Source organism: Lissotriton helveticus, chromosome 8, assembly GCF_964261635.1.
Source record: "Lissotriton helveticus chromosome 8, aLisHel1.1, whole genome shotgun sequence".
Lineage (NCBI taxonomy): Eukaryota > Metazoa > Chordata > Amphibia > Caudata > Salamandridae > Lissotriton > Lissotriton helveticus.
This window is the reverse complement of record NC_136069.1, coordinates 1,128,889,888-1,129,034,066: the sequence shown is the minus strand read 5'-3', so window position 1 is coordinate 1,129,034,066 and position 144,179 is coordinate 1,128,889,888.

The following is a 144,179-nucleotide window of genomic DNA, read 5'->3' as shown; positions in this document are numbered from 1 at the left end:
ATGTGATCAGTGATGTCACTGGCCATGCCTTGAATGATGTAATATGTGATGTAATGAGCAGTGCATTGCGGGGGCACTAGTTATAGTTAACTGAACTAGTGTGAGGTGGTGCATCAGATTTTCACATGGATGATGTAATCAGTGATGTGATCAGTGATGTCATTTGAGATGTAATCAGTGACATCATCAGTAATGTCGCTGACCATGTGATGAATAATGCAATATGTGACATTATCAGCAGTGCATTACGGGGGCGCAAGTTAGTCAGCTGAACTAACTATAACGGTGGAATTTCTCTGGTTTTGTACCAGTGAAATGTCCAATTAACTATAACGTCAATGAATCCTATGTTTTTTTCAGTGAATTTCTAGGGTTTAATTTCTAACTATAACGTCCCTGAAACCTATGTTTTTTTCAGTGAATTTCAAAGGTTTTTTTAAGTGCTAATTTCTAACTATAACGTCCCCGAAACCTATGGTTTTTTCAGTGAACTCGACTGTTTTTTAAATGCTAATTTTCAATTTTAATATTAATAAAACCTTTCTTTTTTTCTGTAAATACAAGGTTTTTTTAGAAAGATATTTTGTAACTCTAATATCCTATAAAAATCTTTTAAAATATATGTATTTTATTTTTTTCCCGAAAATACTGGAGTCGCGTATCCATCATGTACCTATCACGGTGGGTGCACAAATTCAAGCTGCCATATTGGTAAAGTCGAGAAGGAGCAATGTTTGGTAAGCGATGGGTGCGCAGTGCTTGGCCCCATGTCACGCCATAAAGTATGAGATCGCGTCATGTGCGCGATTAGTAGGCGACGGGTGCGCGGTGTGTGCCCACACGTAACGTCATATATGGGATTGCTTCAAGTGCCCATAGGATCGCTTCATGTGTGCGATTAGTAAGCGACGGGTGAGCGGTGCTGAAACCCACGTAACGTCATAGCCGTGATGGGCGGCGTCTGGTGCGCGACTCCCGCAAAATATTTTTAAGTTTTAAAACCATAGGTATATAACTTTAAAGTACACATCAGGTCATTAGATTATCTAAACTTTTTATAAAAATAATATATTTGTACTTGTAATAAACTCATATTATTGTTAAATATATTTTCACGAAGTACGGGTATGCGACTCCCATGGGACTTTTAAAGAAAGCATTAGGTTGGTTCATAAGGTTTCCCATTCTAACAGTTGAAGGACCCCACCCATTTTAGTCATTATTTCTGCAGCATCAGAGGAGAGACACCTGCTCTGTTTTTTGAGCTAGTTAGTGAATTTTGGGGTGTTTGCTGAAAAATTCAAGAATGGTTTCTTCAATACCTGTTGCAGATCTTCCTTTTGATGATCAAGTGTTTAACCTACCACTAAACTAAAGGAAGGAATCTATTGTCTGGAAGCTTTTTACTATTCCACCTGGTGAAAAGAAGGAGAACGCAAGAAAAGTGAGCTGTACACTTTGCCCAAGAATTTTATCAAGAGGAAGCGATAAAAAATACTCAAGTGGAACATCAAGTATGTTCAAACATCTTCAAACAATTCACCAGAGACATCTGGTACTCAAACAGCTCCCACATGCACAAGAAACCATGTAGGAAGGTAACCAGGGAGCTGCTCCCAGCACTTCTGGAGCCTCAAGCTCCTTATCTCGAGGACCGGACATTCGTCCTGAGTTTGGAACCCTTAAACAACTTTGCATGAAATGCAACACTATATTGTGTTGTGGGGAGCAATGGGTTCATTCTGTTTGTTCTGCAGTAATGGGTATTGGCAGAGTGATTAGATAAGTACATGGTGCTGGATGGGTGATTGGAGGAGTGCATGGGGAGGAGCAGAGAGATTGCTCGAGTGCATGGTTACTACCTGGGTAATTGGAGGAGTGACTCAGTAGTGTGTAGCTGGTTAGAGGGCTGCATGGATAGTGCACAGAGGATTGTAGCAGTGGATATGTTAGTGCCTAGGTCATTGCATGAGTACATGGATAGCGACCTGATACTTAGAGTGCTGCTAGGGGAGTGCATGGTGAATTTATATGTGCTTGGGGTTTGGGAGAGCGATTGGATAAGGACATGGGACTGGCTGGGTAATTGGAGGAGTGCATAGATAGCAACAGGGAGATTACTAAACTGTATAGGTAGCAATGAAAGAATTGTAGAAGTGTATGAGTTAGTGCCTGGGTGATTACATGAGTACCTGGGTACTGACTGGATGATTACAGTACCGCAAGGAGAGTGCATGGTGAATGTCGAACTGCTTGTGATTTGGCGGAGTGATTGTATTAGTACATGGTACTGGCTGGGTGATTGGAGGAGTGCATAGGTAGCAACAGGGAGATTATTAAAATGTTTAGGTAGCATTAAAGGATTGTAGAAGTGCATGAGTTAGTGTTTGGGTAATTCCATGAGCACATGGATAGTGACTGGATACTTAGAGTGCTGCAATGAGAGTGCATGATGAATTTATTAGTGCTAGGGTATTGGTGGAGTGATTGGATTAGTACATTGTACTGGCTGGGTTATTGGAGGAGTGCACAGAGAGTGACAGTGGGATTGCTGGACTACATGGGTACTACCTGGGTAATTGGGTAATTGGAGGAGTGAATCAGTAGTGATAGGTGGTTAGAGGACTGCATGTATAGTGAACATGTGATTGTAGCACTGCATTTGTTAGGGCCTGGGTCATTGCATGAGTACATAGATAGTGACTGGATACTTTTAGAGTACTGCAAGGAGAGTGCATGGTGAATTTATAAGTGCTTGGGTTTTGGCAGATTGATTGGAATAGTACATGGTACTGGGTGGGTGATGGGAGGAGGGTATGGAGAGTGACAGTGTGATTGCTGAACTGCATAGGTACTACCTGGGTAATTGGAGGAGTGACTCAGTAGTCTGTAGGTAGATAGAGGACTGCATGGATAGTGCACATGGGATTATAGCACTGCATGTATTAGTGCCTGGGTCATTGCATGAGTACATGGACCATCATTGCTATTTTTTTGTGCTGGAATGACTGTTTAATTCCTAAAGTTAGCCGTTTTTTCTGGTGCTTTTTTCTTTTATCAAAAAACACCAAAAAAATTCACAAAATTGTTTAAAAAACACAAGAAAAATTACAAAACAGAAAAGAAGAAAAAAGAGTTATTTTGAGAACTACCTTATTTGGTTAAAAAAGAGAAATAACAACATGTTAATGTGTGGGTGATTGCTTGAGTACATGCGAAGAGCATGATTGATACGAATAGTGCATGGGTAGTGACAAGAAGATGGCTGGACTGCATGAGTAATGCACAGGTAATTGTATCTCTGCATGTGTTAGTGCATGGGTCATTGCATGAGTACATGGGTGGTGAATGGATGATTAACTGCTGCAAGGAGAGTGCATGGTTATTTTATAACTGCTTGCATATTGGTGGAGTGATTGGATAAGTACATGTTGTTGGATGGGTGATTGGAGGGGTGAATGAGAAGTAACATGGGGGATTGCTGGACTGCATGGGTACTACTTGGGTAAGTGGAGGAGTGAATCAGTAGCGTGTAGGTGGTCAGAGAACTGCATGGATAGTGCACATGTGATTGTAGCATTGCATGTGTTAGTGCCTGGGTCATTACATGAGTACATGGATAGTGACTGGATACTTGGAGTGCTGCAATGAGAGTGCATGGTGAATTTATAAGTGCATGAGTATTGGCAGAGTGATTGGATAAGGGGATCGTACTGGCTGGGTGAATGGAGAAGTGTATGGGGAGTGAGAGTGTGATTGCTGGACTGCATGGGTACAACCTGGGTAATTGGAAGTGTGAATCTGTAGTGTGTAGGTGGTTAGAGGACTGCATGAATAGTGCACATGTGATTGTAGCTTTGCATGTGTTAGTACCTGGGTCATTACATGAGTACATGGATAGTGACTGGATACTTGGAGTGCTGCAATGAGAGTGCATGGTGAATTTATAAGTGCTTGGGTATTGGTGGAGTGATTGGATTAGTACATGGTACTGTTTGGATGATTGGAGGAGTGTACAGGGAGTAACAGTGGGATTGCTAGACTGCATGGGTACTACCTGGGTAATTGGAGGAGTGAAACAGTAGTGTGTAGGTGGTTAGAGGACTGCATGGATAGTGCACATGTGATTGTAGCACCCCATGTGTTAGAGCCTGGATCATTGCATGAGTCCATGGATAGTGACTGGATACTTAAAGTGCTGCAAGGAGAGAGCATGGTGAATTTATAAGTGCTTGGGTTTTGGCAGAGTGATTGGATAAGTATATGAGACTGGATGAGTAATTGGAGGAGTACATAGGTAGTAACAGGGAGATTACTAAACTGTATAGGTAGCACTGAAAGGATTGGAGAAGTGCATGGGTTACTGCCTGGGTAATGGCATGAGTACATGGGTAGAGACTGGATGATTAGAGAACTGCAAAGAGACTGCATGGTGAATGTATAAGTGCTTGGGTATTGGCAGAGTGATTTGATAAGTACATGGTGCTGGATGGGTGATTGGAGGAGTGCATGGGGAATAACAGAGAGATTGCAAAAGTGCATGGGTACTACCTGGGTAATTGGAGGAGTGAATCAGTAGTGTGTAGCTGGTTAGAGGGCTGCATGGATAGTGCACAGAGGATTGTAGCAGTGGATATGTTAGTGCATGGGTCATTACATAAGTACATGGATAGCGACTTGATACTTAGAGTGCTGCTAGGAGAGTGCATGGTGAATTTATAAGTGCTTGGTTTTTGGGAGAGTGATTGGATAAGGACATGGGACTGGCTGGGTAATTGTAGGAGTGCATAGATAGTAACAGGGAGATTACTAAACTGTATAGGTAGCACTCAAAGGATTGTAGAAGTGCATGAGTTAGTGCCTGGGTGATTACATGAGTACTTGGGTACTGACTGGATGATTAAATTACTGTAAGGAGAGTGCATGGTGAATTTCTATTTCTAACTGCTTGTGTTTTGGCGGAGCAAATGTATTAGTCCATGGTACTGGCTGGGTGATTGGAGGAGTGCATAGGTAGCAACAGGGAGATTCTTAAAATGTATAGGTAGCATTAAAGTATTGTAGAAGTGCATGAGTTAGTGCTTGGGTAATTCCATGAGTACATGGATAGTGACTGGATACTTAGAGTGCTGCAATGAGAGTGCATGATGATTTTATAAGTGCTTGGGTATTGGCTGAGTGATTAAATTAGTACATTGTACTGGCTGGGTTATTGGATGAGTGCAAGGGGAGTGACAGTGGGATTGCTGGCCTACATGGGTACTACCTGGGTAATTGGATAAGTGAATAAGTAGTGAAAGGTGGTTAGAGGACTGCATATAAAGTGCACATGTGATTGTAGCACTACACGTGTTAGTGCCTGGGTCATTGCATGAGTACATGGACAGTGACTGGATACTTAGAGTGCTGCAAGGAGAGTACATGGTGAATTTATAAGTGCTTAGGTTTTGGCAGAGTTATTGAATTAGTACATGGTACTGGGTGGGTGATGGGAGGAGGGTATTGGAAGTGACAGTGTGATTGCTGAACTGCATGGGTACTACCTGGGGAATTAGAGGAGTGACTCAGTAGTCTGTAGGTGGATAGAGGACTGCACGGATAGTGCACATGTGATTGTAACACTGCATGTGTTAGTGCCTGGGTCATTGCCTGAGTACATGGATAGTGACTGGATACTTTGAGTGCTGCAAGGAGAGTGCAAGGTGAATTTATAAGTGCTTGGATTTTGTCACAGTGATTGGATAAGGACATGGGACTGGCTGGGTAATTGGAGGAAGGCATAGATAGTAACAGGGAGATTACTAACCTGTATAGGTAGCACTCAACGGATTATAAAAGTGCATGAGTTAGTGCATGGGTAATAGCATGAGTACATGGGTACTGACTGGATGATTAGAGTACTGCAAGGAGAGTGCATGGTGAATGTGTAACTGGTTTGGCGGAGTGATTGCATTAGTACATGGTAGTAGCTGGGTGATTGGAGGAGTGCACAAAGAGTGATTGTGTGATGGCTGGACTGTATGGGTACTACCTGGGTGATTGGAGGAGTGAATCAGTAGTTGGTTACAGGACTGCATGGATAGTGCACATGTGATTGTAGCACTGCATCTGTTAGTGCATGGGTCATTGCATGAGTACATGATAGCGACTGGATTCTTTGAGTGCTGCAAGGAGAGTGCATGGTGAATTTATAAGTGCTTACGTTTTGGCAGAGTGATTGGATAAGGACATGGGACTGGCTGGGTGACTTGAGGAGTACATTGGGCGCAACTGTGTGATTGTTGGACTGCATGGGTAGTATCTGGGGAATTAAAAAAGTGAATGAGCAGTGTCTAGGTGGTTAGAGGACTGTATGGGTACTGCAGAGGTGAATATAGTAGTGCATGGATAGTGTTTATTTGACTTAATCTTACCTTTACAATAGTAGATATGAAAGTCTTTGAAACAATTTTTGCAGTTTTTTATCATTTAAATTCAAAAAACTTTCAAACTTTATTATTTTGGTCAGTAATAGAGAAGAAAAAATACAGTTATAACGTACAATATTATATTTTAAACTATACAACATAATTTTACCATTATATAAGATATTCAGTTTGCCTTTTTTGCTGTTCTCTGAATCTACTGAATTTCACCATTGACGGTGATTTCAATGTTGCTCATCATGTAACAGCGGCCAAAAAAATACAATCAATAAGATTGTTAAAAAAAACAAATGTGTCCAAAATATTTACAACAAACTCAACTATGTGTTCACATTTCCTAAAATAAACATCCTCAATAATATTGCATATAATACAAATATTAAATATATGAAATGCTTCATTTTAAGACAATTTTCTAAATACAATATTAATAACATTGAATTAGCAATTCTTTATATCTTCCCTATAGTCTAAATAATGTTTTTTAAAACATTTGCAATGAGAATATCCAAAATACACTTGTTAACTCATATCAATATCTTCCTACTAGGCTGAATGATATTCCTGAAATCCTTTGTATTGAAATGCATCAAAAGAGAGGGAATAGTATTTGGGCTTTTAGCTAGGTCCAGCGTACCTGCCCTAAACGTAATGCAACAAAGAAAGAGTACGCAATTCCTCTGTGAAATAATATTCACCAAACACCACCAAGATAGGTATAAATGGTGGAGTATGTGAAACAGGGGTCTTAAAAGAAAGGAGGAGGGGGAATTCCTCCTTTCGAAACTAGGGCTCTCACACACCCAGCAAGCTAGATGTCATGCTTGACCTTGATGCATTGCTGTTTCCACTTCACACATAGCGATTGCTGCTTCATTTCAATAATTGGTTGTCCTAGTGGATCTTGACTCACTGGAGTAGAACTTTGACTATCTTGAGAACTGTCTCTAGCAATCTCAGCTACAATAGTAGCTTCTTGATAAATTTCTTTGTTCAACATTTTGAGATCATTTTAAAAAATTGTGCATTCAATGCTATCTTTACATGCATTAACAGAAAATTCTGGGCGTGGACAAGTAAGATGGCTGGGCAGACATGAGCCGCCTCAAATCCGGACCCGACGATTGCCTCATGACCTTTTAAAGCATGTAGTGAGCTCTACCTTACATGCTTCCAACCTGTTGTGTCCAGGGAATCGCCAGGCATTTGGAAAACGCGGGACTTACAGTGCAGAGCCGAGTAACTGACCCTGCTCCCGCTGCGACGGAGCTCCTTGGCTGCACTCAAAATGGCTTAGCGGTGAAACACGGATAGTTACCCTGCAGGCCTCTCTGCCTCAATGGAGTCGGTGAATCTCAACTCACTTTGGGTTGCGATGCAATCCCCCTGACACTGCGACTCTATGGAGGATCCCCAGCGCTACTTACCACATCCCATGATCCTACTGCTTCAGTAGATGCGGTGGGGAACTGGTCGTCGGCCGCTTGGTGCACCAGAGCCGTTACGGAGCAACAGCCTCCCTGATGTGACATTAACGGTTGGCGGGTGAGCAGCCTGCCCGGGTTGTCTTGATCAAGTCAGTCTGTTCCCGATTAACTTGCGCACAGAGGGCCTGTGGGACAATATCCTATGAACTTGCCGCCTGACTTCAAGATGGCGGTGAAGTAGCGAGTGCCGCCCTAAAGAGCCTTGAGTCTTGTGTAAGAAACCAGGAAGCAAACCCCAGCTAGAGAATAGATGACCCCCTGGATGGAGTGATTCTTTGACTTCTGGATCACCTGAGGGCTGCTATCTCTCCTCCGGGGCATGCCTCATTCTTTCTGACCCCAACATGGCACCCTGATCCCGCCATTCAGGAGAAGTTTGCCATCGGCCTGTGGGGTGTCCACATGCTTGCTACTCGCACCTTGTCATCTGGAACTTGGAACTAACCTGAACCTGCACCATCGGATCGCTCGCCGTGTTGGGCATTGCTCCCAGCAGGGGAACCCGGCAGGAATGTCCCCTCTCACCCCTCTTATTCGCTCTCAGTATTGAACTCCTTGCAGCAAAATTCCAGTCCAATGACGAGATTTGGGGCATCTGTTTCAGTGGTAAAGAACACATGGCATCACTTTTTGCTGATGACATCCTGCTCACACTTACGGATCCCATCTCCTCGCTCCGAGCGGTTCAGGGAGAGTTGAAGAATTTTGAACAGGTGGCCGGCTTTAAGGTAAATTTGTCTTAGGCATCTATACTTAATCTTACACTTCCCACGGCTGAGGGGAATGGATTGAGGACTCAGACGGCTCTACAATAGGCCAAACACTCACTACTTTATTTGGGGGTCCAGCTTACTGCCCGTATTGGGGACCTCTATACGACTAATTATCCAGCTCTGGTGGCACACATACAACAAGATTTTAAGAGATGGACTCCCCTTTACATCTCCTGGCTAGGGCGCATCAACGCTATTAAAATGACGGTCTTGCCAACATTTTTATATTTATTTCAGGCCCTGCCCATTGACATTGACCGGGGATTCATTGCCGCACTTGCTCTCCTTAATTACCAAATTCATTTGGCAGGGAGGGAGAGCTCGCCTTCCTATTCATGTGCTGCATCAGCCAAAGAGCAAAGGGGGCTTAGCCCTACCGGACTTCTCACTAGATTACCAGGCCTCACAGTTGAGAGTGGTAACATAGTGGGCAGCGCGAGAGTCCGATAAGAATTGGCTACATATGGATTGCTCAGTGATGGGAAGATAGACCGGCCTTACGTGAGGGACCCTTCGACTGCTGGAAGGAGGGAGGTTGTCTCAAACTTTCAGATCTGTTTCATAACTACGACATTCTCACATTTGAACAATGCAAAAGAAAATTTCTTATTCCCCACAGTGAACACTTTCACTACCTCCAGCTTAAACACTGGGCGACACTTTCCCACGTTAGAGAGGCGGCCACTAGAGAACTCACAGACGTGGAACGGCTGGTCATACACAAGGGAGGCATCACGAGGGGCGTCAGCTCCTTACTTTATAATATGCTACTGATCACCTTGCATACTCGTCGAGCACGCTACATGTCCTTTTAGGAACAGGTCTTGGGCAGAGACGTCACGGAGGAGGAATGGAAACATGTTTGGGGCGACATCATTAAACACAGCAAATCAGTGGCCCTAAGCGAAGCCCACTATAAGACACTACTTGACTGGTATCTATATCCTACTAAACTGCGACAAATCTTCCCTGATACCTCTGATCTCTGCTGGTGGGGATGTGGCCTCCAGGGGGATTTTCGCCACATTTGGTGGGACTGCCCGGGTATTCGACCTTTTTTGGGAAGAAATCCTCTCTCACCTGAAAGACATGTTGGGCTACCCTACTCCAACTAGCATATAGGGGATTCTGCTGGGTATCAGAGATCCGGCCTTGGAGCACCAAACAAAAGCCGACAAGGCGATCATGTGGACCTGTCTGGGGGTGGCGGAACTCACCATAGCGGCTGCATATAAAAAGAAGGATACACCGGCAACATCGCTGTGGCATTCCCGCTTATGGAGGAATCTCTCCATGTTACATCTGGCTGACATTGTTAGGGACAACTACAAGGCTTTTGAACATAAGTTGGGTTCCATAGTCACGTATTTATCCCAAGGTTTGCCCTCTTCAGTATGTCCGGCCTCCGTAACGGCTATGCACCTCTTCCAGGTATAAACCACTCAAGGCCGGGGTGTGACAGGGTACACCCCAGATGTTTGAATAGAAGGTTACCGTGACTGTTTCCTGGAGTCTGCTGGGGACTCATTTGCATCCCTGATCTGCCTTCGGATTTACCCCCACCTCTCGCGGCCCCCGCTTCGCGGGAACCATTCGTCTGCTGTGTGAGCCTAAGTGCCCTTTCGAGTGAGGACACGAGACCGGGTGAAGGCGCCCAGGACCAAGAGGCTTGCGGGACTGCGAGGACCCGCCAGCAGCGCGGCGGGTCATTAGCCGCAGCTGGTCCTCTTCCCGCCCTCGTCCTCCGCCTGATAAAATCAACTGTTTGTGCTGCCTACCTGGCGTTATGTGACTGTTTCCTGGAGTCTGCTGGGGGCTCATTTGCATCCCTGATCTGCCTTTGGATTTACCCCCACCTCTCGCGGCCCCCGCTTCGCGGGAGCCGCTCGTCTGCTGAGTGAGCCTAAGTGCCCTTTCGAGTGAGCACACGAGACCGGGTGAAGGCGCCCAGGACCAAGAGGCTTGCGGGACTGCGAGGACCAGCCAGCAGCGCGGCGGGTCATTAGCCGCAGCTGGTCCTCTTCCCGCCTCTGTCCTCCACCTGATAAAATCAACTGTTTGTGCTGCCTACCTGGCGTTACCGTGACTGTTTCCTGGAGTCTGCTGGGGGCTCATTTGCATCCCCGATCTGCCTTCGGAATTACCCCCACCTCTCGTGGCCCCCGCTTCGCGGGAGCCGCTCGTCTGCTGAGTGAGCCTAAGTGCCCTTTCGAGTGAGGACACGAGACCGGGTGAAGGAGCCCAGGACCAAGAGGCTTGCGGGACTGCCAGGACCAGCCAGCAGCGCGGCGGGTCATTAGCCGCAGCTGGTCCTCTTCCCGCCCCCGTCCTCCGCCTGATAAAATCAACTGTTTGTGCTGCCTACCTGGCGTTACCGTGACTGTTTCCTGGAGTCTGCTGGGGGCTCATTTGCATCCCTGATCTGCCTTCGGATTTACCCCCACCTCTCGCGGCCCCCGCTTCGCAGGAGCCGCTCGTCTGCTGAGTGAGCCTAAGTGCCCTTTCGGGTGAGGACACGAGACCGGGTGAAAGCGCCCAGGACCAAGAGGCTTGCAGGACTGCGAGGACCAGCCAGCAGCGGGGCGGGTCATCAGCCGCAGCTGGTCCTCTTCCCGCCCCCGTCCTCCCTTCTCTTAAGCCCCTCCCTATCCACGCTCGCGGGACGCGCGCGGAGCAGAGCCCGGGCGAAGCCCGGGCAAAGAGCGGGCCCTCTGAGGCCCTCTGAGGCTGAAGTAGGCTGGGCTGGGCCCCCTCCCTTGTTCATCGTAAGAAATCGGTCTGAAAAAGTCTGTTCCTAATCATTTTCTCTGACATACTGTAATTACAGAAGGCTTTGAAACTAGATTTGTCTACACATATCTTATGGTTTCATCGCTCTATTTTAACCTCTGCTTGGTGTAAAATACTATTGCTTTACAACATTTATTAGTTTCTATTTATTTGTATTTTTTGGTGCTTGTGTGGGTTTTCTTTTTGATATGACGGCAAAAAAATTGAGGTCAGGGTGAGTACTAGTGTGTAGGTCATGTTCTAAGACAAAATCAAATCCCCTTCGTAATAAGGATACTGCTATTCTACAGTTAAAGGGTAAATGTCAATTGTACAGTTTATGGGAAAGGGGAAAGGATAAAGCTTTGTCTGAGGGGTTAAAGCCTGAAGAAACTAAGGGTAAAGACGTAAAGGAGAACATATTCCTAATAAAAGATAATAGTAATCAGGTGGATGTTTTGGCAATGTCACTATTTGAGAAATCTTCCTCTGATACCGCAGTGGGAGGCCTCCCTGACTCCCATGCTCCACAGAGGCATGTAGAGATTGCTTCTGGGGCGCCTAGATTAAACAATATTATACCCTCCTACGGCATCTTTACCAAACTAACTGAGGCATTAGTAGATAACCCCCCGCTACCTCCTACAGAGGATCCAATAGTTCCCGATATAGATACAGAGACTCAGAAGAAGAAGTCCGACATTGTACATAATACAGTCTCGCATCACACCAATACCAATGTCGTACTAGCAACACCAGGGCTTCAATTTTTTAATAGTACTCCTTCTAATAAATCAGAGTTTTCTATATCTCAGGTAAATTTCTCATCTAGCCCCGTTTTTAATATGAATAATATTCTCCCTAGTTCTCCTACTGGAAAGGATAATATAATATCCAAATCTTTACTCGCCATAGAACATCTACTATCTTCCATTTTACTATTATTGGAAAAATTTGTCAGCAGCTCAGACTGTGTCCTAGATACGGTAACCCAAATACTCAGGGCATTACTAAATAGTAATTATGGGACTGAATCTGGTTCGCATCATGAGTCCGCTAACGTAGACGTGAAAGTGAGCAAAAATAAGGAGTCCATAATTGAGTCTGAAGGCGTTCTTTTAGCCTCAGACTTAGCTCAAGCTGACCTAAATAGGAACTCTCAAGACTCCAATGGGAAAAAAATAGGGGTCTTCTCGGGGAGTGGTCCGGCTGGCAAATTAAAATCAGCCAGCGGTAATTGTGTTGCCGAACTTGATCTAGAAATAGAAACTCTGACTGACCCTGATAAAATGTCAAAAAAAGATTTATTTTCAATTTTTACACCACAAATAAATAAAGAAAAAGAGGTTATCACAGATTCCCCAAAAAAGGAGAAAAGGGCAATAATAGTCAAACAAAAAAAGCAAAGAGAAAAAAAGAGGAAACCAAATCGTAGATTCTTTAAAAAAAGACAGGGGAAAATTGATTTTGAAGACAACATAGAGACTTTGTCTGAAAAAATTTCTCCCCAAGACTCTGCGCCCAATTTATCTCAAGAAGTAATTGGTCAAACTAAATCCGAAATAAAAATCATGACTACTGATTCTTTTGGGCCTTCTAATTACCCTGGGTATGGTGAAAAGTCTTTTACTGTAAATGGTTTAACACCAGTTCTAAATCCTTTAGCTACACCTTTTCCGGAAAAGATTGCAATTGAACATGCCCCTAAATTACCCACCCCTAAAAAGAAAAGCGTAGATACTGTTTTTTTAGATTTCATTCCTCTCTTTGACTTTGATCTCATTGTAAATAGATCTCTACACCTTAACTGCTTCCGAGAGATTGAAAGTTTGAAATGAATTCAGTCAAATGATATAGACATTGTATCACTTCTAAATCTCGATGTTGGGAAGATAGCTAGGGTTAAATTTCATTCAAAACTAGTATTAAATCACATTTTACAATGGTCCGAAGAATTACAAATAAGGGGGATTGATGCCTCCCCTTTTTTCACTGTGGAAACTTTTATTAAAAGATCTACAAATTTGTTGACAGCCCATGGAGTAACTCCAGGCGTTTTAGAGCGGTCCTCAATAAAAACTGAGGAATTAAAAATCTGTTTATCGAAAAACGTACGACAAGTGCTCTATAAAAATCCTTCACTCCTCCAACCTACTCTTGTAGAAGATGTCTCCAAATGGAGCTGGTTGCCTGGTGTTCTGTCAAGTAAATCCATTTCCGCTCCCAATCCGGATTCCAATTTTTAACATTGATTTAAAAATAGTCTCGTGGAATACGGCTGGATTAAAGAATAGTCCTGAAAAACTGTTATATTTGTATGCCTTAGAAACTGACGTAATTTGTCTACAGGAGACTTGGGTGGATGGGAAATTCTTGGCGGAAAAGGATTACTTCGTGTTGGATGGTAGTGCAGTTACCTCGAGGAGAGGTCATGCCAAAGGAGGGTTGGCTTTCCTACTTTCCAACAAGTTCAAATGGCACTACACTTACTACCTAGACCCTAATAATTTGTTCCAGGCAATAACATTGTTAAATTTAGTTAAGGATGACCCACGGAAATCACTCGTATTGATAAATGTTTATATTCCCCCGGATGCATGTTTTAATGTAGGTTTAAAAACGATTTTTTCCATTATACAGAATCTTCTTGACTCTGAGTCCCCTCCTCACATCTTGTTATTAGGGGACTTCAATTGTAAAATCTCAAACTGTAGCCTCGATTTGTTCAGGAATAAATTCAAGGAGGAATCACCCCAGATTCCGCGAGCCCTGTTCCCGGGGAACATTAAGACCAATAAGAGAGGGAAATTACTCTTGGAGGGAATATTAGAGGTTGATAGTGTAATATTAAATGGAAGGCTCCCTTCGGACATCCCGGCTAATTATACACATAAATGTAAAAACAGTGAATCTATACTCGATTATGTGGTAGCAGGTAACACCCTATACTATCTTCTGAAAGATCTGTCAGTATGTAACACAGAACTTAGTGACCATAAGGTATTGGTTCTTAGTGTAAACTTCAATCCCCCCCCTGTGGATACTTGGCATATAAACAGTGATCTGGTAAATTTTGGAGCCAATTCGGGGAGATGTTACTGGAACTTTGGGGCCATTAGGAGTTTGGTGAATACTTTGGAGTCCACTGTGGAGAATTTGTTTCAGTGGGAAGGAAATGAACTTCAATGCTTCTGTAATTTTTTGAAAGCAGTAATCTCTATAGCAAAAAAATCTTATCCTGCAAAAAAACCCAAAGTAATTCCTAACTGTATACGGTATTTGAATATTGAAATAAATACATTGGTTAGGGAGCAATATCTCTTTTATACCCCAGAAAGATATCATCAAAAAGTTCTTTTAAAAAGAAGGAAAATGCGGGTGAAGACCAGACTGAAGAGAGAGAATGAAGATTCTTTGTGGATTAAACTTCGGGAAGCCACCTATAGGGGACAAGCTAGGGTATTCTGGTCTATAATTGGTGAGGGTTGTGGTCTAAGATCTAGACCTTCACCAATCTCTATAGATGAGAAGATCTGGGTCGATTACATCGAGCAATTATATAGTAGTAATGGCTTGCCCCGTGAAAACGATACATTATACGAGGTTAATCATCTTTACGGCCCCCCGTCTGAGAAGGACATGGAAATAGCCATTAAGGGCCTGCGTTCTTCGGGCGCGATGGGTCCCGATGAGCTCCCCATTCTGGTGATAAAACATCAATGTGAGCATTGGAGTAAAATTCTTTTTCCAGTTTTTAAATCATGTTTACTAGTGGAACTGTTCCACCCTCCTGGAAAGGAAGCACATTAGTTCCCCTCTTCAAGAAAGGAGCTAGAGACTTGCCACAAAACTACAGTCAAATTGCTCTTTTAGATGCCATAGGCAAGGTTTTTGCAAAATGCCTTCTTAACTCGATTAATGATTGGGTGCTCAAGGCCGAAATCTTACCCCATGAACAGACTGGGTTTAGGCAAAAGCATGGCACTTTAGATAATCTGACTGCATTGCAGGTCATAATAGAGAAATATGTCAAGGTTCGTGGAGGGGGAGTTTATGGCGCCTTTATCGACTTCTCCACAGCCTTTGATAAAGTGGACAGATCTTTGCTGTGGAGAAAGTTACTCGCTTTAGGGATGCCACCCACTCTTATTAATTTAGTTCGAGCCTTGCACTCAGATACCTGGTGCAGAGTATTGATGGGTGGGGAAAGAGGGTTATCTAGAGTAATTACCACAACAAATGGCTTAAAACAGGGCTGCCTATTGGCTCCTCTGTTATTTTCCTTGTATATAGCTGATCTCCCCCAGGTTTTATCTGCAAGTAAAGGTATAGTTCCGATCTTGGGGGGTGCCCCAATTGCATGTCTAATGTATGAAGACGATGTTCTGAGCCTTGATCTTGCTCCAAAGGGTCTGAATAGTCGCCTGCACGCCTTATATGAATATGTGGAGGTGCATTATATAAAGATAAATATCGCAAAAAGTAAAGTAATGTGCTTGACGGGTAGGAAAAAGTCAAAATATGCGAACTTTCACTGGTCTGTGGGGGGACAAAGACTAGATGTAGTACAATCTTATATTTTCCTTGGAAAAATAGTTACTAGTAATTTAAGTGAAAAAGCACATATAGCTAATAACACACGGAAAGCTATTGCCCAAGGGAAGAGTTTGATTTCACTTTATAAGGCTACTGGTAGAAGATATTTTGCTACATTGCTGGAGGTATATCGAGCAAAAATTCCAGCATCATTACTTTATGGTTTGGAAATAGTTGACATAAAAAATTGGAGCTTTTTGAATGCAACGGAGGGCAAAATTCTACGCAGTCTAGCATCCGTCAATACAGCAATCTCAACAGCCGCCCTTAGACAGGAATTTGGCTTACGTAGTAGCTGGGTTCAAGGCCTATCGGGAATAGTGTGTTGGGTCTTTAATCTGGCAAAGGGAGACCCGGGCACTTTAAGGCATCTCATAAAAACTGAGTTATTGGGAAATTTTAATGAATACTCGCTCATTGTAAAGAATTTCAGAATTGCTGCCGATCTTTTGCAATTAGATGAATCTGCTCTATTCACTCTATCGGCACATCAGATGAAATCTACCCTGAAGTTGGCCTCCTGGGAATTAGGTTTTAGAATGGATAGGGAGGCTTGTATAGCGAAGAAAGGTATGACTCCAACTATAGACTCTTGCCTAATGAGGAAAGCCCAACCATATGTTGTTTGGAATCTTCCTCATGGAGTCCGGCGTCTATTGTTTTTATTGAGGCAGGATTTACTTCCTTTGAACTCTCTACTGTCCAGATGGTATGGCTCCTCATCCATTTGTGACTGATGTAATATTAAAACTCAGGATATGCATCACGTTATTTTCATGTGCCCGGCCCTAATGGCGCATAGGCGTAAGTGGTTAAAACCTATTTGTCTCCAATTGAGTATTCTTGCAGCTACTACCCTCCTCGATGCTATTCATAACCCTCCAAATGAAATGTTCTGTTTTAAATTGTACAATTTTTTCAAATGTTTTTTAGCGATATACTAGAAGGTTACAAATGTCCAATTTTGTCCTAACTGTTTATTTCTCTTTGCATTGTGCTTATGATTATATGTTATTGCATTTTATTTGTTAATTCTTTTATGTGGATCTCAATGAGTTCCAAAATCATAAATAAATAAAATTGACTTGAAACTGAATAGAAGGAACACTGTTACGTTTAATTTGCACTACATCAGCGCTTTTGCTTAATATTATTTCATTGTGCACCACCATCACAACCGGGACGGGGGAAGGGAGGGTTTCTGGTGGTGAGGAGTTGCGTTGAGGTTAAGCTCTTGTCTGAAGACGTTTCTCAGGGGTTTTTGATATTTCAATCTAGCATCTTAGACTTGGACAAGGGGGTGTGATACGACCGTAGGGTTGTCTGAAATTGAGACTCACATACTGGACTGCTCTGCAACCCTGGAGCCTGCGTGCCCTACTGTACTCATGTTGTCACTATGATTCTTTGGTTTTGATGCCTAATAAAAACAATTTTGACAAAAAAAAGAATCTCCATAGCACTGAAAATCTCAAAGTAATTCCAGTTCCGGATGCCAAGGCTTGAAGAGTTGCAAAAGTGCTAAATAGTAAAATTCCCTTTTATCAGGAGTATCACAACTCAGTTTCCTATGATTAATCAGATTTCCTTCACTATGTTTCACCAAACTGCCTTCTGAACCAAATCATTGCATATTTTAGTTAATTTATGTTCTCTGTAATATTTCTCTTAAAACTATGATATTGCAGCACTTCATAGAGACATATGTTTTCAAGTTGAGTACTTCCATTTGGATAGTACGTTTCCTACATGTTTGTTTTAACAATATCTGTGCTTTTCAATTAATTTAATGCTAAGTATTCGATTTCTTGTATAGATTTAAGTACTTGATTTTGTGTTGCAGCAAGACCTAGACTAACCCAAATTATTCCTCTTGACTTTGAATATAAACTTGCAGAGGACAACCGATCGGATCAATCAGAGGATCCAATCTCTTGATGGGACAGCATCTTCAAACTAAAGCAGTACAATTTCTTACCAAGACTCTTCTCATGGGAAATTTCTTCCCACATTTCTTTCAACTCCATCTTTTCTGATTTTGTTGTGTAAGACATTACATACCAAGCAACAGCAATGGAACTATCCGCAACATACTGGATATACATATTAGCATTCCACATTGACAAAATAACCGGATTATAATCATTAATATACTTTGTTAATTTCTTCTTAAATTGTAAGTATTTTTGTGAGATTTTCTAGTGATGGTATGTCTCACTGCTGACATGAAACGGCTCACTCTTCCTTTGGATATTACTGGATGTGGAAATCCAAAACAACATTTGGTATAACATTTTTCCTTCGACTTGTATTTCCAATGACAGTATTTCCCCCATCGATGAGTTTGAAACCGTAACACTTGTTGCCTTAAGGTGTTTTCTTCTCTTCTGTTTTTTTTGGTATAGCACATGTTTTCAATAAAAGATAAAACAGTCTCATCTGAATCATTTCCAAATGTGGGTGCATCCTTGATCCATAAAAGCATATGTATATGAGGAGCACATCTAGCTTGATACTCCTTTCTCCCAAAGAAATCAATAATTTCTCCAAGAGGAGGATTGTTTTTATTGCTGATTAAAAGACATCATAGCTGGAAACCTATGATTAAAATATCTACACACAATTACAGGATCCAAGGAACACAGTTCTCCAGGTGTCTTGATTTCAATGTTTTTAATATTTGAATAGGCTTCTCAAAGAAATTCAAGTAAATCGTCCCATGAATATTCAGCACAGCTTAGCGTAACAAACCACGTAGGGGTTCCTAAGTTCCTTAACATGTGTTTAAGTTCTCCATGACGACGATACCAATAATCATTAGTACCACGCTGACATGCCATCAAATTAATCAATTCAGATTCTAAATGATCATCTCTCTCATGTACTTTGTCCATGTGTTCCTTTGCAGAAACCTTTTGAAGATGAACTCCTGTTTTTAATATGTGGTTGACTGCATATGAAAGTCCAGACAAGTCACTTTCAAACAAAAGATGAAATATATATGGGATACATTGTCGAAATCTTGGATCTTCTGAGTACAATCTTGTTGTCCGATATTCTGATGGGGGAATTTGTACTGGTCGTTCATTATATTGTCCACCTTTTCCAGTGGGGAAGAGCTGTGGAATACAACGAGCTTCCAAACTTTTTTCCTAAACACTCATGCGCGACCCCTTCACTTTCTTCATTTGGAATAATTCAATAGCATTTCCCATCACTTCTTTGGAATGTAAAGGATGTACACTATAATGTTCATAAATTTCTTCACTTTTGGACATGTCCACTTTTTCAATTTGACCACTTAACATTTCGCTATCATCTCCTAAAACAAGTTCTTCTTCTTCCACATGCACATTTTTGTAGTAATCATTGTTTTTTATGAGATATAATGTTGCCTTTTGCACTTTGCTGACATCTACTAATTCTTGCCATATTTTCCGACTCTTTGTAGGAACAATATTAACTAGAATAACTAATGGTTCAGTTTCCTCTTTCCACCAATAGTTTCAATATTCTTCTTTAAATCTAAAGGTAAATATACAACTCTTCCTTTTAATCCTCTCTGTAAATCTGTGGGAGGCAACTTACCTGTTTTAGGCTCCATACGAACAATAGCCTGAAACGGGTACACAGATTGAATCAGAATAGACTCATGCATGTTTAAATCTACCAGTTCTGGAGGAATGGTTACCAACTCTAGGTTATTATATACAGTTATAGCTGGCATTTTGTTGTCCTGTAATTTGTTATAACAATATTTACAGATATGTTGATCAGTACCCAAATCAAAGCAATCTTCTACCAACAAATAAGTTGCAAATTCCTTCCACTTATCATTGTTTTGTTTTTCACTTTTTAAATACAGATCAACATTCCTAGTCTGATTTTTATAGTGAGTTTGTCGACAACATATACAAACATTATTTGGTCTTTCACAACAAATTATCTTAAACTTCGTAATTTCTTCTTAAAACTTCTCAGTACTACTATGTTCCACGTCTTATTCAACACCTATTTCTATCAATGTCTCACTTTGTCTACACTCTTCTTCAGGACCAAAGTAAGAAAACTGTTTCATCACAATTTTTTTTACATCTGATACTGACCCATGCAAAAGAGCACTGTTTAAGTCACTTAAAATTATTGCTGGACTTTTGCATAATACAATCTTCTGACTAACTTCCGCTTTTGAGAGTGTGTGTGTATGTATTTGTTTATTGTTTCAATTAATTAAAATAGTTAACGATGAAAAAATGCTGGTTGGAGAATACTCCATCCAGACACTTTTTGAGCTTAAATAAAACATGATCATTTTATTTAACGGAACTGTTAGTAATATATAAGACATAATAATTTCTTTAAAATATTGTGGTAGTTACAGCTTTAAGAAAAAAGAAAAAAAGGGAACCGTAAGTTTAAAACTACAGTTTGTCTCTAGTCTTTGACTGAGTCATTATGTAATAGTTCTTTCACTTTGTGGGCAAATTTCGCTAATCTTGCTAGTTCCATTGGGATCTCCAGCTTAAAGAGAAGTTTCATGGCATCTAAACAGGTGGGTATCCCATATTTTAAAAACAAGAGTTTCAGTAGAGTGCGACGTGCATAGTTCAAACGGTGACATATTCAGACCATGTGGGCCATGGATTCCTCATACTGGTGACACAATCTGCAAGTAGTAACAACCTCTAATGTTTTCCAATGGCTGTTAATGTCTTTTATCGGTAGTACCATCAATCTCACTGGCAGAATTTGCATTAAAATTGACTTAATCAGGGCAGATTCAAGGTATGGCTGGCTCAGTTTATCTTGAAAGGAACTGGCTAATAGCCTGATGTTGCTGCTGGAGGACTCCAGTTCCTTCAGGTCCTCCTCCTTGGATAGCAATCTAACTTGTTTCTTTAGAATGTTTTTAAGGTTCCAGGTTGATAAATAAAATCCTGCCAGTTGGACAAGTCTAGGTGCAATTTAGTGCAAGTAGTTAGAAGGCCGTTGGCCCACGAGTTGTTACTTTTCACAAAGTTTTCCTTCAAGATTGCCTTCATTGTGTTTGGGGGGCAGCACAAACTCCTCGGTAGTACCGAACAAACGATGCCCAATGTTCATAGCGCTGTTTGTTTAGCACAAATTCAAGGCGTACCAAGGTGTTCCGGGCATGGGCAGGTATATGGAAGATCTGTTTAAATGCCCGGCGATTGGCGCGTTCCATGATGTTGATTGATGCCGTGGGAAATGCTAGTTGGCCGTATGTAATCGATGGGAGCAACTTGGCTCTTATAACCTTTCTAATGGCTCTCGTTGTCGAACTGTTTAGTTTGGAATTTAGTTTGCAGAGGACATATGTCACTGCTTTGGCTTTTGCTTCAATGGATGCAGTGTGTGCTGCAGACTTCCCACTGCTCATGATCCAAACCCCTAAGTAATTGTATTTAGTTGCGGTTTCTATTTTCAGGTTACCCATTCTCCAGCAGCACAAACTCCTCGGTAGTACCGAACAAACGATGCCCAATGTTCATAGCGCTGTTTGTTTAGCACAAATTCAAGGCGTACCAAGGTGTTCCGGGCATGGGCATGTATATGGACGATCTGTTTAAATGCCCGGCAATTGGCGCGTTCCATGATGTTGATTGATGCCGCGGGAAATGCTAGTTGGCCGTATGTAATCGAGGGGAGCTACTTGGCTCTTATAACCTTTCTAATCGGTTCCGTTGTCGAACTGCTTAGTTTGGAATTCAGTTTGCAGAATGCATATGTCACTGCTTTGGCTTTTGCTTCAATGGATGCAGTGTGTGCTGCAGACTTCCCACTGCTCATGATCCAAACACCTAATTAATTGTATTTAGTTGCTGTTTCTATTTTCAGGTTACCCATTCTCCACAGTTTTTTTTGTTTATTCGTATACTTCCCAAAGATTACAACCTTTGTTTTCCCTACATTTGCTCTTAGGTCATTTTCATTGTTATAGATGTTTAATGCATCCAGTATTCATTGCATGCCTGTTTTTGTATGGTCCATAAGCACCATGTCGTCGGCATACTGCAGTAAAAACAGTCTGGCAGACCCAATTTTTGGAGATAACAAATTGGCTTTGGAAATTGTTTTGTCGAGGTCTGCAGTATAGAGGGTAAAAAGCAAGGGAGCCAGCACGCACCCTTGTGTTAGACCACGGTCTGTGTAGATTTTTTTGGTCACTGATTACGTAGTTACTTTCACTCGTACCCAAGTTCCGGTGTAGAGAGCAGTGATTGCTTTCAACAGGGTAATCGGAATCCCCCAATCTTGTAATTTCCTCCACAGCAAATTCCTGTTGACGCCATCGAATGCTGCAGAATAATACACAAAGCATGCGAAGAGAGGGGGCTGTTTTTCCTTGGTAGACTGTTCTACCAGGTAGGCAAGGGCTAAGATGTCGTCTAATGTCGAAATTCCTGGCCTAAAGCCGGACTGGTATGCTGGAAGAATTTCATTGTCATTAGCCCAGTTTTGCAGGTGTGGCAGAAGGAAACTTGCATATCCTTTTGCCTCAATATCCAAAAGGGCTATCAACCTATAATTGGTTGGGTCTCCAGTGTCGCCCTTTTTATGAATCGGTTGAAGCAAGGAGCCTTTCTAAGCTTTGGGCACCATTGAGTTATAAAGGCAAAACTGATAAAGCGGAGTAAATAAGGTTCCCCAAAAATCACTGTCTTCCTTGAAGAGGCTTCCAGGCAGGCCATTGGGTCCCGGGGACCCATCCTTTCTGATGTTTTTTAGTATTGGAGATAACAGATTTCCTACTTCAAAAGTTTCGAATGGTTCTTCCGTGATCCTTATGCGAGAGATGATCGAACTGGTGTTACTAGGAACTATTTGATGATGTGTTGGTCTATAATCTGGAGCACTGCAGTACGATGTAGTCACATGGGAGATCCATGTGTGGCTGGCGACCCCATTGCGCCGGTCGTGCCCATGACCTGTCAGCCTGTTGATGTATGACCAAAATTCAGCCTGTCTACTGGACGTCAGCAGGCTGAAGATATGCAACCATTTTGAGTCCTGCAGTTGCCTTTTGTGGTTCCATAGGTTTTTCCTGTGAGCTTTTCTTGCTAGCAGCCGATTTTGAAGTGTTTTGTCATTACCCTCGCTCTTGTGTTCACAGTTGGCTTGTCTCAAGGCCAGCTAACTTTGTGCGATTTTTTCACATCTTGGTTGAAATTGGCAGCACTCTCTTTCTTCACAGTCTTGCTGATGGTATGGTCTTTTGCCTGACAAGAGGCGATACGGCTCTGGTCCAAGTTAGTCCAGTTCTCTGCTATATTGACAGTTACGAAATCTTTCGCAAACCCGGACCAATTACTTTTCCAGTTTAACAGGCTAGTTGTGTCTATTTTGTTCCATTTTAGCCTTCTCAGAAATACATGAGATTTGTCCCCATTGGAGTGACCTATGAGGGGAATGTGCAGGAGACTTGCAGTTTGCTGCGAAATAGCTGTGGCTAATGGGAGATTGTCACTAGTCTGCAGCACTGGGTTTCGTAGTGCAGCTGCTTGATCATACAAACGATTGCACATGCAGATGTCATCAATTGGAGGTTTGGTTTTCCCGTTTGAAGCATTATCCGCAACATAGTTGGTGGTAGTGGATCTTGTATTGGCCTCAAGCTGTATGTGTTTAAAAATGTATTTAATAAGAGCCCTGCCTTATCCTTGTGCAGTAGGGCATCATTTGCTGTCCCCAAGTTCTGGGTGTTAAAGTCCCCAGCCAATATGATCCCACTATTTGAATGATTATTGAGCAAATCTTCAAGTGTGTCTACCAGTATTCTCATCTCAGAGTGTCTTGGTTTGTCTTTGCAATTAAAATAGACATTCAAAAGGAGGATTGTTAATGGGCAGCCATTCAGTTTTAATCCCTGGAGGTAAATAGCTTGAACCGTGTCCGTGACTAACACGGTTTTAGCTTTTGTGTTGCGGCCGATTCCTATGTATACGGATAAGCCCCCTGATGGCCTGCCAAATATATTATACTTTTTCGCTGGCTGTTGGAATTGAACAAAGCCTGGGATGGCCACTGGAGCGATTAACCAGGTTTCTTGAAGACACAGCAGGTCCCCAGACTGTAAAAATTCGAATGCGCCTCTGTTTTGCAACGTGGTTTTTAGACCATACACATTCCATGAGATGAGTTTTATATTGGTGATCTTTCGACAACCCTGACAGTTGTTCCTTGTTATGCTAGGAGCAGTTTGGTTTTATACATGTTCTGGTCATTGTAGTTCCCTTTTGGGGGTTTCTAGATTGGTCGTTTTGTTCTCTTTCTATTTGGTTGGAGTTTGGTGAGCGATGTATTCTTAAATTAAGAAATGCTGACATGCGAGGAACTTGTTTTGTCCCTCTTAAGATGGTTTTTCTTGGGGTTAGTGCCATTTTATCAATAGGTCCACCTCCTAGCATGTGTGGGTACCTTTCCTCTTTTGGTATGTGTACACTGATCCCCCATTTCGCAAATTGATCTCTTTCTTGCATGATCTTGTGGGCTATTGAGTTGTCTTTCCATTTTAATATTGTTGACTCTCTTGTTGTGTTACTCCCCAATTTCTTGAATTTTACTTGAGTGAGGTCTTCGGTCACGTTAAAAGAGAGCTCTGGTATGTGTTGGAAAATTTGTAAAACATTGGACCTGTTTAATGTATCTGAGTTTCCACGGGATATATATTCGGGTGTGAAAATGATGATGTTATTCTCTGATTCCCTGTGTACTTGGGCCCTTTGACCGCCAGCGGGGGGTTGTATTTCCAGGATTTAGGCCATTGATATGGTTACTCTGTTGTCATCGTGGGCAGCCATATTCCCCCTTGACCCGGGGTTTTCAGCTAAGGGGAAAGATATCCATACGCTGCCCATAGCCTGAGGCAATGCAACCAACTCTTGATTATTTGTGCTCTGTTCTATGAGGTAATGACAATAATACAATGTCTCAACAGAAGTATATTTTGAACAGGCAAATCAAAAGTGAGTAAATCACATAGCACCAGGAAAAAGGAACAAGGGAGGCACAGTCTCAGACGCTTGACTCATCGGACCCATCTGGTGGTCGTTTCCGGCTCCAGTTTTTCACGGAGGCTTTGAAGGAAATTAATTTTCCTTCGAGTTTTAATACAATTGTTTGGCACGCCTCGCCTCCATAGTCACCTCGGAAGCAGCCCCCCGGTCACGGACCCCCTTCGTTCCTACATTGAGATTGAATCTCCTACCCCTTATTGATGCTTAAAGACGCAAGCTTTCTTCCTTGATTAGTTCTTGAATTTGAAGACGTGCCCTGGGATTCCAGACCTAGAATCTGCCTACTTACTTGAAAGAGCACAGGACCCCATCTATGTAACCATTGTCCTGATGATGACCTCAAGTCGTAGAGGTTGAAACGCCGTCGACCTTTCAACGCCATTTGCGGCTCTCATTTTTTCTCAAATTGCAAATAATAAATAGAATCTGTATATAATTGTAAATATTGTATTTTGACCCTTACATACTATTTGTTTATCTTGCGCCGCCTCACGTTGTCATATAATCACTTGTGTCACTGCGCCGTTTATTCACTCTTACTTTGTCAGTACGCTCTTGGTTGTTTTTGGTTACTACAATTTATTTGTTCTTGTGCTTTTTACATGCAAATAAAAACCCAGTATTATCCTTTGGTCTCCCTTGTTCCTTTTTCCTGGTGCTATGTGATTTACTCACTTTTGATTTGCCTGTTCAAAATATACTCCTGTTGAGACATTGTATTATTGCTATTATTACTACCTGGTCTCAACTGGGTTAACGGGTTTACATCTGTTGCATATTTTTTGCTGTTCTATGAGGTGGCGAACTCCGGTGTCTATTTTTAACGGAGGTTCGGGCTCATGTGAGGCTCCAGTAAACTGCTTGTTGTTCTCGGTGGTATGACCAGCTTCAGGATTTGTACTTATGGTTCATTTAATTGCTGGTGATTTATTTGGCTGCTTATCTTCACTGTTTGAATTTATGGTTGATGATAATTTGTTTGAATCATCATTTCCTGGTCTACGTTTATGAAATATAGGATAACATTTCTGGTGCTCCGGGTGGCTTTGTGCGTGGGCCTTCTTTGCGATTGTTTTTTGACTCTGGCTACCGTGTAGCAGGGCTGCGCGCAGCCGTAATTCATTTACACGCCCACGTCGTTTATTCATTTTTGCTTGCTTCTTCAAGTGTTTTTTTGCTCTCCTTGGTAGTGCTTTATTAGGTTCTATGGCTTCTTGTGGGTTGTCTAAATGGCTAGTGTTACTATGAGTGGTCATGCCCGTCACTGATTCCTCATGGTTGGGAGTGTTTTTGCATGTTACTGACACTAGCTGTGGTGAGGACGGAGGTGTGTCCAGCCCTAGAGTAGATTTGCTATCTTGAGTCTTATTGTGCTTGAAGAGCCTGACTTCTGGTCTTGGGCTGTGATTTGCACTCTTCATTGTCATTTGATGTAGAAAACTGAGGGAGCTGTCAGCCCCTTTTGTGGCATTATTACCATTGTGTTTTACATGTTTTGGTGTTCTTTCGGCTGTGTTTTGATTTGGTTGGTCTACGGGCTTTAGTTGTCTTTGCTTTAGCTCTGAAATGATTGATGTTAAAACTTCGAGGAGCAAGCTGAGCTTCTCAACTATTGGTAAACAAGAGCACCCAACTGTTGTCTGCGATTTCAACAACTCCAAGTTTCCTGCTAAAATATCAATTTTACCTTCTATGTTAATCATAGCTGTTGCTATTGCCTACATTGTGTCCATTTGAATTTCCAATTTTTGTGTTTGCCAAGTGAGCGCCTTGATGGCCGTCGTCAGTGTACAGTTTATTGAGGATATCAAGGTGTTTTGATGGTGAGGGTCGCTTTGATTTGTGCTCTTTGTTTCTGTGGTTGGTTGGAGGGGGTTATATTCCCCCAAGCGGCTATTGTCTCTCAACTCCGATCCCTGCAAGAATAAGCTTTGATTAAATGTGAGGAGTTTGATCGCTGACAGATAAGGTGACTGGGACAGTTCGAGCGGAGTTCTTCTGCTGCCTGCCTGTGGTGTCACCAAGCTGTCCCCTAGTTTGACTTTGGTTGAAGACTCCAAAGCTGATGATATTTCCAGGACTTCCGGGACTGGGCTCGCCCCGTACGTCTGCTGATTGACCTTAATGGGGGACTCCGGTGCTGGTGATGATATTTCCAGAATTTCCAGGTTTCCCTGCCCCGGTGCATCTCCCCCCTTTCATGGGGCTCCAATGCTGGAGACGTTTCAGAAGCCACCAGGTTTTCTTGCCCTAATGCATCTTTTCTTCCTTCTGGGGGTATGCAAGGGACTGCTCCTTTCTCCCAGGAGAAAGAATATTTCCCGACATCCAATTTTTCAATGGTCTGTATATTTGGTTCCTGGGGCGGGGCACCTTCAGCTTGTTGCTTCTCCTGTTTTGGTGTATTGCCGCAGGACTCTCCGTTCCCCGATGTTTTTTGTCCGGGCGGCTTTGGCATAAAGTATTTGCAGATTCCCATTCTATTTATTTTGGTATTTGTGTTTAAGATTGTATGTACAATAGGGGTAGACTCTAATTGCGCTTGGATCTCCCTGACTAGCTTTTTCTCGGTGCCCTCGCCGGCTCTAGTTTTATGCATTTTGGTGCCTGGTCTGCCCATTTCCCTCCCCTGCTGTGCACAGACTTGTTTTTGGTGTCCTCGTTCAATCCTGTCTCCAAGTTTGTATGTTACTTTATAGGTCAATTTCCAGCTATGTGCCAGATGTTTGTGCGCTTTAAGTGCTGAGGTTATGCGTGCTTTGTGAATGGTAGCACTCCGCTTGGTTGCTCCTTCATTTCTTGTTCTCCTATTGCCCTGGAATTATTTGATGTCATTTGAAGTAGCTAAGGAAAAACAAAAAAAAAGAGTGATGTACTGCTAACATCCAGAAATTATGAAAAACACTTTCACACTATTTTCTAGAAAGACAAGCCAAAGAATGGCCTTGCAAACCAGTATTTTATCTCACTTTGCAAGGATCTACTCCTTGAAGCATCTTTGTGATTTGTTTAACACTTTTGTTACTGTATGCACGTAAAAAAGTTCGTAAAATATTAATAGACTCCTGTTGTATTTTACAAATACCACTACAATCCCAAGTATACACTGGGGCTTTACTAAATCTCCCTAGAACTTTATCAACTATCACTTCTTCAACATTTCTAGGAACCATCTTTTCTTTTTCAATTGGACAGCCGTTCTTCACTTCATAAGCACGACCACTGGTTTCAACTGCGTACACTAATGTATTGGTTTAAAAATAGCTCTCTTCATTAAAAAAGGCTCTGACCTTGAACTGTATTCCCATTCACCCAAAAAAATAGCAAAAAGCTAGTTCTGTTAATTACTCTCTTCTTTTTACTTTTGGCCATCATAAAATGTATTGGTTTATCTAATGATCGAATTCTGTTTAAAACTAAAATAAATAATTTCCTTTTTAATACCAATGCCTTTTCAACAATAGTTTCCATCTATTTCTTCTTTTTATAAAATTCTGATTTTTTTATATTTCTTGGCATCTTTTAATAAATTAAGTACTACTCTATTGTGAAACATTATTTTCCTTATTTCATCAAATTGATTATTTCTCCTTTCACCAGTGTTTTTCGAAAACTTAATTTTCCAATAAATTTTCCTTTTTTCTTTTTATTCTTCTTTGTTGTTGAGGTATCCTTTCTACTTTCCACATTGTGCAAACTGTTTCTTGCCTTTTTAAAGTCTTTTAATACATTCTTTTGTTCTCTTACTGCAAGACTTTTTCTTTTTTCCAACATGTTGTAGTTTATCTAATTCCTGCTGTTGTCTTTTATTATTTATTTATATAATACTCTTTCTTCTGTTGTTTCCTCTTTACTGTTTTTTTAGTCATGGTAAGTCTTTTTTAATGAAGATGAAGAATATCTGTAACAAAAAAATGAAAAATTATTTATATCAATTTATAAAATATACCATTCTATTACTAAACAAACACATTCTACATGAAAACCATTTAAACGCTTTGTTTTGAAATCACAATGAATTTACTGCAGTACACTGGTACTAACTGGATAATTGAAGGCGTGAATGAGTAGTGTTTAGGTGCTTAGAGGACTGCATGGGCAGTGGATACAGTATTTTAATAGTTCATGTATTAGTACCTGGGTCATTGCATAAGTACATGGGTAGTGACTGGATGATTAAAAAACTGCAAGGAGAGTGCATGGTGAATGTATAGGTGTTTGTGTTTTGGCGAAGTGATTGGATAAGTACATGATGCTGGATGGGGGATTGGAAGAGTGCAGAGGGAGTGAATGTGTGATTGCTGGACTGCATGGGTACAACCTGGATAATTGGAGGAGTGACTCAGTAGTGTGTAGCTGGTTACAGGACTGCATGGATAGTAGACATGTGATTCTAGCGCTGCATGTGTAAGTGCTTGGCTCATTGCATGAGTACATGGATAGTGACAGGATACTTAGAGTGCTGCAAGGAGAGTACATGGTGAATTTATAGGTGCTTTGGTTTTGGCAGAGTGATTGGATAAGGACATGGGACTGGCTGGGTAATTGGAGGAGTGCATAGCTAGTAACAGAGAGATTACTAAACTGTATAGGTAGCACTCAAAGGATTGTAGAAGTGCATGAGTTAGTGCCTGGGTAATTGCATGAGTACATGGGTACTGAGTGGATTATTAGAGTACTGCAAGGAGAGTGCATGGTGAATTTCTAACTGCTTGTTTTTTAGTGGAGTGATTGGATTAGTACATGGGAGTGGCTGGGGGATTGGAGGAGTGCACAGGGAGTGACAGTGTGATTGCTGGACCGCATGGGTACTACCTGGGTAATTGGAGGAGTGAATCAATAGATTGTTACAGGACTGTATGGATAGGGCACATGTGATTGTAGAACTGCATGTGTTAGTGCCTGGGTCATTGCATGAGTACATGTATAGTGACAGGATATTCAGAGTGCTGCAAGGAGAGTGCATGGTTAATTTATAAGTACTTAGGTTTTGGCAGAGTGATTGCATAAGGAAATGGGACTGGCTGGGTAATTGGAGAAGTGCATAGCTAATAACAGGGAGTTTGCTCTACTGTATAGGTAGAACTTAAATGATTGTAGAAGTGTATGAGTTACTGCCTGGGTAATTGCACGAGTACATGGATACTGAGTGGATGATAGAGTGACAGTGTGATTGCTGGACTGCATGGGTACTACCTGGGTAAGTGGAAGAATAAATCAATAGTTGGTTACAGGATTGCATGGATATTGCACATGTGATTGTAGCACTGCATGTGTTAGTGCCCGGGTCATTGCATGTGTTGTATTTGTATTTGTATTTGGATTTATAGAGCGCCTTATCACCCGGGAGTCTCTAAGCGCTTGTCAGAGGTGCACACAGTTCCATTTGGAGGGCCAGTTAGGCATCTCCCCATGCCTCCTGAAACAGCACAGTTTTCAGCTTTTTCCTGAATGGTAGTAGGCTTGTTTCTTTGCGCAAGCTCTCTGGAAGATTATTCCATGCACTGGGGATTGAATAGGAGAAAGTGCGCCCTCCTAGGGAGGATAGTTTGATCCGAGGGCAGACCAGGAGTGCAGCATCTGCCGAAGGTAAGTTCCTGCTGGAAGCATACGGAACTAGACGTTCTTTGATATATTTTTGGGGCCTGCCCGTACAAGGCTTTATGCGTGATGCATAGGCCTTTGAACTTAGAGCACTGTCTTACCGGCAGCCAATGGAGCTTGTGAAGGAGAGGGGTGGCATGGGTCCTTCTTGGTTTGTTGAAGATAAGTCTGGCAGCGTCGTTCATGACTATCTGTAGTCTGGCCAGCAGTTGTTGTGGGATACCGACATACAAGACGTTGCCGTAGTCCACACGTGCCAGGATCAGAGCTGATACTGCTCTTCTGAGCGTGTCCACCGTCAGAATGGGGGAGAGCTTACGCAGTTGTCTCATTAGGCCCACACATGTGCCCACTACGGCTGAGACCTGGGCTGACATAGTGAGTTTGGCATCTATGAATAGGCCTAGGCTTTTCACTGCTTCTGCTGGTACTGGGGAGGGCCCTAGTTCAGTGGGCCACAAGAGATCATTCCATGGGCTGGATGCCGTCGTAATTGCAAGCACCTCAGTCTTGTCGGGATTTATTTTTAATGAGTTGGCCGTCATCCAATTAACAGTAAATTTTAGGATGTTTTGCATTCTCTGAAATGCCGTTGGAGAATTGTCAATTTGGATGATGATCTGCGTATCATCGACGTAGTTGTATATGCTGCAGTTAGGGGTGACAAGGCTGAGCCCTGAGGGACTCCACATGTGAGACCCACTGCCTCCGATACCAGGTCAGCTAATTGCACTCTCTGAACCCGGTCACCAAGGAAAGATGTCAGCCAGGCATGGGCGGTGCCCTGGATACCGAGGTCCCACATCCGCGACAGCAGTAGGTCGTGCTTGACCGTATCAAATGCCGCAGAGAGGTCTAACAGCACCAGGGCACACAGGTTTTTTTGTCTGCTCTGAGTCTCAGGTCGTCCAGCACGGAAAGCATGACCAATTCCGTGCTATGATGGGCCCTGAAACCGGCCTGGTTGGGTTCCAATAGGAGGTTGTTTTCAAGGTGATGTGAGAGAGTGGGCAGCACATGTTGCTCCATTATTTTAGCTAAGAAAGGTGGTTGTTAGATGGGCCTGTAGTTTTTCATAGTCTTAGTATCTGCCCCTGGCTTCCTTGAAGTTGGAAGGAACCTGTCCAGTTGTAAATGAGCTATTCAGGAGCGATAGTATGTCATCCTCCAGCCCCGGCCAGGCTTGTTTGTAAATCCTCGGAGGACACGGGTCAGCCGGTGAGCCCGATTTGACTTGAACCATCACTATTTTCACAGTTTCCTTGGTGAGTAGGGGCAGTGAGATTAGGGGCTGAGTGACTGCTGGGATGGTTCTTGTGATGTCTCCCAGGCAGTCTAGTCTGGGGGTGGTCTCGATTTCTGTCAGGAGGTCTGCTATCTTAGTGGTAAAGAACGACTGACATTTTTGGCAGTCTTCTTGCGAGAAGGAGGGGGGCTGTTCCTTCTTTTTCCTCAGTTCTGACAGGACCTTGAAGATTTCTTTCTGGGGATTGAGTGCTGTCGAGATTCTATCTTCATAAAACTCAGCTTTCCTGGCCCTGATTGCTTGTTTGTTGGTGGTGAACTCTTTTGCATATATGGCTTGAGTGCTGGGATCATACCCCTTTCGCCAGGCTCTCTCACTCCGGCGTAGGGAGCGTTTCAGGAGCCTCAGTGCGTCATTAAACCAGGGCGCACCTTTACCCTTATCTCCAATTTTTACCCTTCGGGCTGGTGCCACTACTGCAATGGCGCTTTTAAGTTTTTGTGACAATTTGAGGCTGGCCGTCTCAACGTCGTCCTCTGGTAGCCTATTAAAGTGAGAGGGTAGTTTCTCTAGAGTGGAGACCAGTGTGTCAGTGTTAATTTTATTCCAGCTTCTCACGACCTGCCACTCAGCGGGAGGAGATACGCTTTGCCCTGGGAATGCTATTCTTCCCTGCAACAGGTGATGGTCTGACCATATGCAGGGCGAGATGGTGATAAGGCTCAGCATCGGAACTGATGTCCAGATCAAGTCCAATGTGCGGCCTTTCTTATGTGTCGAGCCTGTCACCCTCTGAGTTAGATCTAGCGAGGTCATGGCCTCTTCTAGCTGTTTTGACATTGCGTCTTTGGGGGACTCCTCCCAGTGGAGATTGAAATCTACCATAACCACGAGACCCTCATACCTTGACCGCAGGTAATGGACCAGTCCCAGGAAAGGCTCGATGAAGGCAGGAGGAGTCCTTGGGGGTCAGTAAACAAGGAGTATCACCAGACAGTTGGTGGCAGAACAAAACTTGACTCGCAAAATATCCGTACCCTCCAGACTTTCTGCACAGATGGTTTCAGTTTTTAAGGATTTATTATAAAGGAGGGCAACTCCCCCCCCTTCCTGCCATCTTTCCTGTTGTAATTAATGGCGCCGAAGTTAGGTGGCAGTGCTGTCACCAGGTCGGGGATGGAGGAATCTTCTAGCCATGTTCCCGTAACCCCTAACACATCCAGGTTACCTTCTTGGAGCAGCGAAAACACCTCCAGATTGTGTTTTTGGAGGGAGCGTGTATTGAGCAGGGCAACGCTCTGTGATGTTACCTTTTCTCTTTCCTTCCTTAAACTTGTCTTGCTAATGAATGGCTTAACTGTAGGTTTTAGCAGCCCCTCCCGCCGGAGTGTCTCCACTGTCTGCGGGTTTATGTGACGGATTTTATTATTATTTAACGCAAGCAAGGGTTCCCTGGAGTGCCAGGGCCCTGGGACAGGGGTTGTGGCCCCTGGTCCCGACCAGGCGCGGACGGGTGCAGACGGGCTTGCCTTAGGCGTGCCTTCAGCGTGCCCGCGGCTCGCCCGCCGCGCGCTGCACGCTTGCTCCAGTCTGGCATTTGACCCCGTTACTCCTCCCACCCACCACTCAGCCCTGCTGTGCAGCGGCTGTCCTGAATCAACCACTAGACCGGGAAAGAGCCGGATACCGAAAGTGAGGGAATGTGGAGGTGAGGATCAGAGATTACGTGACACAAGGTAAAACACCATTTTTAAAAACAAAGTTACTGTCGAATTTTCAGCTTTATGGTGGCGAAGTTCGAGTATGCAGCAAGGCTGTTGAGTGGCACACCACTTGAATCTGGTGTGACCCTCTGTCACCGTGCGCCCACTGCAACCCATCTTTTAACCCTGTTGCTCCTCCCACCCACCACTCAGCCCTGCTGTGCAGGGGCTGTCCTGAATCAACCACTAGACCGGGGAAGAGCCGGATACCGGAAGTGAGGGAACGTGGAGGTGAGGATCAGGGATTAGGTGTACATGGATAGCGACATGATTCTTACAGTGCTACAAGGAGAGTGTATGGTGAATTGATGAATGCTTGGATTGTGGCAGAGTGATTAGATAAGGACATGGGACGGGCTGAGTAATTGGAGGAGTGCATAGTTAGTAACAGGGAGATTATTAAGCTGCATAGGTAGCACTCAACTGATTGTAGAAGTGCAAGAGTTAGTGCCTGGGAAATTGCATGAGGACATGGGTATTGACTGGATGATTAGAGTACTGCAAGGAGAGTGCATGGTGGTGAATTTCTAACTGCTTGTGTTTTGGTGGAGTGATTGGATTAGTATATGGTAGTGGCTGTGGGATTGGAGAGGTGCACAGGGAGTGACAGTGTGATTGCTGGACTGCATGGGTACAAGGAGAGTGCATGGAGAATTTATGAATGCTTGGATTGTGGCAGAGTGATTGGATAAGAACATGGTGCTGGCTGAGTAATTGGAGGAGTGTATAGGTAGTATCAGGGAGATTACTAAACTGTATAGGTAGCACTCAAAGGATTGTAGAAGTGCATGAGTAAGTGCCAGGGTAATGATCAGAGGACTGTGCAGCACAAGCAGTTGAACTGCACATGAGCAACCATGACTGCAAAACAGTACAAGAAAATCATATATAACCAATTGTTATACTGTCCTCAGTGGCACATTGGTCCTGTTCACAGATCTCCACCACAGAGCACAGTGTTACAAATGAAGTAATAGGGAGGCACACACACAGGCAAGCCAAAGGTACAACTGACATGAAAGTTAAGTGTTGTGTACGTCAGTAGTGGACATGGCAGGAGTGTACCATACACAAATAGATGGAGTGCAGACTCCCAATGAGTAGGCATCTGAAGCACAGATAGGGGATGGTATGATACCACACACCACATGCCATGTTGGCTAAAAGGCACCATGTGACAGCAATGCATGAAAAAACACACCCACAATGTCAGTGTGGCTGAGCAGGTCTGCACAGTGATCACAAACAGTATCAAGACACATGGCTGATCAACAAAACACAACACTGACTTTCCAGGCACACACTCTGCATACTCACATTTGCCACCAACAAGTAGGAGTCAGCCAGAACTGCAAGGACACACCTACACACTGCACAGTGTACAGCATACAACTCACACATGTGCACACAGTCACAAGCACAGGGCTGACCAATTCAAACAACAGGCACTCAACTCCTGGGTGACAAGTCTGCAGTTGGCATTGCAGGGGCACACACACATCAACACTACTGACAAAGTCACCCCTACACACTGTACATTTCATGAACACACAAGTGCACACACTGAATTTCACCCATGTGACTAGGACGCCTGGCCATCACTAGATGAGCATACACCAACACTGCTGTGCACACATCAAGAAAGTTCACACAGACATGATGACCCTGGCCAGCCAGCCTGCAATACTGTGGTTCGTAACAAACCAACATTATTGCACCCCCAAGCCTCAGAGTCAAGAAGAACTGAAGTGCCTGTCACCTCCGTAGAACCCTTTAAAAATTAACAACCCATTGGCAATGTTGAAGTGGCATATAGAGTAAGCATGGGCTGAAATTTCGTTCCGCTCACGGAATTTGCGGATTTTCCGTGATTTTGCGATCCGCGAATCTCGCGAAATCGCGGTAAAATCCGCTAATCAGCGGGGACGAATTTTCAGCCAAGCACTTACAGGGTTACAGCAGCAGGTGCAATAGTTGAAGCTAATTTTTTGTAACCTTTTACAAAAGGGTTAAAAAGAAATTAACTTCAACTTGGGAACCTGCTGCTGTAAGCCTGTAAGTGCTTCCTGGCGCCTCGTTGCCTACTTGCAACTTTTCTCTGACCCTGCTCTGACCCTTGAAGCAGGGTCAGAGAATAGTTACAAGTAGGCAATGAGGCGCCTGTCAAGAAAATTAAACCTCAACAGGAAGCACTGACAGATAGAAAAACAAGCATTTGCAATGCAATAGGTCTCGCATTAGGAAAGTTTGAGCTATTGGTCTTGTAAATGACAAATTTCTTTATTTATGTGTTGGTTTTGAAAATAGCTAAATTAATAGCTTTGTCATTTACAATGCCAATAGTTATAACTGTCGCAAATGTGACACCTATAGCATTTGTAATGCAACATGTTTTGTATTTACGTGACTTAGCTGTATTGATATTACAAATTACAATGGCTTTTAATTTTTTTAAATAATTAATACTTAAATAAAAGTGATTTTAATTTATAATGGCAATTGCTTAAACTTTTGTAAGTAACTTTTGTGAAGATTATGTTCAGTGTATTTTATTGTGATGAAAATCCAAGAACAGAAGTGAAATATTAACATCTTTTTGTGACATTTGTAATAAAGTTTGAAACATTGAGAGAACATATTTGAACCAGTTGTTGTTGAATGGTTGCACAGATTGATACTGGGGTGGCGCTGAGTGGTGCTGTGGGGGTGCTGAGTGGTGCTGTGGTGATGCTGAGTGGTGCTGTGGTGGTGCTGAGTGATACTGGGATGGTGCTGAGTGATGTTGGGGTGGTGCTGAGTGGTGCTGTGGTGGTGCTGAGTGATGCTGTGGTGGTGCTGAGTGATGCTGTGGTGGTGCTGAGTGGTGCTGTGGTGGTGCTGAGTGATAATGTGGTGGTGCTGAGTGGTGCTGTGGTGGTGCTGAGTGATGCTGTGGTGGCGCTGAGTGGTGCTGTGGTGGTGCTGAGTGATGCTGTGGTGGTGCTGAGTGATGCTGTAGTGGTGCTGAGTGGTGCTGTGTTGGTGCTGAGTGATAATGTGGTGGCGCTGAGTGATGATGTGGTGGTGCTGATTGATAATGTGGTGGTGCTGAGTGATAATGTGGTGGTGCTGAGTGATGCTGGGGTAGCGCTGAGTGATGATGTGGTGATGCAGAGGGCAGAAAGGCACAAAAAGCAGTCTAACAGAAGGCAGAAGGGCAGAAAAACAAGGGAAAAACGAGTCTAACAAAGGGCAGAAGGGCACAAAAAAACAGTCTAACAGAGGACAGAAGGGCAGAAAAACAAGTGAAAAACGAGTCTAACAGATGGCAGAAGGGCACAAAAAACGAGTCTAACGGGGCAGAAAGGCACAAAAACGAGTCTAACAGAGGGCAGAAGGGCACAAAAAACGAGTCTAAGTCAGGGCAGAAGGACACAAAAACAAGGGAATAACAGAGGGCAGAAGGGCACAAAAAACGAGTCTAACAGAGGGCAGAAGGGCACAAAAACAAGGGAAAAATGAGTCTAACACAGGGCAGAAGGGCACAAAAAACGAGTCTAACAGGGGGCAGAAGGGCAGAAAAACAAGGGAAAAACGAGTCTAACAGAGGGCAGAAGGGCAGAAAAATAAGGGAAAAACGAGTCTAACAGCGGGCAGAAGGGCACAAAAAACGAGTCTAACAGGGGGCAGAATGAATCCCGCCCTGCGTGTTTGTCCACGAGGATGCCACCTTTTTGTGCAATACCTCAACTCAACTGGAGTACTTTCTACTGCCTAATCAGTAAGTGCTCCCTCGTTGGCTAAATGTATAGGGGCAGATTTACATTAACTGCCGCATCCCCAGGGATGCGCCAGTTATTGCGCGCCGCAGCTCCGCCACCCATGGTGCGCCGCATTTACAATGTGGCGCACCATGTGGCAAAAACGGCACAGATGCGTCACGCATCTGTGCCGTAAAAGCAGCGCATTGCGACGCAGCTCCAGCAATGCTCTGGGGTGGCCCTATCTCCCCAATGCTGCATCAAGCCTTGCACCTGCTTCAAGCAGGCGCAGGGTTTTGACGTAGCATTGGCCTAAAAGTGACTGAGTGAAATCTTGTAGATTTCACACAGCCACTTTTAGGAGGCGTTCCTGCGCAGGAACGCCCTCCCCTGCGCCGGAACGCCTCCTGATGGCACAGGGCTTTACAACGTGACGCATCTCTCAGATGCGTCACGTTGTTAATACCCAGCACCATGGCGCATCTTTTGTGCTGCCGCTGCGTCACAAAAGGTCTCGGTAGAGGGTGGCAGTGGTGACCCAGAGGGTGGCAGTGATGAACCAGAGGGTGGCAGGGGTGAACCAGAGGGTTACAGTGTTGAACCAGAGGGTGGCAGTGTTGAACCAGAGGGTGGCAGGGGTGAACCAGAGGGTGGCAGTGATGAACCAGAGGGTGGCAGGGGTGAACCAGAGGGTGCTGTGATGAATCAGAGGGTGGCAGTGGTGAACCAGAGGGTGGCAGGGGTGAACCAGATGGTGGCAGTGGTGAACCAGAGGGTGGCAGTGCTGAACCAGAGGGTGGCAGTGCTGAACCAGAGGGTGACAGTGGTTAACAAGAGGGTGGCAGTGGTGAACCAGAGGTGCTGTGATGAACCAGAGGGTGGCAGTCTTGAACCAGAGGGTGGCAGTTGTGAACCAGAGGGTGACAGTGCTGTACCAGAGGGTGGCAGGGGTGCACCAGATGGAGCTGTGATGAACCAGAGGGTGGCAGTGGTGAACAAGAGGGTGGCAGGGTTGAAACAGAGGGTGGCAGTGGTGAACCAGAGGGTGGCAGTGCTGAACCAGAGAGTGACAGTGGTTAACCAGAGGGTGGCAGTGGTGAACCAGAGGGTGACAGTGCTGTACAAGAGGGTGGCAGGGGTGAACCAGAGGGTGCTGTGATGAACCAGAGGATGGCAGTGGTGAACCAGAGGGTGGCAGGGCTGAACCAGAGGGTGGCAGTCGTGAACCAGAGGGTGGCAGTGGTGAACCAGAGGTTGACAGTGCTGTACCAGAGGGTGGCAGGGGTGAACCAGAGGGTGCTGTGATAAACCAGAGGTGGCAGTGGTTAACCAGAGGGTGGCAGGGGGGAACCAGAGTGTGGCAGTGGTGAACCAGAGGATGGCAGTGCTGAACCAGAGGGTGACAGTGGTTAACCAGAGGGTGGCAGTAGTGAACCAGAGGTGCTGTGATGAACCAGAGGGTGGCAGTCGTGAACCAGAGGGTGGCAGTGGTGAACCAGAGGGTTACAGTGCTGAACCAGAGGGTGGCAGGGGTGAACCAGAGAGTGGCAGTTCTGAACCAGAGGGTGGCAGTGGTGAACCAGAAGGTGGCAGGGGTGAACCAGAGGGTGGCAGGGGTGAACCAGAGGGTGGCAGTGGTGAACCAGAGGGTGGCAGTGATGAACCAGAGGGTGGCAGTGGTGAACCAGAGGTGCTGTTATGAACCAGAGGGTGGCAGTCGTGAACCAGAGGGTGGCAGTGGTGAACCAGAGGGTGACAGTGCTGTACCAGAGGGTGGCAGGGGTGAACCAGAGGGTGCTGTGATGAACCAGAGGGTGGCAGTGGTGAACAAGAGGGTGGCAGGGGTGAACCAGAGGGTGGCAGTGGTGAACCAGAGGGTGGCAGTGCTGAACCACAGGGTGACAGCAGTTAACCAGAGGGTGGCAGTGGTAAACCAGAGGTGCTGTGATGAACCAGAGGGTGGCAGTCGTGAACCAGAGGGTGGCAGTGGTGAACCAGAGGGTGGCAGTGCTGTACCAGAGGGTGGCAGGGGTGAACCAGAGGGTGCTGTGATGAACCACAGGGTGGCAGTGGTGAACCAGAGGGGGGAAGGAGTGAACCAGAGGGTGGCAGTGGTGAACCAGAGGGTTTCAGTGCTGAACCAGAGGGTGATAGTGGTTAACCAGAGGGTGGCAGTGGTGAACCAGAGGTGCTGTGATGAACCAGAGGGTGGCAGTCGTTAACCAGAGGGTGGCAGTGGTGAACCAAAGGGTGACAGTGCTGAACCAGAGGGTGGCAGGGGTGAACCAGAGAGTGGCAGTGCTGAACCAGAGGGTGGCAATGGTGAACCGGAGGGTGGCAGGTGTGAACCAGAGGGTGGCAGGGGTGAACCAGAGGGTGGCAGTGGTGAACCAGAGGTTGGCAGTGGTGAACCAGAGGGTGCTGCTCCCATACACAACCGTATGGGTAACTTCGCAATGCAAGCGGCCCGCGAACACGCAAAAAGCCCCGCGAACACGCAAACAACCCCGCGAACACGCAAAAAGCCCCGCGAACACGCAAACAACCCCGCGAACACGCAAACAACCCCGCGAACACGCAAAAAACCCCGCAAACACGCAAAAAAACAAACATTCGCACGAATTTGCGGATTTTGCGGATTGCGATTTCGATTTCGCGGAACGCAAATTTGCAAATTTCACCCATACTTAATATAGAGCGTGTGTCACAGTAAACCATACCCACACAGAAAACGCCTAATTTAGCAAGGACACTGACAAGGCAGACAACAGGAGTAACTGTTTTTTATTCACATATTACACAGATAGGCTCAATTTTTGTATTTATTTATTATTTTTTCACAGAAAAACTAAAGTACATAGTTAACATCACTTTTGACCAGAGCCCCCCCACCCGGGCACCAAAAAAAAACCTTCCATCATTTTTTTTTTCTCACCATCTGAACACATAGCAACAGAAGAAAAACAACCCAAAGCAGTGACACAATGCGTAGCAGGTAGTCCTAAAAGAGAAAAGGGAAAGACAAAAGAAGCAAGAGAAAGAGTGGAGAAGAAAAGAGAAGGAAAGGAAAGAGAGAGAGAGAAAAAAAATATACTGAGAAGGAGAACGAGAAAGGGAGAAACAAAGAAAGATTGATTAAGTAAGACAAGATAATAATTACATTGATAGCAAGGAGCCTAGACAAAGCCGGAATGCTACCGTTTGCCCTTTTTTGAATAAATCCCCATCTCTAATTTACATGTCGCCAATAGTCTTGCCTGCCACTGTGAGAATGACGGGGGGTTCGGATCTTTCCAATGCGCCGCAATACAAATCCTATAGATGGTCATAGCGACAAAAATCAGAGGCCCCCCAACCCGGGGAATGTCATCCAGACCCAGTAGAATTAATGTCAAAGTTAGTTGTATATTTTGTCCCAGCACCACTTCTATAAAAAGCTGTATTTGCTGTAGCGGTGGTGCTAGGTTTGGGCATGTGGCGAACATATGAGCCTGGTCTGCTGAAAATTCAAGGCATCTGGGGAAAAGGGTTCCACTTCTGGTTCCCCACTTCGCTATTTTGTCCGGAGTGGTATAAAGAAAAAACCCTATTTTGTAGAATTGAACCTGCAGCTTAGTGGATAATAAGTATTTATGGGCTAGTTTCAGAGCACTACTAAAGAGATTCTGGCTGATATTTAACCTTGTTTGCCATTTTGTATCTATTTTCCCCAGGTCATCAGGCATCTTATCATTCAGGATGGTATAAATCGCTCCAATCCGTAGCGGCTTATTCCCCTGAATTCTATCAATCACTTCTATTTTATCAAAACCCGCCAGCCACCAGTCTTATGATTAAGCATGGGCGGATTTTGCGAATTGGCAATCCGCGAAATTGCGTATTTACGGATTCGCAATCCGCAAAATCCGCGAACTCTCGCAAATTTTGCGGATTCCTTTTTTTTTGTGTTCGCAAGTGTTTCTGCCATTTTGCAAGGGTTTTTTACCAGTTCGCAAACGCGAACTTACTTGTCGGGTAGCAACGGTCGCGGCCATGTTGTTTCTACGTCTGGTTCCTCACAGCACCCTCTGTTTTACCACTGCCACCCTCTGTTTCACCGCTGCCACCCTCTGGCTCACCCATGCCACCCTCTGGCTCACCCATGCCACCCTCTGGCTCACCCATGCCACCCTCTAGTTCATCACTGTAGATTATGGGGGGAAAAGCACACCTGCCCTGCCTCAACTGACATGAATGAATTAGGGGCTGATTAATGTGTCACTGAATTTGAACTTCCAGGCTGGCACCTGCTTCCTTATCTGTAATTGCTTTCTGTTGCAGTGTAATTATTTTACCAGGACCTTTGTTGTATACTTGTAGCTATTCCCCGAGCCTGCTGTGAGGGTCAGTGCAGGGTCATAGAATAGTTGCAAGTAGGCAACTGAACTCTGAAGGAGCCCCTCTGGAAGCACCACAGGGATGATAAGATTGAACTTTTGCACCTGCTGTGTGCTTTCAGTTTTGCAGAAATCCAAATATCCAGCAGCATCCACAAAAAGTAATCCTTCCAGGCACTACAGGGAATGGTTACTAATGATAAGATTGAACTTTTGCACCTGCTGAGTGCTTTCAGTTTTGCAAAAATCCAAATATCCAGCAGCATCCACAAAAAGTAATCCTTCCAGGCACTACAGGGAATGGTTACTAATGATAAGATTGAACTTTTGCACCTGCCGAGTGCTTTCAGTTTTGCAAAAATCCAAATAACCAGCAGCATCCACAAAAAGTATTCCTTCCTGGTCAAGATCCAAATCAAAGTGACCAGCACATGAAGAAAGCACTGGGAGGAGCCTGCTGGACAGGAACAGGAAGTTGGAGACTGTGGGGCACTTCCTTCCTCCCACCACCCCCCCCCAATGGACTCCTTGCAAATAAAAAGTGCAGGCAAATGTCAACCTGAGGAGTTATTCTGATAAAAATCATAATTTTCAAGGTTTATGCTGCCTGCTGGTGGATTTCTTTTGCGAAATTGCAAATTTTGCAATCTCGCAATTGCGAGATTGTCGCTGCCCGCTGCATCTACGTGTTCGCAAGTGTTTACTCCCGCGAAATTGTATAGTATTCTAGTTGGCAAGTGCGACCAAGCAAAAATCCGCTTAGCACGGATTTACGAATTTTCGGCAAGTTTGCGAGAGTTCGCGGATTGCGAATTTGCCGAAAATCCGCAAAATCCGCGAGCGGAACGGATTTTACGCCCATGCTTACTTATGATCCAAGAAGTTTTTGACTGCCAGGTAATGAAAGACCTGATTTTCCTCAAACAAGAACTGAGTTCTGAGATTTGAAAGGGACCGGATCCCATTCAGCGTGACCAGGTTCCCCAGTTTAGTCACACCTGCATTATACCATTTCTGAAAGTATGAGTTGTCAAATAATGAAGGGAGCATTGGGTTATTCTTAGTAGGGGTGTAGTAATTCAATTTACCGAGGCCAAAAAGTTTCAGAAAGTTCGAGAACACCGGGTATGCATTCTTTAGGGACACAGATAGGCTCAAGAAGTAGATACGAGCAAGGCCAGTGGCCAGGACAAAGTGCAGATGAGGTACATGAGATCCTGCACAGGGAAGGGGTAAACAGCAGTGAACATCAAGGCCAGTGGCCAGTCTAAGGTGCAAATATGTCCATGAGAAGCTGCACATGTAAGGGGCACACATCAAGGCCAGTGGCCAGTCCAAGGTGCAGAGTAAGTACAAGAGATCCTGCACAGGGAAGGGGTAAACAGCAGTGAACACCTGCTCTATGACTAACTGTACCTTTATTTCTCATTACCCTATCTTAAAATACTCCCACCATTTGATACATTCATTATTCACTGAGGGTGCCACTTTCCAACAAGAATTCCTTACATCTTCCATTTGGTATAATACATTTCCTAAATTCCGTGACAAATTATTCTACTTCAAACATTGGAAAGAGAAGGGTATTTTTTATGTGTTTCAACTTGTATCTCATAACTCAGTCATACCCTTTACTGTATTACAACAACGTTATAATATACCTCTATCCTACTCTTCCCAATACTCACAAATATTCAATGCTCCACACCCACTTTTGTTATCAAAATTTCTTCTAATGAAACATTTCATCTGAAATTTTTACGCCCTCGACCCCTTTGGCTACCATTACTCCCGACTCCACTCCCAAAGCTTCTATTATATACAAGCTTCTTTCCACTGCCACATCTGATAGGCCAAAGTCCACTACTGAGCTATCTTGGGAACAAGATCTCAATATATACCTTTCCGCTACCAGATGGCATAAACTATGGCATAACATTTCCACTACCTCAAAAGCAGCTAAAATTACTCAATCTTCATTTTTTATCTACAACAGAGGGGTTTGTATGTCTGTTCATATTCACAAGATTAATCCCTCCTCCTCTTCTCTTTGTTGGTCTTGTCTCTCCTCGGAGGGCACACTGTTACACTTATTGTTTTACTGTCCAAAGGTTTTAAAATTTTGGGAATCCATTTGGTCTATATCTTCCAAGATATTTCATTGTAACATACCACTATCAATTCAAAATGTATTTCTTGGATCTATGTCTACTGATTTTTCTGATGTTACACCAAATCTGAAACTATTTGACCTTTTTATTTTCCTTGTATTTAAAGTTCTTTTAACTTGTTGTAAAGATAATTCTAAAGTATATATGTTAATGAGGTGGAACCTTATTTGTAATAAACATAGAATTTCTACTGTCTTTTTCTACTGTCTACTTATCTTTTTGCCTTCGTTTTTGCCTTCATTTGTGCCTTCGTTTTTTCTTCGTTTTTCCCCCGGACGACCCAGCCGCCGCTGAGCCGCCTTCTGACCTCCTTTCCCGCCGCTGCCTCCCTGCGGCCCCGCCCCCCTCCTGCCCATTCGCTGCCCCGCTCCAGCCACCCAGCTGCTCCTCCCTCCCGGCTCCTTCTTAAGGGGACCGCGTAGAGGTGCAGGGAACGACCGCTGAGCCTGTAACCAGGCGAGGTCGCCCCCACACACCCCTGCTACTGCCTCGTTTTTGCCTTATCTTTTTGCCTTCGTTTTTGCCTTCATTTGTGCCTTTGTTTTTTCTTCGTTTTTCCCCCGGACGACCCAGCCGCCGCTGAGCTGCCCTCTGACCTCCTTTCCCGCCGCTGCCTCACTGCGTCCCAGCCCCCTCCTGCCCATTCGCCGCCCCACTCCCGCCACCCAGCTGCTCCTCCCTCCCGGCTCCTTCTTATGACACCCATGCGTACGGGCAGTGTTAACGCGCAGCGGGCACGCCGATTGTGCACCGAAGGCGCGCCAAAGGCAAGCTCGTCTGCGCCCGTCGGTGCCTGGCCCGGGCCCAGCGCCAGGACCCCTGGCCCCCGACGATGCCTGCCCACACGACGGACCTACGACGCCGCCACCCTCATCGCACTCAAACCCGACCGAACCAGAGCCTGCCACCGAGCCACCCCGAGACGCACCCACGGACCCTTCACCCGTGAAGCCTGCAAGTTTACCTGCCTCTGGACTTGCACCGCAGCCACCAAGCCGAGCCCCAACAACAGCCACCTCAAGTGCATCCTGCTCAACACCCGCTCTATCCACAGACACGCCATCGAACTTTGGAACCTGCTCGACACAACCTCACCAGACGTCGCCTTCCTTACAGAAACCTGGATGAACGCCTCCTCCGCACCCGACATCGCCATTGCATCCCAGACGGATACAAGATCACCCGGAGAGACTGCGTCAACCAGACTGGAGGAGGCATCGCCATCGTACACAAGAACACCATCCGCATCATGACCGACTCCAACGACACCTTCACCGCCGCCGAGCACCTCCACTTCCAGATACACACCGACCCAAAGACGACCCTCAGAGGCACCCTCGTCTACAGACCCCTGGGACCACGCACACAATTCAGCGAAGACATCACGGACTTCATCAGCCCGCACGCCCTCCCCTCCGCTGACTACATCCTCCTAGGGGACCTCAACTTCCACCTGGAGAACAACAAGGACCGCAACACCGCCGCCCTGCTGGACAACCTCGCCAACCTCGGACTCAAGCAACCGGTAAACACCCCCACCCACTATGCCGGCCACACGCTTGATCCAGCAAGCACATCACCTTCAGCCACTCCACCGGACTTCACTGGACCGACCACAGCTGCGTCCACTTCAGCTTCAGAAGAACCACGACCCACCACCACCCGCAACAGGTTCCTCACAGGAGCTGGAGCAAGATCACTGCCGAGCAGCTCACCACCTCCCTCAGCCAGAACCCACCCGCCAGCACAACGGACCCCAACGAAGTAGCCCACAACTTCACGCAGTGGCTGACTGCCTGCACCGACGACCTTGCGCCACTGAAGAACCCTCCCAGCAGACCCAGAAGCAAGAAAGCCTCCTGGTTCACCGACGAACTCAAGGACTCCAAGAAGAACTGCCGCACCCTCGAAAGCCTGGCTCCTCGACCAGACCACAGACAACATGACCGCCCTCAAACACACCACCCGCAAGCACCACCAGCTTATCCGCACCACCAAGAAGAAATCACTGAAGGAACGACTGGACAACAACGCCCACGACAGCAAGGAACTCTTCAGCATCGTCAAGGAGTTCTCCAACCCCAGCACCGGCAACAACGACATCACTCCTTCACAAGATCTCTGCGACTCTCTCGCCTCGTTCTCCCACCGCAAGATCGCCGACATCCACAACAGCTTTGCGCACCATCCACGCACCCAGCCGTCGAACCAACGCCCCCCACCGCCACCCTCCGCACCTGGACTACGGTGACCACCGAAGACACAGCCCGCACGATGAACACCATCCACTCCGGATCTCCAACCGACCCCTGCCCCCACTACGTCTTCAACAAGGCCGACTCCATCATCGCACCCCAACTCCGGGACATCATCAACACCTCCTTCTACACTGCCACCTTCCCAGAGAGCTGGAAGCATGCCGAGCTCAGCGCCCTTCTGAAGAAACCAACAGCGGACCCCACTGACCTCAAGAACTTCCGCCCCATCTCGCTCCTCCCTTTTCCTGCCAAAGTCATTGAGAAGACCGTCAACAGACAGCTTGCAGCCTTCCTCGAGATGAACGGATCCCTCGACCCCTCGCAATCCAGTTTCCGAGCCAACCACAGCACCGAGACCGCCCTCATCGCAGCCACCGACGACATCAGAACCCTGCTCGACAACGGGGAAACAGCGGCCCTCATCCTCCTGGACCTCTCTGCAGCGTTCGACACTGTCTGCCACCACACCCTAGTTCAATGCCTCAGCAACATCGGTATCCAAGAGAAGGCACTGGAGTGGATCATCTCGTTCCTCGCCGGAAGAACACAGAGAGTCCGCCTCCCCCGTTTCGATCCGAGGCCACCGAAGTCATCTGCGGCGTACTGCAAGGATCATCACTCAGCCCCACCCTCTTCAACGTCTACATGAGACCTCTTGCAGCCATCGCACGCCAACACAACCTCAACATCATCTCCTACACCGACGACACCCAACTAATCCTCTCCCTCACCAGAGACCCCACCACCGCCAGACCGAGCCTACACGAAGGGATGAAAGACTTCGCTGAGTGGATGAAGAACAGCCGCCTGAAACTGAACTCAGACAAGATGGAAGTCCTCGTCCAGGGACCATCGCCCTCCGCCTGGGACGACTCCTGGTGGCCCCCCGCCCTGGGCACCACTCCCAAGCCAACAGACCACGCACGCAACCTGGGCTTCATCCTGGACTCCTCCCTCTCGATGACCAGACAAGTCAACGCCGTCTCCTCATCATGCTTCAACACCCTACGCATGCTCCGCAAGATCTTCTGATGGATCCCGACCGAAACCAGGAAGACGGTCACCCAGGCACTCGTCACCAGCCGACTGGACTACGGAAACACCCTCTATGCCGGAACCACAGCCAAGCTACAGAAAAGACTCCAACGCATCCAGAACGCCTCCGCCCGACTCATCCTGGACATCCCCCGACACAGCCACATCTCCGGCCACCTGAGGGACCTGCACTGGCTCCCCGTCAGCAAGAGGATCACGTTCAGGCTCCTCACCCATGCACACAAGTCTCTCCACAACCTGGGCCCCAAGTACCTCAGCGACCGCCTGACCTTCTACACGCCCACCCGCCAGCTACGTTCTACAAGCCTCGCCCTCGCCGCCGTACCATGCCTCCGAAGAGCCACCACCGGAGGTAGATCCTTCTCCTACCTGGCGGCCAAGACATGGAACTCCCTCCCCATCCATCTTCCGCTGACCCAGGACCATCTCGCCTTCAGGAGACAACCCAAGACCTGGCCGTTCGAGCAATAGCGGACCCCTCCCCCAAGTGCCTTGAGACCCTTCCGGGTGAGTAGTGCGCTATACAAATGTTATGATTGATTGATTGATTGATTACTGTCTCATCATCAACGCTATCTCAGAAAATCAAATCTGACTTATTTTGGACTCCCTTTACTACTTATGTATCTTTTTGCCCTTCTATCCCTTAGGTTTATATCTCATCTTTCCCCTCTTTTCCCTTTCCTCTTCTATTTTTCTTCTTATTTTTCTTTTTTCTTCACCCTACTTTTCTCCTTTCTTATTCCTTATCTTTAAAAAATGTCTTATTCTAATATCATCTATTTAAATAAGTACTCTTTTCCTTCTTTTTTCATTTCTCAATCATATGATGGTCTCCTTTTCCCTCTCCTTATATCTCTAAATTTATTTACCTTTTATTATAATTTTTTTTGATGTTATACACTTTATTATTCTATTGTTCCTTCTTATGCTTCACTGTAACTTCGGCACTTTTATTATTACATGCAGATCAACTTCATATGTGCCCCCCACTGCACTCTCACTCCCACTCTGGAAGACCTACTTCGACATTTGGAGCACCATATAGCCTTGGATACTGTGTGAGCACCCTGTCCACCAGGACCTCCAGTTCCTCGGTGGTGAAGGAACTGGCACAGATCTTCTCAGTCCTCAACATCACTGTGGCTAGGAGACAGCAGCAGCAGCAGCAGTTGGTGCTGAGAAGTGGCAGGCAGCAGGCCCTGGAGAAAGCAGCAGCAGCAGTTGCTGTTGAGGGGTGGCAGGCTAGAGGCCCTGGAGTCAACAGCAGCAGCAATTGGTGTTGAGGGGTGACAGACAGCAGATGAATAACAGATCGATCAGCAGGCCCTGGGGTCACAGGCAGCAGGCTCTGGAGACAGGAGCAGCAGCAGGTGGTGGTGAGGGGTCTCAGGCAGCAGGCTCTGGAGGCAGAAGCAGCAGCAGGTGGTAGTGAGGGGTCTCAGGCAGCAGGCTGTGGAGACAGGAGTAGCAGCAGCAGGTGGTGGTGAGGGGTCTCAGGCAGTAGGCTCTGGAGACAGGAGCAGCAGCAGCAGGTGGTGGTAAGGGGTCTCAGGCAGCAGGCTCTGGAGACAGGAGTAGCAGCAGCAGCAGGTGGTGGTGAGGGGTCTCAGGCAGCAGGCTCTGGAGACAGGAGCAGCAGGAGGTGGTGATGAGGGGTCTCAGGCAGCAGGCTCTGGAGCCAGGAACAGCAGCAGGTGGTGGTGAGAGGTCTCAGGCAGCAGGCTCTGGAGCCAGGAGCAGCAGTAGCAGGTGGTGGTAAGGGGTCTCAGGTAGCAGGCTCTGGAGACAGGATTAGCAGAAGCAGCAGGTGGTGGTGAGGGGTCTCCGGTAGCAGGCACTGGAGACAGGAGCAGCAGCAAGTGGTGGTGAGGGGTCTCAGGCAGCAGGCTCTGGAGACAGGAGCAGCAGCGGCAGGTGGTGGTGAGGGGTCTCAGGCAGCAGGGTCTGGAGATAGGAGCAGCAGCAGGTGGTGGCGAGGAGTCTCAGGCAACAGGCTCTGGAGACAGGGGCAGCAGGTGGTGGTGAGGGGTCTCAGGCAGCAGGCTCTGGAGACAGGAGTAGCAGAAGCAGCAGGTGGTGGTGAGGGGTCTCCAGTAGCAGGCTCTGGAGACAGGAGCAGCAGCAGCAGTAAGTGGTGGTGAGGGGTCTCAGGCAGCAGGCTCTGGAGACAGGATCAGCAGCAGCAGGTGGTGGTGAGGGGTCTCAGACAGCAGGCTCTGGAGACAGGAGAAGCAGCAGGTGGTGGTGAGGGGTCTAAGGCAACAGGCTCTGGAGACAGGAGCAGCAGCAGGTGGTGGTGAGGGGTCTCAGGCAGCAGGCTCCGGAGACAGGAGAAGCAGCAGCAGGTGGTGGTGAGGGGCTTCAGGCAGCAGGCTCTGGAGACATGAGTAGCAGCAGCAGTAGGTGGTGGTGAGGGGACTCAGGCAGCAGGCTCTGGAGACAGCAGCAGCAGCAGCAGCAGGTGGTGGTGAGGGGTCACAGGCAGCAGGCTCTGTGAGCTGTGGAAATGTGGGGCTCTTTCCCACACATAAATAGCCCCCTGGGGTCGTTTCAGTGGTTCTAAGCTGCTGCAATTGGTGTTTTAGGTCAGACTTTTTCAAATGCATCCAAAGACCGGCTCCGCGGTGGCAGAGCACGCCTACCACAATTTTCAAAATTTTCATTGTGCTACCGCGATTGCGGTTCCCATTGCCTGTAAGGGCATGGTCCATGGCAGTGACACACCGCAGGGGTCAGGCGGTAGCTCACGCGATATGGGTGCTATACATTGCCTTGCCATGAATTACCGTGATTTGGGTGGCAGAGCATGCCAACCGTCAGTTGACCATGTATATATGCCTATTACTACCGCGATTGTGTCTTGGGCATTGGCGGTGACACACTGCAGGTTCCAGGTGATAGCTACCGTGATAAGGGTGCCATACACCGCCATGAATAACCATGATTTGGGTAGTGGAGCACTTTGACAGCACCTATGGACATGTGTGAAATGCCAAGTGCAGTTCTCAACAGTGCACAGTGGCCACATGATTATTGGCAAATGATTGTGCACACAATGCCAATGTCACATTTACCTCACTGCTGACTACACATGCCATGTTTGTGTTTATGCTTTGGGACATTGGCATGTACACCCTCCAGTAGGTACACATGGCAATGTGTGTAAGTGCTGAGCAAATTATTGTCTTACTGAACAATGTGCTGCTTTGAGTGTCTACTTTTCCTGGCTCAGGCACATACCAGTTTTTCTCACACAGACTGTGATCATTGTGTTGTTGATGTGCGTCTGAGGGTGTGGCAGGTACTGCAGCCAGGTATGAGACAGTTGTGTTGCTGTTTCACACATATGCTGTGTGAGATACCCCCAGGGCTGCTCATTCAAGATGTAGCCATATCCCTTTGGGCATTTTCATAGTCAGATATTGTTTTGTAGGTACTTGCTGTGTGAAAGGTGTACAAGTGTACAACTAGTGTAGCTGAAGGTGTCCCTACATGTAAAGTGTGCCGTAAGCTCAACTGTGATGCTGGTCATTGTTGCCGTTGTGTCATTCAAAATGAAAGATGTCAGACACATCTCCTGGTGGATTGCATTGACATATGTCCTCTCTTATCTCACCTAGGAGGAAACAGAATGTGCATTGTCCCTTCACAGTTCTGGCAGAAATGGAAGATGAGGATGTCATACAGAAATTCTGTCTGAATAGAGACACCCTCAAAGACCTATGTGCTATGTTGGAGCCCCACCTGCAGCCTCACTCGACATATCCGGGTGCTTTCAAAGCAACGTCTAAGGTGATGGCAGCCCTGCATTTATTTGCTTCTGGATCTCTCCAGTACACGGTGTCCAGCGCAAGTGGGATATCGCAACCTATGTTCAGAATGGTGCTGCGTGATGTCCTGTCCGCTATGATGATCTACAAGGACAGATATATCCATTTCCTCAGGGGGCATGAATTGGCGGGTGTTAAGGGGGATTTTTATGCTCTTGGACACATTCCCCATGCTGTTGGTGCCATTGATTGCACACTAGGGGGTCGATTCTGATTCAGGAAAAAAAACGTCCTTACGATTTGTAACCGGAGCCCTCTCCGTACGAATCATACCCGTCTGTCCGAGTCATGTAGTACGATCCGTATTCCGTGAATCCGTCCGAATCGACGAGAACCGTACGTATTGCAAGGCTGTAACCATGAACCGTACACTTGTACACATGCCGTACGACTCGTACACATGCCGTACGACCCGACGAGTACGATCTGACTGGAGTATGAGGACGCGATTCGTACCGTCCACGTCAGGTAAGGGCGAGTCGTACGGAAAAGCACACAAACATATACGATCATGGGGTGTACGCACCGTACCCCATGTACGCTGGGTGTACGCACCGTACCCCATGTACGATGCGTACACGCAGTTTACATGGGGTACGGTGCATACACCCCATGATCGCAGGGGTACACACGGTACCCATGCGTACCCTGGGGGGCCGTTCCGTACCTGTTTCGGCGCGAACTCTGCTTTTACGGCTGTTTTCGGCTCCCGTAGAAAAAGGGTTGTACGGTGTGTACCCGACACGTAACGTACCTGCTTGGTCGTAAAAACCAGCCGCGAACCGTACAGATGGCCCGTACAGTGGGTTCCGAGGGAGAATCGTACGGAGATTAGAGTCGTACGGTCTCAGTACGACTCGTACGGAGTACGGCTCCTGGTACGAATCGTGCTTCTTCGTACTTACGGGGGGACGTTGCAGGGTACGATTCATATGGGAAAAGCGCTCCGAACGGCTATTCGGAGCGGTTTTTCCCGAATCGGAATCGGCCCATGGTGTGCTGGTTCCACCACAGGCACGTGAGCACATCTACAGGAATCGTAAACATTTCCACTCCATAAATGTGCAAGTGGTGTGCCAGGTGGATATGATCATCTTGCACATGTGTTGCAAATTTCCAGGCTCTGTCCATGACTCATACATCATGTGTAACAGCATTGTACCACAGCTGATGGTTAATCTGCTACCTGAGCGTGCATTGATTGTGGGTGAGTATGCAGAGTCAATTAGCATGCTGAGTGTGTGACATGCTGTCCTCTGCCACAGTAACATTACAAGGTTTCTCTCTGTTTCTCACACCTAGGTGACTCTGCATATCCCAATCGACCTTGGTTGCTGAGCCTACTGCGGAATCTCAGGACACCTGCTGAAGTCTGCTACAATGATGCCCATGAGAGGCCACGTCATGTGGTGGAGCGTACTTTTGGTCTCCTGAAGTCACGATTTTGCTCCCTGGACAAGACCGGAGGTGCACTGATGTTTTCTCCCAGCAAGGTGTGTCAGATTGCTGCATGCTCCACAACCTGGCCATTCGCAAGGCGATCCCTCTGCTCCTGGATGCTGATGAGCAGCCAAGGCCCCCGCCTGCAAAACAAATCATGTCCAGTGATGAGGATAGTGGAGAGGAGGAAGGTGTCGACCTGCGTCAATAGCTCATCAACCGTTACTTCACTTGAAGGTGAATGACGAGGTACAATGGACCCATTGTCCGATGATGTCACTGTTGTTGGCTAGGTGTATGTGAGCGTTGTGACTGCAGCTGGTTGTTGACTCAGTGGTGGCTGACAATGTTGCTGGAACAGGGTATTTTGGCACATCTACAGGATGTGTATGTTGGCACTGTTGCTCATTGTGATGTGTGCATGATGGAGTAGCTTGATAATAAGTGTTGTGTGATGTCTGTGATGCCAACCCCTGACTAGTGAATCTTGTTCTGTTGTGTTTTCCTAGGTCCCTTCAGCCTCTCATTGCCTACATACATTCCATACTCCTGGTACATTGTAATCATAGTGAAGACTGCACATCCTAAAAAAAACATGGAGCACAAACAACGATTTGTGTGTAAGGAGTATTTATTTACAATGATGACAAGTGAGGGGGTGAACATTTACATTGAGGTGATTAGGGAAGCAGTGAGTTGACAGTTATGGTAAATGAGAGAATTGAGTAGTCACCACATTGATGTGGTGACCCAGTCCAACAGACAGATGCCATTCACAAGGCAGTGTGGGTAAGAACAGCCCAAAAAGTCGATGCAGTAGTGAAGAGGGTTGCCTTCATGGCTGGTTCCACGACTGACGTTTTTGCTGGGATTTCTTGGGATGGCCCCTTCGTCGCTTGGCAGGGGGGCCTCTACTGGAGGGCCAGTAGGGTCTGAGGACTCACCCCTCTCTGTTGCCGCAGGGGAGGATGTTGAGCAGTCATCCTGTGGCACACTAGATGGAGGTGGAGGTGATGGTTGTGGTGCAGGCCTGTCCCTGAGTACCTCCACTTGCTGGCCCAAGAGGTCCACAATTTGACCCATGCGGGTGTCCATGGACCTCATCATCAGGAGGAGCTCATGTGAATCTTCTTCTGACCGGCCCGTTCATCCCTGGTCCCATTCATAGGCCCCAAGGACTCGGTTGATGTTGTCCAGGGCTTCAGTCCCAGGGTCTAGTTGTCTGTAACTGACCCTTGCCCTCCCACCTGCCCTGCTGCCACATACCTGTTGCCTCACCACTGTGGGCCCCCGCATCTTCTCCATGCCCTCCTCAGTTGGTGGTGTGGGCTGGTCATCCTCTGGGGCAGGGAGAGTGTTGCAGGCAGCACTGGTGGTGGGGAGTGCTCCATATTGCTCAGCTGAGGAACAAGAAAGCATGGTGGGAGTTGTAGTGCAAGCCTCCCAGCCCCAAACAGCCTTCCCATGGAAGATGGCTACCTACCTGCGAGTTTGATTGTTGTACTGCAATGGTTGCCACATGCTTCTGGGTGGGGGAGCTCCATCCTGCTCAGGGGTGGGACAGGGGTGCACGGTAGTAGTTGTAGTGCAGGCCTCCCACCCCAAACAGCCCTCCTTGTGATAATGTCTACATGTTAGATGAAGGTAAGCAATGCAATGGCTGTGACATGCTTCTGGGTGGGGGCAGTGCTACAACCTGTTCAGGGGTGGGACAGGGGCCTGTTGGGAGTTGTAGTGCTGATTGCCTGGACACGTTCGACCCTGTATATGTTGTCTACTCTGATTATCTCATCTACCATGACTGTCAACTCACTCTCTGTGAATTTGGGCATTTTCTGTGGTGCCATGGTGTGTGATGTGCAGATGGGTTAGAGGTGCAGGAGTGTAAGTGGTGAGGGTGGTGTGTATAGTGTGTGATGTGCAGATGAGTTGGAAGTGCAGGTGTGGATGTGGTGGTGGTGCTGTGTGTGGTGTGAGTAGTGATGGAGTGTTGATTTGGCTCTCCTTTCAGCTGTGATGTGTGTCCCTTCACTTCTGGAGTATTGCAAAGATTGTGGTCAGGCAAGGGGCTGGTTTTATACTCAGCTATGTGGGTGTGTCAAAATGGGAAATTGCTGTAAGGTGTGTTGTGTAGGTTGTCCTGGGATTTGTATTTTTGTTGTTGCCATGTGGGTGTGCCATTGGAGTATGTCAGGTGTTTTTGGGTCAGGGCTAGTTTGCTGTGTGCACTTTGTGGCCTTGTTGTGAGTTTTTTCTGTCGACCGCCATATTTGTCACGGAGCATCCGCAGCGGTGGCTATGCTACAGCTCTTCCGATGGTTATGTTATGTTATGTTATGTCATAGGTTTTTATTATGCGCACAGCTACTCCAGCTAAGGAGCGTCCTGGCGCATTGACAAGAGAGAGCATAAGAAACATAACACAGCTAAAAAGAACCAAAGAGGACCACTCTAAGTACATAACACGGACTGGGGATAAAAAACTAAAACAGGAACGTTTTTAAGGCTTTCCTAAAAGCCATAAGATCCTCTAACAGACGCAATTCCACCGGGAGGGAGTTCCAAGCTGATGCCGCCTTTACACCAAAGGAACGGCCGCCCATGCGGCAGAGCCTGTATCTGGGGACTACAGCCAGGGCCTGGCCTTGGGAGCAAAGAGCGCGGGTAGGGACGTACAGAGAAAGAGAGCCAGACAAGATTTCGGGGCCCATGCCTCTCAAGATCTTAAAAGCGAGGCAGAGTATCTTAAAAAGAATCCGCTTCCGTATTGGGAGCCAGTGTAGGGAGAGAAGAATATTTGCGACCGAACAGAATTTAGGGAGGCCGACAATTGCCCTGGCTGCGGCATTTTGTACCCGTTGTAGTCGAGTAAGTTCGGCCTGGTTGGCCCCGGCGAGAAGAGAACTCGCGTAATCCAGGCGAGAGATGACAGTAGCCTGGATTACAAGCTGTCTGGTTAGGGCATCAAAGTACTTAAGAACGGGTCTTAAGCCTCTCAACAGACCGAAGCAGCAAGCCGCTGTTCTTTTAGTATGCCCTACGAAAGTCAGGCCCGAGTCTATCCACACTCCCAGATTTTTCAGCTCCAGAACCGTCACCGGGGATGGTCCCAGCTCAGATGGCCACCATTGGTCACCCCAGAGTTCCGCTCCCCTACCGACAACCATAACTTCTGTTTTAGTGGCATTCAGCTGGAGACAGTTCCCTGTCAACCAGCTAGCCACCGCCTTCAATCCATCCTGAAACCTGGGGGCATCCACTTCCGCGTCCCCGCTGAGAGTAACCGCCAGCTGTGTGTCGTCGGCATATGAGACCAAAGTTAGGCCCCACTGCCTAGCGACATCAGCTAGCGGTCTCACGTAGAGATTAAACAACGTGGGACTCAGCGAGGATCCCTGTGGGACCCCCATGGCCAGTGGTTGGAAGTTGGACTTGAAGGGAGAGATGGAGACACAGAAGGAACGATCGCCAAGGTAGGAGCGGAACCATTGCAGGGCCTGTCCACCGACACCTATCTCCTCAAGCCGATGCAGGAGGATGCTGTGAGAGACGGTGTCGAAGGCGGCGCTGAGATCTAACAGTATCAGCGCCGCCGTCTGTCCAGCATCCAACACCGCACGGAGGTGTTCCACCATCACAAGAAGGGCGGTCTCCGTGCTGTGCCCAGCACGGAAGCCGTTTTGTGTGGGGTCGAGGACATTGGTTCGTATAAGGTACTCAGACAGGGCCGAGTTGACATGGGCCTCTGTTATCTTCGCTGGCCAAGGCAGCAGCGAGATGGGACGATAGTTCTCGGGCTTAGAAGGGTCCAAGGAAGGCTTTTTGAGGATGGGAGACACCACCGCCTGCTTCCACTTAGTTGGAACCACCCCTGTCTCCAGAGATAGGTTGACAAGGGAACACACCACAGTGCGCCCCATAAAGGCCTGCTCTCTAAACAGAGCGGGCCTAACTGGATCGGATGGAGAGCCAGATTTAACTCGCAGAGCGAGTTTGTCAAACCCATCTAGGGGAAGAGGGGGAAAGGAGAGCAGGGTGGTAGAGTGTGGCGTCACATTAGAACTTCCCAAGTCGATCCCTGTGTTAGGGAATGCCCGATAGATTGTTTGGACTTTCCCCAGGAAATACACAGCCAGGGATTCACAGTGGGAGATGGAGCTCACCACTACAGAGGAAGTTCGCTTCGCTACCAGATCCTTCACGGCCTTAAAGATAGTCTTCGACGGGTTTAGGCTGCAGTGAAACTCTGCAGCATAATAAGCTGCCCGAGCTCGACAGATGGCCCGATGGTAAATCTTGGTAGATGCGGCATATGCAGCTTTTAAATCAGCTCCATATGTCTTTCGCCAACCTCTTTCTGCCCGTCTACAAGCTCTCTTCAAGGCACGCAGGGCATTGTCGTACCAGGGGCTCGACTCTCTAGTACTGATTTTACTTGATGTAATGGGAATCAGAGTGTCGAGAGCCCTGGTAGTCCAGGAGCAGAAGCGATCATATCCATCCTCCACATCTTCCAGTGGACCCAACGGGTCTTCCGCTAGGAGGTGGTGTAAATCCTCTAGCTTAAGTTGATTCCACAAATACCTTGGAACACATCTCACCGACGGGGTGGAAGGAGCCGCCGGGATGGGACACAGAATGGTCACCAGAAAATGGTCAGTCCATGTTACCGGGGAGATAGATGTGATATTGGTCCCCGGCAAGTTGGTAAAAAAGGGGTCAAGAATATGACCCCCTATGTGGGTAGGCTGCGAAACCAGCTGAACAAGCTGAAAGGCCTCTAAGTCGGCGGTGATGCTGCGAACCGCCGGGTTGGAGGGTGCGTCGAAATGTAAGTTCAGGTCGCCCAAGATGGAGTAATTGGCACACCCTGTGACCAGTGTGCCCAGGGCATCCGGAAATGAACCTCGAAACACCACATCACTACCCGGCGGACGGTACACCACCATCCCAGAGAATGTAAATTCAGGGCTGACAGAGATTTTAAAAGAGGCGCTTTCACAGCCGGCGATGTTAAGGCCATTCCACACGCATGCAAAGCAAGACCTGACTATAAGCGCTATACCGCCACCTCTGGACGGTCTGTTCAAAGTGAACATAGAATAGCCAGGAGGACAAACCAGGTTTGGAATAGCTACATCCGTGTCCTGAAGCCAGGTTTCCGTGATGGCTAGGACGTCTGGGGCACCATCCTCAACTAAATCATAGATATTCTGATAGTGACTTAGTGCTGATCTAACATTCAGGTTAGAAACCCGCAGAAAGGGCGGAGAGCCCTTAAGCCGATGAACTGGCACTGTAGCCTTCAGAAGAGTTGTCCTCGGTAGATCCAGTGCCCAGCCGTTGCAGCGGCACCGATACGGGCCACAAAGCGGGTGGACCGGCGGCAGAGGACACCTCTGACCAGCCTGGCCAATGTTGTAAAGGCTCTCTCTCGAATAGGTTAGCATGATGACACGCCAAGGGAGCCTGCCTGAGCCCAACTACCCGCAGCGTCCCGCACGTCCTTAGCGCGGACGGGCGCAGACGGGCAGGACTCTGGCACGACTCCGGCTAAGCGAGGGCGTTCCCGCTGCGCGGTACCGCTGCGCTTGGCAGGGAGCTTTAAATAGGCGTCTCACCCCGGATTCTGCGCACTCAGGCGCGCGCTGGAGCTGGACCTCAGCACTACCCCACTCCAAGATGGCGACTGGACAGAAAGCCCACCCCAAGAACCGGACCCGCTCAAGCAGCGGTGGAGTCACGATTACAGTGCAGGTGAGGGGGGCCTTAAAAGCAGGGGGAACAGCAAAGTAAAGATTAAATTAAATAGAAAACGGGACACTTTAAAAAACGCACTTGTAAATACGCGCCAAGCGCTAGCAGCGACTGCGTCTCTTGTCAGGGTGAAACCGAGGAGCAGCTCGCCTTAAATAGGCGTCTCACCCCGGATTCTGCGCACTCAGGCGCGCGCTGGAGCTGGACCTCAGCACTACCCCACTCCAAGATGGCGACTGGACAGAAAGCCCACCCCAAGAACCGGACCCGCTCAAGCAGCGGTGGAGTCACGATTACAGTGCAGGTGAGGGGGGCCTTAAAAGCAGGGGGAACAGCAAAGTAAAGATTAAATTAAATAGAAAATGGGACACTTTAAAAAACGCGCTTGTAAATACGCGCCAAGCGCTAGCAGCGACTGCGTCTCTTGTCAGGGTGAAACCGAGGAGCAGCTCGCCTTAAATAGGCGTCTCACCCTGGATTCTGCGCACTCAGGCGCGCGCTGGAGCTGGACCTCAGCACTACCCAACTCCAAGATGGCGACTGGACAGAAAGCCCACCCCAAGAACCGGACCCGCTCAAGCAGCGGTGGAGTCACGATTACAGTGCAGGTGAGGGGGGCCTTAAAAGCAGGGGGAACAGCAAAGTAAAGATTAAATTAAATAGAAAACGGGACACTTTAAAAAACGCGCTTGTAAATACGCGCCAAGCGCTAGCAGCGACTGCGTCTCTTGTCAGGGTGAAACCGAGGAGCAGCTCGCCTTAAATAGGCTTCTCACCCCGGATTCTGCGCACTCAGGCGCGCGCTGGAGCTTGACCTCAGCACTACCCCACTCCAAGATGGCGACTGGACAGAAAGCCCACCCCAAGAATCGGACCCGCTCAAGCAGCGGTGGAGTCACGATTACAGTGCAGGTGAGGGGGGCCTTAAAAGCAGGGGAAACAGCAAAGTAAAGATTAAATTAAATAGAAAACGGGACACTTTAAAAAACGCGCTTGTAAATACGCGCCAAGCGCTAGCAGCGACTGCGTCTCTTGTCCATTCTTCACTGTTTGTGACCGCTGCAGTCGGAGACAGCGGAACATACTGCGGTCACATCGGGGATATCCTAATTTTCCGTGCGGTCTCACCGCTGTCGTGGCGGCAGTTTGGTGATTTTCCACCGTGAATCCGAACACCGCAGAATGATTTTGGCCTTCTCCGCCCGCTACAGGCATTTTTTTCGTTGCCACATTCCGCGGCGGTCGAATTTTTTTTGCGGTTGATCCTAATTGCACCGCTGTTTTTTTTGGCTGTACCGACAGGCAGTTGATTTCCACTACCATGGCGGTTGGGGTGGTTTTCCGACCTCCATCCTATAAGACCCCTTTGTGTGCAGGAATCACCCGACCTAGCCCTAAAATTAGTTCTGAAAAGTTCTTCCCTTTCCCCTATCCCTGGTCAAGGCTCCCTTGTACCATTTGAAACTGTATGGGGTACCAATAGGATGCAGGCCTGGTGTCAGGAAATGCTGGGGAGGATCTGCATCAGTCGTGTTGCCTAACGTTACTGACACGGTACACCTCTCCAACATGACGCCCCACCTTTAGTCTTCTCTCTATGTTCGTAGCCACTTGCTTTGACCGTACATCTTTCACTCTACAATTACACATTTTGGAGTTTCATTTTCTACTTATGCATGTGTCATCTTGTCGGATAATTGTCTTGATGCAAGTTATCAGCATTCTTACACAGGACACAACTCACTGATCATGCTCTCATAACACTTTTTGATCTTAATTTAAGACAATAGGTAAACATAAATCCTGCAGGCGTAAAACTCTAGTCTCTTATGTTGTTTTGTGTCCCATTCAGTGTATTCTGTGACGGATTCCTACTGGCCCTAAATATGTGATATGTTTGTATTCGATTTCGTAGCTAAATCATATTTCAATATATGACCTACTCTCCCTGACCAAAAATGTGATCCTGACCCTAAAAATAAATTCTCTTATGTCTCCTCCATGTGATGTTTTTACTGTTGCTAACAAGTTTGCAACCAGTTAGGGGCTCACAAGCATTACATCAGAACCTAATTTCAGTACATCAAAGTAATGAAAACTGAACATATTTGTGAGAAATTTGGTTGTTCTTTGAAGGGGGTGAAACTCAAGCAGCAGCTACAATCCTTTTCAAGGTGAACTACAAAATGTCACTAAATTGAACTGTGCTCAACCCTCCGGTAGCTTGGCAGAAAGGCAGGCAGGCTTAACTTAGTGGCAATGTTTAAAGTATTCAAGCAACACTTAAACAGTAATAAAGTGAAAACACAACACAAAAATCCTACACCAATTTAGAAAAATAGAGAATTTTTTTGACCCCAAAGAGTTGACTCTTCTGATACAATCTAATTAAAATGCTATCCTGCACCTTTGACAGAGTTTATTTAGCCTACTGTTTTGTTATAAAAACGGCGCTCGCGCTAAAGTAGGTGAGAGGTGCGCTCCTGCCTGCGGCTGCAGGAATATATAGTCCCATTGTCTCCAACCTTCATTCTGAGAACGAAGATGGCTGTATAATCAGGGTGCATCTGTGGAGTGGGGTTAGAGCATTCCAACGGACTGTGCAGATGAGCACTCCTGATATGCTCTCTTTAGCATAGAGGCTAGCAATAGATAGGAGTATAATTGACAACATTATGAACAATTACATTGATGGAATTATTTGTATTTTTCACTATTCTAATAATGTTCATTACAATGATGTGTTTCATCTTTCTTACAATCGCAGTTCATGTTTTATTTGCAAAGATTAGAGCTTTTCAATAAATGTTTGAAAATGCAGTATGGAATCTTTACTTTGTGAAACTTTGGGCATGCAAGAGAGACACATGAAAGGGTTAGATCTGTTTCCATGATTGCTTTGGGAATCTGAGAGTCATGTTCTAGGTTACGGAGAACATAGGTGACCCTGTAGGTTTAGGAGTTTAGATGTGGAATTGTGAGCTAGCCAAACAGACCAACTTTGGGCATGCAAGAGAGACACATGAAAGGGTTAGATCTGTTTCCATGATTGCTTTGGGAATCTGAGAGTCATGTTCTAGGTTACGGAGAACATAGGTGACCCTGTAGGTTTAGGAGTTTAGATGTGGAACTGTGAGCTAGCCAAACAGACCAACATTTACATATTATATAAGAAGCCTCAGTCTCTGTGTTATTAAGCATTGTTGTTCTAAATACACAGTCCTACTATATTAGTGGTAATTGTATAACAGCATGAATTGCTGATCTTGCTTTTCTGGTCTTTGCAGGTGGTTGCTTTAGTGTGACGAGTTGTGTTCACCAAAGCTTCTCATTGGTGGTCAATGGGGACAGCACCATTTTGGTTCAAACTGATCTGTGTACAGTCTCAAAAAGGCGAACGCTTTACAATTTCTTCTTTCCTTTAGGAGGAGCTCAACGGATGCCACACCAAAGTTCCAGGACCTGAGGGGCACCTCCTGGGGATCAGGCACTCACTCTAGCAGAGGCCAGCAGGTCTAGTTGTAGGTTCTGGCAGGTCCATTACAGCAGGTACATTGGACAGTTGTAGAGAGACCTCTGGGGCTTGTTGTGTCTCTGTAGCTCAGAACAGGAGGTCCATCAACTGTCCCTTGCAGTCACTTCAACCTGGGATGAAGCATGCAGGTCCAGTCTTTCTTCTGAGACAGAAGGCTAGGCCTCAAGCAGCAGGGTAGTCCTCTTGCAGCAGGGCAGTCCTTCTGAAGTATATACATGTCAAGGAGTGTAATGAAGAGAGGGTCTGAGAGTCTTAGCTTTAAAACTGAAGCCTGCTCTGAAGTCAAAGGAACTTTGAAGCCCTCCTCAGAGAGGTGTCTGGGATTTCCTACCTCCCTGCCCTGGCTCCACTGGTTTGGGTCACAAAAGGCTAATGTGGTGCTGTTTGTGTGTGGTTGAAGGCAGCTAGAGTGGCAGATGATAGCCTCACCCCACCCCTCCCATTAAGTCAGGATGGCAAATCCTGCCAAAACCCAGCCCCCTATTCTGTGGTTATCTGGGATGAATACACAAAGACAAACTGCCTACTATTCCCAGTCATGTGACCCAGACTGCAGGCAACAAATGGTTAGGACAAAAAATGCCAACTTTCTAAAAGTAGCATTTTCCGAATTGTGACTTAAAATTCAGACTGTTCCATTACATTTGGTTTTAAATTACAATTCCTTACATACCAAACATGTAATTCGACCTGCTCCCAAACAAACAAAAGTTATCACTTATTAAATGTAATTAGGTAACCAGGTATTATCTAAGGGTGGGCGTAGTTCGCGGAGTAGCGCTACGCGAAGCTACGCGAAGTGCACTTCGCACTACGCGAACTTCACGTAGCACTACGCGAGCTGCGTAGTAGCATGTTCGCACTGTGCAAAATGCGTTTTCAATGATTGCACAGTGCGAACAAGCATCCGGCACTGTGCAAGCATTGAAAACGGCATCTTGCACAGTGCGAGCTGTAGTTTTCTGCTGCTCGAGGAGATTATTACTCGAGCGGCAGCTTTCTCAACGCGAACAGGTAGTTTCTCATTGAGAGCGGTCGCGAGCATGCGCAACCACTCACAATGAGAAACCTGACCTCCTCGCGTTGAGAATCTCGCCGGGATGTCATTTTGCTTGCTCGCGGTCGCGAACATGACGTTCAGGACCGCGAACAAGCAAAAAATGAGCGCTGCACTACGCTACGCTGCACTACGCATGTTCGCACTGTGCTACGTGCCGCTCGCGTAGTGCGAAGTTGCAAAAACTTCGCAAACTCCGCGAGCGGAGCGTAGTGCTTCGCCCAGGGTTAGTATTATCCCATGAAAGAGGTAGGCCACAAAGCAGTAAAAATCAAATGTAGTTGTTTTTCATTACCAAGGCATGTAAAACTTAAAAGTACATGACTAACTTTTTAAGTACACTGCACCCTGCCCTATGGGCTATTTAAGGTCTACCCAATGGACTTACATGTATTAAAAAGGAAGGTTTAGGCTTGGCAAAAAGTATATTTTGTGAAGTCTGGAGTGCAGTTTAAAACTGAGTACAATCTGCAATGGCAAATCAGAACTATATTCACAAGCGTATTTAAGTGGGCGACACAATAAATGCTGCATGTCATCTAGTAGCATTTTAAATTGACCAGCCCTGGGTATATTTTATACTACTTTGCTCTGGACTAGGTAAATGAAACATGCCAGCCAGTTGTAAACTAATTTCACCATGTTTCGGGGGTGAGCACAACTATATTAGAAATGGTTAACAATGTAAAGAGCACAGAGTCCTAAGGCCAGCAAAACCTAATTCAGCAAAGCAAGAGGGGTGAATGCAGAAGGTTTGGGGTGGCCCTGCGGAGAGGCAAGGTCCAACAATAATGGCTGTTTCAGTATAGTCCATGCTCTTTTTAATGTAGCGATTGTGAAGTGCTTTGGAAATATATTGGTGGAGGTCTAAAAATCACTGTCTAAACTATTTTAAATAAGCAGATAATTAATACTGTTAATAGCTCTGTTAATAGTACAGTGCAGCTTAAAGAAACGGCAAGAACTCCAAGTCTCCTAGCATGAACCTTACATTTGGTGAGCAGATGCAGAAGAACTACAGAAGGATTTTTTTTTGGTTGTGTTTTCCTAATGTGTAAAAATGAATTCCTATTAACTAAGATAAGCAAAGTATGTTATTCTATTTCAGTGTGTGTTTAACAGCAGGTATTGTTCTTTGAACTGCAAGAATATGATTTTTTGTGTGTTTGTGGAATGGCAAGATATCTGTTTTTCAAAACGCTATCAAGAAAAAAGTTTGTTTCTCTGCCAGGTCAGGCGAGAGTTTTTAATAATGCATTAAATATTTTGCAACGCTTTGCTTTCAGCCAAACAAAATCGTTTCTCATGTTTTCTATTATCGATGTTCTTGCACGAAATATAAACGTGTTTTAATATTTCTCATATATAATGAGACATACCGGTGAATAAATGTTTTGCTATATACATTTATGTGTAATGCATATTAAGACATAAACAGTGAACATAAAAAGCATATGTTGCTTATTTCGCCTCTTTAGCAAAACACTTAAATTAAGCAAATGAAACAGTAAAAGAACATATTGTTTCATTAATTAACTACAGCCCAACTGAAGCAGAGTATAGAATTTTCACTTCAGAACAGACTACCAAATTTAGTCACAAATACACGCAGGTCAATTTGGACTCCCAAACTGGACTCTTAAATCCTGTTAAACTCTTATGCCATCATTATCAGTGACCTCTTAATTCCATTGGGGCCAGTAACAGCAGCACGCCGGAATTATGAGAGCCCAGGATCGCCTAATTTTCACCCATAGATTAAAATCTCTGGGTGAAATTCTCCCCCAAAATGAGGAATTACACAGGGAATCAGACCCATAATTACAATTCTCCCTATTTTTCTTTGTGGATCCTGTAGGTTCAATTCGTAGTGGACTGAATTTTCCCTATCCCGGGGTTACTAGCAGTAGCGGCTGGTGTTGTCAAAGAGTGGATGAGTGGGAGGGAGGGATCGAGGGACGACAAACGAGAAAATAAAAAAAATAAAAAATACCTTACCTGCAGCTGGCCGCGTCACACTCTTCTGCTTCTCTCCACTAGAGGCAGAGACTCCCAGACTCCACTGCAGCCAATCTTGATGCTGCTCTCATGCTATTGGAAATCGCATCAGGATTGGCCTTTGCACTCCCTGTGAGACTGGGAGCATGTGACTGGTGGCTCCTACCCAGCAATGCAGCTCTAGTTGGAGACAGCTTCAGTACTATGTGGCTGGCCTGAGACGAACGGCCAGGCCTTTATGGCACTGTTCACAGTGCACTTACCACTCCTTCTACAGCCTTCATCTCCATGGTCCCAACCCCAAAGACTTCGTCGGAAAATAAAATTAAAACAATAATAGAACATGTTATATTATCGTTTTATTTTCCTTTCCTGCTGTTTTGAGGCAGCAGGCCGGGGGGGGGGGGGGCAACCGTGGGGGTTGACACTCAGCTGCCATAGGGGAGGAGCCACAACTGGTTACCACGTACTCCTGGTACCTGTAACTCTAGGGAGGGGAAAAGCCCAGCCCATTTATCAGGCCAGTCATAATGAGGGTCTCATTTGTGAACATGAGTGACGACCCCAACTTTCTGACAAGGTCCAAAATAGCAGAGGATTCATTTTTAGAAAAGAAATGTGCACTGCCAGATAGGGAACTGTTCTCTCTTTAAGAACTTACTAAGTACAGCTTTAGATAATTGGAAGATTTCATGTTACTAATACTTTTAAAGAGTACAGATAAAAAATAAGTCAGATTGAGCAGACTGTTGGACAGCCCAAAATAGCATTTTGCCCCGATGTGTTTTTATTAGTCTGCCATTGCTTAGGTGTGCTATTTATCAGGCCTAGTGGTTTTTCTTGGAAGGGTACATTTTCCCTTTAGAGTTCTCATTACGTTTTGTTGACAGACATCAAGAAGTAGTCTTTGCTCTCAGTCCTCTCTGTGCTGCCACTCTCCTCTTCTCTTTTCACTTTCCCTTCAATCTCCACCTCCCTGGCTCACCATGTTCTGCTCTCAAACTTTCTCTATATTGACCGCTTTCCTTCCTCTCTTCACCATCTTCTTCTTTGCCTACCCCCTTACATAAGTAACTTTCACTACGCTTTAATTTTCACATACAACTACTTCTTTCCAAAGCCCGTCTTTCATTTTCACCCAGGGCCATTTTATCCAAACACCTGGAATCAATAACTTGTGGTCCTTAGTGTAAAGTAGGACTTTATTTCATTGTTCCACACTGTGTTATTAATGTAGCTTAGCATCTACATGCAACTGCCTGGTAAATGGTTGAATGACGTTACACCGCATTCTTTTACCCCACATGCCATTACAACACAATTGTTTACCCCAACTTGCTGTCAGGGGAGCGCTGGATGTTGGAATGTTATGATTTAAAATTCAAACTACAGTCTGTGCAACAGTAGGGAACGCCTTCTACCCCCTACAGCAAGCCATTTTGGTTGCAATGGCATGCAGGGTAAAAGCATGCGTTGTAATGAATGCGGTGTAACGGTTGGTTTCAATTTCCTATGAATTTTTTTTTATTTTTGAATCAATTTTTATTGATTTTCTAGTAATCATAGTAGCATTTATATACGTCAGTCTGTTTATAAAGTAGCAATGTGTGAAGAAAAACATTGCACACATTATTTGACAGAATCAACATCTCTATGTGACACATGTCCTGCGACTGTTAGTGAGTCCATGTCGGTGGGTATACAAGAATAACCCATAGGAGCCACAGGTTAGACCAAATCCACTGAGAACTAGAAAATATAAAAGAAAAATTACACAACAAGTAAAAAATCGTTTCAGGCCTGGTCTATTTATGTTAGGAACATGTACAGGGAGGGGCTTATGGCCGGGAAGTGAACCACTACCTTTCAGGATGGTCCTTAAGACCTGGCTATGCACTCTGTAGTCCTTCATAATAGATCTAGGTATCTGTTGTTCTTTTCACTATTCTCTTCTCTTTCAGTTCATTTCATGCTTTATAAATTTAAAATCTAAATCGAATCAAAATCAAATCAAAATCAAATCACGTGGGCCTTGTGATGTGTACGCTCTGCATTAAACATAGGTCAGGAATTATGGTGCAAAGAGCAGCATATAATTGTCAGTGATCAAGTGGTTTGGTTACGTAGCAGTATGTCCAAGGTGACTTAGTGTCTTTGAAGGAAAGAAGCAACTGGTCCCACTGTGTTGCATCCGGGTATTGGGCTTTGCATAGACCCCTGGCTTCTTCTCATTTTAGTGCCACTGCTTCTAAGTCAGTCCAATGGAGCATAGTGGAGTGCAAGTGGGTCAGCCCAGAGAGAGAATTTGCCCCCCACTGCTGTTCACTACTCTGCTGGTTTTTGGAGAATTTATAGGCTCAAGATGCAACCTTCCGATGTGTGCACTGTGTTGCGACTGGTAACGGCTGAGAGAAGTGTTGTGTAGCAAGGCACTTCCAGAATATGGGCCATATGTAGGTAATCTACATTTACCGATTTTAAAATACCGAAATTTACCGATTTAGTATTTCAGAATCGGTAAATGGTATGTAGGAAAAAAATCGGTAAATATTACCAAATCGGTACGATTCGGTATTTAAGAACCGGTATTTACCGATTCAGTAATTCCCATTCCTTCCAATGGGCCTGGAGGCCCATAGGAATGAATGGGAAGCCATTCACTATTACCGATTTGGTAAATACCGAATTGGTAAATACCGAATTGGTAATAGGGGGCACATATTAAAGGGTGGCAGGGTGTCACAATGACACCCTGTTGCACCCCTGAATCGTGCATATGTGCACATGTGGCACACATGCATGCCCTAAGGGCATGTATGTCTGCCATATGGCACTTCAAATACAATTCAAAAGTGAATTTTTAAAAGAATTCGGTAATTACCACCAACAAAGTTGGTGGTAATTAACGAATTCTTACAGCACATAAGCACTCTTTAATGTGCTTTCTACATAGCATTTACTGATTCAGTAAATACCGAATCGTCACTTACATTAAAAGGGGCTAAATACCAGTCGGTACCGGCCGAAATTCGGTAAATTACCGAATTTCGGTTGTTACCGACCAGTATTTGGATACCTTCATATGGCCCTATGTGTTTAATATCCATTCATTGGGTGACCCATTTCAGACAATCTGAGGAGGGTTTAGGATTAAAATCCTGTGTATGTGAGCCAGTGTTAAATAAACTTGGTGCAGTATGTTAAGTTGTATATATTGGAACAGTGCATTCCGAGAGATTTTGGGGAAGATGTATAAGCCCTTAGCACCACCAAAGCATCACATTTTTAATACTCCGATGGCGGTATTCCCTGTGCCATCTTTACACAGTGGCGTTAAGCCACTTTTTGTGGCTTATAGTCACATTGTAACTATGCCACCCTTTCACGCAGGTATCTTTGCCAAAGAGGCATGCAATGGATGTTGCTGTGGGCATTCACACAGCAACACCCATTTCTTTTTTATGCTGCTCCAGATTTAGAAGTAGTTGTAAATCTCTGGCAGCGCCAAAAACTAACACATTGCAAGAGCAGGCGATAGAATGGTGCACAAGAAAAAAATGCTTTTATATCTCCTCGTTTTTGCTTTTTTTATGTGTGCTGCATTCTGCGGCACGCATAGACAGACCAAAAAGCCATTAATGATTGTTTATATGCAGGAAGGTGTCCATTCCTCAACATAAACAATCATTAAATAATGATGATTTGATACTTCTATGTGTGCTGCAAAATGGGTTGTTGGTTGAATGGGGTGTGAACCCTTATCAAGCAGCAACCACAATCCTTGTCACGGTGAGGCACAAATCAACCCTAAATTAACCTGTACTCAACGCTCTGGCAGCTTGGCACAGAGCAGTCAGGCTTAACTTTGAGGCAATGAGAAAAGTATTTGTGCAACACTTCAAACAGTAAAAAAGTGAAAACGCCATATAAAAATGATCCCTCACTAAGTTAGAAAATTAGATCTTTATAAATAAAACAAGACCAAAAATGGCAGAAAATTCAATCAGTAGACCCAGAGACATGCAATTTCAATATTTGAGTGAATGTAGCATCAATAAGCACAAAGCGCAAACTGTCTATATCTATTCACACCAAACTAGGAACAAGTCAAAAGTTCATCTGGACCAAGATGGGGGAAAAATCCGGAACTATGCAGCCAGAGCCATGAGTTCCAAAAGCCTGCAAGCGTAACCACGCTTGCTCGAACAACACATTTGCCTTAACCATGCATATGCGTGGTTAAGGCAAATGTGCTCTAGTGTTCAGGATGTGCAGGGACTAGGAACAGGAGCTTCAGGAAGCAAACACTGTCAGGGACCGGCAAGTGGGGCTGGGGCCCGGTCTGGGGGTCACCCAGGGGGAGGTTCCGTAGCAATGTTTTAGAGCTGGGGTCGGGGGGTCGCTTCTGGGGGGGACGTCAGTGGCAAGTTTTTAGGGCTCAGGGAGGGGTGGGGGTCAGGGAACTTTTAAAGAGGAGGCAAGAATTAGGACTCAGGTTCGAGGCAGGGGTTCAGGGTACTTTTTAGGAGGGGCAAGTTTTTTTTTTTTTTTTTTTTTTTTTAAAACCTTTATTTATATTAAAAGAAGACAAATCGAGGCCCACAACCAAGCCGGCCGGCCGCAGTGTATAAAACAGTCAGGAGTCATCAGGCAAATAGTACATATTCAATCAATACAAAGCAGAGGCCGTACAATCGCAATAGGGGAGAAGAAATACAGAAACTAAAGGGCCAAAACACAGGAGTAAATAAGGCTTAATTTTACAATAAGGGGAGAGGACATATGACAGGCACACTTGCAATACGGAGGCATCCGACATCCCGTAATCAACCTCAACAGTAAGAAGGGGGCATGGGGCAAAATATCAGGGGGACAACACAATGCAGTCAAGAAATCAGGATATGTGAGATACGGTCAGCCCCTGAGCATTATCCTCGTAACACGCCCGCCACCCGGGACACTACCAAGCCAGAACAGAGGGATCGGAAGACAATGTATGAAAACCCGCCCGTCACAGTACCCTCTGGGAGGCAGGAAGGAAAAAGGGAAGGGGGACTAGGTAGGGGGGGAAGAGGAAGGGAAAGGAAAATGGAGGGAAGAAAAACCAAACAATAAAAGGGGATAAGGAAATATGAAAAAAGAAGGTAAAAGACACGCCGACACGGCTCCCCGTGGTGGGAGGACAGGAGACAAAAGGATTAGCGGTCCAAGTGGGGCATGGCAATCGGATGGAAGGACAGCCGAAATGTAGCAGGAGGAGTAACGATGCCATACCCCCACCCGAAACACACCATAGGAGGTCGGGACAGACGCGGCCTCACGAAAAAGAGATACAAAAGGGCCATAGAACCAGAAGACAAACAAAAAATAGAACCCAACCCACCCGTCCCACCCTGCACCCCTGTAGAAGGCTACGGCCTACCCTTCAAACAGCGTGCCTGTCGCCCTAAACCAGAACCCGAAATATAGCAAGAAGAAAGAAAGAAAAACGAGACAAAAAGGCCACAAAGGCGGAAAAAGAAAACAGGAGGGAGGAGCAGAATAAATATAATACAAACGGTAGGCCGCAGCCCTCCGCCCAACCGGCAAGTCCAATCAAAAACAGACCAGGACGACACCCCATCACACGCCACAAAATATTAGGAGAAGGGGACCTCCCACCCCTTTACGATCAGAGACAATCGTGCAACGAAATCGCATACCGGGAATCAAGCAGAAGTCGTACATTTCACCCCCAGCCCTTCCGAGCGACAAACCCCACCCACCACATGGCAATGTACAACCACATACTAAATATGAAGTCAGCATATAATCGAGTGGAATGGTGACTAGCATAGTTACGTGGGGGGTAGATAGATCGACAAGTGAGCAGTAGTCCAAATTGAAAGTATCGATGCATCAACAAATGAAGCACGAGCCATGAGAAACAGGAGTTCAGTTGCGCCACTGGAGCGGGCGAGGTGGTCCCAATTTTAAACACAGGCAAAGTCATCGAGGCAGGCGCAGGAGGAAGTCCGTCCATAATTCCAGGCAACAATGTCGAACAGGGTCGCAGTACAGCATCCGAGTCCCCGGGGTCCGAACCTTGAAAAGCAGGGCGCCCCAAAGTCACCAGCACACTACACGATCTTCGATCAGTGGTGGAGACACTCAGGTCAATCGAGGGGGGTGAGGCAATGGAGGCATCGAAAACAGAAGGCGACAAGAAGAAACGGCCGCCCAAAATGGCGGCGGATCGTGGCGGACCCACCGAGACGCCCAGGGCGAGGGAAGCGTGCAGGGATCTGAGGGCTTCCAGGATATCTCTGACCGTCGGCTCACGCCCACCAGATCCGATCCCCACACAATCAGGCAACTCGGGCCCGCCGCCACAGGGTGACTCTCGTTCCAGAGGGCCGGCCGCCATTTCGTGAATCAGCCCAATCGCCGCCCACGAGGACCCCCGGAAATAACAGTTCTCAAATATAGGACTTTACAAGCGCCGGGGGTCCCAGCAAGGGCGGCTTCGATGCCAAAAGGATGTCCGCCCAAAACGGGTCTCCGCCCGCACCAGCACCGGTGCCCCAAACAAGCGGAGTCCGGGCCCCGAGGACCAGGGCCGCCGGACAAAGCAGCGGCGAGGGGACCCCCTCTCAGAATCAGGTCCTGGGGCTTCTCACCCACGTCGGCCACGCGACCACCAGGGCAGGTCCGGGTCAGGATCGCCGGGATCTTCGCGCATCGGCTCCCAACACTGGTTCTCGCTCTCGGCCGGGGCCGAGAGCCGTCGGACCCCACCGGCCAGGTCCCGGTCCAAGTCTCGCAGAGGCCCCGATCTCTCGGAGGCCAGAACTCCGGAGCCACTGCACGTCAGGACCCCGGGGTCAGATGGTAAGTACAAACAAGCCGTAATGTTTCCAATTCCCCAAAGGTGTGCCGTCCCGGGACAGGATAAAAGACAGGATAGGCAGTCAGGATGGAGGGCTGCGGGAGCCGTGCTAAAGGGCGACCATCACGGCCGAGGGGCAAGTTTTTAGGACTCAGGTCAGGAGGAAAGGATTGGGTAGCTTCGATAGAAACTAGAGAGAGGACTATATGTACATCTATTGAATTAATGCAGTCCTGGTGGCTGTTGTTTGATTGAGACTAAAGAGAGGACTACTTATCCATCCCAAGGTTGTCCGATATGTTAAGAAATTTTGTGGATTCGTAAGTTCGTCGAGTAAATTAACTGGAAATATACATGCTATGTGCGTACGGGAATAACTGGATGAATTTGAATTTGTTTCAAATTTTGGTTTTGATACAGCCAAGAGACGTTAGATGAGGCTTGTTTTTTCTTACATTATTTTTCAAGATGCTGGAATTTATTATTTCATATTACCGATAAAAGAGAAGGTCTTGTACATGTAATATTTACAGTGTGGATAATGCACAACATGGCGCCTCCCGTTTCTCAAGTAGAAGCGGTTGTAATAAAAAGATGGCGCTTGAGGACAACGCGAGCCCGTGATCGCCGGACTGTTTGTGCTTCGAGATAGGCAAGTATGGACATCGAGGCGAGGATTAACTTACAGATATAGTTTTGGTTTGTAATTATATTATTGCTTTCCTTGCAGCTACATGTACTAGTATATCTGGATATGTCGTATGGATGAGTCACTAATATGAGTGTAAAATTGGAGATTGGATATTAACGTTTTGCATATTATACAGATGAGGTGAGGCAACTCTCTTTAACTGTTTTGATTTGAGTAGAATTATAATAATCTAAAGACTTAAGGTAGTCGGGAGGAAACATATAATGAATTCGGAATTTGGGTTGCATTGGAGCTGAGGTTAATAAAATAATGATTTTGCAGATATATTGTTTCAAGTTTTAGGAGATACAGTGACATTAATTTAATATGAGGTGTTATGGTTATATATTTGCTTATAATTTGGCCATGTATTACCATTTATTCTACCAGTTTTGATCAGGCCGGTGTACCTTTGTTCCAGACTCTTTCAGACTCGTATGTGTTTTTGAATTGATCTACTATATGTCCAGGGATGGACTTGATATTATTTAAGGTAATTACTACATATACAGGTAATCTTATCTATTGATACTGGGATCCTTTTGGACTTTTCATTACAGTACACCTTTCAATTTCGGTGTGGCTCGAGGAGAGATTTATTTAAATCTATTCCCGTCTTTATTGAATTCCACTTATTAATTTTCACAGAGGGTGACTAGGTATCTATCCTATGCGTCTCTCTGATTTGTTTAAATCTTTCTTTCTTTTAGTGATGGTGTATTAAGAGTTGAGTACATGAGATAATTATTGATATCATTTCTTAATTTTCTGGGTTGCAGCCCTGATGGCTGCAAAAGAATTTGTTTTGGAGAACGACTATTGAAAAACTGTCTGCGAAAGAACTTGTTTTGGAAAACGATTATTAAACTACTTTGGACAACTTATCAAGTTGGATTTGTGGATTCCTATACAACAGTGGATCTACCATCTTTTGATATTCTTTGACTATCAACTAAAGGAGAACTTTAAAGACATTACTTCTGCACTTACTTAATAATTATCTGATACATGAATATACGTATTGTGGTTTGTATTGTTGTGGAGCTCAGGGAGTAACTAGTGATGTTGCATGACAAACTCTGAATTTTCATTCAGGGTTTCTTTGGAATAGAGTGGTAACCTATTCCTTTCTCTCTTGGAGTTCACGGTAATCATATTTCATGATATATTGTTTTACATCCAGCTGTGCGCCGGATTTATGACCTGGTTACCATTTTTGGGAAAATGTGCTCTAGTGTTCAGGATGGGCAGGGACTCGGAACAGGAGCTTCGGGAAGCAGACACTGTCAGGGACCGGCAAGTGGGGCTGGGGCCTGGTCTGGGGGTCACCCAGGGGGAGGTTCCGTAGCAATGTTTTAGAGCAGGGGTAGGGGGGTCGCTTCTGGGGGGGAGGTCCGTGGCAAGTTTTTAGGGCTCAGGGAGGGGTGGGTATCAGGGAACTTTTAAAGAGGAGGCAAGAATTAGGACTCAGGTTGGAGGCAGGGGTTCAGGGTACTTTTTAGGAGGGGCAAGTTTTTAGGACTCAGGTCAGGAGGAAAGGATTGGGTAGCTTTAAGGGTTGAGTATTTAATTAATGGGGCATTTTAGGGGTGTTTTGGGGCTCAGGGCCGGAAGGCAGGCAGGGGTGTTTGTAATTTGGGGCTTAGGGCGGGGGGCAGGTAGGGAGTTTGGAATGTAGGGCTTAGAGTGGGGGGGCGGGTAGGTGGTTTGTAATTTAGGGCTTAGTGCGGGGCAGATAGGGGTTTACAAGTTAGGGCTTAGGGAGGGTTAGTGGGGTCAGAGTAGCGGTGAACTTAGCATCGCATACACCCTTGCATACATGCCTTTACCATGAAAATGCGGGGTAAAGGCATGCATGGTAAGAGAATATGTGGTTAAGTAATATTCGTGGTTTGTGCTGCTTGGTGGAGGCTGGTGTGTTTGAGCCTTGTGTGCCTCTATCATACAACCCCATGATGGAGCGCAGGACAGCTACACAGGAACCCAGTAGGCCTACCTACCAAGAGTACCTTAAGTCATGGTTTGTGGAGTGTTGTGAGGATCCATGTCAAAGATGCATTGCGCAGCCGAGACAATGCGTTGGTTCTGAGATCTGGTGAGGCTACTATGAAAGGGCCTGCACCATTGTCAAAGATCCATCGAAAAGCTTGCTATGCAAAGTCTGGTGTTAAGTATAAGGGCGTACCGTCAAGGGAATGGCTGGTTCAAAGGAGCTGTGAGGCTGCAATGCAGGGTCCAGCATCATCGCCGAGGCTGCATTAAATGAGAGATCTGAGGACTTGTGCTGAATATGCGTTATGAAGTGGCAGTTCTGAAGGCAATGCCGGCTGTGGTGGCGATACGGGTCTTTGCAATGGGTCCTATTCCATTAAGCAATGGAGATGTGTTGATTCTGTTCGGTGTTCCACTGTGCAGCAGAGGAGATGAGTTGGTTCCTCTGGATCCACAGAGGCTGTCAGAGCACCTTAAGCCCACTTCCAAGGGTCCAGGGCTGAGGTGGCACCACTTGGCAGAGTAGATTCACAGATGGCAGAGTACAGGTGCAGATGCAATGTTGTTGAAGCCTGTTATGTCATTGAGTCTTCAGATCAGGAGGCCAGCCAACTAACCATTAGAGTCACTCTGGGTTCAAGAGATGCAGGTCCAGTCCTTCTCTCCCAAGCCTGTGGGCAGTAGACAACAGGTCAGCAGAGCAGAGAAGCAGTCCCTTTAGAGCAGCAATCCAGCAGAGTGGCAGACCCTGTAGTCGCACAGCAGTCCACAGGTCCAGAAATGTACTGAAGAGTTGGTATCTGAGGTCCAGTATTTATATCCAATTGTGCCTCTGAATTGAGGATAAGGTTCCAGGGACATGCCTTTGACAATCACAAGTTCCTTACCTTCCTGGCCCTGACTCCAGACCAACTGCAGGGGGTATGCAGTCCTTTGTGTGGAGACAGGACACAACCTATTTGAGTATAATAGGGCTGGGTCAAGCTCCTTCCTCCCATCCTGCCAGTGGTGGCCTATCCAGTTACACCGAAGCTCCCTATTGTGCAGTTGTATATGAGGAATGCACAAATTCTGTCACCACACCCAGTTATGTGACCCAGAAATAGGCTGAAACACCAAATTACCAACACAAGAAAATGCAACTTTCTAAAAAGTGCCATTTTCAAACTTGTCATTTAAAATTAGACTTCACCATAACACTTCCATGGACACCAAACATGAACAGGTTACCTGTTTCCATTTGGAAATTACACTTATAAAATGTATTAAGGTTAATCCAAAGTTATCCTATGGGAGAGGTAGGCCTTAGAGTAGTGACAAATTAATTTTCATTGTTTTTCACTACCAGGAAATGTAAAACTTAAAAGTATGTGTCCAATTCACTGTGCCCTGCCCTCAGGGCTGTCTAGGGCCTACCGTAGGGGTGACGTATATATTGAAAAGTAAGGTTTGCATCTGGAAAAAGGTTTATTTTGCCAGGTTGAAATGGCAGTTTAAAACTGCACATACACAGGCTGTAGTGGCAGGCCTGAAGCATGTTTAAAGTACTACTTAAGTGGGAGGCACAATCAGTGTTGCAGGCCACTGGTAGCATTTAATTTACAGGCCCTGTGCGCAGGTAGTGCCACTTTACTAGGGACTTACATGTACATAAAATATTCCAACTGTGTATAAGCCAACGGAACATGTTTTAAGGAGAAAACAGAAGCACTTTAGCACTGATGGGTAGTGGTAAAGTGTGCAGAGTCCTATGGCAAGTAAAAATGAAGTCAACAAACACAGTAGATCTGAAGACAAAATGTTAGGGGAAAACCATGCCAAGAATGTGAGGTCTAACAATCGTCCACAGACAGGCTCTGTTCTAGACATTTTGGGCATAGGAACCAGGCTCGACTTGGTCCAGTTGACTGCAAGTCCAGATGCCTGCTTAAATATGTGAAGGGCCTGAAAAGCAGCATCAATACAGGTGAGGCTGTTTTCGAAGTAGATCAGGACATTGTCAGCGCTGAGGAATACCTCTGCCTAGTGGTGTGCCCCTGTCTCCACCTAAATGATGCCAAAAAGCCGCAAGAGTTTCTGCTGCCACCGCAAATAGGCTAGGTATAATGGGGTCCCTGCTGTGTGCCCCTGAGAATGGGGAAGGATTCCGATGTGAGCTTGCCAGTCTAGACCCTAGCTGTGGGCTTCATGTATAGCAGATTGATCAGCCACAGCATGCCCACCTTCCAGAGCACTGTGAGCATATAGTTCCAGTCTAATATGTCAAAAGCCTTCTACAACTTCAATACTAGGCAGGTAGCATACAGCCATACAGGTGTAGTCGGCGTATATTGAGGTATGTGAATCTGCCTGGTATGAGCCCATCTTGGTCAAGGTGAATTAGCTCTGGCATGGCATTTATCAGACCCTTTGCAAGGGTCTTACTTAATTCTTGTAATCACTGCTGAGCATGGGCAGCAGACGATATGGAGTAACGTTAGAGGGGTCATGGACTGGCTTAGGGAGGGAAACCAACAGGGTCTCCCTCATGGAAGGTGACAACTCACCAGTCTTGTCACTGCATTATATACCTCAGCCAAACTCGGTGCCAGGAGATGTAGGTCTATCAGTAGGCCATCAAGCCCAGGGGTTTTCCCTGTGGCAAAGCCCTGGACAGCATCTCCTGCTTTGTGATCACATTCTCCAGAGAAGTAGCTTGGGCACAGACAACATTGACATTTCAACTTCATCCAGGAAATCAGCTATCTGCACATGAGAAGGGAGGTATGAAGGCCTGATAGTGTGTCTGGAAGGTCTCTTGGATCTTTTGTTTGTGAATAGGCCATGTCATTGGTTGGCAATCAAATTGCTGTGATGGGAGTGTAAGCAGTATCCTGTCTAATCAACCGCATCAGGAGTCTCCCTGACTTGTATTCTTCAGCATAAGGCCTAGCCAGGTGTGCCTTATAATGTGTACAAGGTAGAGTCTCAATTAATTATGCATGTTTTTCCCTGGCCATCAGAAGTTACCATTTGGCAGAGTAGCCTATGATTTCTGCTCGCTTTAGGTCTTCTAGAGAATGTTCAAGGGCAGGCAACGCCTGAACCACTGTGCTACATGCCGCCTACCACAGTGTATATGCAGTGACATCTCACCATGGTTTTGAAGGCATCCCATTAGATAAGATGACTGCCAGAGGTGCCTCTGTTCTTAGCAAAATTGTTCTAAAGTTTCCCGGATAGCCTCTCTGAACGCCCAGTCATCCAATGTAGAGGATTGGAGGCACCAGGTTGGAACCAGTGATGCATTCTTGTCTAGATTCAAGCTCAGCAACAGGGGGTTATATTCAGAGATGGTCTTGCCAAGGTCCAGTTCAATAGTCTTTATTCGGTCATAACAAGGACCTTAAAACCACAGAATTAAAAACACACTGTACATCATATAGTTTTTTAGATTCTGAGATTATTAGGAAAACTTTACACATCAATTAAGACAGGTTTAGAATATCATTAGAGATAATTTATTAATACATTTAGACAACTGTAATAAATTACTTGACTGGCACCCCTGGTGACTAGCACTCATTTAAAACTATTAACAATCTCATCAGGGCTGAAATAAGTATCCTTTTGAAGGATATCCCTTCCTCAGTTTTATTGTAGACAAAATATAGTTGAGGACAGTCAAACAAATTGTGCGTATATATAAACATTTAAAAAAGATCATCCCCTGCTGGCGTAATGTAAAGTGCTTGTGCTTCAAAAGTGGTTGTAAGAAGCGTCTTTTCAAGCTACTATATAAGGTGCAAAAAGGTATAACAGGCGCTGTTGTTTGTGGTGAGAGGTTATTGCATGGGCAGCATGGAAGAAAATCAGGAGCTAGATTTAGGGAATGCAACCAAATAATGAATTGAATGTAACCTGAACCTCATGAGATAAAATCTATGTTCTGTTTTTTTCACCCCGGCTAGATACTGCTCTATCCCAGGCATTGTGAAAGTAGCCAAACAGTTAGGAACTGATGTTAAATGGCTTGACATTGTGATTCTAATCTCTTCATTCATCATATTAAATGTTTCCTTAACTATGGCCTTAGTTTGGGGCCCAATACTAGCTGGAGAATCAAAAAGATTGATCAAGCCCGTATCATTAAAGTTTTTCCTGACAAATGCCAGCCAAGGGATAGAGCATCTATTGTCGAAATTCAGACAATCACTCAATATGTCTTTTAAGAAACCTGCTTCTGGGGTACACCAGATTTTAACCCAGAGTAAAATGGGGGCCATTTTCTTATTCGCAGAGCATATACCTCAGATGTTTCAGGTCATAAGTGTCACTTAGCCATGTTGTGTTGTATGCCAAATGCCAGACTTGTGATATCCCAAATAAAGGAATATTTCCTACAGTCTCTCCACATGGGAAAAAAGTGAGTGTATCACCCATGAGTATTGTTAAACCAGGCCCAGTCATAGAGACAACCCAAACCCCCACCCCAGGGCCATAGATTCACATCTGGCTGCTCAAAGAACAATGTCTAACAACGTTTGATTGTAGGTACTGTGAACAGTGCCATAACATTAGGCCTTTCAGTGTGGGGGCCCGAGCTCCACACTGGCACTGTGCACTGGTAGTTGGCCTCTAGCGTGAGAGCTCCTGACTGGGCCCAGTGGGGCCCTCTGTGTACTTTGCAGTGTGACACCCTCAAGTTTCGCTATTCCATCGGCTGTGGAACTGCAACAGGTTCGCACAGGGGTGTGATAAGGCAATAGAGTTGGTATAGTTCAAATAGCCCAAGTCTGGGCTAGACAATAGGGACATCAGCAACTGTGTGGCGGAGTAGCAGTTTACTCTGAACTCTGTTTCCCCACCTCCCTAGGGCCAGGTGTCACAAAAGTCAGGTACACAGGCCAAGTCCACGTGACAACCCCAGATGGGCAAGGAAGATCAAGAATGACACACACGCACTTGGAATGGTCGACCACATTGGAGACATCCAGCATCAGATGTCAAGTACAGCCCCAGGCTCTAGTTGGTCATTCCATGCTGTGAGCTCATTAGTAGTCAGTCTATGACTTTAGATGATGATATTAGAGGTTTGAGAGGTTATAGACAGTAACATCACTGACAAAGAACTGGAGTGGATTGAGTCTTTGTCTGATAAGGCAGCATCAGTCATAGTTACCGCCTATGGTACTGCAGCCTGCAAAAGTAAGGACTTACATCTGATTAGATTTACCACCAGTAACAGCCCTGCAGAATGCATCAGCGAAGAAAGAGCCAATTGCAGCTTTTCAAAACTTTGATGGCATTTAAGTGGCACATTGAGCTGAGGGTTTTAGTGTGCTTTCAGTTTGTTTGAATCTTGTTTGTGTGCTTGGCAGGTATGGCATCCTAAAATGACAATGATTTGGAATGAACATGCATTATGAACATGCATTGGTAAAGCTGGACGGTTTGGCAAGCATTTTCACTTCAGAGCGATACCTATTGATCTAGTAACATGCTGTCACTTGTGCCACACATGGTGGGACTGTGCGGTGCAAATCAACACAAACAGCAGGCCGATAAATGTTCATGGGCCAAACCTTTTTGTGCCAAAAGTTAACTGGTGCGCTGCATTCCTTAGTGCTAGGTAGCACTAGCTGCCCTGTATGTTGATCAAAGGGGACGTAAACGTGCAGGACCAGCACAATCTCCCTTAGGTTCACATGCAAAGGAAGGTCGACTGAAATAGATTACCAAGCTTTTCATGAAATATCAATACCAAAGGGAACCAGGTTCAAACAACGGGTAAGCAGAATATTGGGTAACATTTTGTATAGGTAAAATGTGTAACTGACACTAAATTATATATGCTATGGGTTTACCCTTAGCTAGTTGTCCTCAAGATAACATTTGAGTTAACGAGATAACGATTGAGGGTTTACCTTGAGTACAAATTTAATGCTAGGCACTGATAGGATTTCTTTGTGCCATAGTACAATACATAGCATCATGCCAAAACAAATGTTTAGTGCTGGTACAGCCAGTGGCAATACCGGCCTTGATAAATATGGTACTTGACAATTCGGCCTCATTTGCATAATGCAGCGCAGCCATTTTTCACACTGGGCTGCTTTGCCTAAACAAGAGTAAATTTATAACTTAACTTTCCTACTTGTTTTTCAGGTCAGGGAAACATTGTGATCCCAGATGGGAGAGCTACCATGGTCTCATCCGTCAGTAAGATCCTGGTGAGAAATGCTATGATTACGTTTGGTAATCTCCATTACTCTTAGTCCTACTCGTCCTCGACCCAGTCATCACTCATGAGGTATTCCACAGACAGGAAACAAAACAGGAAACACTTTTAGGCTCCACCCCCCCTCCTGCCAGGTGCTATATCAGACCTAACCACCAGAAGCACATCCTGACACACCAAGCAACAAAGGCCTGGACAGGGAGGGAGGGTGGGAAGTATGACTGGGTCGAGGACGAGTAGGACTAAGAGTAATGGGGATTACCAAACGTAATCATAGCATTACCTCTACGTCCCTCGTCCTCGACCCAGTCATCACTCATGAGGCATACCAAAGAAACGCCCAAACAGACCTTTGGCAACTCAAACACAGCAAAACACAGACCAGACACAAAGAAGTGCAGCAAGTGAAAAAAGTTTAATACACAATCAGAACTCAGAGCGTAGGGGGAACCCCCACAGCTTGCAACACCCCACAACCAAAATTGGTCCGGTCAGACAGGCACAATTAAACCTGTAGTGCCTCACAAACGTGGACTCGGAGGCCCAGGTCCCAGCACGACAAATCTCATCAAGAGACACACCATGGTAAGCAGCCCAGGAGGCAGACACGCCCCGAGTGGAACGTGCCTGAACCCCTGCCGGACAAGGCAAACCAGCACCACGATAGGCAAGAGTGATGACAGCCTTAATCCAACGACCCAAGGTGAGCCTGGAAGCAGCCTTACCCTTACCAGCCAAACCAAAGGTGACAAAGAGAGAGTCCGAAGAGCGAAACTCCCCAGAACGAGCCACATAAATGGACAAGGCAAGCCTCAGGTCCAAAGAATGAAGCAACAGCTCAGAAGGAGAGGAAGGAGAAGGACACAAAGAAGGAAGAACCAGCTCCTGAGAGGAATGGAAATGAGAGCGGACTTTGGGGACAAAACCAGGATCCAAAGAGAGCACCACAGCATCATCCAGAAAACGCAAAAATGGTGGGGAACAGCGCAAGGCCATAAGTTCCCCCAACAACCTCGCAGAAGTGATGGCCACCAGAAAGGCCACTTTGTAGGACAGAAACTTAAGGGCCACAGTCTCCAAAGGCTCAAAGGGGGAAGACTGCAAAACACCCAACACCAAAGACAAATCCCAAGGCGGCACCAGAGAACGAACAGAAGGGGAAGAGAGAGAAAAACTATGAAACAGACGAGAAACCAAAAGGCCATCAGAAGAAAGAAAAGAATCCGGGTCCCGGAAGGCCCGGAGAGCAGCCCACTGACCCCTCAAGGTAGACACAGCAAAGCGCTTCTGAAAGCCATCCAGAAAAAACGGAAGGACAAAAGACACAGGGCAAGAGGTAGAAGACAAACCAGAAGAGGAACTCCACCCCGAGAAGGAAGCCCAGTGCTTTGAGTAGGAAGACAAAGTAGACGGCCTACGAGAGGCCTGCATCACAGAAATGATGTGGTCGGGTAGACCCCGGACCCCAAGAGACAACCGTTCAACCTCCAGACCGCCAAGGAGAGGGGAACCAGAAGAGGGGACGGGGACCTCAAAGGAGACGGGTAGCGGGGCAGAAGCCAAGGAGGGCCCACCCCTAAGCCCAGCAGCAGAGAAACCAGGACCTCCTCGGCCAGTGTGGAAGAACAGCCACCACCTGAGCCCCCTCCCGCTGAACCGTCAGCAAGAAGGCGGGAATCAGAGGAAAGGGAGGAAAGGCATAAAGAAGCCAAGGAGGCCACCGGAGAGACAAGGCATCCACTCCCCAGGTGCCCACCTCCGGAGACCTGGAGCATAACAGGGGAACCAGGGTATTGGACTGGGAGGCAAACAAGTCCAAACCCGGAGTCCGGAACCTCAGGCAAAGCAAGCGAAAAGTCCGGGGATCCAGGCACAGGGACAGAGACGAAGAAAACCTCTGGCTCAACGAATCCGCTACCACGTTGTCCACACCTCGAATGTGCTGAGCAGACAGGGCCAGAAGATTCTACTCCGCCCAGTCCGAAATGGAGCAGGCCACCAGATTCAGGGAAGAACTGCGGGTCCCCCCCTAGTGATTGATATAGGCCAAAGGTACGGTGTTGTCTGATCTCACCAGGACATGGTAACACCTCAGATGAAGGCGGAAAAAACGGAGCGCCCTCTCCACCGCAGACAACTCCCTCCAGTTGGACGACCTGCGAGACTCCGATGGGAGCCAACGTGCCTGTACAGCCCAATGGTCCAGAGTCGCCCCCCAGCCGGAAGCTCTGGCATCCGTGGTCACAACCAGAGGAGGAGGCAGACGGAACAACATCCCCACGGAAAGGTGGAAAGGATCCAGCCACCACTGAAGAGCAGACACAACGTCCAGAGTCACGGGCACAGGAACCACATAATCCAGGACAGGATAAGGGACCCACCGCTGCACATGCCACAGCAGAGGGCGCAGATGAACCCTGGCCCAGGGCATGGTGAAGACAGAAGCAGCCATGTGGCCCTGAACCTCCAGCCACTGAAGGAGGGGAGCCGAGGCTCGAGACAACAACTTCCTCAGCAACTACTGAAGGCGACGAATCCGGGCATCCGGCAGGAACACCTTGCCCAACACAGAATCGAACACAGCTCCGATGAAGGTCCTCCAGGTGGCAGGCTCCAGGTGGCACTTCGGCAAGTTGATCAAGAACCCGTGCTCCCTGAGCGTAGACATGGTCAAGAGAAGGTGGCGAGACATGACCTCCAGGGATGGAGACTGAACCATCCAATCGTCTAGATACGGGAACGCAGACACCCCCAGGAGATGGAGATGGGCGACCAAGGGAGCGACCACCTTGGTGAACACCCTGGGGGCGGACCGAAGACCGAAGGGAAGGACGCAGAACTGCCAGTGACGACCCTCCAGGCAGAAGCGCAGGAAAAGCTGATCCCTCACAGCCACTGGGACGTGCAGGTATGCATCCTGGAGGTCCAGAGTGGAGAACACCCAACCGGACTGGATCAGCGGGATAACCTTCTGGAGTGTCTCCATCTTGAATGGGATCTTCCTCACGAACAAGTTCAGACCCCGAAGGTTGATGACCACCCTGAAGCCCCCTGTGATCTTTGGCACTACAAAGATGATGGAGTAGACGCCCAACCCCCTCTCTGCCATTGGAACAGGGACAACCGCAAGCTTGCTGACCAAAGAACGAACCCCGTCCGACAAGGCCAGATGGCGGGAGGCATCGCGAGGAGAAGGGGTCACCACCACCCCGGAGGGAGGAGGGGGGACAGGAACTCGATCTGGTAGCCCCTTGACAAGACATCCAGCACCCAACTTGTCGGAGGTCGTCAGGCGCCAAGCAGGAAGGAACTGGCGAAGTCTCCCATCAACCAGAGGCGGACCACCAGCGAGAACGCCCCCCAGGCTGGCATAGTCAGGAACGCTGCGGACCGGGTCCCGCACCCCTCTGGGACTTCTTCTGAAACTTCCGGGGAATAGACCGGCCAGTGCCACGCTGACTCCAAAATGAGGACTGCTGAAATCTGGAAGGCTGGCGGAAAGACCTGGCACCAGAGAAGGAGGAACCCCCACGGGCGGAAGATCCCGAAAGGACAAAGAATGCTTGTGCTCCTGGAAGACCTTGTGCAGTTTCTCCTCCAGCGAGTCAGCAAACAGACGGGCACCCGTGAAAGGCAGCCTTAAAGCCATGGAACGCTGGGCCGCGTCCGTCAATCTCTCAGCAACAGGTTACGACGGGCAGCCACAGAGGAACCACAGGACATAGCAGAAGCCCGCACAGAATCAAAGGCGATGTCCAACAGGAATTCCGCATGGCGCTCCATAGACTCGAGCAACTCCGGACAACAGGCACCCTCCTGCATAGACGAAAACAAAGACTTGAAATCAGTCAGCAGAGACTGGGCAACATACGCCCCATAAACGCCAGAGCGAAGAGCCAGGTGCAAGGCGTCATAAGGCTTCTTCAGGGCAGAATCCACCTTTTTGTCCACGCCGTCCTTCAGAATGTTATCATCTGCCATAGAAGGACGACCCACAAGACTGGCCACAACAGAGTCCACAGGAATGGAATCAGGCACATTTTCCACCATATCCTGCAAGGGATAAAGCTTGGACATAAACCTGGGCATGGAAATATGATCAGGGTCCTTCCACTCCTTCAGCAGGACATCTGAGACAAAAGGATGGACCGGCAAGGAAGAGGCAACAGGCTTCCTAAACTGCGGCAAAAGTGAATTCCGAGAGGTACTGGGTGCAGAATCATCAGGAAACCCCATGTTAATCCGCACATGGGAAAGGATGTCAGGCAAGAGATACCTGGAAATGTACTTGCCCTGAAGCTCAACCGCAGACAAAGAAGACTCATCAGACTCAGCAGAGGAGGAAATGTCAGAATAAAGAGCAGCAGAACCATAAAGACCAGCAGCACCCTTCTTGGTCGCCGTCATAGTGGAAAGAGTCTCCAGGATAAGACGCCTAATCCGGTCATCACCAACATCACCCGTACATGCATGCTTCACAGGAGGGGAAGAGGAGTCCTCACTGGAATCAGGGGAAGAGGGAGGCACAGGGGAGCAATGCTTCCTCTTACGATGGTTGTTGCCCATAATAACACACCCAACGCACAAAGCAGCAACAAGGAATGAACACTACAATGAGAAAAGACCACCTCCCAAAGAGCACAAATATATCAAGAAGTGCACACCCCAATTAACCCCCCATAGGGAGGACCGGAACAGGCCAGAGAAGGCCAACAAGAACCAGTACTGGCGACAAATCAACCAGGGAGGCAAGCCCCCCCGACCCCCCAGCCAACCACAAACAGCCCCAAGGAAAAAAGGGGAGGGGCAGGCAAAACGAAACCGCGGGCAAACAGCCGGCGCGGTAAACAGGAGGAAAATGCCGCCGCAGGGGAAGGAGACAGACACTCACCCAGGCCGCCGGCAATTGCCCCAAAGTCCGATCGTCCCGGACGGTACAGAACGCCCAAGGACCGGAGCACCCAGAGCCCACCCGGACGTCCGGTCCGATCAGTGCCAGCAAGGAAGTGCTCAACCGCGAATGCGCGATCCATGGGCATGCGCGGACACAGGAGAACAGCCGGGCGACCTCACAAAGCAGCAGAGGAAGCCCGGCGAGAGGCTAGAATCGACCCGGGTCCCCCGGAGAGGGGGCAGGAGCATACCAACACCCCCCCCCGCTCACACCACAAAAGAAACAGCGGGAGGAGACACCCGGGCCCCCACACAGAGAAGGCCAGGCGAGAGGACAGAGACGAAATGGGGAGCATCGCGCCACAGCAACCAGCGCACACAGCCCCTACCTGCACGCCCACAGCAGGAAGCAGGACAACACCACCAAGGACCCCTCGCACAGCAGGAGAGCCTCAGGGCAGCCGCAGCAGGAACAGCAGGGCAGCAGGAAACCAGGAAGACCCGAGAAGCCAAGCAGCCCAGGTCACCAGAGCCCAGGAGGAGACAGGGAAGCCCAGCAGCCCCACTCCAAGCGATCCAACAATGGTCCATGGGAGCCCCCCAAAGCCCAGCAGAGGATCCACAGGACAAAGATGCAGGTAAGTGCCCGGCACAAACCCCAGCGTCTCCCATCAAGTAATCCACCGACAGGAAACAAAACAGGATGTGCTTCTGGTGGTTAGGTCTGATATAGCACCTGGCAGGAGGGGGGGTGGAGCCTAAAAGCGTTTCCTGTTTTGTTTCCTGTCTGTGGAATACCTCATGAGTGATGACTGGGTCGAGGACGAGTAGGACGTAGAGGTGATGGTGACAGAGAGGCAGCCCTTTGGAGGGTGACCTTTACATTGCTTTTTCACATTGTTTTCTTATCTGGACCTGCCAACCATAGAACAGTATGTGGGTCTCAGGCAGGAAAAAACATAAAAATGCATGTCAGACGAACCAGGAATTTCTTTCTCGCCAAAGCAGCTCTTGCCAAATCAGTGGGAGCTGTGTTTGTGTAGAATCACCTTCACCCTGGAGGCTCATTCTACATTTGGCAGGAAGATTGTGCCTGGGCCAGCAAAAGCTGTTGCTTTACTGAGAGGCGCATCTGACTCACAATAGCAAACACAACAGCTCCTCTCTTTTCACCTTAATGAAAGTGGAGCTTGCAATTTGGAGGAGCAGTTGTGCCTGTTGCAGTACATAGGGGGCACTAATCAGCAAACGCTGCTTACTCATCTAATAAGAAACACTGCTTTTCAATCTCACCACTTTGAGTAACTGTGCGATGTTTTTAGTGCTTGATTCAATGATTATCCACATAGACTTCTCATTATGAGTCTGTTAAGGAAGGGGGACTTTATCACAAGTCTTTTTGGACCTCTTGAATAGTCTCAGAAGAAGTGAAATCCTTCTGTAAGCTTCAGGCAGATGGCTATCATCTTGAAGAGACTCATAGATTGTTTGTGGTAGGGTGGATACATCAATAGCTTTTCCTAATGAAGAATACTTTTTCAATGTTTTGTATTTGCTAGGTGATGCTACTTTAGCTCCTGCTTATGCATTCTGCTGTCCTCACTTACATTTTCACTGTTCACTGCACCATCTGCTCAGAACTACAATATCATAGTCTAAATTATTATACATTTCTGCTGTTAATCTAAGGATTATGTTTCATTCTTTTATACGGTATGTAAGACTATTATATTTGGGGGTCTGCCTGTGCGAGCCCTCCAAGCTACAAACTGTCATTTGAAGTGAAACTATTTGAGCTGGTGTTTTTGTTTATAACCCAGGCTTCTGCATTTGGTTTATGGGCAGGCCCAGTTTATTTATTTTGGAGTGTCTCCAAAAAGTGTAGTGGAGTTGGAGTGTAGTTTCACTTTGAAGTGAAACTATTTGAGCTGTTGTTTTTGTTTATAACCCAGTCTTCTGTATTTGGTTTATGATGACAAGGACCTGTTGTTTATTTTTTGGGAATGAAACTCTGAATTAGGCTTTAATTCAATGCAAAATTATAGGGTTGAATTTTCAGAAAGTTTATCAAGTTCAGAAACTCAGATGACTAAAATTCGGACCTGTTCAGGTGAACTTCTTCATTTGGAATACTCACTAGACCAATGTTCATATACTTCTGTTTTATAAAATTAAGTTCCAAGACTCAGATTTACAAAGGCTTTGGACCACTGTTGGCACGGCTATGTCCTCTACGTTGTGTACATGGTGTACAGTTGTTTTACACTGCCCTGACAGGTAAGCTGCTGGTTTCATGGTTTTTAATTTTTGCACCAGCCTCACGCTAATATAGTGCGGGAGCGGAGGCTTAGGCTGGTGTCTTGACATGAGTGAGGTCCTTGACCTGTTCTGTGAATTGGAGGGGTGAACCAAGCTTCTACTCATTTGACTGACATTGGACTACTGCCTCTGTCAGATGTTTAGCATGTAGAGTGGTGTTGGCAGCAGACCATGTTTAGTGAAACAGTTGCATGGCCAAACGTTTTTATCTGTGCCACTGCAGTAGAAGCCATCTTCTCCACTTTCTATGACTGCATAAAAGTGGGAGCCACTAACCAACTTGTTTTTACAGTTTTAAGTCCTCTTCATCCAATGGGGTAGGCAGGGTTCTTCAGAGTTCTCAGAACCAGTGTCAGCCTGACAGCCAGCTCCCCAGAATAGAGGGGCCATAACCTGGATTGTGACCTTGCTGGACTTCCCAAAGGAGAGGGGATATAACCTGGATTGTGACTTTGCTGGACTCCCCAGAGGAGAGGGGACATAACCTGGATTGTGACCTTTCTGGACTCCTCAGAGGAGAGGGGAAATAACCTGCATTGTGACCTTGCTGGACTCCTCAGAGGAGAGGGGACATAACCTGGATTGTGACCTTGCTGGACTCCCCAGAGGAGAGGGGACATAACTGGATTCTGACCTTGCTGGATGAAGCGGAATTTCTGACCTGAAATTTCTTGAGGCAAACCTACTGCTGAGAGAGGGAAGGAACTTGCCAACCCGGCAGAGGTGTGACTGACTTAAAGTGCCAGACCAGCTTGACTTGGGGTGCTGTGTGGTCCTCCAGCTAGAAGGAAGCCTGGTTATATGTGTGCCCCGAGGCATGTGTGTTGCAAACTCTGTGTAGAGAATTCTTGAAAAATCACAGACAGCAATCAATGCCCCTTCCCACAAAAGCTTGTGCCTAAGTCCAATCATGCTTCATTCCAGAAGCTTCTGCTGAGGAGTGTAAGACCTTCCTGAAGCTTGTGCAAAGGTGAACCATACCACTGCCATTCAAGGTCTGAACCCGTGGTGTGCTGTGTCACTGTACCTGTGACCATGATGGCCCACACACCAAACCTCACCCGTGACCTGGCAAGAGGTCCTTCACTTACTGGACACATTCTTCAGACCTCTGCAAGAATCAGACTCGAGGCCTGCTCTGTGGTGAGAAAGTAAACCTGTGACTGCTAATGGCACTGAATTCTAAAAACTGGATTTAGGCGTAATGTGCATCTAAGCCTTGTTAGTTAGAGGCACCTCACACCAAGGCTGGAATATCGCTCAGCCATATTTCCGAAGTAGTATCATACAAAGTGTTTCACATTTTCAGGTGCCCCACACAAAACTCAGTTTCTGTTTCTCGGCCAGCAGAATTTTAAAGACATGCCTTTTCATGGATATAAGACAATGGATAAATAAACTATATGGGGTGAGAAAGCGATTCACAATTATACCCCCCCTATTCTCAGCACTTCATCAAAGAACATCATTTCCACCCTTACTGGTCATTGGCATAACACAGATGCCTGCAGTCCCTGGTTTGGGGGGGGGGGGGTGCAATCCTTCATAGAGCACCCAAGCCTTCAAGGGCTCCTCATTTAGCCTCAGGACTGAAAACAGTGAATAATTTAAACTGTAATTGTTAACAGTTATCCTTATACCTGTATGCATGTATGCCAGTGTGTTAGTAGAATACCTGTATGGCTAAAACATAGCTACAGAGCAGCACAGTGCTGTACATGTTAGGAGTATGTACAGAGTTTCACCGATTTACACCAGTCCACTGCTCAACATGTGTTCAGTGCAGGACTGTGGTGGGTATTACTTCTCAAGAAATAGATGTTGCTTGAAGGGTTGGCTCTTTGGTTCACTCTTTGCTGATGTGGAAGGGGGTAGTGCTAGTCAGATCTTTATCTGGAAGCAGTTCCTTATCCTTGCTGCGCAGCAAGAGGTTGTTCATCTTCTGGTGTTCGCCTTCTTATATTATTTTGTCTCTATTTTGGAGATCTTAAGGGTGCATTATTCAACTGAAATCTTAATTGTGTTTATTCTTGATACAGCAGTTAGTGGTGTTTTGCACTGCGAGAATGATCATACCATGCTTTCTGTCATTATATGTGACTGTCAGCTACATAAAGGCCGATCAGCAGTGGGTTATATGGTCATCTCAGTTAATGGCAAGCAAAGCATTACTTCTATATAAGCAAAATAGATCAAGTGTTTAAGTTGGCATTCTTTAATCCTTTTTTAGATCTACCTTGATTCTAAAAAAGAAAATGAGAGCTGGACTATGTTGTCTATCCCTTCTTATCTATTTATTTATTGAAGAACGGTTATTAGCAATGTTGTTCTATTAAAAGTAAGGTTTATAAGATGTGGCACTGATAGAGTAGACTTAACTAGATCATCAATGGAGAGAGGTTTTCAGTGCATACCATTATTTGGCCAGAATGGCGTGATGGTTGTTTCACCTTAGTTAATGTGCTCCTGGGCCTATTTTCTGTTTGATGAATCTGTTGGCATTGCACTGTCAATGTCTTACCAATTCGCTGCTTAAACCATGACCCTTCAGTCTTTTGGTTTCCATTTTAAGATGATCTAAATTATTGATCTGATATTCAGCATATGGGAAAGCTATATACTCAGAATAACACATAAATCAGTCAGCAACTAAAACAAATGTGACTTGTATTTAAGGGTGGGCGGAGTTTGTGGAGTTTCACTCCGCAGAATTCCACAGTTACCTGAAAACTCTGCGTGATTCTGCGGAGTGCCACTTCTCATGAAGTGACAGCACAATCCTGCCCGGTGACTCCTAAATGCTCTAAAATGCTCAGAAACACTGTACACATGCACACACAACTTCTCCCCCGCCTCTTTACTCAGGGTGCTCCATACAGATGGCGAGCAAAGAACCTGGGGAGTGGGGATTATGGGCTAGATCAGCAGATGCAGAGTGCTTCCCTCACCGGCCTTCACCATGGATCTTCGGTGCCGAAACACAAAGCAAACCACACCCTTTCACTGTGGGTGTAGCAGTAATTTTGTGTACTCCTTATACAGCTGCACCGTAATTACACTTGCACAGATCAAAACTGTCCACTACATGTTGAATATGCTGATTTAATTTCCCCATCTCTAACAACAAGCACAGCCATTGATCCCTCAGCACCCTGCACCTCCACAATAAGATTCACTCTCCCTCCCCGCCGTGACCATTAAGGCTGCTACATCGCCATGATGGTTACTTACCATTGGTAGTCTAACTAGTCTTCTCTTTTTTGGCAGAATTCTCTGTTCTTTTTGCACACCAGGTCAGTGAGAGCCATGGAAAAATCAAATCATGGAGACAGTAGCTGTGGCCATAGGTTCTGGGTGGGGCAGCGGCGATCACACATAGGGACAGAGGGAGCAGCATAAACTCTGTAGTGATGAAGAACCCGGATTGAGGTCAGTGCAAGCTCGGCACCTCCAAGACAATCACATAACAATCTGCGCTGTCTTTCATAAAAAGCCTCAAACAAGTCAAACCTACAAAGAGATAATAAGAGCACAACTCTGTAGGCACACTGCAAAACCATGTGGAAATGGGGAAACTGCTCCATAGAGATATTGTCCCCCCGTTTGGGCAGTAAACGCCGATACACGGGGTCAACAGAGTTTTTGCCAAACTCTGCACTCTAAGCGAGGTGCACTCCGAAGAACTCCATGCGCGGAGTGGAGCTTACTTATCGCCCTTACTTGGATTCATGCCTGCAGGTTACTGTAACAATTTGAACACAAACAATAAGAATATATATGATTGTTTAGAGTATAAAATAAAGAAGAAACTTAAAAGTCGACAATTTGATTGCACTTTTTCAGTTTTTATGTGCGCCACTATACTTGTGAAATTATGTTTTCTGCCAGGCAGTTGTATGCAAGAGCAGTGGATACTAATAGATTGTGCACAATCTCTAATTTGAGGGACAAGCGTGATGTGTGAGTTGCTCTGCCTGCTGCTTTTTATATTGGTTTGAGGTAACTTTATGGGGCATAATTACACTCCCCTTTTCTTTATACTGTAAAGTCTTAATTTGAGAATGATATCCAAATTTAAAGACAGAACATAAGAGTTAGCCCAGGATCTTTTTTCAATACAAACACCATCCAATCGCGTGGGTAATACTGGACAATTAAAGAGGGTTTGAAAGTCAAATTAAAAATTTGGAACAGTTGAAAAAAACAGGAGCTTGCTGGCAGTGGGATGGAGCAACATTCCAATATTTGGATAATAAGAAAATCACAAGAGGTTTATGGATTTAGATTTTTCCAAATTTTGAGGATTTAGACAAGGAATTGTTGAATGATTGGGATAACAATTTACAGAATGCATCTTTTACAATTATACGTATCATGATCAAGCATGCAGATTTAAAGGTTGCTGATTTGCAAGTTGAAATTGATAGCAATGGAAAAGGTAATAGAGGGCATGGATCTCAAGGAGGCAATAGAAAAGAATTATGAGATCTTGAAAAGGCACAAAACCAGACAAGGTGGTAGAAGGTGGAAAAATGAAAAAAAAATTAAACAAACTGTGTGCTCAGAGCTGCTCCAGACCTAAAAAGGGTATTGAGAAGTAGGAGAAACAAACTGTATCAAGGGAATTGTCCTCCCGTCCGGTCAAACAATATTACAGATTTTGAAAAAGAAACAAATAAACTGGTTATCATTAACCTGTCACACCATATTTTGGTATGCAAATGAAATACAATGTTTTGAGTAAAGAATTGAGTTTTTGCCCATCACAGGTATGGGGATCTAGCTGATGTACATGTAGACCTGTTTAAATGTATGTGTCCACTAAAATCTAACGAACATTATAATCAAAAGTAACTAAGTGTGTTCCAATTATTTCAAAACACTTTCTCCTAAACAATGTTTTATTGTCATTGGCTAACGATGAACTAGTTCATAAAGAAACTTTGCTCAACAGACTCAATATTGTTGAAAATGCTGGTGTTAAGAAAAGAGAACACAGTCCGGGGCACACGTTATGGGCTATAACACTGGTAGAAATGTCTCGTATTGTACCAATTTTAGTGGTCAACACCAGGCTATTTGTTCGAAAGTATTTAATGATGCAACAACAAATAAACAACCAGCCGACACGTGTTTAGTCACATTAGGGAAGTATCCCGTGACTCTTCAGGGCTGGGGAGGTTACAAGATATTGAGTGATAAATTGGGAAAAACATAAATTAAGTTGTTGCCGGAAAAAAACATAACACTAATGAAAGGGGAATGTGGATCAGGATCACCCATGTCACGTGGAAACCCTAAGTGAAAAAATTTGAAAAGACAAATGTACTAGTGACTTGGTGAATGAACCGATGTTATGGTGGCAAAATCGTGACTGTACAATGGAGAGAAAATATCAGAACAACAAGGTGACAATTCATATTCACTGTGAATGGTGGTGCAAGGCTGGCCTCAAAATTCTGACTTTACAACATGACAGAACCTGTTCATCCATAGTACAAACACACAAAACAAAACCATCAAATCTTATGTACAAGCATGACGCATGTAAGGTTGGCGTGTGGAGAATTGCCCACGGCTGCTCACCAGCTGTGTTGGGAGATGTCTGGTATCGACATACAAGTGAGGCATGGGCAAATATGCGCAAGAGCTGAATTATAAAAGCCAAACACAGAATTAGGTGCAAAGAGGGGACATAGCCAGGTGGCCGTGTATAGAAAAAAGCACTGTCAACAATGTTCACTGCACAGCCAACGCGCAAATAAAAAATGGAGGGTGGAAGACAATCCCTTTGTGGCAGTGTGGATTGATCAGTAGAATCTAGGGAAAGGGAGAGAGAGACAAGAGGACAGAATGAAAGGAGTACGAGGGTGAGTGGGGTGAATGCAGGTGTGCCTGGGAAGAAACCACAGTAAGGGAGAAAACAAGATAAGAAATTCCCTAGTATTACACGGGGGAATAAAGGAGGTAAAGTCGCTTACTCGAACCACAAGACTTAAGGAGGGTCTAAGGGGAAAAAAATATTTAAAGACCAGCTCGTATCCTGTCCCCCAACTGAACTAATGCCACACACACGGAGCATACCGCGGTCTCTCAAAAGCTATACTAAACACTCAATAGTAGTGTTTGTAAAAAGCTGGACCGAACATATTACCTACAGACAAACAGTCCCTCAGGAGAAAAGTAGAGACAGACAGAAAATAGAGAAAAATGAGAAAAATGCCCATCAGCCCACCCAATGGCGGAAGTTCGTCATCTGGGTCTTTGTGAAATGATAACTGGTATCCACTAGCCACCTCATCTCATTTTATGAGGGTTGCTAGAACTGGAACCTCCAGTATATGCATAGACCAACAGAAAAAAGTAGTGGGCTGAAGGAGCAAGTTGCAGTGCACAAAGAGTGATGTGAAAAAAGAAAGCAAATTGTTAAAATTGCCTGTTCTGATGCCTAAGAAAAACTTTATTGGGTTTGAACAGCAAAACGGCAAGATTAAAACACAGAGTGGAGATAGTATGTAAAAAATTACTATCAATCATAGATTACAATGGTCGTCATGTTTCAGCCTTCACAGGCTTTCATCAGGACCTACGATATACACTACTGCAACAAAACAATAAATGTTGTGATATGATTATTTCGACCTACCAGTAATATTAACTTCCAGGCAGTCTTATATCATAATGTCTCAAAATCCTCCTGAGGAAAAGAAGAAGTTTATTCAAATACACAACCAACACAGCGAGTATCAGAATTATTGATACAACCTCTAGTGTATTCTAGTGAAAAAAACTCAGTTTTTCGTGTGTAACTCACCCTTGACTTGAAGGGGATAGTACCTCACCTCACCTGGCGCTCGCTCAGGGTAGTAGAGGCCACGCTCTGTATTGGAGTACAAAGGCAAAAAATTATAACAAAAGTAGTTGTCATTGTAATATGTATCTATTTTGACTAAAATCAAAATCGGTTACTTAATTAAAATTTAAGAGGAATGACCATAGATGGTGCAGACAACACAAGGCAGACACTTGTTCAGATCAGGAATCAAAAATCCCAAACAAGAACCAGAGCATTACAAGTAACAAGGGAGAAAAATACACGAGATGACCAAGCCTACACTCACCTCTCCGTCGTTGCCTCCGGCTTTCATCTGGGCCGAGGGGAAGGTGACGAGACTAATCATCTCGTGAGTTTTAAAAGTCGAGAGCGGACCGTGAAGGGAGCTCTCTGTTACTTGTATAGATGTACCGACTGGTTTTACATTTTGCGTGTGCTGATTTGTCAAAAATTATCTGGCCGGAAATGAACTAAACAGATGGCTTCGCGTCTGTCTCAGAACATGCGGGAACCGGGGTTGCGGACCATGGAGGAAGAGGGCTGCAAAAATGCCGTTTCTTCTCAGCCATTGGTTCTGTTGAATTCCGGAAATACTCCGCATGTCCTATCCTGGGCGGCCGGACACAGGATATTTACACGTTCATTGTCGATTCGTTCGGACTTGTGAAAAATCACTCTCGCTTCTTCATGCATTATAAATGCAAAAACTTATCAGCGGAAAAGGAGTCATTATCCGTTGAATATTCAGATATCGTATTGGGCAAAGTATGTGGACCACGCCGTAAAGACGTACTAAATTTCCAAAAAGCCGGTATAATCACCCTTTGTAATGATATGCATCATGTTAGCGATATCTTACACGGCAAAGTCGCATTTCCGTCAAATGATTGCTTGGTTGTCAAGCAATACAATGCGATAAGGCGTGTGATTCCGCATTAGGTAGATGCGAAACACGACAGACAGAGTCGTCTAATGGTTGATTAGTATTTAGGAGCTGATTGTGATTATTATCCTTACAATAAAGCGGGCCAGATAGCGCGAATGTAGTTACCCCGTGTGTAATCCAGTCATAATAATCAGATATGGAAATAAAGAAAAATTAAAGAAAAAATTTCTATTCCCTTAAAAGAAAAAGGGGGGGTTTTGTGATATATGCTAAGTGTCAATCAAGGATGTGTAAAAAATGAATTTTTTGTAAAAATTTTTTTAACATTATAGGAGCAATACTGGTAGTGTTGTCTACTGACCATTAAGAAAAGGGGGAAAAAACCAGGTTCTTTTGATACTCTATATCTGGTGACTGATAGTAATATGAACTATGTCAGTAACTGTAAAAAAAAAAAAAAAAAAAGTTTTGAGAAATTTTTTGGGTATCCCACTTTAATAAGACTCTGTTTTGTCAGATCTGCAGCCAAGGAATATCATCATTCAACCCTTCAGTGTCACTCTTCATCTTGAAAACCCATTTCTGTTCTTTTCTGAACAGAAAGGCGGAAATGTCACTGACATATGGGGGTATGAATGGTTGCTCCAGTACTAACCATTCCAAATCGTCTGACGAATGTTTCATCGCGAGGAAGTGGTTCGTCAATCGAGTTGCTTGTTTATTCCGTCTTATTGTACTCTTATGCTCCTGTATTCGCAGTTTGACCTTCCTGGTCGTCATGCCTATATAACGGAGGGCACACGGACACGTGATCTGGTAGATGACCTTTTCACTGTTACAGTTCGTGTGCCTCCTTAGCATCCAGGGTCGCGATGTACCAATGTCAACCGACAAGGTTCTCCTAGTCTGTGGACACACCGAGCAATTGCCACATGGGTGGTGTCCTTGTACAGGCGGAAGATTCCACAATGTTGTTATTGTGTCAGGAGTGGAAGTTCTTGGTCTAGTATGAACAAGCTCATCCCGAAGTGATGTGCTTCTTTTGAAGGAAAAAAGTGGTAGGGGTAACTTAACACCTGAGCTGTTCAAAATCCGCCACTTGTGTCTTATGATCTTCTGGATCTGCGTGGATGCCGTGCTGAATGTGGTGACGCATGTCAGGCTCTCCAAAGGAGGTTTAGTGGTTGGTGGAGCAAGTAATGCGTCACGGTGGTTGTTGGAAGCCCTCTTATTGGCTTGTTTGATTATTTTGCTTGGATAGAGTCTTGCCTTGAGTCTGTCAGTCAAATCTTCAGCTTGAGCTACAAAATCAGTTTTGTCTGAACAATTTCTCCGAACTCTCAAAAATTGTCCGAAAGGTAAATTTTCACGCATTGCACGAGGATGATGACTATCGAACCTCAGTAAAGAATTGCGGGACATTGACTTTCGATATAGAGTGCTTGTCAAATGTCCTCCCTTTGGAATTACAAGAAGGTCCAGGAAGGGAAGTTCAGTATTACTGTACTCCACCGTGAATCTGAGGAAAGGATTCTGGTTGTTTAGCCAGGTTTGGAACTCTAGTATCAACTGAATATCTCCCCGCCACACCACCAAGATATCGTCGATATATCTTTTCCACACCACCATCTTGTGGTGGTATGAATTTGTATGAGTGAGGACATGGTGGGTCTCAAAATGATGAACATACAAATTGGCCAGACTCGGCGCAAATTTGCTGCCTATTGTTTGTCTGTAGGTAATATGTTCGGTTCAGCTTTTTACAAACACTACTATTGAGGTAAAGTCGCTTACCCTTTGGTGCTTGAGACACGTCTCCGTGTGACGTGAAGAGATGAGGGTGGAGTGCCCAAGGGAGTGTGAGACGCTGGAAGGAGGGAGAGGGTATGATTAATCAATTTAGAGCTTGAAAAACGGAGAAATGACCCGGCTCCGTGTGCTAGGGACTTACCCTTGGAGAAGTGTATGCTTCTTACATCCAGGTACTGGAAGAGGCAATTGGGCAGGTGTGCCGTATTGCAAGGGAGAGTAAGACACTGTAAGAAAGGCAGGGGAAAGAGTGCCATAAACAGGGAAGGTGACACAAACAGAGGGAGATTGACCAGGCACAAGTGAAATGTGATCTTACCCAGAGGGGACAGTGTTCAGAAAGTCCAGTGTCTGGAGTAGGCAATGGGCGGGTACGTGATTAAATTGTTTCCAAAGTTCCCACAGAATTGAAGACGCACTCCACAGCAAAGGCGGTAACAACCTTTATTATTCTGGTGAGGGCAGCGTTTCTTTCTGATCAAAATCGTCCCTTGCAGACGCATTTCGTAGTCTCTTACTTCTTCTTCCCAGGCTGTGTGAGGCTGCAATTGCAAGTATTAATACACTGCCTCCATTTTTTCTGATGCATTTATAGGTTTCCGGTGTGCCCGCTGAAAGTCAGTGAATTAAGATGCATCTTGGGGGCAGTAGTTCTTTATTTGCTGGCTGTGGAAGACTGCAGCTCTCCAAACTGAATGGGAGACCTCTGGAGATAAGTATCTCCTGATTGGAACAGCAAAAACCATATTAATGAGGGGGAAGATCAATCTGGGCCCACTGGAGGGATGTTCTAATGTGAAAGTTCCAAAGTCATTGTGATGTTGCTAAACCTACTGGAAGGCACAAATTATGCAAATAAAGAATTACTGCCCCGAAGATGCATCTTAATTGACTGACTTTCAGCTGGCACACCGGAAGCCTATAAAAGCATCAGAAAAATGGAGGCAGTGGATTAATGCTTACAATTGCAGCCTCACACAGCCTGGGAAGAAGAAGTAAGAGACTTCAAAACACCGTCGGCAAGGGACGATTTTGATCAGAGAGAAATGCTGCCCTCACCAGAATAATAAAGGTTGTTACCTCTTTTGCTGTGAAGTGTGTCTTCAAATCTGTGGGAACTTTGGTATATACGGATTGGAGTCAGACCAGTGTGCACAGAAGAAGCCTCCCCATTCGCTTAAAGGACATATAGACAATCTCCTACATCCCTATCTTTCTTTCTTGCATTCCCTAGCTGAGGAAACACATTACCCTTTTGGATGCTCATGACAAGGCCAGCTCGTCATGCAGTAGACTGGAGCTGTGCTTATGACGAGCTGACCTTGTCATGAACAATGGGTTTCGAGGATGCTCAGCGCCCAGCGGGAATTGCCTTAGCAGCCAAGGTGTTAAAGGCCATTAATATACAAGACTGCCACTGTGTGTTGCTTGCATGGGAAAAGAGGAGATACAATAGAAAAATGTGGACCACCAAGCTTGAAACTGGCACTGATGAATGATATATTGAGTAAATGATGATTCATGTGGTGGCAGTGAGGGTGTTTTTCAACTAATTTGTAAACTTGATTTCAACTTGCAGTGTTTGAGGCCCGATGGGTGTTTCTGCCTGAATAATTGTCCCTTTCACACTTCCCTAGAATTACTCACATGGTCCATTCCTTTCAATACTTTTTCTTGGGTTTTCAGAGAACATCCCAGTCTGTTTAGTTAAAGCAAACTACACACGTGCTCAAATCCTTCTGCTCTTATTGTTCATCAACAGCACTACAGTCTATCAGTTATTAACAATTCATATCTACTTCAAAGGAAAACCAACATGACTCAAAGAGGCCTACTTAGCCCTATGGACGGTCGAGAGGTGTGTTCATTTGGAAAATGTAGTGTGGTGGCTCGAATGTCAACCTTCTCTCATTAGGTGTTTGTGGTTGGGGGGTTACAGTAACTGGAGACATGTCACATGATGGACACATCCTGCTAAATGTGATGACAGTTGTGCAATTGATCAGCCAGGTACATGCAGCTGCTTGTCTAGGACTGTTTGTAAAATTGTCCTCAATTCTCAGTTAATAGCATATGACTGGACCAGCATATGCCCGTGTTCCAACCTCTTGGTCATCATCCACCATGAAGTTTCCCTTCTCCTTGACTCTACAATATTTACATTTACATTTGTTCAATCCTCAGGCCTTCTCTTCTTTGCACAAATGCTCAATAACACTCCTCCTTACCAGAATGGTTCAGCCATGCATCCAAGATGGACATTCCAAGAGGAACAATGCAGATGTACCAGCCTTTTTAGCTTTGATATACTGTATCATTTTTCTTTTCTTAACCCCTTCCCTGCGGGGCTAAATCCCCGCTGTGCTGGGGGGTAGGGGGGGGGGGGGGGGTTGGTTGCGCACAGCACCCCGGTGCTCGTGATGAGCTCAGCTCATCACGTAGCATAGTGGCGCTGTGCTCATGACGAGCTGAGCTCGCCACGGCCACACCCTGTTTTTTTGGAACGCTCAGCACAGCGGGGGAATTAGCCCCACGTGCGAGCGTTGCGTCCATTATGACGAGCTCAATTTGTCATGAGCTCGTCATGAGCATTTAAGGGGTTAACAATTACAATTTTAAAACTTTGTGGGTCCTGCCTAATTTGTATTTTCAAACCTAGATGGCAGAATAATTAGATAACTTGGGACTACGGTGCTGAAGGTCTGTTTTTGAACCATTTATTAACTGAACTGCATCATTCCTTCATTTCCTCTCACAACAGATTTGATGGTGTTGTGCTACTCATTTACTTGGTGAATTTTGTGTTTGTCTTTCTCATATCTTTCTCCAGCTCCTCATTCCCATCCATTCATCAAACCCAGAGCCCTCTTCACCCAGGTTGTGTGATATATTGAGGTGTGACTAACAGACTTGCATCATTAATGGATCATACACTTGGCAGGATGGATGTTGTGAAAGTGACAACTCACGGTGGAGTCTTCTTACCTGAATTATAGCCCATGCAAGCCTCACTTTCTCCCCCCAAAAATGATAGGGACACAACATCATCATGGTGCAAAGGCTTAGTTGAACAATGTACTAGTACGCACTACGTGGCCTGATTCAGAAAGCTAAAGTGACACTTTTGGTGTAAGTCATTCTTGCAATTTAACTGAACCACTGGCAACTTTCCTAGAAATAACCTTATAAGTAGTAACTAACTAGTAGTAATAGTGACCCATTATAAAGTGTTTGGGGTTACTTACTACTTGCAATGCTACTACTCATAAAATTACTGATGGAAATGTTGCTAGTCATAAGCTTACACTGCATGAGTAAACTAACACCAAAAGTGTGACAGCAACATAATTTACTTTTATGAGGGAGGCCTTGTGTTGCCTTAAATGCTTAACTGTCTCCTGAAAGTTTATTTTTAATTGTTTTAATAAATTAAATCCCAGCTCCCTGGATTGCTTAGAAGCTACAACTTCTAGTTATTGTAATATGAGTTTTTTTTCATGGTGGTGCTCTGGTCTCCATTTTTGATAACCTACTAACTGTGTTTTCTTTCAGTTTAGTGGCCTGCGATGGATAATCCTTCTGAATAATTCTACAGTTAGAGTTCACCTCATTAAGGATAGATCAGAGTGGGACCTTTGCTCTGTGATGTTTTCCCTGTTTGCTCTAGCCCACTACTACCTTCACCATTAAGAAGGCCATTTGGGACACCCAGCAATAAGGTTTTGGAGGATTGAGAGAGGTAGCAGTCATTGCTTCCTCTATTCATGTTGTAGTGTAGTTCGAATATTACCCTTTCATGTAGGACATACGGTGTTTACGTTTGACATATACTGTGGGCTTGGTGGCAATATGAGTCTGTACACCCCCACCGAATATGTCAGCCTATGTTTTTGCATTAGCTAGCTCCCAGTGCTACTAGAATTTCTTGTCATCAGAGAGATTCGTTTATGCAACTACAGAACATAATAACCTCAGACTCATGGAAACAATTTACTACTCTTCACCTATTCACTCGTGCTTGCTTGTTCTGCTCTCAAAGAGATACACAGAAGAAACAGTTGAGCATGTTTACAATAAGAATTTATTGTACTGTCATTCTTCTCACGCAAAATAAGTGCGCTGCTACAACTGTAATACAGTAGCAGAGATATAGAACCAGCAGTACAGTGAATAAGAAGAAATAGTATTGCTCTACAATTTTGTAATAGTCATGAATACATACATGAACATGAAATGCATGTTATAAAATAAAGTGCGTACTCCTAAGATGCCTGTCTACATGTACCTAAGTGTACCTAGCATGTTAGTAGGTGTGAAAGAGCCTACGTCTAAGTCTAAGAGCCAAGAATCCCACTAAGATTTATTCAAACCCCCATACCTGAATAGTGAGAGTGTGGGACTTTGTCCTGGACTTGAGCTGGACACCCGGCAAGGGATCGTCAGACCACTTTCAGCTGGAGCGATAGCATGTCGTTGCTGCAGCGTCTCTGGTCAGTGTGCCAGCCTTGAAGTCTCGGTTCCCTCTTGCTTACTGATAGCAAGAGGTGCTGTACTTATACAGTCTATGTGCGTATGTTCGCCATTGTTTAGTATGAGGATGATGTTGGGGATTAAACCTTGTGCGTCGATGGGAGAGGTGTAGTTGACTTCCTGAAGAGTGTACTCATAAATTATTCATATGTGCTAAGGATGACATCTTAGCAATATCGATTGGGAAAAACCCACCCTCGGCATGGAACTAGATGAAAGGTTTAGTCCATAAAAGGCTATAGTCCTTATAAGGAGTTATGTCCATACAAGGCAGTCTGTCCTTCTTTGGATTTATCTCCTTATAAGGCTCGTTCATATGAAATGATGGGGAGACGATGTAGTGAAAGTTTACGATGTTCCCTAGAACTATATCAGGGTACCGATATGAAATATAACAATGTAAGAACTAAGAAGTGATCTAGCTGGCAACTTATTACTGAAGTTGTCTTCGGCAAGCAGAGATAGATAAGCAATATTATGATTTTTGTGATGTTGTAGTCATAACCCCCTAGTGGTCAGTATGCACAGAGGGTAGTAGGACAAGGATATTAACTAACTAGTATAAACTTTCATAAGAGGTTGGGTGCTGTAATAGTGGCAAAACATCTTCAAGCAATAAGTCAAATACACACAGTCTGTTCCCACTGTGGTAGCGGGGTATCTTGGACTGCAGGAAGAGGAATGTAAAGTAACCTAGCAAAGAAATACATGTAAAGGGACGTCCGGTAAGAAATGTCTGGGGGAGGGTCGATGTACAGTATGTGACCATTTCAGAGGGTAGCTTTTTGTCAAAAAAAGCACAATGCAATGTTAAAAAGCAGTGTAAAGTCAAAAGACAGATAGCGAGTGATAGATATTGGAAAGAAAAAACATGTATTTTTTTTACAAAGGAAATGCACCCTCTCCACCTCCAACAAATCCACCCCCTCCCCAAGGAAATACCCTTGAACTCGCATGACTGACCTTTTTATCAATGGCCCTTCCCAATGCTCACCCTCTCCACCCACAACACAGTTCCTCCCACCAAAAAAAGTCTATGGAAAATAGGCTCAAAAGGCATCCATACCAGCATATAGTTGGGCCACTTCCTGGACTTGGTTCTTCTGGCCACAGTGAAACCTCTCCAGGTCATGTAGGACGCAGCAGAGGAGACAGTCTGTCTCCTGTGGCCTGTGTCGGACACCTGGAGACGGTTGTGAAATGGAGTGAACAACTGGCTCAGAATTTTCAAAACAAGATTGTAAAAATTCAAGCTAGTCTCCTCCTTTCTATGGTGGTGGAGGAGATAATGGAGGATAATCTGCAGCCTATCCAAATATATGATTCAACCCTTTTGGTGGATAAGTTTGATCCGATCTCTTTGGAAGGATCGCTATTAGCAATCCAAAGCATACATTCTGGCTTTCCCTTTGATCAATGTCCCTTGGGTCTTTTGGCTTTAGGGGTAGGTGTCATTAACCCACTGGCCAACAATCTCCTGAATGGCTTGCGGTCTTCAACCATAGTACCCCGTGCCTGAAAGAAGACTAAAATCGTTCCTCTGCTGTAGATACCCCAGGCGGACTTTGTTGAGCCATCCAAACTACAGGCCTATTTCTCTGCTTCCTGCCTCTAGAAAGTTCTGGAGAAGCACGTCAACCATCAGCTGTCCCATTACTTGGAAAGAAATAATCTGTTGCATCAAAGTCAATCTGGCTCCTGCCCCTGTGGTAGTATGGAGACAGCACTAGTGAAGGTGATTGATTATATCAGGGGTATCTTTGATGTCCAGGCAGAGTTGTGCTGATTATGCTTGATCTGTCAGCAGCCTTTGACACAGTACCCCACTCCACACTCCTGGCCCCTCTTCAAGCCATTGGAATTATGGGGCATGCATGGGATTGGATGGCTTTGTTCATAGAGGGAAGAGGTCAAAAGGTCTGGTTTACACCTTTTTTGTTTGGTCCTACAATCTGCAAGTGGGAGTGCCACAGGATTCAGCTTTGAGCCCTACATTATTCAATAGATATCTCACTCCTTGTGTGTTCTTGGCAGAGGCCTTGGGTGAATAAGAACCTGTTTGACAGAGGTTTTGCAATGGCTGACTTACCACCAGTTTAAAATGGAAAGACGGATCTCCTTTTTTTGGTGTAATAACAGGTGAGCCCTGGCAGTCCTTTGACCAGTCCTTTGACCAGTGGGTGCACCTCCACAAAGCCACACTAGTCTCTGTCGAAAATCGAGGTATTAAGTTTTATAGTGAGCTCTGTTTTCCGTCTCAGGTTAATGCAGTAGTAGGTGCTGGTTTTGGTTTGTTACGTGTGCTTAGGAAGTTTCTCAATTGTATTTCCTTTTCTGCTCATAAACTGGAACATTCAGTCATTAATAACATCTAGGCTTGATTACTGTACTTAGGCCTTCCTCATTACTTGATTAACAAGCTGCAGTTGGTCCAAAATGCAGCAGTCTTTAAGCTTCTCGTTCTTGGCCTGACTCAGAGAGCTAATGTCTCTCTTTATCTTAGGAAGTTGCATTGACTTCCCATTTGGAAGGGGATATTTTTCAAGACCTTGCTCCTGGTCCACAGGGCTCTTCATCAGTCTGGTGCTAGGTATCTTAGATCAAGGATTTGCTTTTGTCCTCCTGTCAGGTGTTTGCAATCAGCCAACGTCTTTCTAAACAAAATCCCAAGGATTCAATGGTCCAGAATGGGGGGTGGTGTCCTTTTCATTCTTGGGACCTTCATTATGGAACAAACTCTCTTTGGATATATGGTGCATTTCAGCTACCTCCAAGTTTCTGAATAATTTGAAAACATGGCTTTTTAACTAGGATTAATGTTATATCTTTCAGTCAGTTATCACTGGCGGTGTAGTGCACCAGGACACTCCTTGGATAACAGAGCGCTATAGAAATCAAACTTCAGCTGTGTGGCTATCTCCTGAGAGGATGGGTGACCTCCAGCAGCAAGAGTAGCTATATTAAGAAAAAAAAATGAAAAACACTAATGTAATGCTCAGTGCAAACATGTGTTTATACTATAGTGGCACAGTAGCAGAACATTACTGTTCCCCTAGGGTCATTGGAATCGTTGATGTGATTAGTCACTCAGCCAGGTTTTCCCTACACATGCATCACATAACAATGCAATAGCACTGACTGCAAGGAGTTAAGCCAGAATATCACCATAATCAAAAAGCGATTTTCATTTAAACAATTTCATAGTGAAACAAAACCGATACTTTGGGCCAGATATACGACCCTTGCAATTTGCGAATCTCAAATTGCGATGTTTTGCGACTCGTAACATGTAATTTACAACAGTGTCTCAGACACTGTTTGCAATTCCAAATGGGTCGCAATTTGCCTGCTTCAATAATATTCATGAGGCAAGTGCAATTTGTGACCCCATTGGGAACGGCTAGCACCCCCAGGGATGGTTTCCTCCTGGGGGTGCATGGGTCAGCAGACCACCATATCTGTGACTGCTTTTTAAATAATGAGTTTAAAAAATTGCCAGCAAGGGAATTTGTTTAAACTAATTGTTTGACAGAAGTCAGATTTAGTTATTATTTGTGTTAATGAATCCGGCCCAACTCAATTGGTATCTGATGATAATTGTCTCTATATGAGAGAGAGCAATCATATGAAAAAAAGAAGAAAAGAAAAGCAACACGGGAAATCGTTTTATCAAAAAGTTATTATTTCTTTTTGTATATATTGTTATGCAAAGTTTTAAGGGTACATATCAATCATTACAATTGATCAAAATGCATTCAGATGAAAAAGGAATCAAACGATTTCTCCTATAGTACATCGGAATAAAAAGTCCAAACTAAAACAAATATCAGAATGACTTCTAATTTTCACTAAAAGAAAGTCACTTCAGTAGTGAATAACAGATATAGAATGGGACTTTGTAGTCGACGTTTCGGTCTTTTTGTTTACTGCTCAAGACCTTCTTCAGGACAAAAGAAATTTGCATCTAGCGATGACCCCCTAAAAAACATAATGGAACATAATACTGCCAAGTCCATCTTATGTTACAACTTCTTTAAAAAGACATATATAACCCGTGTGCAAATGATAATTCTTTAAAAACAAAGCGAAATCAATCTTTTACATTCGTCTGACTTGTACCTTCTAGAAAATGTCTTGAAAACAAACATTCAGTTCTATTGGAATGAGCCGGTACAGGCGACCAAGAGATGAATCTTCCACATTTTTACACTGTCAATGACTATGTTGATATTGAAATATTGTTCAGACTGCACGAATGGGATAAATGTGGTTTGATTTCAATATCTTGAAATATCATATAAATTGTAAGTTGAGCTAAGTTGACAACAATGTATTGTCCACAGTGTAAAAATGTGGGGCATTCATCTCTTGGTCGCCTGTACCGGCTCATTCCAATAGAACTGAATCCATCTGTCAAACTCTAAATTATTTTCAACAAATGCCTTCACTAGTTAGTAGGGAATAGGTACTCTACTGAAAGGTAAGTTAGAGGGATTAAGCTAGGTAGAGGTTTAGCTATAGAACTGTAGATTGTTACTGATCATATGCTACCCTTTTGCTTAGTCACGTTGTTTGACAAATGACATCTTGATCGATGGAAACAGGGGTAAATTGGTCAACAAAGCAATGAAATATAAGTCACTGGGGAAGGAAAAATTGGCACATGCTGAGATGAAATTTACAATTTTTGGGAGGCTAAGGCAGAAGAAAAATAGAATGATGAAGTGAAGTACTAGTAGGAGGTGATTGAGTGGGCATTTTGAAGCACACCTTGTTTTTGGTTTGTAATACAATGCAACCTTTGTAATTCCGCACTTTTAACTGAAGCAGATGCACATTTCACAGGCTACACTTCATTGCCAAAGTAAACTGTCTCTTTGAAAGGTTTGTTGGTTGACAACTTGTTAAAGAAAGCAAGGTAATCAAGTCAACTAAAAACTCTTTTCTCCTAATGGAGGGGCTTGGTTGCGCAAGACGAGAGTAAAGAGCAATGAAGGGGCAGAAGCAAATAGTCAATGAAGGTCATATGGTATTGGTTGGTAATGGGATCTCATTTATTTCCTGCCATGCTGCACTTTCATGGAAACTGCTGGCAAACTTTGTAAATAGGGCAACACTGGGGGTCCATGACCATGGCCACTCTCATCATGAAAAATAGATACGCAAAGTTTTTAACCGGTGTGAAATATAGTTACTTTTACAATTATAATAAAATAAACAGTCAATCATGACATAAACATAACATACCTCTGAGTGTTAGCATGCTATTTGAAAAAAAATTAGTATTTTTAGAAAACATAAATACATATTACTAACCAAGCCATGCAATCTTGACACCTAGCAGGTCCTGCTAATGGATCAGAATGTTGGCCGCCGGTACGTCAGCTGCTGCTCTGTGCTCTCCATCCCTGTGCTGCAGCTCATGCACCGCCGCAATCTCCCCCAGAGTAGCCAATGCTCCTGCAGGGTGTAACCCTGGCCAGGCCTGCTACCAACATGCATGGGAGGTGGCGTTGCACCCAAAAGATAAGTGCAGCCACCTCCACCTCTCTGAAAATGAGCAGGCCAGAAGGAGAGACAGTAGCAGGTAAAAAATGGCCACACCCTTACGTAGTGCTGTTTGTGATGATTTTTAGCACGGAATGTGCAACCAACATGAGAAAAATAGTGCGAGTGGCAGGAAGAGCATTTTTATGCCAATTGTCAGAATTCTACGGAGTGAAATTCTGTGATTTCCGCCCACGCCTAGCTATGATGAAAAGGTTTTACAATGGGAGGAAAGATCAATAGACAAAGTCACCAGGGATGTGACGTTAGAAAATAAAGATGTTCCAGGGGATCCCAAAGATGGTTTGTTGACCGTTATTACTTAGTATACAGTATATAGTGATGGTATGTATATGATTCTGAAAATATTTTTGTATTTGTTATTGGAAGTCCCCTTTATCAAGGATGACATTTCACTGAAACCTAAAAGGATTTTTCAAAAGGTCAAATCTTTCAGAAATCACATATAATGATTGTAATGTATGTCAATTTGGTAAGAGCAAAATAATATATTTGTCTTATAATACAAAAATATTGCATTAGATTTTACATCAATTGTAATACGAAGGTTGCAACATATGTATTGGTTGTGAATGTAATATAATACATGTGGAGAGTACCGTTCGATCTTTGAAGTTTTGGATTCAGGAACACGTAAGAGCACTGAGGAATGATGACTTGAAATTCAACATGTCACACCATTACAGCAAAAAACATGTGGATGACACTAAATCATACATCTGAGAACCAACATGGTGGGGATAGAGAATTATTCCTTAGAATTAATGAAGCAGGATGGGTATACCGTTTGAGATTTTTTGATCAGTGTCATAATACAGACAGTGAATGTCATCCTTTTTATGATGATTTCCGACTAGCGGGGTTAGTAGAAGGCAAAACCAAAGGGGATAATAGACGGAGTGTAGAACATTGCAAGCACTCACCCCCAGTCAACTGATCTGGGTTTAATCCATCATCATTCTTTAGCTCACTCCGCCACCCCTCTTCAGACATGGCCATATGCTAATCAGTCTGATCCTGTACCTCATGGGAACAGTCCAGGCTGGCTTTTTGCTTTGTAATTAAGTGGAAATGAATTGCTGTTGTCCGCTGTTCCTCGTTGTTTTGATATAATTTATCCTACCAAAATGGTGCTCGCATTAGTTACAATGTTGTCTTTCTTCCCTATTTACTTTAATTGTAAAGGGAATTGGTTTGAATTTTAAAAAGAGATTAGGGCATGGTAGAGAAAACATGTGAAAGTGCTTAGACATTTAGGGATGTTGAAATGAATTGTCATTGTGTTTTTGGGGATTTATTCTGAGTTATGATGGGTGAACAGATCCAATTTAGCAATAATGCAATCAGGATCATACTGGGAAATGAAAGGAGCCCTGGCAAAAATGGTAAATTCAGTCCTCATCTGCAGATGTGGTAATTTGCGCTAGAACCAGAACAACTCACTCAAGTTGCCGCCGAAATCACGTAATGTGCACCACCTCTCCCGGAGTCCGAAACCCGCCTCCAATTGTCAAAACTGGCCTCCTTGGGCTCCAGCCTCCCAAGGGATTGTCCGCTTGTGTAGCTAGCCAGTTCAGTCATGAATGGAATGAGTTAAAGTGTTGTTCTTTAAAGATTACAAAATAAGGATGGTAAGAAATGGACACTAAGGATAGGGTTTTTGGTGATCAACAAAGGTGGGGGTATTGACAAATACTGAGGTTGGGCTATTTAAGAAAAACTTTTTTGACTATTTAAATTCTTTGCGGTGTGTCATTTGCTTTTCGATTTTTTTGTTTGGAAACGGTTTCAGCTAAGTGGAAATGTAGATTTATTTGTTGATTGGAGGATGTTTAGGTCTCTGTGTGGGAAACAGTCAGAAAACTGCGGCCTCAGCCACGCTTGTTCCAACATCGCAAGCATAACATGCTTGCCCTAACTATGAATATGCCAATAAGACTGCAGCAGGGACGGTAGCAGGAAGATCTCACCAGGAAGAGAGCTGCAGTGAGGTAACTGGGGTTGGACAGGGTAGTTTTCTGAGCTGGGGGGTCATGGGTAGTTTTATGAGCTGGGGGCTGTGGGTAGTTTTCTGGGCTGGAGGGGGTCATGGGTAGTTTTCTAGGCTGGGTGGGTCTTGGGTAGCTTTCTAGGCTGGGGGTTTGGGTAGTTTTCTAGGCTGGGTGGGTCATGGGTAGTTTTCTAGGCTTGGGGTTTGGGTAGTTTTCTGAGCTGGGGGTCAGATAGTTTTCTGGGCTGGGGGTTGGGGTAGTTTTAGGGGCTGGGGGTACTTTTCCGGGCTGGGGAGTCCAGGTAGTTTTCAGGGGTGGGGGTTGGGGTATTTTGCAAGGCTAGGGAGGGTTGGGGAATGTTTTCAACTAGGCGTTAGAGTATTAAGTCTATGTGCAGTAGAAGGGGTTGGGGTAGTTTTAGAGACAGAGCGGAGGTCGTTGGGTGGGTCGAGGTAGTGTATGTTAAGGGACAGGGTTGTAGGCCTCAGGGCAAAGGAGGGAATTGGGTAGTTGGGTAGATTATAGGCCTTAGGGGAGGGCGGGGTAGATTTTAGGGCTGGGGGTTGGGTAGTTTTTAAAAATAGGGGTTTAGGTTTTAGGTTTAAGGGCAGTGTAAGGGGTTGGGGTAGTTTTAGGGACAGCACAGGAGGGTGGGAGGGGATCGGGCCGGTGTAGTGTTTGTTGAGGGTTAAGAACAGTGTTGGGGTTGGGAGGGATTCGGGTATTTGGACCTCAGGGCAGGTGGTGGAGGGGGTGGGGCAGGTAGGGAATTTGTAGTTTAGGGCGAGGGAGAGAGGCCGCGACCTTAGGCACACATATCCATATACCATTTATGACTTTACCACAAAATTATAACGGATGAGTTATAAAGGAATGCATCGTTAAGATGCATTAATGGTTTAGGCTGCGTGGTAGAGACACATGCGGTTTATCCATGCATGCATCTATCATACAACCCTCTGTGTTGCCAACACTACATTTCAGAGAGTACAACTGTGAAGTTTATATAGATGTCAGTTAGTCTTGGAATTGATTCACTAGACGCCTTGAGCGAGATTGGCTTGCACCGCTATCAGCATGATAATTTGCGGTAATTGCTGGAATGTTTGGTTATGGTATGCTTTCTTTTATTGTTGGTATGTGATGCTTGTAATATAAATATAATTTGAGTTTTGGGCATTTCAGTAGCATGAGTGGGCAATGCTTGTTGATTAAGCAGAATGCTTAGGATGCTATATACAGGTAGTAAGTACATTTTTTTGCGGGCATTGGCAATAGGGATTATATGTGACAGTGTCCATGTTTATACATTGATATGTGATATTTTTTTGGGGTAGTTATGTGCAATAATTAGACATGAGTCAGTTGTTTTTGGAGCTTATCGCATGCATAAATTGAATCTAGATGGATACAGGTGGCCATGCAAAGGGCGTGAGTTATATAGATTTGAAAATATGAAATGAGATGCTTTGGTCAATGTCCTCACTTACAATTTGCAATCTTATTTTCTATGTGTCTTAATGAGTAGGGCCTGATATAGAATATGAGGATTTGTGCTCATGATATGCAATTTGGATTTATGGATTGATATAGTATACATAGGATCATAAAGAATAGGAGATCACATTATGGGTGTTAGAATCATTTGGCACAACTAATTTTTCATCTTGAACGGTATGCATTATTGCATCTAAATATACATATAGAATTGCAAAGGCTGAAAAATTTCGATTGGATAACAAAAGTATCATTTTTAGTATGGGTTTTTAATATTTGTATGAAGATATTTTTATGTATTGGGGGGCGTGGCTTGGATGCCGAGGAGGTAGGCAGCGTGAGCTCGGAGCTCCGTGCCCGATCCCGGATAATATCCTGAAACTTCATTTGATCCCCGAGATAAAGGACATTATCCGGTACTGGACGGTACTGCGGAGGGTCCGGCGCCCACGGAGGACGACACCGAGCCTTCCCGCGGGTGTCTGTCGACTTCGCAAGCTGCACTCGGCCGAGAAGTCGCAGACTCCAAAATGGCGGCGAGGGAGTGCGATAGCTGGTGACGGAGACGTCTGCCCGGAGACCCGCTGCAGATCATTCCCGGGCACGCTAGGGGGGGTTGGTTGCCGCGTCGCGCCCCTCCCCAGGTGCCGGTTGGACTTTTGGCGCGCCCTTGGCCGGGGGTTGAGGACCGTCTCCTGATTGGGGCAGCAGCGGTGCGACAGTGACCCGGAGACGAGGACCCCGGACTTCAGGCGCAGCTGGCGCTGGCCGGGCCGCAACCGCTCGGTGCTTCCTGCTTCTTGGTGACACTTCTGGGCCTGAGAACTCGGCCGGAGGACGGTGCCCGGCATCGCTCGGGGGCGACCTAGTACACACTTGGAGGCCACCGCTCATTCCGGCCCAAATGGGGAAGCCGAAGGGGAAGGGAGATGCCGCGACCGACACTGAGGCAGCGGAAGGAGCGGAGAGAGACCAAGCGGCGTTGCAGCGGATGCAGGATCGTATCCTGGAAGCCATCGCCACCACTAAGGATGCCCTGCAGCGAGACATAGCTCAGGTGGCGACGGGCTTGGGCCTCCTGAAGGCCGACCACGACAAACTGAAGGATAGGGTGAAATCTGTGGAGTCCACGGTTAAGGACTTGGCCCCGGCCCAGGCAACGGTGAAGGCCCAGATGGCCGACGTGATGGACCGTCTGACGGTGCTGGAACGGAGGGCCGAGGCTGCAGAAAATAGGAACAGGCGCAACAACGTACGCCTAGTGGGCCTGCCGGAGAAAATTGAGGGCGACGACATGGTGGGCTATTTGGATAACTGGCTGCGGACGGAGGTGGCACCAGAAGGTCTGTCCCCCTTCTTCTCCCTGGAGCGGGCACATAGAGTTCCGGCGCGTCCGCCAGCCTTGGGCCTTCCTCCTCGCCCGGTGGTGTTCAAGTTGCTTCATTACCGGGACAGAGACTGGCTTCTCCAGAGGGCGAGGGAGGCAGGGCCCTTTCAAGTGGAAAACAACAGAGTCACCATGTTCCCAGACTATACGTTTGAGACTCAGCGACTCCGGGCAAACTTCCTGTCCCTCAAGCGGGAGCTTCGTCAGGAGGGCATCAAGTACTCCCTGTTGTTTCCTGCCAAGCTAAGAGTGGTAGTGGATGAGAAGTCTTTATTTTTCACGACTTCCGCGGACGCTTGGGACTGGTGGGACACTTATAAGGCAGGAACGGACGGTGCTAAGGCCAGGGAGGAGGAGGCTAAGGTGGAAAGGCCGATCAGGCAGTCCCAACGGATCAGAAGGAACCGCAGGAGGCCCGGGAAACCATCGATGTCGCAGACGGAGGCGGAGAGGCAGGCGGCCCTACAGGCGGTGGTGGACTTATCTAGAGCCGCCAGGACTCAGTCTGGGAAGGGTACGGATTCGGAGGCCCCGGGCACGGGCTCAGAGACGGGACAATCGGAATTTGGTGGAGCCCGGGGCCCTCTTGTGACGCCGCAGACCTCGGGAGAGATACTGGAGGCGTGCTGAACTGGTTTGGCGGATTGGATTCGCTGGTTGGACACCGGGGCGATGGACCCGCAGCGGATGTTGATTGAGGTTTTGGGGAGCTGTAATGTGGGGATTGTGGGGTGGAGCGCGCGGGGCTGATTTGTTGGAGTCTTATAGCATTGAGCCGCGCCTTACTGGCCCCTAAGGTCATCGCAGTGGAGACTGCGAATATTACCACCTTTCCTTGAGGGGTGGTCGGGAGTGTTGGTTTGGATGGGGGTACTTCCAGTTGCGGGGGGGCCTGTCCTGGGGGGGTGGGAGTTGCGAGCAGTTGGGGTTGCTCAGGGGGTTGTAGTTGTTGGAGGGGTTTGGCTTCCTGTTTGGGGAGGGTGGGGGGGAGGGCCCGTGGTCGCGGGACTTCAGCGAATACTGTTCTTTGCGGTCTGGTCCGGTTGTGTAGGGGGGAATGGCTAGTACTGGAGCGTTGAAATGTGTGACCTGGAATGTGCGGGGTATGCAGTCCATGACGCGCAGACACAAGGTTCAGGCCTACCTCAAGCGTAGGGGGGTTCACATAGCGTTTTTGCAGGAGACGCACCTAAATAAGCAGGAAGGGGCGGCTCTCCACAGACGCTGGAGGGGGCAGTTATTCTATACGACGTTTTCGGCATTTGCGAGGGGGACATTGATTTGGATACGGGCGGGGGTCCCCTTCCAGGTCTCGAAGGTGTCGATAGACCCAGAGGGCAGGTATGTGGCGGTGGAGGGAAGGTTGAGAGGCAGGATGATTTCTCTCTGTAATGTGTATGCTCCTAATGTGGATCTGCCCGCTTTCTTGTCTAACATCTCGGGCAAATTGGCGGGTTATTTGGCAGGGCCGGTCCTCTTGGGGGGGGACTTCAACTCAGTTGAGGACGTGCTGCTGGATAGGTCCCATCCCCCGCTGCGCGCGTCCCCGGCACATAGGATCGCCAAGCGTAGATTGGAATGGCAGGAGAGCTGGGCCCTCACGGATGCATGGAGGGCGTTGCACCCCACTACTAGGGACTACTCCTTTCACTCGCACCTGCATGATTTACATGTGAGGCTGGATGCGTTTCTTTGTTCGGAATGTGTGCTCCCTGCGGTGGGAGGGGCGGAATACTTGGCCAGGACGTTGTCAGACCACAACCCCTTGTTGATGTCTCTGGAGTGGATGGTGACTGTTAACTGCGTACCAACGTGGCGCCTGCAACCTGACACCCTGGACGACTTGTTGTTCAGGGAGGCCCTGAGTGAACGTATTGAGAGGTATTTTGAGGAGAACAGTGGCTCGGCTTCCACGAGGGCGGTTGAATGGGATGCTTTCAAGGTGGTGGTGCGGGGACATTGTATTGGGCACACGGCAGGGGCGCGGAAGACTCTGTTGGATGATTTAGACAAGGCTGAGACACGGCTGAGGGATCTTGAGAAGAGGCGCCCGCATCACCCTGAACTGCAGGAGGGGCTTAGCGGGGCGCGGGAGGGGCTGGCGGTGGAGCTGGAGCGGCTGCGTAGCTTCGACTACAAGGCGTACGTGACGAGGGCGCATGCGGAAGGTGATAAGGCGGGGGCGATGTTGGCTTGGCTTGCTAACCCTATCCGAGGGGGAGGGCCGATCATGAGGATCCAGGAGCCAGGGGAGGAGCCTTGCCACTCCCAACCCGGGATCCTGAACAAGTTCCGAACTTATTATGAAGGGCTCTATCTGAGTGGTGCCACGGGAGGGACGGAGGAGCTTGAGGAGTTCTTGGACGGGCTAGAGTTGCCGCGAGTGGAGGACTCGGAGGCAGAAGAGTTAGGGCGGCCCATCTCCCTCGGAGAAATAGGTTGTGCAGTAAAACAGATGGCTAGAAACAAGACCCCGGGCCTCGACGGTCTACCGATCGAATTCTATGGCAAGTACCTCGACCATCTTGCTCCAAGGCTGCGCGAGGTCTATAATGAGGCGCAGGAGAAGGGCCGACTCCCGGGCTCTATGCGCGAGGCCCTCATGATTCCACTTTTGAAGCCGGGCAGAGAGGGTGCGGCGCTGTCCTCGTATCGTCCGTTGTCTATGTTGACGACGGACTACAAGATCCTCAGTAAAATTCTGGCCAACAGGTTACTAGTGCACATGACGGGCCTGGTTCATGGTGACCAGTGCGGTTTCATACCGACACGCAACACCACTCATAACATCCGTAGACTCACGAGACTGATGGGTGCGGATTGGCCAGACACCGTCTCCCCATTTGTCCTGTCCATTGACATTGAGAAGGCATTTGACAGCCTCGAATGGGGATACCTGTATGAGGTGATGCGTCGCTTTGGGTTGGGTGAAGGTTATATACAGTGGACCAAGGTCCTCTATACTGAGGCGGTAGCAAGGGTCCGGGTGGGTGCGCTGATCTCAAGACAATACCCGATTAGGCGTGGCACTAGACAGGGTTGTTCCCTGTCCCCGCTACTGTTTGCGTTGGCAATGGAACCCTTCGCTGCGGTAGCCAGACTGGGCCGCCACTACGCAGGTTTGTCTTTTAGGGGGAGGCCACACCTCATCTCCCTCTATGCGGATGACTTGTTGATGTTTTTGGCCGATGCCGACGTCGAACTTCAGGGGGCGCGGAGGCTACTGGAGCAGTTCGGTAGGTTGTCGGGCCTGAGGGTCAACTGGCCCAAATCCTGTCTGTTTCCCCTGAGGCCGGGAGAGCCGTGCCCACTCACTGCTCTGGAACTCCGGTGGGAGCCGCGCTGCCTCCATTACCTAGGGGTTTATGTTTACCACGCCCCGTCCGACCTGCTGGATGGCAACATAATTCGTTGTGTTAACGCCCTGCGTGGATCTATGGACTTCTGGGCGACTCTACCGCTGTCCTTGGCTGGTAGAATTTCCCTGCTTAAAATGATAGCCCTGCCCAGGCTTCTGTATTATTTTAGGACACTGCCGGTATGGGTCCCGAGTTCGGTTTTCAAGCGCCTGAGGTCGCTGATCATAGCGTTCCTGTGGGGCCCGGGTAGGAGACGCATAGCGCTCGGCACGCTGTTACGCCCCAAAGATGAGGGTGGCATGGCAGTGCCAGACTTTGAAGGCTATTACCTCGCCGCGCAGCTGCAGACTTTTACTCAGGAGGTGGCAAGAGTATATAGAGGTCCCGAAGACGCGAGAGCCGAAGGCACCCCGCGACACGTTCTGGCTTATATTACGCTGCACCAGAAACTCCGAGTGGGAGACCTGACGGTTGAGGAACAGACTTTCCGGTTATGTTGGGACCGGGCCCGTAAGCGGGCGGGTGTCCGCCTTATGTACGCCCCCGAAATACCTCTGGGAATGGTCACTGCCCTCCCACATGGAGGTGATTGGTCACGCTTGCTAGGGTGGGAGGAGGCGGGAGTGCACGTGCTGGGTGACCTCTATGAAGATGGGGTGTTGCTGCCGTTTCGGGACCTGCAGGAGAGATTTGACCTACCAAGGGGTGACTACCTGCTGCACGCGGCGGTTACGGGCGCCTTGCGAGCCCACTGGGGGGAAGGGCTGCAGGAGCCGGGCACCTCGATGGCTTGCCAGTACGCCATGATGGCGGCCGGTACCTTTAAGGCCGTCACGTGCCTGTACGCGAGGATGCAGCGGGAGGCCCTGCAACCTTTGGCAGCCCTGAAGGCCAAGTGGGAGCTGGACCTCCAGGTGGAGATACCAGACGCGACCTGGGGCCAACTGCTGAGGAGGGCGCGGAAGAGCTCAAGGAATGCAAGGTTCCAATTGATCCACTTTTATGTTATCCACAGGGCGTACCTCACGCCCGGGAAAATCCACCAGTATTTTGGGGTGCCCGACGCTGCTTGCCCCAGATGTAATACAGCGGGGGCGGATATATGTCATATGCTGTGGGACTGCCCCACTTTAGGCGACTATTGGCAGGAAGTCGGGCGGGCCCTTAACGGTGCGACGGACAGAGATATCCAGTATACTAAAGCAGTTGGCATCCTTCACTGGTTCCCACACACACCTAGAAATAAGTTGTCGAGTAAATTTATAGATCTAGGGCTTATCTTGGCCAAGCGGGAGATCACACGAAATTGGAAGTCCAGAGTGGGGCCAACGTATAAAAGATGGTATGGGGAGTGTCTGAGATGGGCCGCGTGTGATAGTACCTTACGGTACCAGATGGCTTGGAGGTCGAATGACGAGAAAGCACTGGAAAGGGCGACTGCTTGGGAGGTGATGGTGCAGGCGCTCAGGGATGTACACGATGAGGGGCAGGAAGGCGAGAGCGAACAAGCTGGAGCAGACCCTACCACTGTACAGGAGAACACACCTTAGTGATTGTTTGCTTCCTCCTACAACACACCGGGCACTAACACATGGTTTTTCATGCGCAGCGCGACCACGGGGGAGGGCGGGTAGGAAGCTGGATTGGAGGGATGTTGGGGTACCGAAATTGGGGGAGGGGCGTAAATCACAATAGCATTCCAGGGTTGCACAATACAGCGGTCAGACAATGTAAGCAATATGAAACCAGAACGGAAGGGAAGCATCCCTCATCAGGAGCGGGTTGATCCTCCCGGATGAGGAGCGACTGTCTTTAATTGTGTCGGTTCGTGTCATGTTATTTTTGCTGAATATTTTGTATGTACACTTATATTGGTGATGCAATAAAAATGATGTTAAAAAAAAAAAATGAATAGTTATTATCACAGCACAGATTTAATCCAAGCTTCACTTCTATTGAGTCTGTCTGTTTCAGGTCAATGTTTGCCCCACACGTAGAACTGTGCGGAAATGCTTCGCTGAGGGGTTTTTGGTGTGATTTATGAGCTCAAAATGCTTCCACGAGTCACCCCTGAAAGGTTTGATTGTTGGGCATTCAAAATTACTATACTGTACTGTATATATAACCTCTGATATGCACATTTTATATTTTAATAAAAACATTTGAAATAAGATATTTTTATGTATTTTTGTATGTGTATCTTATGCATTATATTTTACTGCAGCCCTGAAAAAGTTTACGGTGTTGATCAAAATGCATTGACTGTGGTTGTTACAAATTGTAATTTGAATAATAAGAATATATATGATTGTTGGAAATACAAAATAAAGAAGAAATGGACAAGTCTACAACTTGGTTGGACTTTTGTTGTTTTTGGGTGCACCACTATACTTGTGAAATTCATGCCTGCTCTCCACTGAATTACAGTTATGAGGTTTGTGAGACCTGTGGGGGCATTCACACACAATTTGCACATTAAATACATTTGGCAAAGAGAATTTTAAATCCACAAAATATGTCTAAATAATCAAGGCATACATGTGGAATCATTTTCAAATATATACAGCATCTGTAAAACAGATACAAAGGCTAAAGTGCCCATGGCTTCTGTTATTAAATGACCTTTTTCTTTAAAATAGCCCTGTTGTTGCTTAAAATATTTTACTCTATTTTGTATTGCTTATGCAGACCCCAGCTTTGTCTGAATGTACAGCTTTATTGTTTAACAGCTATGAAATACAAACATGTATGTTGACAAAGCATCTTTCTTTCAGTTGTTACTATTAATGGATATGTGACTCCTGGCCCATTTTATGCACCCCGTTTTGATTTAGTCTAAAATATGTTGGGAGTATAAAATATGAGGGATTTGTACATGGAAAACGATGATCAATCTCTGCTTTTCAAATGTTATGAGGAATGAAGCTCACTTAATTCTTTTGGGATTAGGTGCCTGATTCAGATTTTAGCAGATCTGGTCCCACTGTCACTTTTTCTAAAGTTTCACCACCCCTCTACTAGGCAGTCCATCCGCTCAATTTAGATGCTGGTTGGTCTATGGACGATAGTCCGTCAGAGTGCTGCTGTCTCCGCCAGAATTTTCCTACAGCGTAGATGCGGTCATTGGAAAAAGCAGTGTTTAGAGGGAGTCCAGCCAATATTTTCCACTGGGTCAATTATGATGTGTCTTTCCGTCAAGGAAACTATGGCGGGTAAACCTCCAAACCTGAGGAGGCTGAATTGAAGGGATATGAGGGAGAAATTTACCTTTTTCCTTTTTTTCACTTCCATTTACTTCTTGAGCCCGATTGTCCAAGTCCTTACTTTGCTGCTGCTACTTGACCACGAAACAAATCAACTCATTTGTTGCCAGAATTTATTTAATTTGAAAATGTGGATATAAAAATCAAGTTATTACAGTTTCTCGTCTTTTGTCATTTTGAAATTTTGGCACAATGATATCTTTGAATTGTTCATCTATTATGACACAACGTTTTGAATTTCATGATTATTATATTTTTAATGTGGTTTTAATTAATGTCATTTTGTATGTGGGAGTCAGTATGGACTAAAATCTTATCACAATGTATGGGTTTTTTATATGTGTATAAAGATATTGTTTTTATGTATTTTTATATGTGTATCTTATGTATTATATTATATTGCAGCTATGAAAAAGTTCATGGGGGTGAATGAAACGCATTGGCTTTGGCTGTGGCTGTAAGAAATTGTAATTTGAACAGTAAGAATAAATACAATTGTTTGGAATACAAAATAAAGAATAAATGAACAAGTCTACAACTTGATTGGACTTTTGTAGTTTTTGGGTGTACTACTATGCTTGTGAAATTTATGCCTGCGCTCTCGACTGAATTACAGCTAGGAGGCATGTGAGACCTGTGTGGGCATTCCCACATATTTTACACATTAATTACATTTGGCAAAGTGAATTTTGAATCCCACAATATATATGTAAATAATCAAGGCAGAAACGTGGAATCATTTTCAAAAATATAAAGTATCTGTAGAACAGATACAAATGCTGAAGTTTGAGTTAATAAACGACCTTTCACTTAAAATAACCCCTTTGCTGCTTAAAACATTTTACTATATGTTGCACTACTTTTGCTGACTCCTGCTGTGTCTGCATGTATAGCTCTGTTGTTTAACAAGTAAGACATACAAAAATGTAAGTTGGCTAAAGCATCTATCTTTGAGTTGTTACTATTAATGGATATGCGACTCCTGGCCCAGTTAATGTGCCCTGTGTTTATTTAATGTATAATATGTGTAAAATGTGTGGAATTTGTACATAGAAAACAATGATCAATCTCTGCTTTTCAAATGTCATGAGAAATTAAGCTCACTTCATACTTTTGACATTAAGGGCTTGATTTAGATTTTAGCGTCTCTTGTCCAGCTGTCACTTTTCTGACAGTTCCCCCCCACTAGGTGGTCTGGGGGAGTCCATCCAATATTTATGTCGGGCCAATTAACATGTGCCTTTCCATCAAGGAAACTGTTAGGGATAAACCAGCAAATCTGAGTTTGCGAAAACGAAGGGATATGAAGTAGGAACGTACCTTTTTTCTGTCTTCAGCCTGATTTCCAAGTCCTTCCTTTGTTGCTGCTTCTTGACCGCAAAGCAAATCAACTCCATTGTCACCGGAATTCAAGGTAAGTTTATTTTTTAATTCTTTTGCTGTGAATTGTCTCTTTACATTTGTTCTGGACTCGTGATTTTTACATTATCTCTTACATGCAAATTTCTTCTTACGTGTAATACATAAGCTTTCATTTTTCAATATCTTGAGGTATAATAACCACACCTGTAATAACCCTAATATGTAAAAATAAGTGAGATCATTCTATCACATACTTTTTTACAATTACCTTCCAAAAATAAGAAAAAAATAGGATCAATGGCAGGAGGGAGTGGTAGAGAAGAGGCTTTTGTAAGTAGATAGAAATGGAGTGGATGATATGCTTGTGTCTATGTTTGGTAGTTGCATGTTGGTCTGGTGCATGTTATTTAGGTTTTGATGTGTGCTTTTTGGCTGGTGTTTGATAATCTTGGCACATTGATACTCTTGGCACATTGATTCTAATCTAGTGAATTTTGGAGCTAAGTCAGGGAAATGCTATTGGAATTGTGGGGTCATTAAGAATCTACTGAGTGTTTTTTTATCTACTGTGGAGAATTTGTCCCAATGGAACGGGAGGGAACTTCAGAGTTTTTCAGATTTCGTGGATTTAGTAACCTTAACTGCTAGGAAAGCTCCGCCTATTAATAAACCCTCGGTATTACCCAAAGCTCTTCGGCAATTAAATATTGAAATAAATAAATTGATAAGGGAGCAATATTTACTATTTAACATGGATCGGCAGCATAAATTGGTCCTGTTAAAAAGAAGGAGATCGAGGTTGAGGGCTAGATTAAAAAGAGAAAAGGATGATTCTCTATGGATCAAACTCCGGGAATCCTCACATAAGGGTCATGTTAGGACATTCTGGTCTTTAATTGCCGAAGGCTGTGGCTCTAGATCCCGTGCAACACCAATCTCTATTGAAGAGCAGATTTGGATTCAATATATTAAGCAATTGTATAGCAGCAATGGCTTACAACAGGATAATGACCCATTCTATGAGGATCATCTCCCCTATGATCCCCCGTCTGAAAAGGATATCGAATTACCCATTAGGGGCATGCGCTCTTCTGGCGCGATGGGTCCAGATGAGATTCCGATTTCTGCTCTAAAACAACATTGCGAACTATGGAGTAAAATTGTCTATCCAGTGTTCAAATTTTGTTTTATTAGCGGTACTGTTCCTACATCTTGGAAAGGGAGTATACTAGTCCCTCTTTTCAAAAAAGGGGCTAGAGATCTCCCTCAAAACTATCGCCAAATTGCACTATTAGACGCAATTGGTAAGGTTTTTGCTGAATGTATTCTTAATCTAATTAACGATTGGGTGTCTCGGGCAGAAATCTTACCTTATGAACAAACTGGCTTTAGGAAGAGGCATGGTACCCTTGATAATCTGACCGCACTTCAGGTTTTAACGGAGAAATATGTTAAGGTTCGTGGAGGGCGAGTTTATGGCGCCTTTATCGATTTCTCCACAGCCTTTGATAAAGTGGCTAGATCAGTACTGTAGGGAAAGCTATTCGATTTGGGGATGCCATCCTCCCTCATTAGATTGGTTCATGCTTTGCATACGGATACTTGGTGTAGAGTGTTGTTGGGGGGGGGAAGAGGTCTGTCTAAAATTATTGCTACATCCAATGGGTTAAAGCAAGGTTGCCTGTTAGCTCCTTTATTGTTCTCCCTGTATGTAGCCGATTTACCCCAGGCTCTCTCTGCAAGTACCGGTATTGCTCCGAATTTGGGGGGTTCCCCAATTATATGTCTTATGTATGCTGACGACATTTTGATTCTTGATTTAACGCCTAAAGGGTTGAATAATCGACTGCATGCATTACACAAATATGCAGGAAAGCATCATTTGACAATAAATATCGCAAAAAGCAAAGTGATGTGTTTATCGGGCAGGACAAATACCAAATATGTGAACTTTCATTGGACCGTGGGGGGCCAAAAATTGGAAACAGTAAAATCTTATACTTTCCTTGGCAAAATTGTTATGAGCAACTTAAGTGAAAAAGCTCACATAGCTAATAACATCCGGAAAGCTATTGTCCAAGGAAAAAGCTTGGTGTCCCTATATAAAGCCACAGGCAGAAGACACCTATCGATATTACTGGAGGTATTTAGAGCAAAAATTCCCGCTTCCTTACTTTATGGGATGGAATTAATTGATATAAAAAGTTGGAGTTTTTAAAACTCCTCTGAAGGTAAAATCCTACGTAGCCTTTTTACTATCAATACAGCCAGTTCAACAGCTACTTTAAGATAGGAACTTGGTCTACGTAGCAGTTGGGTTCAAGGTCTAGCGTGGAGTGTTCGCTGGGCTTCTAGCCTGGCTAAGGGTGAACCCGGCACGTTAAGATATCTTATTAAAAGTGAGCTGCTGGGGAACCTTAATGATTACTCCTTGATTCTAAAAAACTTTAGATATGCTGTGAACCATTTACATTTAGTTGAAGAAGTTTTATTCTCTTTATCATCATATCAGTTGAAATCCATTCTGAAGTCAGCATCTTGGGAATTAGGGTTTAGATTAGACAGAGAGTTTTGTATTCAGAATAAAGGCACCACTCCAGTCATTGATTCCTGTTTGATTAGGAAAGCGCAACCTTATGTCCATTGGAATATTCCGCATGGAGTTAGGCGTATGGTGCTTCTATTAAGGCAGGATTTACTCCCTCTGAAATCACTCTTATCAAGATGGTATGGTTCATCAGCTACATGTAATTTTTGCAATATGAATAATCAGGATTTGACTCATGTCATCTTTGTCTGCCCAGCTCTAATGTCGCATAGGCGCAAGTGGTTAAGACTGATTTGCCTCCAATTGAATATTTTATCTGCTACTGCTTTCATTGCAGCCATGAATAATTTGTTTCAAATTTTTTAAAATGTTTCTTGAATTTGTATTAGGCGAATGTTTTGATGTTTAGTTTTATCATGTATATTTCTATATTTTTTTCCCCGATGTATATATAATGTTCCTTAGTGAAGATTTTTTTTTTGGGGGGAATGTATTATTTTGTCTTTTATGTGGATCTCATGTGAGTTCCGTAATCATATAATAAATAAACTTGAAACTTGAAACTTGATAATCTGGTGAGTGTGTGCATTTGCTTTTGGTTAGTGTTGCTTTGTGTGTAGGTGTGCTTTTGTGTAAGTGTGTTGGTTATGATGAATGTCCTGTTGCGGTGGTTGGTGTAGTTGTGGTGGTTGTTTGTGTTATGCTTGTATTATGTGTATATTGTCTGTGTGTTTATTTGTGTTTCTTTGTTTGTGTTTATGGATGTGTGTGTGATTGTGCTTCTTGTGTCTGTTGGAGTGGGCAGAAAGTAGGGCTGGTTGGGAGGCTGGGGTGAGTGAAGAGGTTGCTCTGCTATATGTTAAAAAAAGGGCAAAATTCATTAGCAACAGTTAATTATAAATTAAAAACTACATGTGTGTTTAGAGACACATTCGAAAGTATTACTTTCCAGTCTCCACTCCACGAGGGATGCCTATCAGACCTTCAGGGTGTAGGCTGCAAGATGTTCTTCTCCCTAAGATGTAGTGGTAAGGGGGGCTGGGAGAACCACCACCAGTCTCTGGACCTCTAAGTGACACTTGGAGGTATGCAGGTGACACCAATTAGCACAAACACATCAGGAGTGTGAAGCTTGCATCCATCCAAAAGCCACAGGAATAGTGCAATGCTGAACATGTCCCAAAATAGACTCACTCCGCCACAAATCCGCCGCTAGGACATGCCATCACAACTGTGAGATCTAAATAGGGGCGGCGCAATCCCGCCACCCTGACAGCGGCGGAGTAACGTTAGCACAAACACATCAGGAGTGTGAAGCTTGCATCCATCCAAAAGCCACAGGAATAGTGCAATGCTGAACATGTCCCAAAATAGACTCACTCCGCCACAAATCCGCCGCTAGGACATGCCATCACAACTGTGAGATCTAAATAGGGGCGGCGCAATCCCGCCACCCTGACAGCAGCGGAGTAACGTTAGCCAGAAGAGGAGTCTGCTGCCTCGACAAGGGTGAGCCTCTTACACAACGGAAAACACTCTGTGAATGCAAATGGAGGCTCAGCCAGCCCATATTCAAATACAGCATACAGGAATCTGTCAACTCCTTAGAGTACTAGAAAACTCTGCCACGGAGGGATGGCAGGAGTCCCGCCAAGATCAAAATCAGGCACTAAATGCTTTGTATGTAATGGCTTATGAAAAACTAGTTTCACATAAATTGAATTTGCCAAAATAAAGTTGAAAGTTTACTTTCCTTTTTCCCGTGTTAATAAGATTTATGGACAATGGAACAGCTTCTCAGGTTTACTTGGCCTGTGGGTGTCAGCTTATAAATTGTAGAGCCTTTCACTGAAATGGCTTCCTGTTTTACTGGTACTGTCCGACAGCGCATGTGTATTGGAGAAAACTTTATCGTGTGCCCATAAAAGAATAAAAGTCTCCTGTGCCACAAAGCGCAACTTTAATATGTGCCTGGGCTTGTGGCTCTGTGATCAGCCGCCTATCTATTTTTCTCTGCATTAATGTACCTAAGTCCTGCAGTAGTATAGCACACCTTCCATGTGCGACCGCATCAATTACTGCGTTACATTCTTTTAAATTTGTATGTAAATCATATTGCAAATGGTTTTAAGTAACTGTGCAATATAAATATAAATTCATTCATTCATTACTGCATTACATTCTCTTACTCCGCACATCATTGTGGATTCATTTCTGAGCTAAAGAAAATATGTCAGATGCATCTGCTTATTGCTTCAGCAAAACACGTTCCCCATTTTTCGTCTCTGCCAGGGTGTACTTAGAAACGTCCATTATCACAATATTCCTTATGTCTCAGGAAAGTCCATTTAGAGATGTGGCACAGAATTTTATTTCATGCTATTAATTTCTACCAACTATAAATCAAAGAGCATAGTGCATTCCCGTGTAAGATACATATTTAAGCCGTAAACGTCTCTGCATTTTCTGCTTTCATGCAGGTGATTCCTAAAAATATATTAATAAAGTTTGTTAAATTCTTTCTGAAGTTCCATTTTAAAATGTTCCATCTGATTATCTAGACGGTATGTAAATAAAAATATGTAAGTATATTGTTAATTTACTGCTACTCTGGTCTTCTACGGGGCATTTGTAGGGCCAGTGCAGTGCTGATGCAATTCTTGAAGACTATGAAATACTCTCTGATTCTGTTGTTAGCTGCAGAGATGTTGGCACCTTTCACTGCAGTGATGTGTTGTCAATGAGTGTAGTGGAATGCCTTCAAGTTATCAAGGTCTATCTCGAGCTGGGTTTCATACCATCTCCGTAAAAGGTATGGCAGTATTCTAACCCAAACCATTGGATTTACAGGAACGAAATGAAAATGCTTTGGAAACAGTCAAGCATGGAAAGGAAAAACGTAGTCACGGCTTCATGCAATGAGGCAGCATTTGAGGTTTTAAAAGTTTCGCGTTTTTTATTTGATTTTATCGGAGATCTTCTCCAAAAGTGCAAGCGATAGAAATGTTCCTATAATTAAATGAGTTTATTTGCTCAGCCTGGTGCACATTTAAGTCAACCAATTCAATACTAGAATTAATTGAGGATGAAAAACAGGCCACATTATGCAAATAAAACTTCAATAAAGGAGATACAATGACGGAGCAAACTACTGTTTGACAATTAGGAATTACAGTGAGAATGGGAAGGCCTTCACTGAAGATAAATGTTGGTACAGCTACAAATCACTGCGCAGTAATCTTGGAAACCCAATGAGAGAAAAAGAAGGGAGCATTTCAATTATCTAATTAGCTGTTGTGTAAGACTCTTCTGTTACAGTGATTCTCTAAAATAGAGTTAAAAACAATAACAGTTATCTATCTAGCAGAGTGTGCATTAAGTAGGAGACATTTAAACCTTTTGTCAGGACTGTACTGGTGTAAGGAAGAGAAGAGATTACGGGGCATATTATCAAGAACTGCGTTAAAAATCATCACCGGTTTAGCGGCAGAAAACTGCGGCTAAAGCAACGAAAATGGGCTTGATAATATGCCCTTGAGAATTCCAATAGTAGTCAATGTTCTGGTGTGAACATGGGCTTCTATTGGAATTCTCCAGGGCATATTTTCAAGTCCATTATCGCCACTTTGGCAGAAGTTTTCTGCCGCTAAACCGGCAATAATTTTAATTCCATCCTTGATAATATGCCCCTACATGCCCTAAAAGAGGGAAAAAGCCACAGAAGAGTCACCGTTGAAACAGAGCACTGTCCGGCCAGAGAAAGATTTTCTGGACCTGATAATGCATGTGATTGGTACCTGAATATTGACTTAAAATTATCGTTTTACAATAGTCCTGTGATCAAAATATTGCAACTACCAATACATTGTGGGACATAATAATGAAGGTAAGTATATTGATTTTTTGTTGTATTAAATATTATTGCTGTTAAAAATTTACTATACAAAATATTGTGATTTTTATTGTACCTATTTTTTACTACTGGTAATTGTATGGTAAGTGTATGATTTATGCAATTTCCCATAGGAATTTTGGGAAGAGATTCAGAAAAACAGCTAAACAAAAGAAGACAGAATTTGCAAGAAAGTAGCTCTTTAATGAAAAAGTTTTTTTTTGTGATTTGGTGTAAATCCATTTACCCAATTTAGAGAAATTAAGCTTTTAACAATAGTGATATCTGGATGGTTAATATGGCAGCAGTACACTGATATCGCACATTTAAAAAAAAAGAGCATTCTGATTGGCAAAAAAGGGTTTTGGTCTTGTTGGACATTTCAGATCCTGATTTGCCGGCATGTGGAATCTGATTGACTGGTCTCAACTGAAATATAAATATTTCGCCCATAATTTCAGGCTAGGCAGCAGAGGTTGGTCGCTCATGAGGGTTTGGAATCGGTGCCTGGTGACAGGTCAGGTCTAAACCTGGGCATAGTTTGCGAATTATTGCTACGCAGAACTCTGCAAAGTTACAAAAAAATTCTGAGAAGTTCCACAAGTGGGGGAGTGTAGTGCAAACTGCTGTTCGTGCTGGTCTTCCTGCCGCTCGGGGAGAAATTCTACCCGAGCAGCACGCTAGCGTACTTACCATTCATGAGTGGAGAAAAAACTCTGCTGCAATAAGTAAAGCAGAGTTTTCTGCACTCCACGAGTTCTGCGGAGCCCAGAGTGCGGATAACACTGCAAACTCTGCAAACAGAGCAGAGTTCACTGCCCGGGCCTCGTCAGGTCCTGAGGGCAACCCCATGCAGTGCATAATCAAAGGCTGTGCGTGGCAAGGTATTGGCCGCCCATCTATTAGGAGGTGGCCCCAAGGCCTAGCCACAGGCCAGGTCCGGTGGCTATCTACCTGTCTAAAGCTGTGTTCTAAGGGTGGTTGGCTACCATGTGCAATCCCCTGTTGCACTGGGCATAACCTGCAGAAAGTCACTGAAAAAAAATATTAACGGGATGTTATATTTAGACGTGGAAATATTATCTCAATGTATGTTTGAAAAATCTCAGATATTTACTAAAAAGCTAATTTTAAAGTGAATTTATAGTTAGGGAAGGTACTAAGATTATGTTAAAAACAAATGCTAGAAATGCACTGAAAAAACAAAAGTTAAAGTGACGTTAGAGTTAGGTATTGTAAGAATATAAAAACTAACATTTAAAAACAAACACTGAAATTCACCAGTTAGAGTTTACTGAGATTACTATAACTTGGATCCCACCATACACTGCTTATGATCTCACATATCACATCACTCATTTCACTTTATATGATACCACAGTGAAGAAGTCTCACATAAGTAAGTGTGGTTTTTGCACCATAGTTCTTGAATGCACCATGTTTGTTGTTGCGAGGTAATAGTGAAATGTATTTATATATATATATATATATATATATATATATATATATATATATATATATATATATATATATATATATATATATATATATATATATATATATATATATAAAGCACAGTAACTACCCACATTGCTGCTATGGATGACAACCGAATGACTCTGGAGAGAGGAGACATAACACCCCTCATCTGCCTGGACCTCTCTGCAGCATTTGACACACTCTCCCACCCCATCATCATCAAACATGTATGCAACATCGCAATTCAAGGAAATACAATTTGATGGATCTGCTCATTCCTCATTGGAAGAACACAGTAAGTCAGTCAGGCACCATACACCTCTGACACCCATGACTGCATCTGCAGATTTCCGTAATAATCCTCCCTGAGCCCATCCCTCTCTCTTCTGTGCCACTGACACAACTCAATCTCTACATCACTGGCAAACACTCAGTATAAGGGCCAAGTTTAACGCTTGCATTAATGAAAACACGCCTGGATGAAGATCAACTATCTAAAGAAGAACATTCAAACATCTGAAATCATTATCTTCAGGAAGAGCACACTCCCATGGGACTCCACCTGTTGACCAACAGAGCTAGGACTGACACCCATTTGAAGAGCATTGGGATCTCTGTTGATATCAAACACATCATGACCTTGAGAGTATGGAAATCTGCCCTTTATATAGCATAGCGGACAGAATTAGTTGTTGAAATTGCTTGTATTTATTTTGTGTAAAAGAACGTGCTGAGAAAATCGTAAAGGAGGATGAACTGCTACAAGGAGTGAAGTTGATGTCACAGTGTGCCATGCTGGGATTGGTCGGTTCATGAAAAGCTGGGATGGTATTGGTTGAATACGTCATAAAGATCCACACTTGTATTGGCTGTGGTCACTGAACAGAGGATTGTGGAAGAAAATGACTTTCCTGGTTTCACATAGAGTCATTTGTGAATACTGTGGAAAAGTAAATTTTGCCATGTTCTGTGTCCCTACGTGTTCCCCATCCTATGTTGTATGTGCATGATTAATATGCATATGTATTCTCCGTGATCGATTAAAGACGCAATTACAGTTGTGTCCATCTCTAGTATGCCAGCTTCCAGTTCTCGTGAAAGCTACGAGTATTAGGCCTATGTAAAGTTACGTTGCCACGTTTCTCAGTGTGCACGTTATTTCATTGTAAAGTCCCCGTTTCTAGGCCTCAAAAGGGCCCGGACACCAGATTCAGCTCCTGTCTCCTGAGCCCTCGCTGAGGAGCGATACAGCCCCCACCTGTATTCCTGACCCTTCACTTACTTCCTGCCTCACAGTGCCCGGCTCGGCCTGGCTCTGCCTGCCAGTCTGCCAAGAGTATGTTATGATTCTAGTTATCAGTCCAGCCCTGCTTCTCTGCATTCCTAAGCTACTGAATCGCATCAATAGTTTCCGTCATGGTCTAGCCTTTACGTCTCCATGTAAGAGAAATACTGTATTTGTGGTCATTTAATATTCTTCAACACGCACTACATGTAGAATAATGCATGCACCAGTCTTAGTGTCTGTTAGCCTTTACCCCGATAACTTTTGGATTCTATCAACATGTTCTCTAAACATCAGATACTAGATAGTGTTTAGGTACATGTCGCCCTGACTCTCCAGACTTTAGTCTCTGCTCCTAGCGCAGAAGTGATAGCCCCCAGCTTCTCCTAGTAACACGTCATTGTCAGTTTGCGCGCACCACTAGGTTAGAGGTTCCATCTCCTTAGGTAGCCCCCTCCATGTTTCCGCCCCATTTTATGACATATTCTGTTACGTTTACATCACATGTCTATGTTCACGCCTCTTGTTACACCTACTTTCACCCTTATCTTTCGCGACTGCTATTGACCACACCCACTGCTCCGCCTATTGTATGTACTGTAATGCAATTGTTTTAGTATATATACTTGTGCACTGTTATTAAATGTTACGCCGATTCCGATCCTGCCCCCGGCAGCGCTGCCATCCTAGTCCTGTGCAGGTTGTCCTGTTCCTGTCCTTATGCTGTATTAAACCTGCAAACTCCTACTACCTCGAATCTTGACTCTTATTTATTGAGCTATCTGTTATTACTATATCCAGTCAAAAATAGATCCGGTATTATTTATTTATATACCACATAATGGCGCCCGAATAGGGACTTGCCCTTTCCCCACGCGCCGGTGAAGCCACGCAAGCCCCCTGATCCTCTGCAGCCGTGACGGAACCATACCGGCCACGTGCAGATATTTCTGCTTCAAGTATCCCTCAGGCCACGGAGGAGACGGAGGTTGCGGTCCAGCATCCAGACGAGGCGGTGGAGGAACGCGGCGAGTCCCGACCAGAGCCCAAGCCGAGAGTCCAAGGTCCGAGGTATCCGGAGGCCCACCCGTAACTGAAGTCCGAAGTTCGTCCGTCCGGCGTCGAAGCAGTCCAGTCCAGTCCGAGGCCTTCCGTTCTTGCTGCCCGGTGAGTACCGTTGCTGGGGTAGTATCTAGACAGGGTCAATCTAATTGACTCTGGTCCGTGGGTTTTGGTGGTACACAGACCCAACACGAAGTGTCCACTCCGGTGGATGCGGGTCCTGACGTGTCTCTTTATGAGACCGGTAAGTTCGTACTGTTTCAGCAGTGCATCTAGTTTCTGTTCTAGTCAGTTCTGTTCTCGAGAAAATTCATGTATTCTGTTTTCAGTATTCCAGGTAGTATTTTGTCAAGACTGTTATTTTAAAATGTCATTCATGTATTTTAATGTCGTGGAATGAAAGTGGTGTAATTATCGTGTTCATTGTGTATTGTATTGTGTCTGGATTACAGTCCAGTCATGCCTTTGTTTTCCAAACTACGTCAGTTAAAAACTAGAAAAGGTCTGTTAGAAGAAGCAGTTCCTGTCCCGTCTAGGGACAGTCCAGGTCATTTTATGTATCAAAAGCATGGCATAAGTGCCATATTGTATCTAGATTTATGGGTGGAGTACACCAAAGAGTTAGAGGAAAAGTATAGATGGCCCGTATCAGGTACGTGGGATGCCGAGTGCATCATGCGAGTAGAAGAAGCATTATGGAAAAAGAAAGCCAGACAGTCACAGAAAGATGCCATCGAGTTATGGCGCAAAGAATCTCATAAAAGAACCGAAAAAGAAATCAGAAAGTCAGAATTAAGTAGAGAATCCATAGAAAGAGCCCAAGAAAGGGAATTAATCGAAATAGGTGAACGAGTTAAAACCGAACAGTCAGACAGACAGAGGAATGCCCTCATTAAGGGTATGTATCCTCTTCTTGCCGAGGGCTTGCCAAAAGCAACCCCGGAGGCATCCAGTAATTTTCCGCCACCATTAGTTCCGACCAAGCTACGTCACAAACCGACCGCAGCTGATATTTTTATCTCGTCCTATTTGGACGACACAGTCCCAGAATATGCAAATCCTGTTCCGTCAGTTCCTGTAAATGATGAAATTCCTGCTCCTCCAGTCATCAGGGCACCTGTTGCAGTACCTGCTACGGTACCCCCGGTCCAGCCCGTAGTACAACTTCCCGCCACATCAGTCACTCTGCCAGCACGAAGAGTATCAGTCGATGATTCCAGTTTAGGGGCCGCAGGAGGAGGTCCTCCTGGTACCCCGCCGCCACACCAACGTGTAACGTTAGTCGAGTTACATGAACGTGCGTTACAGCGTACGCCCAAATATAAGTCCGTTGCAGAAATCCGACGAGCTCTTACTGAATGCCGCTATGATCCAGTCACAGGCGATGATAGTACGGTTATATATTCCATACGTGTAAGACGGGTGACCGGGTATTTGGACACCCTACCGGATATGAAAGAAGATCTAGACAGAATATATCGTTTCATCCGTACAGGGGATGATCCAGAAAGTAATGGCGAAGCCATGTCTCAAAGGAAAGCTGAGATCCAGCTCATGATATTAAAATTTCTGATTAATTGTTTAATAAGGGAACAAGATTATCCGACCAAAGATCCGGCCGAAATGAGAACCCTGACCAGGTGGAGTGATAATATAGCCGAGGGTAAGCACAGAACCATCAGTAGTATAGAGAGTATGTACAAGAAAATTCGTAAGGAAATAATAAGGTTACACGAACAACGTAAAACAGCACAAGTAAGTGAGAAAGAGAATGACTCTCCTACCGAAGAGGTAGAGGACGAGAATCCCGCCAGAATAGCGTATGTAGGTAAATCTAGATTTCCAGGCCGACATTTACGCCTAGAACACAAGAAAGTCTTTCATCATCCAGCACCAGAACAAGGCTCTCTAGAACAAGTGTTTCAAGCTACCGATCACATTCTGAAATCACGAATCGGTTATAGTGAGTTAAGTACTATGCATGAACAAGAACTAGCCCGATCAGCAGTCCGATGGGTTACTGATTCTACCACTTTTCCAGACGAAATAGTGGCACAAATGTTTCTGAAACTGCCCCCAGCCGAACAGCGACTGGTGGGTATGTATATGATTCAGCACCTCATTACATTGTATGAGGGTCAACATTCTGATCCAGGTCCGTTACATGATGTCCTGAACGAGTTACTCCAGTATAGATGGAAAGGTTTAGGTACCGATTTAATTAGTGTCATTCTAGAACAACGTCATAAATATAGTATGTTTTTGAACCCGCATTTTGTTCATGTCTCACCTCCAGAAAGTAAACCGTTTTACATAGATAGACAGAATCCGTTACGAGAAGTACACCCAGTCAGGACAGCAGATGGTGAAATGCAACGAGTATTTGTTTACACCCCGATTACAAAGATGGAACTCTTAGAGATGAAGAAATTAATCCCCTGTCACGACAAAGATCCAGCAGGGTTCCACCGAGAGTTAAAGGACATGCTCCGTATGGGAGAATATACGTATCCAGATATTATTAAAATGCTAAAGGTCCTGTTGCCCGCAGGGGTATACGAAAAACTCAAGGAAAAAGAATGGGAGGTGGGAGAGAAAAAGATCGATTGGGCAGTTCTAGAAGCTGAAGATAAGATACGAGTACCAGGTACCGGTCTTGGAGAGAAATGTAAAGAATTACCAGAACTGTTAATACAAGTTTTGCCCAGATTGTTAGCCACTAAAAAGGAAGACTGGGATGCAATCTCAGCCTGTAAACAGAAACAAGATGAAGACACTAGTGATTTTTATTCTAGATTTGAAAAATGTTTCATTATAAACAGTGGATTGAAGACGAGTAGCGAGTCATACCCTCATCTTTTTGTTACTAAACTAGTCGAGAATTCAAGTCCACAAGTTAAGAATCGAGTTTTGAAAGTCGAAAGTACATGGCAAGCTAGTACCCCGTCCCAGATGTTACAGATGCTCCAGTATCACCAGAATAGAATCAGAGAAGAGCAAGAACACGAGAGAAGACGTATGAAAGACACGAAAATGAAAGTACTAGTTGCACAATCTGTTCCACAAGACAGTCAGAAGAGGGGTCCGAATCAAGCCAGTCATCCTGCAGCTCCCGTTAAAGGGACATGTAATTATTGTAAACAGCCAGGTCATTTCATAAACGAGTGTGCAGTTCTGAAACATAATATAGCTACCGGTAAAACTAAAGAAAGACCACGTCCGCCTAGACAAGAACAAGTTGCACAGACTTCTCAGCCACAGAATGCACAACAGACAGTTCCCGCACCGCAGCCTATTGCTGCAACACAGCATGTTACACAGCAGATGTACCAGTATGCTCAGACAGAGTATCCAGAGTACCAACAATACTCATGAAACAGCCTAGAGAGGGAGGTAGGCTTGCCTCTCATCGAGATTCCTGTAGATCAAGAAGGTCCCTATATTCATAGTCAAGTATTAGGGAAAGACAGAAAGTTTCTGATTGATACAGGGGCAAGTAGGACTACCATAAGTCACGCCGAGGTTCCAGGGGCTCCGCTCTCAGGCTCTAGAAATGTTTCCCTTGGATTTTCAGGAAAGCCTATTGTAAACGAGATATCTAAGCCAGTTACTCTAGACGTAGGTCCATTGTCCCGTACTACTGATCTATTACTTACGAAGTCATGTCCAGAAAATCTGTTAGGCATTAAGACACTGAAAGAATTAGGTGCAGTTATTTGCTGCTCCCCAGAGGGAATACGGTTGTTTTTACGTGACTTCAAGGGTCACTATGTATTACGAGATTTTGATCCGAGATTGTCTAATGTCCCGCAGCATCTATGGGCGCAAGGTCCAACTGATGTAGGTTACATGCAAATCACACCCCATCGTGTGACTCTCAAGCACGGTGTAGTGTTACCACGAATCAGACAGTACAGATTGCCACCTGAGGCTGTAGCAGCCTTATCCAAAATAATTGACGAGCTCATTGCTCAAGGAGTAGTTGTAGAAACTGACTCCAATGTATGTAATTCTCCGATCATTCCAGTCATGAAACGTACTGATCCAAATGCACCCCCAGTATATCGATTAGTGATTGACCTTCGAGAACTCAATAAATGTATTATTCCCCAGTACCCAGTTGTCCCAGATATTTCATCCCTGTTGACAGCCATTGATTCTGAGGCAATATTCTTTACCGTAATTGACGTCAAGAACGCGTTTTTCAGTGTCCCCATTCATCCAGACAGCCAGTACCTTTTCGGTTTTTGCTTAAATGGAAGGAGCTATAAATTCACACGAGCTCCTCAAGGTTTTACAGAAAGTCCTAGTATTTATAGTCAAGCACTTAAGAGACAACTGACACTGCCCTGCTCCAGTATGTCGATGATCTACTGATCACAGCCCGTTCTGAACGTGCTTGCGAGCGAGCATCACTTACAGTCTTGTATTTCCTTGCCGAGATGGGGCACAAGGTGTCCCCTTCGAAGCTTCAATTCTGTGTCCAGCAAGTGATCTACTTAGGCCACTTACTGTCCAAGTGGGGTAGACAGTTGACACCCGATCGTATCCAGTTAATAGCGAGTCTTCCTCAGCCCAAGACACAGAAGGAGGTACGTGCTTTTATCGGCCTTACTTCTTATTGCAGACAATGGATTCCTCAGTATGCATTTCTAGCTAAGCCACTGATACAGTTAACGACACAGGAGGCAGCCGTATCGACTGTCCTCCCTTGGACATCTGAACATACACTTAGTTTCAATGAGCTAAAGAAAGCTCTATGCCAAGCTCCTGTTCTAGCTACACCGAACTACAGTAAGCCTTTTACACTTTTTGTTACAGAACGTGATGGTACAGCATTATCTGTTCTCACACAAGATCAAGCAGGACAATACAAGCCTTGTGCTTATTTTTCGAGCACATTAGATCCTGTAGCCCAGGCTTTGCCTGCGTGCCTCAAGTCAGTTGCAGCCACAGCACTAGCTATCAGACAAAGTGATTCCATAGTATTAGGACACTCTCTGACAGTACAAGTTCCACACTCCGTGGAAGTTCTTTTAAACCGAACACAGACTCAGCACTTGACAATTGCACGTTTAACAGGTTATGAACTGACACTGTTCCAGCCACACATAGAAATCAGACGCTGCAACGTTCTAAATCCTGCTACACTGTTACCGTCAGTTACTTCGAATCCTGCCACACATGATTGTGTGGAAGTTGTTAACATTATGACTAAGCCAAGACAAGATCTGACAGATATTCCATTACCAGATCCTGACCTGACACTTTATGTGGATGGTTTATGTATGAGAACAAGTACAGGAGAACTAGTAGCCGCGTATGCAGTGACTACTGACACTGAAGTTATAGAAACACACCGTATTGACACCCTGTCTGCTCAAGCAGCAGAGCTAGTTGCTCTGACACAAGCCTGCATACACGCCAAGAACCTGAAAGTCAATGTTTACACAGATTCACGCTACGCATTTGGAGTCGTACACGACTTTGGAGTGCTCTGGCAGGAGAGAGGTTTCATGACTTCTCATGGAACCAAGATTCAGCATGGTCTCCTTATTCAAGCTCTGTTAGATGCCATACATTTACCGACATCCATTGCCATCATGAAATGCAAAGCACACACGAAAGTTACAGACATTATTTCTCAAGGTAATGATCTAGCAGATCGAACAGCCAAGCTTACAGCACAGACTCCAGACATGTCAGTTAATCCGACACAGACACATACTCCAGATCCGACTACTAGTATGACAGTTAAGGACCCCACTCAAGATGTCATAGATATCCAGTTACATGCTACTCCCGATGAAATCAAGAAATGGTCCGAACAAGGAGGGGTCCAGACAGATCAGGGATGGGTAACGAAGGGGAAAGCCACATGGTTTCTCCCCGACTCTATGGTTCAAGTCATTATCAATACCGCACATAGTCCAGCACACTTAGGAGAAAAAGCCATGTTAGACAGTATCCAGAACATTTGGTTTAACAAGCATTTACGAGCTGCAGCCAAGCAGAAAGTCCGTACCTGTATGATATGTTGCCAGTTTAATCCAGGTAAAAGTGTCCCGGTGGAACAAGGTGGATTCCAGCCCCCTGACCACCCTTTTGAAGCCCTCCAGATGGATTATATTCAGATGGAGCGATGTCGAGGTTTCAAGTATGTCCTTGTAGTTGTATGCGCTTTGTCCAGGTGGACAGAAGCATATCCAGTCCCAGATTACACAGCCGCGACCACTGCCAAGCAGTTGGTTCGTGAATTCTTCCCCCGCTATGGACTCCCTAGGGTCGTATATTCTGATAACGGCCAGCCATTCTCATCTGAACTGATGAAACACGTTTCCCTGTTGTTAGGGTACCAGTGGAAGTTCCATTGTGTACGCCATCCAGAAGCAGCCGGTCTCGTAGAGAGACATAACCAGACCCTGAAAATCCGCATTGCCAAAATCTGTCAAGAAAAAGGTGTAGACTGGTTAGTTGCCCTGCCAGTCGCTCTGTTCTATATGCGCATGGTCGCACATTCCAGATCAGGTCTGTCCCCGTACGAGGTCGTTTTTGGCCGCCCCCCGAATATGTGGGGTACACCTAGACCCCGAAGTATTACAGATGTTTCAAGTAATATGCTGACAGATTACCTAGCTTCCTTGATGTCTGCCCTACACTCTTGTCGTTCACAGGTTGCCGCCGCATTTCCAGATAATACTGAGGTGAAACCGCATGAAATCGTTCCAGGAAGCTTGGTGCTTGTCCGGAATTTTGATCGTTCAAGTCCGCTGGAGCCCCGCTGGAAGGAGCCCAAGCAAGTCCTCCTGGCCACCCGTACTGCCGTCAAGCTGGAAGGCAGGAAGGGCTGGGTGCATTTGTCGCATGTAAAGAAGTTTTATGGACTAAAGACTGTTTCCAAGAACATTTCCGAGGATTTTAAAGACTGCCAAAGTACTATTCTCAAGGACTGTCCCGCAAAATACACTGATTCAAAGCCCTCCCTGTTAGAGAAAACTCCGCAGCAGGAGTATAAGTTGAAATTAAGGTCTAGTAAAATAAGTCAGCCAGTTTGATTGTCTAAGTCCTCCCCTAGGTGAAACGGTTAGACCGGTTTCTGACATGTATAAAATAGACCCCCATAGAGAGAGAGTTAGTGAGAACTCTAAAAGTTGCATTATTATTTTATGTTTCCTGCTATATCTCAGCCTTATGATTACCTGCACGAGTTATGCATTGCATTTATGTTTTCCAATTTCTCATGTAAATAAGTCTTCTAATACTACAGTAGAGCATACGTTTAGTGATCTGCCTCCTCATGAACTATCTTATCGTCTTGCTATGCGAAATAATTCCTTTATCCGCATGTTACATTATTCACACCAGACCAGCAATGCCACTAATTGTTGGGTGTGTGGTCGACTCCCCCCTTTCCAGACACCGAAGGGAGTTCTGCCACTCTTTCCTTATCCATTTTCACATATTGGTTCGTGTGGAGCATGGTCCACGTTAACATTATCCTCAACTGATATGTCCTTCCTGAACAGTACATGTTTTCCAGACAAGCAAGGTCTTCCCCACAGAACAGGGTTAGATCTAGAAAATGAAGTTTATAATTTGGGTAATTATTCTTCGAATTTTATGGTCCTGAATGTTCAGTCTGATACTACTCCAGACTTACCTGCTATGTCAGTACTACCAGTCAAAGGCGAATTATGTGTCAGAAATAATGGTTCCGTACATGTAGGACATAGTGATTGTACTACTATTGTCAAGTATAGTGACAGTGGGAAATCTATTTTCAAAGCTTCACGTCATTCTTATTTTGTTTGTGGTCAGACCGCATATGTTCGTCTGCCCCTCGATTGGGAGGGAACCTGTTACATTGCCTTCCTTCTGCCACCAGTTTTTCTAGCCCCACCTGACTATCATAGGAACTCCCACCTAGTACATACTAGACACAAGAGAGACCTCCCGATTGTCGATTATACTGAAACTGCTCTAGAACAATACATAGATATCAATAAAGGTGTCTTTCCCTACTTAGGTACTGTCGTGAATAGTAAATTGATACGTAGATTGACCAGAACACTTGAAGCAGTAGTGATTGAGACTACCTCTGCTCTAGGTAACTTAACCGAAGAGCAATCTTTTATGAGAATTGTCGTGCTCCAGAATCGTCTCGTCCTTGACGTCATACTGGCCGATAGGGGCGGGGCATGTAGAGTCATCGGATCTAGTTGCTGCATTTTCATTCCTAATAACGCGCCGTCCGTTTATTCAGCTATAACCAGACTCCATAAAATTGCCCATCTGTTACACCAAAATCCAGGCACCTGGACATGGTCCGGTTGGTTCTGGAGTATAATTTCTGCCTGGGGATGGAAAGTGTTGTCCTTTCTAGGTATTGCAGTAGCGATCATATTCAGTTGCTGCCTCTGTATACAATATGGCCCTGCGATTTGCGGCATTTGTGCTACCTCTTGTATTCCTAGTCCCAAGTCCCGTCCTAAATCCCGTTCCAAGACAATTCGAGACGAGCAAATGATACTTTATGAGATGATAGATGGTATCATGAATATTGATGTTTCCTGATGGAAACGTAGTGACAAGGAGGGAATGTGGAAAAGTAAATTTTGCCATGTTCTGTGTCCCTACGTGTTCCCCATCCTATGTTGTATGTGCATGATTAATATGCATATGTATTCTCCGTGATCGATTAAAGACGCAATTACAGTTGTGTCCATCTCTAGTATGCCAGTTTCCAGTTCTCGTGAAAGCTACGAGTATTAGGCCTATGTAAAGTTACGTTGCCACGTTTCTCAGTGTGCACGTTATTTCATTGTAAAGTCCCCGTTTCTAGGCCTCAAAAGGGCCCGGACACCAGATTCAGCTCCTGTCTCCTGAGCCCTCGCTGAGGAGCGATACAGCCCCCACCTGTATTCCTGACCCTTCACTTACTTCCTGCCTCACAGTGCCCGGCTCGGCCTGGCTCTGCCTGCCAGTCTGCCAAGAGTATGTTATGATTCTAGTTATCAGTCCCGCCCTCCTTCTCTGCATTCCTAAGCTACTGAATCGCATCAATAGTTTCCGTCATGGTCTAGCCTTTACGTCTCCATGTAAGAGAAATACTGTATTTGTGGTCATTTAATATTCTTCAACACGCACTACATGTAGAATAATGCATGCACCAGTCTTAGTGTCTGTTAGCCTTTACCCCGATAACTTTTGGATTCTATCAACATGTTCTCTAAACATCAGATACTAGATAGTGTTTAGGTACATGTCGCCCTGACTCTCCAGACTTTAGTCTCTGCTCCTAGCGCAGAAGTCATAGCCCCCAGCTTCTCCTAGTAACACGTCATTGTCAGTTTGCGCGCACCACTAGGTTAGAGGTTCCAGCTCCTTAGGTAGCCCCCTCCATGTTTCCGCCCCATTTTATGACATATTCTGTTACGTTTACATCACATGTCTATGTTCACGCCTCTTGTTACACCTACTTTCACCCTTATCTTTCGCGACTGCTATTGACCACACCCACTGCTCCGCCTATTGTATGTACTGTAATGCAATTGTTTTAGTATATATACTTGTGCACTGTTATTAAATGTTACGCCGATTCCGATCCTGCCCCCGGCAGCGCTGCCATCCTAGACCTGTGCAGGTTGTCCTGTTCCTGTCCTTATGCTGTATTAAACCTGCAAACTCCTACTACCTCGAATCTTGACTCTTATTTATTGAGCTATCTGTTATTACTATATCCAGTCAAAAATAGATCCGGTATTATTTATTTATATACCACAATACTGTACAATTATAAAAGAAAATGAAATTCTTTAAAGCTATACGAAGACTGGTACAGGGAAGTGTGACTATACCTGCTAGAGAGAGAGAACTGATACCACCTGAGAGTCCGCCAAGTCATTATATGGTGCTAAAAAATTGATACCATACATGCCTTTAGTTTGAGCAATGGAATAGGATCACAGAACAGAATGGTCCTGTAGCTTTCCTATGTTATAGAACATTAAAGGAGGATGCTGTATGATATGAAACTGCCTCCAAGACCTGCTCAATTAGAAGAACGTAACAAATGGCAACTCATAGCCAACCAGAAGGAGAAGGAGAAATATCATGGGGAATGTAGAAGAGCCATACACACTTATGCAGACGCCATGTGGGATGCACAACAGAAATCTTGGACAGCTGACATAGATGAGGAAACAAGACTGTATCCTGTCCTAACAGTAGAAGAAGTGAGAGCCAAATGAAAGGAGAAGAAAAATAATCCAGAGGTAGCCAAGACTGATGCTATAGCCGATGATAAAGATAGTGACATAGAAGATTAATTATTAAATGACGTATTGCTGAATTGTCCACCACCATACAATGAGTCTCAATGTGGGAGACTGACAAGTCCGAATTCAGATGTAATCCATAATGCAGCTACTATACGTGTGAACTCAAATGTGCATAACCCTTTGCTTCAATACAGGGAGAGACAGGAATGACAGCCCATTTAAATGCTCCAAACACTTTGACTCTGCCCATTACGATTGCTGCTGTTGTACCCCTAGGGTGCACGGAAATACTGCCCATACGTTAGCTGTTCCTACTGGAATAAACGCTTCAGCTAGTACACTTATGGATTCATCAGGGAAACAAGTTCATTATTCACATATGGTCCCGATTCACTGTTTCACGTACTGCAAGTGTGGATCCTATGTTAAATCAGACAAGCTTTGAGCTGGCAAAAAGAATGATCCAGAGGTCACCACCATTTTTCATTCCTGGGACTGGTGAGTCTCCACAAGTAAACTATGGTACCTCTGGAACGATGATGCTCATGGGAATACCGAACTCTGACATATCCCTCTTGCATTCACTGCCTCATGTGAGCAGAGGAACATATAGTGAATGAATACTTTTGAATACCCCAGCAGAACAATCAGGTCTTACAGGCACATAATTGATGATTGGCTTAGAGGCATACCTACCCCAGTTGTTAATGGGCATCCTCCAACTAATGGAGCAAACACTCAAGTTCCAGAGAAAGAAAGAGTCCTGGATGTATGAAGGTTGAAGGTAGAGTTCGAAGAGATCATTGGAACTCTTAGCTTATCCCGACTAAATACAGAACAAGATGAGGAGCTACTTTTTCTTGGTAAAGCTATTACTAGCCATGCTAGACAGACTCATGCAAGGTTAATTGAAATGGCTCAAAAATATGAGATCAATGTGCAAAAATATAAAGTTTTACAGAAAACCTACTGTATAGATTTCAGTTACCGACACCTTGCTAATATGAAACCGACAGGAATGAAACTGCAGATCAAGGAATTCATGACAGTGCTTAGAAAATAGAGTGAATTAGATAAATGGGACGGTAGATGGTCAAAGAAGAAGGAAGCCACAAATGTTATGATGCAGATGCCTCCGTTTATAATTGATTGGGGAGATGAAGAAGTATGAATGCTTCCGATGAGAGAAAGACCTGGGGAGGGTACGTACATGTGTCTTGGAGTGGGGCTAACAATATATCCTTCACAAATGATTTGTTGAAATCGAAAGATAAACCAGTGGAGCGGTACAGACAAGTTGAGTGGTTTGTGAAGAGTTCAAACATTTTTTGGAAGGGTCTGGATACCTTATTCGAGATTGTGGTCCCAGGTGGCTTATGGACAACATGTAGAGTTACTGTAGGTTAGCCTGAGGTAAAGCCAATAAGACATCCTCAATCAGGTGCCCCATCTCCAGTAGTAATGAAAAACTATAATCAGGTGATTCCCTTTCTGAAAATCAAAATCTCACCTGAAGAGATCAATTGGGTCAAAAATTAACTGAATGACTCAAGAAATCAAAGAATTAGTTAATGTCTATTATGAGAGAGAGAAGGAGAATGTGGCAGGGAAAGAGATGGGACGTTTTGGCTGCAGGTTTGTGCATGAGTTAAGACCTGACACTACTGTAATGATTCAGCATTTGATTTGTTGGCAGAGTAAGCCCATTGATAAGATTTAGTGGTATGCAAAGTACTGTGCATATGAAATAAAAATGAAACATATAAAACTGAAAGAAAATGTAATGAATGCCCAATGAAGGGTGCACAGAGAGGTCATAATCAACCACTTGTTGATAATGTGGTCACTCTGTAGGGAGGATATCAACAGATCACAATGCTGCATGGCTTTAATGGTTTTCATCAGCAAGGATTTCAGTCACAAGGTAGAGTATGTGGTGTTTCAATTGCTCCTAGAACAGGTGTTGTTATCCTGACTTTAAAGAAAACAAACCCTTGCATGTTTGGGCAAGTTGGAGCTCTGGAAGAGTGAATTTTGGTCTAATGTAAATTATAAGGGAAGGAACTTTGAATCTCAGTAGCCTTAAAAGATTACCTTCAAATAGATAGATAGCACTGGTGTTTAACAAACGACTAACCTATTAAGTCACTAGTTGTTTATCGAATTACATTTTAAACATTTTTACCACTGAGGAAACCTGCGGACGAACTATGGGTTACCTGCTAAATTATTGACACTTACAAAAAAACGTGACAATAGCTATCATTTTGATTTTATTTGGAATTTATGCACTTTAACAGACTTCAGTGTCTAAATGAAGTATTTTTTCATTTGAATTTATAATGGAATCAAGGTTCAGAATGGAGGGTATGCACAGTCCCAGGGAAACAACACGGTTGAGACTTAATAGACTCAAAGACAAAGAGCTAAATATCCCAATGTACCCCAAGCTCAAATAATGCAAATACTCCAAGCCCCAATGCCATAACAGGATGCACATGTCCAGAGATACAATACGAATCAGATCCACAATGTGAATATGATTCCCCATGTGAATCAAGGAATGACCCAACAGTATTCCATGACCCAAGCAGATGATTTTGTTGCAGACTTGTCACAATGAAAGGGCCTGAGAGGGGAGGATGCGTAGACCAAAGTGGTGCATATGTGGATGGTAAGGTAAATGGGAATCCTGTCTCATTCCTTGTCAACACTGGTGCCACCCTCTCTACTGTAAGAACAGCAGACTTCCCCGACCTACCCATCTCAGGAGAAAGAATCCAAGTTGTGGGAGTTATGAATAAACAAACAACTATTTCAGTTTCAGAAGTGGTACCTGTCAAAAAAGGTTTTTTTGAGGATCTACATCATTTTGTGGTGTGTGATTCGAGTCTAGTGAATCTACTTGGATGAGATATTTTATGCAAGTTAAATTGTGCTTTGTTATTGTATTCCAAATGGCATTGAGTTCCATACAAATGATGAACATGTTGTCTTCAAACTTGAAAGATTTGGGGGCATATTATCAAGAAACGGCGTTAAAATTATCGCCGCTTTAGCAGCAGAAAACTGCTGCTAAAGCGGCACTAATGGGCTTGATAATATGCCCCTGTGAATTCCCAAAGAAGCCCATGTTCTGGTGTGAACATGGGTTTCTATTGGAATTCTCCAGGGCATATTATCAAGCCCATTATCGCCGCTTTAGCGGCAGTTTTCTGCCGCTAAACTGGCGATAATTTTA